At 40.8% G+C, this 144179-nt stretch overlaps 1 protein-coding gene across 5 annotated transcripts; it reads left to right on the top strand.

Moving 5' to 3' along the window:
- Positions 1-24795: 24795 nt before the first annotated feature.
- MDFIC (MyoD family inhibitor domain containing) lies at positions 24796-115051 on the top strand. 5 transcript variants are annotated; one of them, XM_072146945.1, is made up of 6 exons: positions 24796-25102; positions 46705-46856; positions 81141-81269; positions 97831-98106; positions 102182-102478; positions 110265-110401. In XM_072146945.1, the coding sequence occupies exons 2-5, from the start codon at positions 46763-46765 to the stop codon at positions 102448-102450; spliced, it is 768 nt and encodes a 255-aa protein (XP_072003046.1). In that variant the 5' UTR covers positions 24796-25102; positions 46705-46762; the 3' UTR covers positions 102451-102478; positions 110265-110401. The 5 variants fall into 5 exon arrangements, with proteins under 5 accessions (XP_072003046.1, XP_072003047.1, XP_072003043.1 ...); XM_072146946.1 differs by lacking the exon at positions 24796-25102 and adding an exon at positions 41390-41488; XM_072146942.1 differs by lacking the exon at positions 24796-25102 and adding an exon at positions 41574-41671.
- The last annotated feature ends 29128 nt before the right edge of the window (positions 115052-144179 follow it).

A 144179-nucleotide genomic window follows, 5' to 3' on the forward strand; every position in this document is an offset into this window, starting at 1 on the left:
TCGCCACTGTGGACAAAGTCCTGCCTGTGGAACGACTAGTGGTACCATGCCACGACAAATCCAACCTGCTTCGCAGCGGGCTCTGGAGAAAAACGGGTACCACTTAGACTCTGCTCCTAGGTGTCGGCTTACGTCACCCTCCACGGGGGTCCAGTGGGTCCACTAACCCTGGTGTCTGACAGCAGTGAGTATATCTGACAAGTACACATGGCTGTTAGTTGTTCTCTTGTTCTGCTCCAGCTCCTGATGATAGTATACTCTGATGTCAGGGATCAGAGCAGGAGAGGGGTACTTGTTAGATGTAGTGTACCTACCACTCCCAGGTCCTTTCCTGCAGCTGACGCAACTTTGCAGACATCAAGCCCGAGAGCAGTGCATGAATAATAGAACAGGGGCAAAGGACAGCTCTCACTTACAATGGATGAGGCATTCTGAGTTGGAAAGAGGTTTACTTCAGTTTAATTTACATAATGCGACAAAATGTAAGAATTTTTAGTTTTACACACATGGTTCCTACTTAGGCCATGAACAATTGCAGGAAACCAATGTCAATATTCTGGTAGTTCATTTCCCTTTTAGTACAAGTCTCTTTTTAAAATAGTATTTTTTATGTGAATCACGCCATAATTACGGTATGGCATTTTGTTAAATCATCCTGATGAGTTTGTTCCAAGTTTATTTGGCAATAACCTTACATTCTAGTACTGATGCACAGAAAAGAACTCATCTTTAGGCTTCTTTCACATGACCTATCCATTTTATGGATTATAAAAAAAAATGTAAAAGACACAGGAGAGAAAAAATGTTTTTTTAAAAAAAAATTTTATCCCAAGGACCATAGCTTAAATGACAATGCTATGATTGACTACAATGGGTTTGTGTTCTTTCTCTTTTTAGAATTGCATGCAATACAAATTAAAAATTGTTGAAAGAGATTTCAACTTCAGAACCATGTTCAGTGTATTTTGAGGAGGATCAGGCTGGTACAATATAAGACCAATCTCTGACAAAGAAATATGCAGCATAATCTGTCTTTTAAAAAAATTGCATTTACAATCACAATTGGCTCTAGAGGCTACTGAGGGTGTGTAATAGCCACTGTGAGCTCCAGGGGCTAAGGCCCCTTCTACACTCACAAGTGTGATGCAAGGAACTCACATCACACTCGCAGTGTGTGCTGCTCGGATCGCACGGCCCGAACGCTGAAAACCGGAACTGAAATGACATGCTGAGTTCAGTTCAGGTTTGTAGCGTTCGGCCCGTGCGATCCGGGCATCACACTCGCGATTGTAGAAGGGGCCTAAGGTTTTTCAATGCCCCCTGTAGACCTGCAAAGATGCATCCTTGCACATCTGTACTGATTATAAATCTGGAAGCTTCATGGGAGCTCTGAGAATGTGCAGTAGTTATTGGTCCCCTGCCGGGTTCATCGAAGCTGTGATTGTGCGGAATGAAACTGTTTCATTGAAGCCAGTGGCGCAACGGGAGCCACTGTGCATGCACAGAGCCATGCTCTGGGTTGACAATGGCGTTGACACATACAAAGTTTATATTAAATCACAGCCACAGTTACATTTGATTTTTATCACAAGAACAATGTGAAAGTGTAGCGTGAATTCATATGTATTTTATATTTTACTCATAATATCAAACCCAGAAATCAACACAAACCTTAAAATAACAGTTACTTGTATTGGCATTGAAACACCATAGTTCCACAAACCAAAAAATATCTTTTTTGAAAGGCATTCTAAGACTAAAATACCTGAGAACAAAACATAAACAACATAGTTATACAAACTATGTTATTGTGCTTCTGTTATTGTGCATCTTTCCAAAGCTTTCTGAACGCAGCTTCCATTATTTCCAGAAACTCCATTGTTAACTATAATAATTTCATGGGAAAAAAAACAAGAAGTAACCTACATTACATCCTTTTCAAAGTTGACAATTAAAAAGATTAAAAACATTATTTTTTTTTTTTTTAATATCTTGGAGGTTGCAAATGTACACCTACATCTGCATGAAGGAAGCCGCTCTTAAGCCTCATGCACACGACCATTATAGAGGCTGTGATCTAGCCACAAAATTGGCAGCAGATCACAGCCACAATAGAGGTCTATGGCACCAGATCATGGTTCGTGAGTACTCTTGCCCACATTTGTGTTAGATTTAGGATTTCTGGGATTAGATTCATGAAGAACAGGCGCCACAATTCATGAATCTGGCACCCTCTGCATACTACACAAGCAAACTGCAGTTTGCACTGTTCTTTTGTAAATGTGTCCCACTATATTTTTCCTTAAAAGAATGAGTTTTCAGTATAAATTTTAAAAATTCTAAAAATCCACCCTTAAGTTGTACCAACTTTAAGAGAGAAAACAGACATCCACAGACACACACATATATAGTAACCGCCTACTTTCTCCCAGTTTCTGATACCATATGGATTTTTGGTGGATATGGATCCATATGGATATTACAGACAACCCTGGCTAATTATAGCTATGGCTAGTGGCCAGAGTTTGCCACAGTCTGGTCTGTGTGACCATTGTCACTACCCATGAGTGGGCCATGGTGTGGAGAGGGGGGATCTGGGCGTCATCAGTGGTCTGGACAGGGGAAGGGTCTGGGGAATCATCCATGGTCTGTACAGGGGGGACTGGGGCATCATTGATTCTCTGGACCGATGGGGGGGGGTCTGGGGCATCATCCATAATCTGGACATGGGGGTGTGGGTCTGGGGAATAATTCATGGTCTGGACAGGGGAGGGTCTCGGGCATCATCCATGGTCCGGACAGGGAGGCATCTGGGGTATCATCCTAGGTCTTGACATAGAAGGTCTGGATCATCAGCCATAATCTGGTCTGTAGGTTGAAATTTTTTAACAAGACAATAAAAAGCTATTATTTAATGCATGATGTAAAATTACAATTGTAAAATTAATTTAATACCGCTCCTCTGGTAAAAATACTGCTAAAAATGGTGAGAGGAGCATTATTACCCTTATGGAAAAATGTTAGTGCAACCTCTGGTATGTTATTTTCAAAACCCTGCAGAGTTTCTAGCCTGCTATGCTGTGTCTGAGACGTATTTGATTAAGGAAAATATCCCTCTTCTGAACAGAGCATGGATGGGACACCATTTTCACTCTGTCTACTCCATGCATGCACGGAATGTCAGTATTCTGATGCATCATAATATCCCATCCGCATGTATCAGATACCTGGTTAATCAAGAGGGCATGATTCATTTGCTTGCAATGTACTATATATGATATACAGTGTTATTGTTGCCATATATGTCAGCCCCTTTCCCTTAGTATACTACACAGTGCTCAAACGAGTTTTCTTCTTTGTGGACGGGTCCCCCCCGACAATGTTGTCCCGTATGCTAGACGAAGTAGGACTCTGTGACATTTTTAGGTCCAGGAATGCCGGAGTTAGGCAATACATGTGTTATGCCACATCCCACTGGTCCCTCTCCTGGACTGACCTGTCGCTAGGTTTGAAGCTACTTTTTCCTTAAGCATGCAATACTAAATACCTAGCTCAGAGCATTACGGATCATTTATTGTTAACTAAGCTTGTTTACTAAGGCATGAAATCATCCCAGTGGGGTACTGGAAGATTAACACTTACTGGCTGCAGATAGGCATAATCTTTAATGCACTACAAAGATACGTCAGCAGTTATGATGGCATGGTCCCAGATCTTGCTAATTTGGATTACATTTTAAGGAAGCAAGGTGTCAGGGCACCTCCTGGCTACTGTAGTACATGCACAGCAGGCAAAGGCTTACATTGCCCATTTGGATAAGGAAGATGAGGTTGGGGTTACAGAGGACATGGATATTCTGGATACCCTGCAGGGTCGGCTCCAGGTTTCAGTAGGCCCCTGGGCAATGGAGTCTCCTGTTCCCCAAAATATTTCCTAGATTATCATACCAATCAGCCAACAATCATCCAGCTCCACCACCCCTTCCCTCTTCTTGTCATGTGCATTGAGCAGGGGGGAGGGATGTTGAGAAGTAAAGGAAGAATGCAAGAGGAGACATAGGCACATAGACTGCTGAAGCTAACAACCAACCCCCCCCCCCCTCCAACTTACCACACGCTGCTGGCAACAAGCCAGGTAATGTAAATTAAACTTTTATACCCGTGCCTCCCCGGGGTCCGGGGGCCGGCTTCTCTCACCTTACCCGTCTCCTAGGGCGCGTGCGCGTCGGCTCACTAAGATTTAAAGGGCCAGTGCGCCATCAATTGGCGCTGGCCATTTGACTAATTCTATATGAGCTTGCCTCTTCCTGCAAGCCCTTGCCGGATCTTTGTGCCTCACAGCCTGAGAGAAAGCTATTCTGCAATTTGCCTGCGATTCCTGCGTTCCTGTGTCTTCTGCGTTCCTGTGTCTCCTGTGCACCTGACCTCCACCGTGTTCCTGTGTTACCTGAGCTCCTCCGTGTTCCAGTGTACCAGTGTTCCTCCGTGCTGCTGTCCTGTGTGCTGTGTTCCCGTACCCTTCTGCTTGGACCTCCTGTTGCTGACTCTGGACCGGACTCTGACGTTGCACCTCTGCCGCCTGCCCTGACCTTGTGCCTGGACTTCGACCACGAGATTGTTTGCAGTCTCTGTACTTCTACCTTGGCTGCCACTGCAGACAAGTCACGCCTGGTACGACCTGGTAGTACCACGCCGCAGCTTGTCTAACCCGCCTTGCGGCGTGCTCTGGTGAAAACCGGGTACCACTTAGACTCCGGTCCCAGGTAGTAGCTTGCGCCATCGTCTGCAGTGGTCCAGAGGATCCACACCTGCAAGCCTGACAGTAAGATCCAGCCATGGATCCCGCAGAGGTTCCATCTCCCAGCAGGTCAGATCTTGCCACTATTATGATCCACCAGTCTCGGCAGATTGCTGCTCAGCAAGATGAACTGGAGCAAGTCACCGCCATGCTTCAGCAACTGTTAGCTAACCAGCAACAGCAACAGGTACCTGAGGCTGCTCTTGCGACCCCTACTGCTCCGACTTGTCTGCCTGCTCTTGAACCTAGAATGCGGTTGTCTATGCCCAGCAAGTATGACAGCGATCCCAAGATGTGCCAGAGTTTTATTACTCAGTGCTCCCTGCACATAGAACTTATGCCGACCCAATTCATCATGGAGCGATCCAAGGTGGCATTTATAGTCAGCCTTCTCTCTGGGAAAGCCTTGGCCTGGGCTACTCCCCCTTGGGATAGGAGCAACTCAGTTACGGCTTCTCTTGCAGCCTTTTTGTCTGAATTCCGGTCAGTATTTGAAGAACCGGCTCGGGCCTCCTCCGCTGAGTCAGCTTTATTGAACTTACGTCAGGGAAATTGCTCCGTGGGAGAGTATGCGGTCCAGTTCCGACCTTAGCGTCGGAACTTTCCTGGAACGACGCGGCCTTGTCTGCACCTTTTAAGAAGGGTCTATCCTCTCAGGTTAAGGACGCTCTGGCTGCTCGTGATCTACCATCTTCTCTGAGTGGGCTCATCTCCCTTGCCACCCGGATTGATGTGCGCTTCAGGGAGCGTGCTGAAGAGTCACGTTTCGAGCAGACTCCAGCCTTCCTCGACTAGCTCCTGTCTTCCAAAGACCGTTCCAGTCTCCAGTCGTACCACCTGCAGAGGAGTCTATGGAGGTGGATAGAGCCAAATTGTCTCCTCAGGAGCGTATCAGAAGATGCCAAGGAAACCTTTGCCTCTATTGCGGTAGTCCTGAGCATTTCCTTGCATCTTGTCCTATCCGACCCCAACTCCCGGGAAACGCCAGCACCTAGGGTTCTTGTGAGAATCGTCCCTAGGTGTAAACAGTGCTTCTCCACGCCTGTTGATTCCGGTGCTGCTCAGCGTTGGTTCCGGCAATCAGGCCAATGTCTCTGCCTTCCTGGACTCTGGCTCCGCAGGGAATTTCATGGATGCTTCACTGGTTTCCCGGTATTGCATTCCAGTGGTCCTACTAGACAAGCCACTGGTTAACTGGTTATTTCCTCAGTTAGCGGACAAGTTCTCTCAGATCCGGTACGATACCGCACTGGGATGATAACTATGCAAGTCGGTGCTTTACACAAGGAGAATCTGTCCTTCCTGGTTCTGCCACGCTCTACCTCGTCCCTCCTGCTGGGTCTTTCATGGTTGCAGTGCCATGCACCCGTCCTTAATTGGAAGATGGGAGAAGTTCTCCGTTGGGGTCCGTTGGGGTCTGGACTGTCAGTCTCGTTGCCTAGAAGTTCCTCACCCAGTATCTGTCTTGCCAACTACCCGGGTTGACAAGCCTCTGAAGAATCTTCCAGCATGCTACCGAGACTATGCCAATGTTTTTTCTGCCTCCACACCGCCCCTATGACTGTCCCATTGACCTGCTGCTGGGTATGTCTCCTCCACGAGGACGAGTATACCCGTTGTCGGTGCCTGAGACCGAGGCTATGTCTGCCTACATTAAGGAGAATTTGCAAAAGGGTTTCATCCGGAAGTCTTCTTCTCCCGCTGGTGCTGGCTTCTTCTTTGTATCCAAGAAGGATTGCTCCCTTCGTCCGTGTATAGATTACTGCGGTCTCAATAAAGTCACAGTGAAAAAACGCTACCCGTTACCGCTCATCACCAAACTCTTTGACCGACTACGGGGTGCCAAGGTTTTCACCAAGCTGGATCTGTGAGGAGCATACAACCTCATTCGTATTTGGGAAGGCGATGAGTGGAAGACAGCTTTCAATACCCGTGATGGACATTTTGAGTATCTGGTAATGTCCTTTGGACTCTGCAATGCTCCAGCAGTTTTCCAAGAATTTGTTAATGACATCTTCAGAGACTTACTCTATTCTTGTGTCATAGTCTACCTGGATGACATTTTGGTGTTTTCCCCAGATCTTCAGTCTCACCAGATCCATGTCCGACCAGGTCCTCAGGCGCTTAAGGTCCAACCGTTTATTTGCCAAACTTGAGAAATGCTTATTTCACCAGAGTAGTCTTCCGTTTCTGGAATATGTCATTTCTGATAAAGGCCTTCAAATGGATCCTTCCAAGTTGGAAGCTGTACTTCAGTGGCCTCGCCCAGTGGGATTTCGTGCCATACAGAGATTTTTGGGCTTTGCCAACTATTATCAACAATTTATTCCCCACTTCTCCTCCCTTGTGGCTCATATTGTGGCATTGACCAAGAAGAATGCTAATCCAAGACAATGGCCTCCGGCTGCTGAAGATGCCTTCACTAGGTTGAAGTCTGCTTTTGCTTCTGCGCCTGTACTCACAAGCCCTGACACAGAAAAGCCTTTCCAGTTAGAAGTTGATGCTTCATCCGTTGGTGCCGGGGCTGTCCTTACCCAGAAGGGGCCCAAGGGTCGTACCTACACCTGCGGTTTCTTCTCAAAGACGTTCACACCTGCTGAAAGGAATTATTCCATTGGAGATCGGGAACTCTTGGCCATAAAGCTAGCTTTGGAGGAATGGCGCTATCTTCTGGAAGGAGCTCGTCATCCGGTCCATATTTATACTGACCATAAGAATCTCTTGTATCTCCAGACTGCTCAGCGTTTAAATCCTCGTCAGGCTCGTTGGTCTCTTTTCTTCTCCCGATTAGATTTTCTCATACATTTCCGCCCTGCAGAGAAGAACATTAAAGCCGATGCTCTTTCTCGTGCTTCAGATGTGGTTGGTGAAGATCCTGCTCCTAGTCATATTGTTCCTCCGGAATGGCTGGTTCTTGCTGCTCCAGTGGACCTCCGGCAGCTTCCACCAGGCAAGACGTATGTTCGACCTGCCCTACATAGGAGAATTCTGACTTGGGGACATTGCTCTCGTGGGTGGCTTGACACCCTGGAGTACAGCGTTCAATAGCCCTCATCTCCCGTTACTATTGGTGGCCAGACCTGGCCAAAGATGTGCGGGGTTTCATGGGCTCCTGCATTTCCCGTGTTCGTAACAAGCCATCATACCTCAAACCTGCTGGTCTCCTGATGCCGTTGCCAATACCCAGCCGCCCGTGGACTCACGTGGCCATGGACTTTATTACAGACCTTCCACCGTCCTCTGGGAATACTGTCATCTGGTTGGTAACCGACCGGTTCTCAAAAATGTCCCATTTCTTCCTCTGCCTATGCCCATGGATGTTCCTGCAGTTGATGAGTTGATACGCGATCTGAAGACCATCTGGGAGCAGACTCGCCTTTCACTGCGGCAGGCTTCCGCCCGTACCAAGCTCCAGGCTGACAAGAAACGCAGGCCTCCTCCCATCTTCTCTCCAGGGGATAAAGAGTGGCTGTCCTCAAAATATGTTCGGTTAAAGATTCCCAGCTACAAGCTTGGTCCTCGCTATCTGGGTCCATTTGAGGTGCTGAAGCATATCAGCCCCGTGGCCTACAAGCTCTGCCTCCCTCCATCCATGCTCATCCCAAACTCCTTCCATGTCTCCCTCCGGAAGCCAGTCATCTTGAACCACTTCTCCCAACAATCCCCTGCTCCTGCTCCTGAAGTGGATTCCCCAGATGTTTATAAAGTTAAGGATGTTCTGGACATGAAGATCGTGAGGGGTAGACTTTCTTGTAGACTGGAAGGGGTTCAGGCCTGAGGACAGATCTTGGGGGCCCGAAGAAAACATTTTGGATCGGACTCTCCTCCAGAGATTTCTTGGGTCCAAGAGGAAGAGGGGGAGGCCAAAGGGGAGGGGATACTGTCACGGTAGCTCCCGCGATCCCTGTCTTGAATCGCGGGTGCACCCGTGCCTCTCCGGGGTCTGGTGGCCGGCTTCTCTCACCTTCCCTGGCTCCCGCGGCATCCTCTGCTGCTCCCGAGGCTTGGCGCACGTGTCCCCGTCTCCTAGGGCGCGCGTGCACCGGCTCACTGAGATTTAAGGGGCCAGTGCACAATTAATTGGTGCTGGCCATTTGACTAATTCTATATAAGCCTGCCTCTTCCTGCAAGCCCTTGCCGGATCTTTGTGCCTCAAAGCCTGAGAGAAAGCTATTCTGCGATTTGCCTGCGATTCCTGCATTCCAGTGTCTTCTGCGTTCCTGTGTCTCCTGTGTACCTGACCTCCTCCGTGTTCCTGTGTACCAGTGTTCCTCCGTGCTGCTGTCCTGTGTGCTGTGTTCCTGTACCCTTCTGCTTGGACCTCCTGTTGCTGACTCTGGACCGGACTCTGACGTTGAACCTCTGCCGCCTGCCCTGACCTTGTGCCTGGACTTCGACCACGAGATTGTCTGCAGTCTCTGTATTTCTACCTTGGCCGCCACTGCAGACAAGTCACACCTGATGAACGACCTGGTGGTACCACGCCGCAGCTTGTCTAACCCGCCTTGCGGCGGGCTCTGGTGAAATCCGGGTACCACATAGACTCCGGTCCCAGGTAGTGGCTTGCGTCATCGTCTGCAGTGGTCCAGAGGATCCACACCTGCAAGCCTGACATATACCATCATTCTGTGTATGGAGCTCTATGAGTCTTTATTTGATGTGAAACAAATTGTACTTCCCAGTGATTGTATTTAATATTCTATGCCATTTACTAAAAAGTGGGAAAAAATTCCAGTGACCCGTAGTCATGAAAGAGTTAATAAAGGCTATAATGTATAAACTGACTTTCTATTACATTGCATAAATTTATGATATGGCATATGAAAACTGGCTTTGTAAACCAGACATTCAACTTTTATGCTAACTACATAGTAGTGGACGAGATCCTCTCACCACAAGAATGAGGGGTTGCTCAACCCGCTTCACTGCTGCATTGTATGGAAAGTTGGCCAAGTACTAGACAATATAAATTCAGTTCTATGGGACTGCTATTTTTAAAGTTTCTAATGAGTAAAGTATGACCATTAATAGGTCGCTAAAATATGTTACTCAAACAAGCATTAACTGGTTTTTATTTTCAGCAGGTATTTGTTTAATTGGGCTACACTGTACAGAAACAGTATTAACTCCTCAGGAGTACATGAACTGATTTCCCTTGAAAAAGTAGTCAAAACTAAACACTGTCCTGGGACTGATATAAATATATATGTAGATTAATGTTTCAATGACATCTCAAAAGAATATACCAAAAGCTATTTATTGCACTTATATATTCCTCGTAGAATTAGTAGATTCAATTATCTCAACATGATAGTTTGTAAATTGATTCCTATTTTTATGTGTTCTATATACTGTAGATTGGCTTTTGATTTTTTTTCAAGCCAATGTGACAGTAATTATTCCATGAATATCTTCCAAAAAATAAAAGCCATCACTAATAATGTTCAAAAATCATTTATTTTAAAGCATACAGTAAGTTTAATTAAAAATAATATAATATACAAAAGCAAAAACTTGTAATTACAGTGCATCAAAGTGATAGAATGCATAGGCCCCATTTATCTCTGACTCCCTTCTTTCATTTTCCCCTCCTTGTTTTTGTTTAGTATTTGTAAAAGTTAAAATACAGCAGTCTCAGGCAGTTGTTGGGTTGGCTATGAATGGGAAGAATTTCAAATGTATATATATATATAGCCCAACTTAAAGGACAAGAGTAATAAAATTACACATGAACCAGTAGCAGAGCTATAGGAAGAAAAACTCCAAAAGCTCGGGTCACCCGAGGTGAACATTCTGTTAAACACATCACTTACATTTTGAAAAAGTTATTTCTGAACATCTCCACCAAAACATGTAAGTTTTGCTGGAGACATCCAACAGTAGTTAGCTGGGCACAGGACGTCACAGGAAGTCTTGAATATTGCTGTGCGGGGTCAGGTGAGACGCGGCTCCTGGTGGTGAACAGAAAACTAATATGGGTGACCCTATTAGGTACTTATAGTTACACTATTAAAGTTTCCTAAAGTTTACACTATTAAAGTTTATAAAATACAAGCTGGGATTGGATGGGACACTGCTCAATTTATCTCTATGGGACTATAGAAAGCTTCTGTGTTTACTGCCACTGCATAGAAATCTGTCCATGGTCTTGTGGTGGACATGCAGGTGCACAAGCTGTTATGTCACAGAGAGTAATCAGAGGCATGTGATACTAACAACTTGTGCACCCGCCTGTCTATCATATGATCATGGACAGATTTCTCTGCCAGTAAACACAGAAGTTTTCTAAAGCTGGACAGCAAGCAGAGATCTTGAAAACCTTCAGGAATTGAGACAGAATGTATATGGGAAAATTGTATAACTCTTCCTTGCTCAAACCATATCAATTATTTGGTGAAAGTTGGCAACCGCCTTAAGGCCAAGTAAAGTGCTTAATTATATCCAGCAGCCACACAGCATTGAATAAAGTGGCAGCATCTACACAGTTTTGGGCCTGGACTCATTGATTTGGAGCTCATGTATCCACTATTCTCTTGATTAGGGACAGTAGCGGAACTTTGCGCTCTTGCAGTGAGGGGCCCGGCAGACAGAGCTCAATTCCCCTGTTGTAAACAGTATTTGGGGCAACCAGAAAAGGCATACTGTTTTTCCATAGGCTACAATACTGCCTGCTCTACTTCACTTATTACCCCTATGATATATCCACCTGTTGCCCACAGGCCTAAGTCTCTGACCTGAAAAGCCTCAAAAATCTTAAATAGGCCCTCCTCACTAAGACTGATCTTGAGCAGTTGCCACCCGCCTAGAGCACACTCACTAACAAACCCTAGACATCATCAAGCAAGAAGTAGACCTCCTGAATAACCGAACCCTGACTACTAATCAAGCTGCTCATACTCTTACTGATAGAATTGTACATTTGAACTTAGCCTCAGCCACCTCACAACATCATCTTCAAACCCTCTTTTTGCAGCTGGATGAATGTGAATGTAACAATTTGCTTCAACACCCAATTCCCAAAATGTTTTTTATCAAAGAGTGTCCTCCAACTTTAACCTGGTGACAAACAGCCCCCTGAGAAATTACATTCCCATGAGTCCTGTGGAGACTCCAATACTTCACCGGAAAATAATGGAAATTTTAGAGTGCCTGGACCCATGGACCCATGTTCCTATTCTATTCATGGGGGTGCGAGTCCCCTTTTTTATGAGATGCTTCTTACATCCACTATGCACCACAATCAAAGACCTTGGGGTTCGTACAGATGGAGACACCCCTTTTAATCTGGTGGTCATTCCCAGCTCACCTATGTCTTCCCTCCTCTATCATCCCTTCTTGCTCACTCTCCTTTTCTCTTGATTCCTGTTGTCACTTTTCTTCACCCCATCCCCTTTTTTCACTTTCATCTTCTCATATAACTTTTTTTCCCAGCCTCACTTGCCTGGGGTTTTAATACTCTGGAGCCCCATCGTGGCCATCCTATTTTACCAGATGTACCTGCCCATTGACTCATTGAATGTCAAAGGTCTCCAAAGTCCTGGTAATTACTTAATGCACTGTTTGGATAGATCCGAGACCAAGAAGCACTACATAAATGGCTGCAGTTGGTACAGGACAGTTACATTCCCTGGGAGCGCTGGAAGAGGAAAGTAAAGGTTTATTGTTTTCATCAGCCATACCTAGAAAAGTTTTTGAAACACTTGGACAGGGCCTTCAATAGCGTCACATACTCCTAATTAATCTAGTCTGTTTTTAGGATGTACATACAGTTGCAGATTTTTTTTCTTGGTGCACTTTCAATCTTCACCTTGTGACACAGTGTTGTTGGATTCTAGACATAAACTGTCTCAAACAAGGAATAAGCATTACCACGCCCCTTTAGAAGCAAAGTTTTCGAACAAGTGCCAAACAAAGTTTTCAAACAAGTGCCAAACAAAATGCAACCACAACACATTTGTGGTGCAAATACATAATACATATTTGTACAAGCTCCAAAGACACTTTTTTATACAAACATAGACCAAATAACTGGTGCAGGCACAATAATATATCTGGGCCAATGTCTTTAAAAAAATGCAAAAAGCAGATGCATGAGCATATTCAGAGGTGAGCATAATGTTACCATAACTTATTTATATTCAGCATGCAATATTTTTGAAAGCCACCACTGAAAATGGCTCAGTTTTTGAGAAGGTACACTACCAGAATTCTCAAATAATGTCTTGCTGTTCTACTTGCAGCACAAATATTGTCAAGTTATATTCACAGTATATTTAGTAACAGGAAGTGGATAAATCTCATTGTCAAAACTCTCTGAAAGTACTACTTCTACACCATCCTTGCTATAGCTAAGTTCTGCAGATCAGCTCTCCTGGTTTGTAACCACACCCAGGTATGATGTTCTCCAAGAGGCTGCTTGCACTCAAGTATATCTTGGATGTCCGAGATTGGCTGCAAGAATGGTGTCCAGTGACTTTAATAATACCTGCTTGTTTCATATACCTGTATCTTTTATTGACTTGACTACTAATCCCTTACAATTTACTGAGATTGTGATACTGACCTGCCAGTACCTTGACTACTCATTTGCCTTACAATTTTGTACCTCCTACCTATCCTGGTTTTAACATGGTTTGTTAGTAGAGATGAGCGAACACTAAAATGCTCGGGTACTCGTTATTCGAGACGAACTTTTCCCGATGTTCGAGTGCTCGTCTCGAATAACGAACCCCATTGAAGTCAATGGGAGACTCGAGCATTTTTCAAGGGGACCAAGGCTCTGCACAGGGAAGCTTGGTCAAACACCTGGGAACCTCAGAAAAGGATGGAAACACCACGGAAATGGACAGGAAACAGCAGGGGCAGCATGCATGGATGCCTCTGAGGCTGCCTAATCGCACCATTATGCCAAAATTATGGGCAACAGCATGGCCATGACAGAGTGACAGAATGAAGCTAGATAGCATCTAAAACATCCAATAATTGACCCTGACACTATAGGGGACGGCATGCAGAGGCAGCGGCAGCAGGCTAGAGAGTGGCATGGCGACATACCCTAATTGGACTCAGGCTTCAAACCAATGGGTGTCAGAGAGGAACCAAAGGAGGTGAGCAAGAAGCGCTCAAATAATATCGGTACATGATAAAAGTTTGCCAGTATATTTTGTGGATTACACAGCAGGGTGGCGACAAAGTTAACATGGAAGCCATGAAAACAACCCAAAATTCTGCCTGACACAGCTCGTTTGATAAGGGGACCATGTATGCTTACAGTTCATGCCAGTCGCTGCACTGGCTGCCAGTCTCCTTTCGAATACAGTTTAAAATAATAATAACCCTCATCCATAAAGCTCTGTATAATGCTGCACCCCCCTACCTCTCCTCTCTTATCTCAGTCTATCGCCCAACCCGTGCTCTTAGATCCGCCAGTGATCTTAGATTAACCTCTACCCTAGTGCGGACCTCCCACTCGCGTCTCCAAGACTTCTCTAGAGCTGCACCAATTCTATGGAATGCTCTGCCCCGGACTATCAGACTAATACCTAACCTCCAAAGTTTCAAACGTGCTCTTAAAACCCATTTCTTTAGGCAAGCCTGTAACACTCATTAACTGCATGAAGTTTTAACTCTTCTACTAACCCGTCCTGTGTCGTCCTCCCATCTGTTATCCAGCAACCAACAGGCACCAGACTTCTCTGCAGTCCCATTCACCCTGGACCTGGTATATAAGATGACGGCTGAGTGGTTCAAGCGACAGCAATTCCATTTATTATATTTTTTTCTATTCCCTAAGAAGAATGGCTTGACCATTAAATATTCTTTTACCTCGTGTTACCCCATCATCTTCATAAACCGTAAGCTCTGGCGAGCAGGGACCTCACTCCTGTTGTTCCATACAAATGTTGTGCTCTGTTACATTACATTTGTATTTGTTTCCTATGATTTGTAAAGCGCTACAGAATATGATGACGCTATATAAATAAAGATTATTATTATTATTATTATGGAGGCAGTGAACTAGTAGTAGATTAAAGGTGCTGCAACTATGTTAGTTGGATCTTGGGATGGAGCTGGCGCTCTGCAGCCAGGCGAGCTTTCGCCAATCCAAGCCCCTGTCTCTAGGCTACTCCCCAAACAGCACTTCTAAGAACCTTTTGTATAAGATCAAGTGTAGTAGCGTTCTTATAAGTTTAGGATATGGCGGGTGAGGGGAATGTAAACAGATGCGCAAGAAGCGCTGAAATAATATCCCTAAATGGTAAAAGTTTGCAAGTATATTTTGTGGATTACACAGCAGGGTGGCGACAAAGTTAACAACTTTGATGTGGAATGCCCTGTAATAGCTCTTGGGCGGTGTGCCTTTTATCGCCTAGGCTCAGCAGTTTCAGCACCGCCTGCTGTCGCTTAGCGACGGCACTGCTGCTGTGCCTAGAGCTACCGACTGATGGCGCCATGCCCACGGATGGTAATTCGGAGGAGGAGGAGGTGGAGGAGGGGTGGGAGGAGGTATAGTAGGCCTTTGAGACCTGGACCGAGGTAGGCCCCGCAATTCTCTGCGTCGGCAGTATATGACCAGCCCCAGGGTCAGACTCGGTCCCAGCCTGCACCAAGTTAAGTGTAGTAGCGTTCTTATAAGTTTGGGATATGGCGGGTGAGGGGAATGTAAACAGATGCGCAAGAAGCGCATGATGCGCATGGAGCTGGCGCTCCGCTGCCAGGCGAGCTTTCGCCAATCCAAGCCCCTGTCTCTAGGCTACTCCCCAAACAGCACTTCTAAGAACCTTTTGTATAAGATCAAGTGTAGTAGCGTTCTTATAAAATTAGGATATGCCGGGTGAGGGGAATGTAAACAGATGCGCAAGAAGCGCTGAAATAATATCCCTAAATGGTAAAAGTTTGCCAGTATATTTTGTGGATAACACAGCAGGGTGGCGACAAAGTTAACAACTTTGATGTGGAATCCATGAAAACAACCCAAATTTCTGCCTGACACACCTCGTTTGATAAAGGGACGATGTATGGAGGCAGCTATATGGACGACTTTTGGAGGTAGCAATGGAGACAACGTGTGGAGGCTGCTATGGAGACAATTTAATTTGGATAGTGCCTGTATGTGGCAGTCCCAAAAATGTTTCAAACCAGAGGAGCAGGTAGGTGGCCCTGCAGTAAAATGGAATAGATTGAGTGCCTGTATGTGGCAGTCCCAAAAATTTTTCAAACCAGAGGAGCAGGTAGGTGGCCCTCCAGTAAAATGGAATAGATTGAGTGCCTGTATGTGGCAGTCCCAAACATTTTTCAAACCAGAGGAGAAGGTAGGTGGCCCTCCAGTAAAATGGAATAGATTGAGTGCCTGTATGTGGCAGTCCCAAAAATGTTTCAAACCAGAGGAGCAGGTAGGTGGCCCTGCAGTAAAATGGAATAGATTGAGTGCCTGTATGTGGCAGTCCCAAACATTTTTCAAACCAGAGGAGCAGGTAGGTGGCCCTCCAGTAAAATGGAATAGATTGAGTGCCTGTATGTGGCAGTCCCAAAAATGTTTCAAACCAGAGGAGCAGGTAGGTGGCCCTGCAGTAAAATGGAATAGATTGAGTGCCTGTATGTGGCAGTCCCAAACATTTTTCAAACCAGAGGAGCAGGTAGGTGGCCCTCCAGTAAAATGGAATAGATTGAGTGCCTGTATGTGGCAGTCCCAAACATTTTTCAAACCAGAGGAGCAGGTAGGTGGCCCTCCAGTAAAATGGAATAGATTGAGTGCCTGTATGTGGCAGTCCCAAAAATTTTTTAAAACAGAGGACCGGGTAGGTGGCCCTCCAGAAAAATGGAATAGATTGAGTGCCTGTATGTGGCACTCACAAAAATTGTTTCAAACAGAGGACCGGGTAGGTGGCCCTCCAGAAAAATTAAATGCATGAAGTACTATAGCAAGAGCCAGTGGGCCCTGTCAAAAAATAGCCATTTTCCTCTGCTTTACTGTACAAAGAGGAGGAGAAGGAGGAAAATGAGGAGGAGGAGGAGTGGATCAATTATTCAGGTTGAGCTTCCTTCACCTGGTGGAGATTGGAAATTCTGAGAAATCCAGCCTTTATTCATTTTAATACGCGTCAGCCTGTCAGCGCTGTCAGTCGACAGGCGTGTACGCTTATCGGTGATGATGCCACCAGCTGCACTGAAAACCCGCTCGGACAAGACGCTAGCGGCAGGGCAGGCAAGAACCTCCAAGGCGTACAGCGCCAGTTCGTGCCACATGTCCAGCTTTGAAACCCAGTAGTTGTAGGGAGCTGTGTGATCATTTAGGACGATGGTATGGTCAGCTACGTACTCCCTCACCATCTTTCTGTAAAGATCAGCCCTACTCTGCCGAGACTGGGGACAGGTGACAGTGTCTTGCTGGGGTGACATAAAGCTGGCAAAAGCCTTGTAAAGCGTACCCTTGCCAGTGCTGGACAAGCTGCCTGCTCGCCTACTCTCCCTCGCTACTTGTCCCGCAGAACTACGCACTCTGCCACTAGCGCTGTCAGAAGGGAAATACTGTTTCAGCTTGTGCACCAGGGCCTGCTGGTATTCATGCATTCTCACACTCCTTTCCTCTGCAGGGATGAGAGTGGGAAGATTTTGCTTGTACCGTGGGTCCAGGAGAGTGAACACCCAGTAATCGGTGCTGGAATAAATTCTTTGAACGCGAGGGTCACGGGATAGGCAGCCTAGCATGAAATCTGCCATATGCGCCAGAGTACCAACGCGTAAGAATTCACTCCCCTCACTGGCCTGACTGTCCATTTCCTCCTCCTCCAACTCCTCCAACTCCTCTTCTTCTGCCCATACACGCTGAACAGTGAAGGACTCAACAATGGTCCCCTCTTGTGTCTCGCCAACATTCTCCTCCTCTTCCTCCTCATCCTCCTCCACCTCCACCTCCTCCGATATGCGCTGAGAAACAGACCTGAGGGTGCTTTGGCTATCAACAAGGGAATATTCTTCCCCTGTCTCTTGTGACGAGCGCAAAGCTTCCGACTTCATGCTGACCAGAGAGTTTTTCAACAGGCCAAGCAGCGGGATGGTGAGGCTGATGATGGCGGCATCGCCACTGACCATCTGTGTTGACTCCTCAAAGTTACTCAGCACCTGACAGATATCAGACATCCACGTCCACTCCTCATTGTAGACTTGAGGAAGCTGACTGACCTGACTACCAGTTCTGGTGGAAGTTGACATCTGGCAGTCTACAATCGCTCTGCGCTGCTGGTAAACTCTGGATAACATGGTCAGTGTTGAATTCCACCTCGTGGGCACGTCGCACAACAGTCGGTGAGCGGGCAGTTGGAGGCGGCGCTGCGCTGCCCTGAGAGTGGCAGCATCTGGGCTGGACTTCCTGAAATGCGCACAGATGCGGCGCACCTTCGTGAGCAAATCAGACAGATTGGGGTATGTCTTGAGGAAACGCTGAACTATCAGATTTAACACATGGGCCAGGCATGGCACATGTGTCAGTCTGCCGAGTTGCAGAGCCGCCACCAGGTTACGGCCGTTGTCACACACAACCATTCCCGGCTTGAGGTTCAGCGGTGCCAGCCACAGATCAGTCTGCGCCGTGATGCCCTGTAATAGCTCTTGGGCGGTGTGCCTTTTGTCGCCTAGGCTCAGCAGTTTGAGCACCGCCTGCTGTCGCTTAGCGACGGCACTGCTGCTGTGCCTAGAGCTACCGACTGATGGCGCCGTGCCCACGGATGGTAGTTCGGAGGAGGAGGTGGAGGAGGGGTGGGAGGAGGAGGAGGCATAGTAGGCCTGAAACACCTGGACCGAGGTAGGCCCCGCAATCCTCGGCGTCGGCAGTATATGAGCAGCCCCAGGGTCAGACTCGGTCCCAGCCTCCACCAAGTTAACCCAATGTGCCGTCAGCGATATATAGTGGCCCTGCCCGGCAGCACTCGTCCACGTGTCCGTGGTCAGGTGGACCTTGTCAGAAACGGCGTTGGTCAGGGCACGGATGATGTTGTCTGACACGTGCTGGTGCAGGGCTGGGACGGCACATCGGGAAAAGTAGTGGCGGCTGGGGACCGAATACCGAGGGGCGGCCGCCGCCATGAGGTTGCGAAAGGCCTCGGTCTCTACTAGCCTATAGGGCAGCATCTCCAGGCTAAGCAATCTGGAGATGTGCACATTAAGGGCTTGGGCGTGCGGGTGGGTTGCACTATATTTGCGTTTCCGCTCCAGCGTCTGGGGTATGGGGAGCTGAACGCTGGTGGATGCTGTGGAGGATCGTGGAGGCGACGATGGGGTTTTTGTGGCAGGGTCCTGGGCAGGGGGCTGACTAGCAGCTGACACAGGGGAAGGAGCAGTGGTGTGCACGGCCGGAGGTGAACGGGCTTGTTGCCACTGAGTGGGGTGTTTAGCATTCATATGCCTGCGCATACTGGTGGTAGTTAAGCTAGTAGTGGTGGAACCCCTGCTGAGCCTGGTTTGGCAAATGTTGCACACCACAGTCCGTCGGTCATCCGGTGTTTCCTTAAAGAACCTCCAGACTTCTGAAGATCTAGCCCTCGCCGCAAGAGCCCTCGCCACGGGAGCTTCACTAGTTGACACATTTGGCGCTGATGCACCAGCTCTGGCCCTGCCTCTCCGTCTGGCCCCACCACTGCCTCTTCCAACCTGTTCTGGTCGAGGACTCTCCTCCGTCTCAGAAGCACTGTGTTCACCCGGCCTCTCAACCCAGCTTGGGTCTGTCACCTCATCATCCTCCGAGCCCTCAGTCTGCTCCCCCCTCGGACTTCCTGCCCTGACAACAACTTCCCCACTGTCTGACAACCGTGTCTCCTCATCGTCGGACACCTCTTTACACACTTCCACTACGTCAAGAAGGTCATCATCACCCACAGACTGTGACTGGTGGAAAACCTGGGCATCGGAAAATTGCTCAGCAGCAACCGGACAAGTGGTTTGTGACTGTGGGAAGGGTCCAGAAAACAGTTCCTCAGAGTATGCCGGTTCAAATGCCAAATTTTCCTGGGAGGGGGCAGACTGGGGGGGAGGAGGCTGAGGTGCAGGAGCTGGAGGAGTGGCGATTTCGGTGACATGGGTGGACTGCGTGGAAGACTGACTGGTGGTGGACAAATTGCTCGAAGCATTGTCAGCAATCCACGACATCACCTGTTCGCACTGTTCTGGCCTCAACAGTGCTCTACCACGAGTCCCAGTAACTTCAGACATGAACCTAGGGAGTGTAGCTCTGCGGCGTTCCCCTGCTCCCTCATCAGCAGGTGGTGTCTCACCCCGCCCAGGACCACGGCCTCTGACCCCTGCAGTAGTTGGACGCCCACGTCCCCGCCCTCGTCCTCTACCCCTAGCCCTCGGGTTAAACATTTTTAAAATGAGAGTTATAACTTTTTTTTTAACTTTTTTTGGGGTTTTTTTGTGTTTTTTGTTTTTTTTTGTGTTTTTTGTTTTTTTTTGAGTTTTTAAAACCAAACAATGCTATCCTATTGCTATGGCTATTTTCTAGCCAAGTATCAAAGCACACTACTATACCAGATGAGATGACACTGAGTTAGTGCCTAATTGAAATCCAACCCCTACTAAATTTTCCCACTTCGGTCTTTGCTATGGATATGTGCGTCACTAAGCGCAGAACACAGCAGTCGCAAGTCTCACTACAAATTGCTCAGAATTGGCTAGTACATGCACTGCAGAAAGTACAGCCACCAGCAGATCAACCAGAAATCAAATATATAGAACGCTACTGTAGGCGTAAGTAAGCTGTTTGTATTCTCCTATGGCTATTTTCTAGCCAAGTATCAAAGCACACTACTATGCCAGATGAGATGACACTGAGTTAGTGCCTAATTGAAATCCAACCCCTACTAAATTTTCCCACTTCGGTCTTTGCTATGGATATGTGCGTCACTAAGCGCAGAACACAGCGGTCGCAAGTCTCACTACAAATTGCTCAGAATTGGCTAGTACATGCACTGCAGAAAGTACAGCCACCAGCAGATCAACCAGAAATCAAATATATAGAACGCTACTGTAGGCGTAAGTAAGCTCTTTGTATTCTCCTATGGCTATTTTCTAGCCAAGTATCAAAGCACACTACTATGCCAGATGAGATGACACTGAGTTAGTGCCTAATTGAAATCCAACCCCTACTAAATTTTCCCACTTCGGTCTTTGCTATGGATATGTGCGTCACTAAGCGCAGAACACAGCGGTCGCAAGTCTCACTACAAATTGCTCAGAATTGGCTAGTACATGCACTGCAGAAAGTACAGCCACCAGCAGATCAACCAGAAATCAAATATATAGAACGCTACTGTAGGCGTAAGTAAGCTCTTTGTATTCTCCTATGGCTATTTTCTAGCCAAGTATCAAAGCACACTACTATGCCAGATGAGATGACACTGAGTTAGTGCCTAATTGAAATCCAACCCCTACTAAATTTTCCCACTTCGGTCTTTGCTATGGATATTTGCGTCACTAAGCGCAGAACACAGCGGTCGCAAGTCTCACTACAAATTGCTCAGAATTGGCTAGTACATGCACTGCAGAAAGTACAGCCACCAGCAGATCAACCAGAAATCAAATATATAGAACGCTACTGTAGGCGTAAGTAAGCTCTTTGTATTCTCCTATGGCTATTTTCTAGCCAAGTATCAAAGCACACTACTATGCCAGATGAGATGACACTGAGTTAGTGCCTAATTGAAATCCAACCCCTACTAAATTTTCCCACTTCGGTCTTTGCTATGGATATGTGCGTCACTAAGCGCAGAACACAGCGGTCGCAAGTCTCACTACAAATTGCTCAGAATTGGCTAGTACATGCACTGCAGAAAGTACAGCCACCAGCAGATCAACCAGAAATCAAATATATAGAACGCTACTGTAGGCGTAAGTAAGCTCTTTGTATTCTCCTATGGCTATTTTCTAGCCAAGTATCAAAGCACACTACTATGCCAGATGAGATGACACTGAGTTAGTGCCTAATTGAAATCCAACCCCTACTAAATTTTCCCACTTCGGTCTTTGCTATGGATATGTGCGTCACTAAGCGCAGAACACAGCGGTCGCAAGTCTCACTACAAATTGCTCAGAATTGGCTAGTACATGCACTGCAGAAAGTACAGCCACCAGCAGATCAACCAGAAATCAAATATATAGAACGCTACTGTAGGCGTAAGTAAGCTCTTTGTATTCTCCTATGGCTATTTTCTAGCCAAGTATCAAAGCACACTACTATGCCAGATGAGATGACACTGAGTTAGTGCCTAATTGAAATCCAACCCCTACTAAATTTTCCCACTTCGGTCTTTGCTATGGATATGTGCGTCACTAAGCGCAGAACACAGCGGTCGCAAGTCTCACTACAAATTGCTCAGAATTGGCTAGTACATGCACTGCAGAAAGTACAGCCACCAGCAGATCAACCAGAAATCAAATATATAGAACGCTACTGTAGGCGTAAGTAAGCTCTTTGTATTCTCCTATGGCTATTTTCTAGCCAAGTATCAAAGCACACTACTATGCCAGATGAGATGACACTGAGTTAGTGCCTAATTGAAATCCAACCCCTACTAAATTTTCCCACTTCGGTCTTTGCTATGGATATGTGCGTCACTAAGCGCAGAACACAGCGGTCGCAAGTCTCACTACAAATTGCTCAGAATTGGCTAGTACATGTACTGCAGAAAGTACAGCCACCAGCAGATCAACCAGAAATCACATATATAGAACGCTACTGTAGGCGTAAGTAAGCTCTTTGTATTCTCCTATGGCTATTTTCTAGCCAAGTATCAAAGCACACTACTATGCCAGATGAGATGACACTGAGTTAGTGCCTAATTGAAATCCAACCCCTACTAAATTTTCCCACTTCGGTCTTTGCTATGGATATGTGTGCCACTAAGAGCTAAACACAACGGTAGCAAGTCCCCCTGCTAATTCCTCACAAAATGGTACTAGATGCAAATTAAAATAAAAAAAGTAGAACGTTATTGTAGCCCTAAGAAGGGCTGTTGGGTTCTTTGAGAATCACTCCTGCCTAACAGTAAGCTAATAGAACACCCTAACGCTTTCCCTGACCAGCAGCAGCTCTCTCCCTAGCGGCATCCAGACACAGAATGATCCGAGCAGCGCGGGCAGCGGCTAGTCTATCCCAGGGTCACCTGATCTGGCCAGCCAACCACTGCTATCGACGTGTAAGGGTACCACGTCATGCTGGGTGGAGTGCAGAGTCTCCTGGCTTGTGATTGGCTCTGTTTCTGGCCGCCAAAAAGCAAAACGGCGGGAGCTGCCTTTTTCTCGAGCGGGCGAAGTATTAGTCCGAGCAACGAGCAGTTTCGAGTACCCTAATGCTCGACCGAGCATCAAGCTCGGACGAGCATGTTCGCTCATCTCTATTTGTTAGACTTTGTTTTCTGCCTTGTGTCTGTATGTTTGTCTTTCCGCACTGTGCATTTGTCAAGGATAGACGTCATCACCATGTATTCATCTGTGGTTTAGCACAGGACCAGCAAGTAACAAAGGACAAAGACTGTAGGAAGTGCAGAGTTCAGACTTATTCCCAGTCTTGAGATTCATCTATGCTTTTGTTCTGTCATTTCTATGCTACTAATCCACCAGAGGAAAACACTAACTACCCCATGCTACTCAATTTATTAATTTATTTTTTATCTATGGAGATACAAAAATGCTTCTATGAAATTATAAACACATAGACATTCAACAGTGAGGAGCTGTACTGTTCTAGTGTTTATCTAGATAAATAAATAATCTGTTAAATGCTTTAATATTTACAATCAGACATTTCATTTTCTTTCAAAAACATGTATTTTAAACATATACTTGTAATAATATATATCTATTATTAGATTATATATATATATATATATATATATATATATATATATATATATATATATATATATTATAGAGAGAGAGAGGGAGGGAGGTTATTATATGTAAATGTCAGTGATATTTCTCTGATTTATTATAAACTTTTTAATGTCATGAAATTGAATTCATGCTTTCTACAATGTAAAGCTCAGTAGCAACTTGCGAAACCAAGCAGTTCCTTCAAGCCTTAACTTGTACTGAATGTGAATTAACTAGGAACATTCCCTTTAAATTAACAGCTGGCTTTCAGTTCTTAAAGAACCACTCATTACAGAACAGCTTATAGACCTGTATTAAATGCTGCTCTGTATCAAAGCCAACAATCACAGCTGCCAAATTTCTGTGCTGTGAAAGCATGCTTTGAGAACAACTTAGCCTCAGCCTCTAATGGTGCTAAGATACTATTTGCACAAATAACTTCAGAAAAAAATTATATTAATACAATCTTAACATAAAATTGAAGGGAAATACTTTACCTCTTTCATCCATAGTGTGTAATAAATGACGTGGAATATACAGGTAATTTTTAATAAAAACAATAAATGGAAAATTGAATTACTAGCTGTATTATTTTGTTACAGCTTTGCGATAACCCCTTTGAACCTATACATTAAACACATGCTTGTTTCCCTTTGGGATGCTTGGCTTACAGGTCACAGATAGTGATGTGTTACTTTCTGCATGATGTCCATTACCAGTCAAGTCAGTAGTTTCTGTTTTCCGATAAAATGATTAAAATTATTGAGGAATAATTATAATAATTATTCAGATGTGGACAGCTTGATAGAGAGGAAGCTCACATCACTGGTGTTAACTACAACGTACCAGGACAACCTATTTTTTGCCTATTTAAAAAACTTTACTTTGCAACAATGAATCATAATTGTTTCTGGGGAGAGAAAAGTTTTCTTACATGGTTTCTAATGCAAATTATTTGGTAATAAATGAGTGTGTTCTGCCCTTTACATTTGCCACTTCATCTGCTGTCAGCTGGGTGTTTCAAACTGAGCTTTATCTTCTGAAAAGTTATGTATATGCTGCGAAGCACTAGATGGCGTGTGATGGTATGTGTGTGTGGGTGTTATAAGCTTTACAGTATATAGACTTCTGGAGAAGAGTTGTGTAATGGCTGCTTACTTGGGGAGTACAGCAGCACCACTATGTTTTAACCTATGCTCATTTTTCCTCTGCTGAAGAGAGCATATTCAACTGTAATATACCCGTGACCTGCTGAAATGTGGTTCTGTGATTCACCCTGTGGGAACAATCGTTTAAACATACGGGGTAAGATATAACAGAGCAGGAGATCTGAAGAAAGTTTTTGTCCTGGAACACAGAAACTCTAGTGGCATCTGTATACATACGGAGACACAGGAACTATAGCAGTGAACTTTACTGGACTTAAAAAGAGAATTGTGCAGTAAGTACAGTACTTTGTCTAAGCTGAAACACATTATAAGCTGTGTATCTTTACTGGATGAGTGCTGGTTTCTGGGCTGGTTATATCAAAGAAAACTGGTGTCAGCATTCACTTAAAGTGAAAACACTGGGTGCTAAATGCAACACTTTATTGTGAAAGGAGGAGACAAATGAAGTAAATGTGCCTCTATGCTGTATAATAGTGACAATATATACTGTTAATTCTGTTAAATTGGGTGCAATTACCCTAATTTCTGATCTCTGATTTATTAAGGTTTTTTTTTTTTCCAAGAACCACATTATAGCTTGTATTTGTGACTTCTCATATGCTTTAGAAACTTTTCTCTCTGGTTACCTTGTCCTTAATCGTGTCGACATATACCTTTTTGCCTATCACATATACTTTTTTGCATACCGTGCAGCACTATGTGTACTGAATTAAAAATGGAGCTGTATTCAGAACTCATTCGTGGTGCAATAGATTCTCCGACTTTGGGCATCAATTGGAGTAAGACATACTGGCCACTGTCCCGGTGTGATTTCTCTGCAATAATTTTCAATTAACTTCTACCAATATACAACTATTTGTTCATGGGTATTTATGGTATCATATGATATAGGCCTCCAAGCTTTGTGACACAATTTATGAAATACTGGGCTGTAAAAACACTTCTGCACTCCGAATTTGGGTGACTGTATTGGTTTCTCAATAAAGTGCTTCTGTCCTAAAATTTTTGGAGCCAAAATTACCCCACTATCATCTTTACAAACTACTTCTGTACCTGTAAAGCTGAGTGTGTAGTTAAAATGTATAACTATTAAATGAGTCATGCAAGTATATAGGCATAATTAACCAAATGCTGCAACATCTGATCAATTAGGGCAAAATGAAGCAAAATATGTTCCAAGTAACAATTAACCACAACCAAACAAAATTGCAAAATTATGCAACTGGCAGAATGAATTTCAATGATTTTGTCGCATAACCCACTGAACTTGTATGAACAGCTGATGAATGTTGCATAACCATTGCAGGAAGTAATGCAAAGGAATCCATGAGCACTCCCTACACTCTACTTTGTTGGTTTCCCCACTTTGTTTTCATATAAGCTTCTCAGCCCTCCTAAATACTGAATTACGAATTTATAAAGTCACCAGGAGCGGCGATATGCACCACCCAACACTTAGGGTGCAGCCACATGTTTAGTTTTCAGATGCAGTTTTGAAGCCAAATGCACATGCGGATGATAAGGGGTGAGGATTTATCACTAAGAAGTGCTGCTCCTCCTCTGTTTTCATTCCACTCCTGGTCTGGGCATCAAAAAGTTCATCTAAAAAACTGAACGCTGGTTGCTTTATCGCGGCTTTGTCTGTGGGCTATTTCGGTGACTGTATATGATTGCTCTATATTTTATGATTTGTTGCAGCTTATATAGCCTCTTGGTTTTATTAACATCTCATACTTGCATAGCTGGCCTTTTTCTTATACTGATTGAGCAATATATACTTGCCCCCCTTGAGCAGTAGGTGTGCGGGGGAAGGTTGAGCCCTGAAATTGGGGTATTTCTATTTGGCCCATATTTCTTCTACTACAGGTTAATGTGTACTGTTTGTTTGACTTTAAATGTTTTTAGTGTTTTTGTATGTTAATTTTGCTATGTTGCAGGAATAAGAAGATTTTATATTCAAATGGGTCATTAAAATATAAGCTAATAAGTAAATAAGTAATAATGTTGTAAACATACACTATAATGAAGAATTAAAATCCAACTGGTCCTTTAATCAGTCTTGTGACTATGTCCCTTTGGAGGAGACATAGGAAAGTAGATGGCTGCTGGTCACATGTCCACATCACAGGTCCTGCACATTCCTGGGCAGGTCATGTGATCTTCCCTAAGTTTGACTGCAATCAACTATTGCAGAGTATCCAGTATGGCCAGTGTTGTTGATGGTAGTTACACATATCATTACTATGGTAACAGAACAGGACAGTCTGTTACATCATCACTTGAAGCAGAGCCTGAGAGGAAGGATATGTTACTGAGAACTGCAGCATTATGGGACTTGCAGTTGTAGATGACACCCACTTGGAAATAACTCCACCTATTTCAGAAAGCCCATAAAAGCAACCTATTTACGCTCCATTTTGAGATGAATGATTTTGAGTTTTGCTGCATTCATTAATTTATAGCATTATGGATTTTTGTTTCAAAGTTCATATTCCCAGAATACCCCTTTAATAAAGATTTATGGAATTGATATTTTTTGCCAAAAGTTTGTCTATGCATTTCAGTGTCACTAACTCCTCATCCACAGCTCGGAACAAACCCTCTTCTAATGCTATCCTTTTTTAAAATATGACTAAGCCCTTTTTGAGAGGATAGTCTCCCAGACATGTCTCCCCATCCACGGAGGTGTTGTAGCTGGGCTGCCATAAAGTATAACCATGGATTCGGCAGGGATAGACCCCCATCTTCCTTAGATCTCTGTAAGGTGGCAAGTCTGATCCTCGGGATCCCTTTTTTCCAAAGCAAATCCCGAAAGATACCATTAATCTTGTGGAATAATTTTACAGGGATCCATATGGGAAAATTGTGAAAGAAATATAACAATTGTGGCATCATGACCATTTTAATGAGATTGGCGTGACCAATCACAGTAAGAGGAAGTAATGAGTCAGCAAATCCTGTGAATTATAAAATGAACCCTCTCACTCTGCATTGTAATCCTGTAAATTGAGTCAGCTGGGTGTTCCTGAGCTGAGTCAGGCTACAACACCTCCTCTGTCCTCTTGTAAAAGCACCCCTAGCACATATCATTCATACAATTTTCTGTGCTGCAGCTTAGCAGCTGATGTGCCAGACCCCTTAAAGGGAACCTGTCACAAGGAGACCCATTTTTAGCACTCCCCCAGTCCCCACAGAGCATAGCACATACACTGCCAAAGTGTTTTTGTATAAAAAATTGGTTTTACAGAAAAAAAGATATGTTATATGGTACCTCTCATTAGCATCTGCTGTGTGACTAGGCAGTTGCCTTTTGGGAGGAGCTGGAAAGGAGCAGTTCCCCCCCACCCTTGGGAAACATGTGACCTTTTCTAATATATGAATAACTCCCCTCACTCGGGATTGGCTGTAGAGGAGCAGGGGGCGTCACTAGCCCAGTGATGGGTGTTTTCATACAAAAACACTTTGGCAGTGTATGTACTATGCTCTGTGGGGACTGGGGGAGTGCTAAAAATGGGTCTCCTGGTGACAGGTTCCCTTTATAGGTACATTTAATTTAATTCATTTGCCATATGTAAACATTTCTTCAGTTGGATGTTATTAAAAAATGTTCCTGTGTGAAGATAATTTCTCATAAATTTAGTCATATGGTCCCTTAGAAACGAGATAGCTTCCTCAGTTATGACCACCCCACACTCTGCTAGCAGTGGGCAGACATGCGCTATTCAGTCCTGCCGGCCACCTGGATTTAGCGATCATTACGACAGGACGGCTGTGGGACCTGCAGTAACTCCCGGACATTTCATGTACACAGACCTTTTTGTTTCCTTGTGCAATCCCTCCAGCAGACGTGGCCGTATCCAAGGACACAGTCTTGTTTCTAAGGGACCAAATGACTACATTAATGAGAAATTACCCAGGTCCATTTTTTTTAATAACATCTAATTGAAGAAATGTTTTTATACAGATTAATGAAACAGAATGTGAGTGCCCAGACGAGATAAGACCCCTTTAAGGGTACACAAGGTCAATTATTTTTTATTTTGTATGGACACTCACTGAATGCAAGCGTTCCAGGAGGTGCAAGAAGTGAGTTAGAGTTGTCAATACCACTTCCAGTATGGCACAACACTAGCTCACACTCATGAATGACTGAAAGCCCTCTTTCACTAGCATCAGTTAAACAGAGAATTAGCCCTACAGTAGGCTGCTACCAACTTTTCATTTGATATTATCCCAGTTTATAATGGGATTATAGTATAAGTATGGCAAGTATATAAATGAGACAAGGACATGGGGATTAGTGGATTGAGATAAAACAACAACGTAGGTTACATTTTTTATTTAATTGCCTTAAATTTAATTTGCCTGGCACACTAGTCAAAACAATCAACACAATGGGGCTTATTTATCACGACCTCTGTGCCACATGTCAAAGCAGAGGCCCTGAAATAATCACAAATGTTAGCTTATTGCTAGCACTTCTAGCATCTAGCAGTTCTAGCTTCTCAATGGGAGATTATAGGATCAGGCTTCTGGTATAACGGGAATCGTCTGGATCTGTGGATTTTGTTGTGACCAAACATGACCCACTACGTTCCCACTAAGGTCACTAGAACAAATTGAGACCCAGGTACAAGTTCACCATAACTGACATATTGGTTATATAAGTTACTGGCTTTTTATGGCCTGTTTGTTTGTGTCCTGGTCTAAAAAGTGGAGGGAATTTTGTCTCTTCTAGGCCTTTAAAGGTAATTAAGCTATTTCAAGACCAGGCATGGTGGTAACGTGTGAGGAATTGATGCACAATGGGCCCCTTTCTGTAGCTGTATTGTTTATATTTTCATCACACATCACCCCTATCTGTTTCTATTTCAGAAATATTCAATTGATAATAGCAGAATATAAAGTCATAAATGTTATACCCAATCCATATGCTGTACATTTAATAAGGATTAAAGGGTTTGTCCCACAACAATGTTTACTCCTAATTTCTCATAAAATGTTAGTAATGTTGATTGTAATGATACCTTTTCCCCCCTCACATTGTAGAGCCTAATATGAGAGAAAATGGTAGGGTCAAGAAGTTTCACATTTGAGAGCAGTGTCCATAAACCCCACAGAACAGTACATGTACCCTTCCTGATTGGTCCTGCAACAACTGGCATTGTTATGTGCAGCTTCTTTCCACCCTGAATACAACCCAGCACTTAGTAGCCCTCCACAGCCTAAGGTTACTTTTATTGATTATATAAAGAGGAGGTATCCCAAAGTTTGAGGTGACCAGAAACATATAATGTTTTCTGTCCAAATTTAATCAGTTCAGGACACCATGGGGCAGATTTATCAAGTGTCTGTAAGTCAGAATATTTCTAGTTGCCCATGGCAACAAATCACAGCTCCCCTTTAAAATATTCATTAGCACTGGTAAAATGAAAGCTAAGTTGTGATTGGTTGCCATGGGCAACTGGAAATATTCTGACTTTCAGACACTTGATAAATCTGCCCCTATGTATTAATATACACAAGCCTGACCTTACAAGTTCCCAATTAATAAAGTAAATAAGACATTCTCTGAATCACAGTTGTATGAAGATGCTTGTATGTATGAGATATTGACTAAAAATTTCACAATTTCTCAGATTTATTAGCAGCTACATAATGATGGTGTAATCATCCATGTTTCTGTTGTTTCTGTGTTCAATGGAGCTTTAGCTATAGTAGAAGCTGAAAGGTCAATGTGGACTGTAACCGATGCTTTTCTCTGGGTTACCTTGTGGATTGCATAGTCGAGGTCCAGTGTGGCTGAAGCCTTGAGATTGTGCTGCTTGATTCTATTGCTGCTATGATATAAAAATAAATACTATGTCACGTGCAGTTAGGTCTGGAAATAATAGAACAGCATCACAGTCTTCATGATGTGAGCTATACATGTTATATTATTTAATTTATTCATTAATGATATAGAGGTTGGAATTAATAGCACTGTGTCTATCCACTTGGCAAATGAGGTTCAGTGTGAATAAATGCAAGGTTATGCAGCTGGGGGCTAATAATCCACATGCAACACATATTCTTGGGGGAGTAAATGTGGTAGTATCTCATTAAGAAGGACCTGGGGTACTAGTAGATTATAGATTAAATAACAGCATGCAATGTCAATCAGCAGCCTCTAGAGCCAGAAAGATCTTGCCTGGTATGGACTCTAGGGATAGGGATGTAATATTACCACAGTACAAGGCATTGGTTTGACCTCACCTGGAACATTCAGTACAGTTCTGGGCAACAGTCCATATAAAAGATGCCCTGGAGCTGGAGAGGGTACAATGAAGGGCCACAAAACAGATAAAGGGTATGGAAAGTCTCAGTTATGAAGAAAGATTAAAACAACTAGATTTAGAGACGATAAAGAGGGGACAAGGGGGCACTGACTCCATATGGAGAAAAGAAGTTTAATCACGAGAGGTGACATGGCATTTTAAATCTGTGAATCTGTGGAATAGCCTGCCTCAGGCGCTGGTCACAGTAGGGACCGCAGAGGGCTTCAAGAAGGGTCTACATGCCTTGTTATATTTAAATAACATTAATGGTTATATTATATAGAATTGTTTCCACTAAACCCCTTCCTCAACCAATCCCATCTCTTCCTTGGTTGGAAGTCATGAACATGTGTCTTTTCTCAACCGTATAAACTATGCAACTATGTTACCAAATTTGATTTGGTATTAAAAAAATGGAATGCAACTGAAGTCTAGACTTTTAGGTATAATCCAAGCAGTTGAGCAAAAATATTCTGTGCTTTTTTTTTTTTTTTTTTACAAAGGCTCCTCATCTCAGGAGCTCAAAAGTAACTGGATGAATTAACATTATCATAAATGAATACTTTGCAAGGAATCCTTTGCAAGCAATGACTTCTTCTTTCCATCAATCTGGTACAGATTGATCTTAGTTTCATCTGTCCAAAGCTGCTTCAGAACTGGGCATCATTCTTGCATGTTTTTGGAAAAAGCATAATCTGGCCTTTCTTTAGTATTTAGCCTTTCTCTGTATTTATTGAAGTCTTCTCTTTATGGTAGAATTAGATTCTTATACACATAGCTTTTACCAATTTTTACTTCATTTTAGTTGATAATGGACTAATCACTGAATAGCCAATGCATCCTATGTAATAGCTTTTGACATAATTATCCAATTACCTTTGGTCCCTTTAAAAGGAGGCAGATACATATTAAATAATGGTTATCCATAAACCTTTCCTCCAATTAGGATGTCAAAACCCACAAATAAAATTCTGCACTTTAACCCCTTAACAACCAGGCACGTTTTTGTTTTTGCATTTCCATTTTTGACTTAACATTAAAAAAAACTGCACTTCATAGTGAATTTATTTAATATCCCATGCCCTGTACTGGGAAGCTGGAAGAAAATGCAGTGAAATTGTTGAAAAAACACATTTGCGACATGTTTTTGTGGGATTGTTTTTTACAGCTTTCACTGTGCGCCCCAAATTACATATCTCCTTTATTCTTTGGGTTGGTAAGATCATGGTGATGCAGAATGTTTATAGGTTTTTATAATGCTATGCAATACCCCTGCAAATGCATAGACTAGGTTGTTGTTCTGAATATCTGGTGAGCCTGCGCAACTCACCCAGAAGCTACTGCCCTGGTAAACTTTGTAAATGCATCTGTAAGTCACTGCCTGGTAATGCAACAGTTAACACGTGAAATGTTATTAACCAATGATATTTTTATATCAGTTCTAGGGAAAGGGAGAGTGAATTGAATTTTATGTTTTTTTATTAATTTAATTTATTTATGGCAGTATATGGGGCAGTATATTTCTCACATCATCTATTACTATGTCCAAATGTATAGCCTGTAATAGATAGGCTAAAACAAGACTAGCCTTTGTATGACCCGAGGCTGCCATGGTAACGAATCACTTCTCTTGATAACGTCACGGGGAGCACCGGCTCGAGCCAATATGATGGCGCCCACGGGCGCTGCAGGATTTTGCCTACCAGGTGCAGCAAACACCCACCTTGTATGGAGACGGATCAGCCAGTGAGCCCTCTCCATGCACCCGCAGCCAATCTGCGACACATTATACGTCACAGGTTTGTTAGGGGTTAAGCCCACACAGATTATATAACTACTGTATGAATATGTTTTGATAAACAGCTGAAGTGCAAAAATTTGTGTTGCTGTCCAAATATTTCTAGACCTAACTGTACACAATATGTACAAATTCTCTTCCTGGATGAAATTACTAACCATGAGGTGCTTTGGCATCACATGGTGATTTTGTAGTATTATGTATTATCAAACAAGCCAGCAAATTTGGTACAATAAGAGAAGGAAAAGAGTGTGGCTAGTATTAGCTCTGAAATCTACCAAAGAAAATAGTGTGGCTAAAAACTTGAAGGAAACAGCAAAGTGAGATGCAGCTTAAGAGAGTTCATGGTCATGTTTGCGTGGGTTTCCTCCGGGTACTCCGGTTTCCTCCCACACTCCAAAACATACTGTTAGGTTGTTTAGATTGTGAGCCCCATGGGGACAGGGACCAATTTGACATGCTTGTGCAGCACTGCGTAATCTGTGTGCGCTATATAAATAAATAATTATTATTAAAGAATTATTATGGTTGCCTTGGCTGCAGAATTTTAGCCCCAATGGCTGGCTGAAGTCTTTTTATGCTTCCCAGCAGAGAGCATTTGCCCTAGATAACGCAGAGGAAAAGGAAGAATAAGTTGGAATTATTGCAAACTAGGTTTTCCTGAAGTAGCGCAAACATAGTTTTTTGGACTTGCTAAACCAATAGTATATAATTGAACCTATAATCTTCATGCAGTTTCATCATATAGAAGCACAAAGAGTGTTCCAGGGACTTACTGGTCCATTTACTTTGAACCTACAGAACCTTGACACAAATTAAACTGCTATATTGATTATAAATTAAGCCAACTGGGAATTGAATTCAATTTGGACCAACTGAGCAACTTTGAATTGGGGATACTTTTACAGAGGTGGTATAAGCAGTCCCATTGTATAACCCACTGTATTGGGATTTGGACTTCACTAAAGGAAAACCACATGTCACTACCTTTTAAAGACTGGAGGGGGGCTGGCTATATACCGAGAGGGGGACTGGCTGTACACTGTGGGGGGGGAAGGGGATGGCTGTATTCTGGGGGGGCTGCAGGCTATATATTAGGGGGCAGGGGTTGGCAGGCTATATCCTGGGGGTGCTGGCTGGCTATATACTGCATGGGCTGACAGGCTATATACTGGGGGGGACAGGGGCTGACAGGCTGGCTGGCTTTATACTGGGGGCTGGCTATATACTGGGTGGAGACCAATGCATTTGCCAGCCTAGGCTTATACTCAAGTTAATAGGTTTTCCCAGTTTTTTTGTGTTAAAATTAGGTACATTGACTTATACTTTGGTCGGCCTATACTCGAATACATATGGTAATAAAATAATTTTAAAAGTTAAAAAAACAAAAAATTGACATCACTCCACTTTCCATAATAACTAAATACAGAAATAAAATCATAAATGTGTTATCCCCACATTTATGATTCCTCTCGTTCTATAAATAATTAAACCTTACTCAGCTTCATAAAACAAAGTATAAACAAAGTTTTTTAATGCAAGCTGTCAGAAACCTGGCTTCTCTCTGACTAGATCTAACTTAGGTTCAGGAAGGGAGCCTGCCAGGTCTCAATGGACCGTGCTCTGACAGCTCTCAGCCCTCCAAAAACCTTATGGATATAGCTGCCATATATACACTAGGCTGACGAGACACCTAAAATATATTCTGCACCAATTAAATGGACATTTAATATCAAAAGGACAGTGCTTACAATTAAAAAGGGTTATTGTACAAAAAGGGTGACACATTAAGCAGACATAAACATACAATACAGAAAATAACAGTTTGGTAAAATAAAAAAGAAAAACAAACTTAATACCTTACGTGCCGTTTTAAGTCTGGTGCCTAGGGAAGCAGAAAGGCCAGATCAGACTGTCCACCTGGGACCCCAAAGAATGACCCTTTATTAGATGGAGACTTTAATCTAGATTCTAAGATTCACTGACCAATCCCCCTACTTGTAATTACACCAGGAGGCCTGGCATAGGATAATTCCCTTTTATAAATATGAGGTGTAAACCAACCTTGTATACCTCAGAATCTTTCTTGACTGATATCTTGCCCCGTGGGCATTTTATAAACTTGTAATTCTAGCTTTTTCCTCATAATACCCTGCATGCATACATACTATGCATGATGATTAGTATGGTATAGATAAAGCTGAAGTATGGATAGATAAAGCTGAAGTATGGATTATTTCCCATATTCCTTTGATGTATAAATCCCGACGGGGACCTGTATCTGTGACCTTTAGTGAGTAGGTCATAACCTACACTTGAACTGGCGAGAGGATGTAGAGTGGTTCTTCTGCCCCCTCCATTAATTTTATGAGGGGGGTCTGTTTGAACATTGCTGGTATGTTGATTGTCCTGGCCTCTGACCTCTGTTTGTCAGAATAGAAGAATAATTCTCTCTCATAATTTAGATCTTATCACCACACAAGCTTTTTCCATTTTTTTTTTAAGTATTAAGCTAGAACCAAACTATATAAATTTGATATCTTGCAATGGTACTGACCCAAACAGTAAAGGAGATGTGTCATTTAGACTGTACAACGAAAGCCATAAAAGAAAGCCCATCAGAATATGGTGCAAATGCGTTTTTTACCAATTCTAACACATCTAGCTCCATAATACATGGCACAGAATATTAATTGGTGCCATTACAAAGAACAATTTGCCTCAAAGATAACATATAGCTTTGTAAGTGGAAACATGAAAAAGCTATGGCTTGAGGAAGGGCTGGAGTGAATAACAGAAATGCAAAACCCCTGTAGAAAACTGGTTCTGAAGTGGTTAAAAATAACAGAGGTGCAGGGAAAAAAAGCAGACTGCTGGATTTTAAGTAGATTAAATGGTCAAGGACAAAAGCATAGCATTTCCACTTTGGAAGATGGGGTTGTGAGAGGATGTGCGGGTTGCAGGCTCATCTCTCCCCGCTCCTGATTCCGGTCCACGGCCTGTGCGCATCCCTGTCTCCTAGGGCTAGCGCGCGCTAGCTTCAGGAAATGTAAAGGGCCAGATCACTGTTAATTTACGATGGCCATTTCCCAAAAATCTACTTAAACCTGTGCCTTGCCACAATTCTGTCTCTGAGCTCCTGGGGCAGTACCTTAGACCTCATGATTCTCATGTGCTCTGACATGCACTGTGAGCTGTGAAGTCTTATATAGAATGGTGTGTGCAGCAAACACTTACCAGCTATGGAGAGGGCTCACAGGCTGAGCCTATGTAACATGACAGTAGTGGGTTAATAAATTAGCAAAAATATCTACATTTCCGTTTTTTCTGTCAAGTGTACATTAATGAGCAAAAAAGTAAATGTTTTGATCTTACCAATTGGCTGCAAGGAAGCAAAGAATGAAAAGGGGTCTGAATACTTTAAATATCCAGTGTTGCCAGACATTGGCTAGATATAGATCTGTCGGGGATGGTAGAAGTGGTACTTATGACTAATAGGACCCTTTGCATAGAGATCAAAATATACTACAAGAGAGGGAGCCTAAAAATATTGAAAAGCAGTGGTCTAAGTGGATGGAATTTCTGGATGGATGGAATTTTTCATACTGGGGACAGAATGCGAGAACTAGGGCAATGGAAGTGTGGAACAGAGATGGGGAAGAGCAAACCAGGTGATGGGATGGGGGTGAGGAATTTGGGTGTGGTGTTGGGTTTTGAATTTGTATCAGTTTATATTGATGTTCACAATGACATGTATATTGTTTTCTTATGTAAATATCTTTTAAATTTCTCCTTCCATCCAAAATCAACTTTTAAAATCATGATAATGGTCAGAAGGGCTTTAGGGGTGTTACCAGAGTCCCAAGGTGCTTCACAGCTGTTTCACCCTCATCATCTGTTCCCTCGGCATCCTCCCTCAGCCTGATGTAGTCTCAATGGAGCATAGGAAGTTTGAGCAAACAGTGGGAGGGGAAAGTGCTACTTGCACACTATAACAGCCCATGAAGCTGCAGCACTGAGGGGTTCTGGTAACATCCCCCAGAGCATAATTTTAAAAACATGTTTTAGAAGAAAGGAAACCATGGATAACAAATATTATATCAACACCATCATGGTGCCTAGATCTATGACTAAGTGTCCCTGGTTTATTATGCTTGAGTTTGATTGTAGATTTCCTTTAAACCTAATGTCAGGTTCGGATAGGAAGTCTTCATACTGTGCTCTTTTTTTTAATAAAAATCCATAATTTATATCTAGCTAAAATATTTTTTTAAAAAAAGTTGTTTGCACCTTGCCAGGAGACTTAGCGAGTCACAAAAGGTGCCTTTTCTCTAAAAATCTTGGCTTGGCTCCCACACTCCACCAGCCCTCAGGGATGAGAGAGATGCTGGTTGTGTGTGACTTGTTAACCCCATAATGACTGCCCTATCGGGTTTTTACGGCGGTCATTAAGGGTACTTCTTCTGACGCGACGCCTTTCTATGGCGGCGCGTCAGAAGAAGATTTCGGGACACCGGGTCTCGCTGGTGCCGGTGTCGGGCTGTGATATCAGACCCGGCACTAACACCCGGGATCGGAAAAACTCCGATCCCGGGTGTTTAACCCCTTGCACGCCGCGGTCAAGCATGACCGCGGCGTGCAAGTGTGTCCCCCGTGGATCGGATCCCCCCGGTGTGCTTACCGGGGGACCCGATCCCTCCTGCCGCTGCCCCGGGTTCCGACGAGTGACCCGGGGCTGTCGGCTCCTCTTCTCGCCGGGTCCTGACTTCCTGGCAGGACCCGGCTGTATGTAACTGAGCATGCGCAGCATGCTCAGTTACTTACACTATACACTGCAATACAAGTGTATTGCAGTGTAAAGGCTTGAATAAGCGATCGGATGATCGCTTATTCAAGCCAAGAAGTAGAAAATGTAAAAAAGTAAAAAAAAAAAAATTTCAATCTTTTTATAATATAATTAAATAAATAAATAAAATAAAAGTCCCATAATCTCCCCAGTAACACATAAAATGCAAATAAAGTAAATAAAACACAAAAACACGTACATATTTGGTATCACCGCGTCGGTATTAATCTGTTGATAAATCTAAATCAATATTAAACCCGCTCGGTGAACTACGTAAAAAAAAAAACTCGAAAAACTTCCCATAATATACAATTTTTCATCAAACACCATCACAAAAAATGTTCTAAAAAGTGATCAAAAAAAGTTACGTTACCTAATATGATACGATTGAAAAGAACAACTGTTTTCGCAAAAAATAAGCCCTCAACCAGATCTGACAACAGAAAAATACAGAAGTTATGGCCCTGAAAAGTTGTCAATAGTAAAAACAATGCGATTTTCTCCAATATTGGTTTTGCTCAGGAAAATTGAGCAAAAATAAGAAAAACTATATAAATGAGGTATCACCGCAATCGTAGTGAACCAGAGAATAAAGATAAAATATTATTTTTACGTTACGGTGAGCAGGGGGAAAAAAATGCTAACAATCCAAAATAAAAATTGATGATTTTGTTTGTGTCCCCCTTGAAATAGTTAATAAAATCTCATGAATAAGCTTTAGACTCCCAAAATAAATTATTTATACATTGTATCTCATCCCATAAAAAATAAGCCCTCATATGTTCGCATTACCAAAAAAAATAAAAATGTATAGGTAGTACAATGTGACAATACAAATCTGCTGTGAATGGCGCCTCCATTCATTCTATACTCGGCCGTGCGCCTGTACAGCAGTTTACCACCACATATGGGGGTATCAGTAAACTCGGGAGGAATTGGGCATCAAGCGTTGCAGTGCGTTTCATCATTTAATTTATTCTGAAAATGTCAGTTTTGGCCTAAATGAATGTATGTCCAAAAAAATTCTATAGTTTCTAAATCGCAGGTCCATATTTTTTAACCCATGTGAAACACTTAAAGGGTTAATGGACTTAATAGAAGTTGTTTTACATATGTTGAGGGGTGAACTTTCTATAGTGGGGTAATTTATGGGGTTTTACTATTATTTAGGCCTCTCAAAGTCACTTGGAAGCGGAGTTGTCCCTCAAAATGTGAGTTTTGGCAATTTTCATGAAAATAAGAAAAATGGCACCTAAAGTTCTGCACCTCATAACATCCGAGAAAAATGACAGGACGCATAAAATATCATCCCAACATAAAGCAGATATTCTGTAAATGTTAATTATCAAACTTTTTGGGTAGTTTTACATCTTGTCTGGAAACCAGAACATTTCAAACTTGGAAAATGAAGAATTTTTACAAACTTTTGCCAAATTTTCACTTTTTTTCAGAACGAAACGCAAAACTTATCACTTAAATTTTATAACTAACATGAAGTACAATGTGTCACGAGAAAACATTCTCAAAATCACCGGGATATGTTAAAGCGTTCCGAAGTTATAACCAATTATCGTGAGACATGTCAGATTTGAAAAATCGAGTCTGGTCATTGAGCTGAAAACTAGTGTCGGTGATAAGGGGTTAAAGAGAATTCCTGAGGGAGTTAGGTTGAGGTGTCAGCAACTGTTTTAAAAGTGATTTTATCAAGACCTGAGCTATGGATTTTTATGCAAAAAGGGCACGGTATGAAGAATTTAGTGGGAAACTGTAATTAGGTTTAATGGTGAAAACCTGATGGCCATCTATGGACTCGATGTTTTTTTTTCAATGTCTTCTTACATAAAACTACAGGACTGACCAAGAGAGTGTTTTCTTGACTGTCTATGCAGTCTCCAGTTGTAGGAAAAGATTTAGTATAGCCCTTGTGGTTTTTCCCCGCAGTAAAGTGAAAGGTCAATGGGACTCCCAAAATTTCCATGAGTGTTCCATGTGAATGGTGGCATGTATGGGTAGCAATCAAATTTTTTCCATCTGTGACACTGTGCACTGAAATATTTGTACCTCTCTTAATTTGCTTAATTTGCTTAATTTGCACTTATAATATTGCTTTTATTTTGAAAATATTTGTTACATATTTACTTTAAAAATAATTATATATTTTCCATAGCATAGACTGACTAACCATGAATTTTGAATTAGTTTCTACTGCTATTTTCATGTAATTTAACTATACCATGTGGCTAACATACTGTGGGATGTGAGCATGTCTGTTGTCTAGGATACTGTCAACGTCATCTAAGAGAGACGGATACTTATTTAAACCATGTGTTGAATAATTGTTTGTGGTTGAGTAAAGCTTGGGAGAATACATTTATAAAATGAAATATAAGCAAAATGTGGGCTTTGTGCACTAGTTTTATATGTCATTTATATGATTTATCATAGTGGCTTAGACTGCATGATAAATGTAGAATATGGAGTGTTAACGTCTATGTTGGATTTGAAGAACAGTGAAGAGTATATTTGATGGTGAGCTTTGGAGAATAATTGTTCTCTTCATCAGACATGATATTATGCATGAAACAGAAAACTCACAGCATTTTATACACTATACTATACTACTTTACACTACTAGGCAGTGATCATCAAAGGATATTTGTTTCCTTATACAGTTTTAAAGCTAAAGTCAAGCTGGATGGATAAAAGGTGCAGAAACTGCCTGTGCTGGTTTTGTATCAAAACTGATAAAAACCTGGTTTGTATATATATATGGTGAAGCGGCCAGTGCAGAACTGATAGCAGCTGTCACTCACTGACAGAAGAAGGGAGAGGGAACACCCAAGTATAGGCTACTAAGAGGAAGTTTACAGGAGCCCTAGAGACTCCCGGGGCCCCTGTGCACTACATGAGGAGGGAGATGAAGCACCCCGAGCACAGGCTACTAAGAGGAAGATTACAGGAGCCCTAGAGACTCCCGGAGCCCCTGTGCACTACATGAGGAGGGTGAGGGAACACCCCAAGCACAGGCTACTGAGAGGAAGTTTACAGGGGCCCTAGAGACTCCCGGAGCCCCTGTGCACTACATGAGGAGGGAGAGGGAGCACCACAAGCACAGGCTACTAAGAGGAAGTTTACAGGGGCCCTAGAGACTCCCGGGGCCCCTGTGCACTACATGAGGAGGGAGAGGAAGCACCCCGAGCACAGGCTACTAAGAGGAAGATTACAGGAGCCCTAGAGACTCCCGGAGCCCCTGTGCACTACATGAGGAGGGAGAGGGAGCACCACAAGCACAGGCTACTAAGAGGAAGTTTACAGGAGCCCTAGAGACTCCCGGAGCCCCTGTGCACTACATGAGGAGGGTGAGGGAACACCCCAAGCACAGGCTACTGAGAGGAAGTTTACAGGAGCCCCTGTGCACTACATGAGGAGGGAGAGGAAGCACCCCGAGCACAGGCTACTAAGAGGAAGATTACAGGAGCCCTAGAGACTCCCGGAGCCCCTGTGCACTACATGAGGAGGGTGAGGGAACACCCCAAGCACAGGCTACTGAGAGGAAGTTTACAGGAGCCCTAGAGACTCCAGGGGCCCCTGTGCACTACATGAGGAGGGAGAGGAAGCACCCCGAGCACAGGCTACTAAGAGGAAGATTACAGGAGCCCTAGAGACTCCCGGAGCCCCTGTGCACTACATGAGGAGGGTGAGGGAACACCCCAAGCACAGGCTACTGAGAGGAAGCTTACAGGAGCCCTAGAGACTCCCAGAGCCCCTGTGCACTACATGAGGAGGGAGAGGGAGCACCCCAAGCACAGGCTACTAAGAGGAAGTTTACAGGAGCCCTAGAGACTCCCGGAGCCCCTGTGCACTACATGAGGAGACTATGGTAGAGTAACCTGCACCTCGGTGACTAATCGTCTACACTGGGCTCCGGCATTGGGCTGACAGGATGGGTGTGGAGCAGCGCTTGTCACTCATTACAGAGCTGCTCTGTCGTTGCACTCTCATCACTAGTCCTCGTCCTCTACCTCACAGCAGTATTAGGAGCAGCAGTTGTGACTGAGTGAGTGAGTGAGTGAAGGAGCAGGAGGCGGCAACTCTAAGCCTCCTCCTTTGTCCGTGTAGGGCGGTCGGCTGACTCCTGCCTGCCACAGGGGGATGATTTTTGAGTCTCCGGAAATGATGAAAATAAGGATTGAAAACGAGAGAGAAGAGTGAGGGAAGGAGAGAAAGTTTCTTCAGCGAGGTAAACGCATTAACCGAGCGGCTCCTCGTTGTGTCGTGCTGCCTGCTCTTATCTGGCGGGACGCCGCCTGCAGTGTCTCATTCCTTCACACTGATAACAGCGCTCCTCCTGCCACTAATAAAACTCCGCTTCCTCTCACTGTCTGTCCGCTCCTCTCACACTTCCCATTCACTATGTAGTGGAAGGGTTTGTGCACAGGTCCCGTCCTGCACAGAGTACTTTGTCTTTAGGTATTGTGCTGGGCAGATGCTTGTTCTCTTGCTACAGCTATGTGTATAGTGTAGGACACTGCAAACTACCGTAGCAATAGCACTGCCATATACCAGGGAAGACCAGCCTGTTCTTTAGGTCATTGGGCAGTTGGCAGGGAAATAGCGCTAAATATTTTCTTTACATTAACATTGATCCCTTCAGTGACAAGAATGTGTCCACCTGAAGAAATCCTTAAAGGGATTGTCCAGTCACGACAAGTCATCTCTTATCAACAGGAGGGGATAAATTCAGATAACTAGAATGAGGGCGCCTTCCCATGTGGCGTTTTTCTTGCGTTTTTAAATGCACCCAAAATGCAAGTGGGAGGGGGTTTGCCTAGACGCATGCGTTTCCAATGAAATGCATGCGTTTCATTGCAGACACATATTCGTTTTGGTCAACCCCCCTCCCGCTTTCGTTTTGAATTAGTTTAAAAACGTGAGAAAAACACCACATGAGGGTTGCACTCGAAATTAATGCCGCTCCATACACTGCCTATGGAAGTGGCGTAATACTGCTCTCAGCTAATGCCATCACCTTATAGATGAATAGAGCAGCAGGAGCATGTGCCAGCTATCACCGCTTCTTATGAGCGGTCACACCACCTGTGGATAGGGGATAGATTGTGACTGGACAATATCTTTAAGGGCTGATTCACACCAAAGTGAAAACCGCTGATGTGTGTTCTGTATTTTGAAGAGCTTGTGTGGATGTACCCTTAATAAGTAGACTTAGTTTATGAGAATGAGTACAAAATGAAACTCTTCTGTAAAAATGGATGAAAGTTTCTTATGGCTGGGAAGAGTCTTGTTCATGTGAATATGGTCTAAGGCTGCATTTACACGAACGTATGCCCACACGGCTATGGTATACGTCTGGCACCATGGAGAGGAGGAGGGGTGACACCTCCCCTCTCCATAGAAATGCATTGCATATGGTCCGTAGCACGGGGAAAGATAGGACATATGTCCCCCATACGGTAGTGTGAATGCAGCCTAAGGCTGATTAGGGTGATAGTACATGATGAGAATCACTAAAGAATCTGGTCAAAAATCTCCAGTGAATCCTCATGAATTCTGTGTGGATTTGCCACAATTAATCGATTTTAGATGTGAATTCGCATGTTTGCGTGTTACCTGAATGAAACGGCTAAACACAACGTGAAAAGTTCTTTAGTTCTGTTCACACTGAACGTCTTTTTTTAGAGCAAAGATCTGGTTTATTGTGTGGAAAAGGATTGTAAAATATATGCCAAATGTATCTATAGTAACTTATTCTAGAGTAACAGTAACTATTTGCTCTCCAGCTGGTGCTGAATGCCTCTCTGGCATGATGTTTTAGCAAAGGAAGCCATCATGTCAGGATATATGGGGCAAAAGTCGAACAACAGTTGTATGCAAAGTTGAAATCCAGACAACTACTTTGAAGGATTAAAAGGAAAATGTGGCCAACGGCAGGGGAGTCTGTAAAAGAAGGTTATAAAATAACTTTTATTCATCTTACAGTTGTGCTGATCACTGACAGGTGTAAGTGGTACCGTACCATCCATGTAACAAACAGCCGCAGTCCTGTAACAGAGGAGCAAGATGAGTAGAAGTTCTGTTTAATGTTAAAACCTCCACTGCTGGTGGTCATTTTTTTTTTTTATTTATAAAGCCCATGTATGAGATTTCTGCACACCACACAGCTATATCTACATTAATACCACCTAGGCCATCTCCCCCTAGACCAGTGGTGGCGAACCTATGGCACTGGTGCCAGAGGTGGCACTCGGAGCCCTCTCTGTGAGCACCCAGGCCTTCACCCCACCATGAAGCTCACCAGACAGGACTCAAAGAATCTTCCTATAGAATCTTCCTACAATGATAGGCGAATTTGCCCTCCTCCTTTCAACTGCATTGGTGTCTTTAGGAGGCTGAACGATTGAAAGTTGTCAAAAAACAAGGAGAAATAAATTACTGCTTAAATTGCTGTGCTGGCACTTTGCTATAAATAAGTGGCTTTTGGTTGAAGTTTGGGCACTCAGGCTCTAAAAGGTTTGCCATCACTGCCCTAGACAGACACAGCCACACTCCCCCCCTCCCCCTGCCTAATATAATCTCATTGCATTAGAAGAAGTTCCAGCACACAGTGGGAGGGAGAAGTGCTCTTGCACAGTGTAACGGCCTGTGAAGCTACAGCAGGGAGTGGCTATGTAAATACTGCCAGTATAATTTTATATGTTGATTTTAGAAGGAAGGCCATAGATAACAAATGGATTACCACAGTCATAGTGCCTGGATATATGCGCTAGACCTCATGCACACAATCTCATATCCCAGGCATAGCACACGGCCAGGTGGAGAATGGAGGAGGAGTGAGTGCTCTTCACCCCTCCTTTCTACATAGAAAGATGAGCTGCCATGCCGTAAATCTGGCAAAGTATAGGACATGTGCGGTGCAGCTGCCCGATTCGGTCACGGTGTGGTGAGACATACCTCATGTGTGCTTACCTCATCGTGATCGGGTGCCATAGTCCTCTATGGAGGCTGTGATCGGATCGCTGGTCCCCATTTTTTTTGTGTGCATGAGGCCTAAGGCTACATGCACACAGCACATTGTTTTGTAATGGCTGAAACCAAGGGATCCTTTCCCGTATTTGTCCTCAGTATGTGTCCTGACTACATTGAATAACATTGAATCATGAGACTGCTGTATAAAATATGAATAAGATACGTCTGTGAAACATGTAGTCCCTGATTTATCATGCTTGATTTTGATGGTAGATTTCTTTTAGCTTTCCTACAGAACTTGTCATCAGAAGGTTTAGCATCTAGAATATCAACATGACCCAGCCTTTTTCACTGAGAGATAAGTGTCTCTCAGAGCTGTAATTTATTTAAACAAAAGTTTGATAGGTAGATGTTAAATTTGAGCAGCCCTATATAAATGTGGCTGGTTTCATCAGAGTGCAACATTTACCCTAATGTCTTTCTTTTTCTTTATTGACTTAGTAAAGTATAAATATTTGACTAAATAGCAATGTATGATAAATAAAAACTATTGGGTGAAATTAACTAGGAAGTTAATACTTGAGCCCTTTTAACATCTTCCAAAAGGACTTGGTGGGTGGTATAGAGTTGAATGTTCTATTTGGAGACAACTCAGAACAAAATGAATAAAATAACAGTTTAAACTTCCTACTCATTTAGCACTCCTGTGGGGTGCAGAAGACGCACTTTATTGGTTATTAATCTCTAGTTGTAAGTTACCCATCAGATGTATGTGTTGTCCAGGGTCAGTGGCATTGCCCTGTACAGTGTAGATGCTGCTAAATGCACACAGTACAGGCATTTAGTGGAGTCTCATTCCATGTCTGTGCCTTCATAATCTCACTTTCCTACGTCCATTAGCTTGAAGGAGCCTGTTTATTCTAACAGTTAAGATAAATGACCATCTATATTCTGTCTTCTACAAATGAAACCTCACAGTACTTAATCTGCCATCAAGTCTGGTTGATGGGACATAGGGCCTCATGTATGGATCAGGGGGGGCAAATAAGAGTTCATCCTTGTAGAATGTAAGTGATATGTGTTTATTCTTATGCTACTGCTGTCAACAGAATCTACACCACTTAGGTACTAGCTGGACATACCAACCATATACAAGTGATGTTTTTTTTTTAATTTTTGTTTCCTTTGAGCTTTAAAAATCTGGACATGATCTGAATATAGAAAAAAAGGAGAGTGAGCACCTCCTCAGATTAAAGTCAAATTTGTATGGATCACATTTAATAAAGACTGAGCAATGTCTAAAGTTACCACATATTGCACACATCTGCCCTGTAAGATCTGCCCGGCGTTCTCTGGTTTGTTACTGCACATGTATGGTAGACCTGGTAAGCTGGTCAGCAGGGATACTGTGCAGTCATTTCTTTTCCAATAGGACTTGCCTTGCTGTTGCTTGTAGTTCTACATGCAGTATTGAGGTTGTTTTTATACTGCAGGCATTGTTATGGCTGCACTTCTACTTCTGCAATATATAAACATGCTATAAGCGTTTCAGAGATATTCTCATCCCTTTCCTCAGTTGCTATTTGATTATACTTGGACAAACCCCTTTCTTTTTTTTAATACTCTTGATAAAAACCTGGACTGCCCCCTGGATTGCTTCTTAATATTACTGGTGGGACAAAACACATTCGTGTTGTTCATAGGTAATTTAGAAAAACCTAAGAAAACCTAAAATTACCTAAAATGTCCCCTCTGAAGGAGAGCTGCATCAAGTTTTAGTCAAACTTCTCTCATGCTTCAATAGGATTCCTACTCATTACCCCAACTATCTCAACTTGATTGTATACCACATGGGGATGTTGGGGGTTTTATGTCATTCCTCAATGTATTCTACACAGCAAGTCATGCGTGTTATGTTTTCTCATGCAGTGCTTCCTACAGACGTGTCTTTGGTTACATTTTTGTTACTTTTGGAGAGACCTGGCAGATGTCCCAAGTGAAAGAACCTATTTCTCCAGGGCCTACGGGGCCTGAACAAGATACTTCAGCTGAAGAGAGGCTCTTGATCTCCCTCCCCCTGGGTAATTCTCTCAGATATTTATGTGCTTGTCTAGTCTTCCTACTTTGTTTTGGCACTTCCTTGAAATTCATATACTCTAAAATATGTAAGGGAGTAAGGAGTCTTAACAACAGATTGACATTGATAAGCCTAAATGGCAGGGTTTAGTTGCAAACTCCAATCACCCCCAATATATAATATATGACAAAATTTTTCAAAATGTCCTTGTAAATCCTCTTGAAATAGAACAATGGCTCATTATTCCCTGAAAGGTGTCATAGTCTAAGGTTTTCTTCATACAGTATAAATGCACATAAAAAAATTAAATCTGAGGCTGAATCTTGGGTATATCTAAATGATGGTACTTCCATTAATAAAACGTAATATTTACTTCTGATCGTTAAAATTTTGTATATGCATCACATACAAACAAAAATGTGTGTAAAAAGTCTGTGTACCCTTAACACTTGTGGATGCTAAAAAAGGATTGGTCTTATCACAACTCCCTAAAGCCACTTGGCCAGGAATCTCAGGGAAAAGGGGTATACCTATCTCTATCCCTTCTTATTATATGTGCCCTTACAGCCCCAATGACTCCAAAGACAGTACCCAGAATCTGTCCCTGTAGGACGCAAATATACCTTTGCTCCCTAGGGCAGGAGTCATTGGGGCTGTAAGGGCACAGATAATAAGAAGGGATAGAGATGGGTATACACCTTCTCCCTGAGACTCCTGACCAAGTGGCTTTATGGGGCAGTGATAAGACCAATCCTTTTTTTACCATGCAATCCTTTTTATACAAATTTTTGTTTTCATGTGATGCATATCTAAATTTTAAAGATCAGAAGTAAACGTTAAGTTTTATTAATGGAATTACCGTGCTTCAGATATATTTGACTACCTTGGTATTTTTTGCTCCATTTGTATCTGGTAAGCAATTGTTTGGGTTTTTCCCTGAATCTTAGGTCTCATACACACAAACATGAATTGAATATACTGTATAATATATGACAAAATGCCCATATGTCGTCCTGATCCTTGCTTCACAACTTAAAAAGGGAGTAGGTTGATCAGGTGTTTCCCCAGTAATGTAACTGACCTTATATGGACAGTTATGTAGCTGGGGAGCTCCTTGAATGTAAATTCAAAATGTGTCTGTCTAATAGAAGGAAAGTCCAGAGCAGCACAGCTAAAAGCGTGTGGAAATCTGTGGCAAGGGTATCCAATAGACAATCCAATGAAAGCAGAAGCACTCCAAAATGTGGAAAAGCACATTCCAAAATGCAACATTTCAGTCACCTTTTTCAAAGTTCACAGGTTGCACTATGGAATAAAAAGCCACCCTGCTTCTCCACATTTGGGGTGCTGCTGCTTTCATTGTATTATCTACCTCTCTCTTTTCTCTCTACGTCTCTCTCCCTTTCTCTCTATGTCTCTCTCTATTGAGAGAGTCTGTCTCTATACATATTACCTCACACATGAGCTGTCTTATACTCATTGTCAATAGTAATTAAATCTCAGAGCTCATATTAATGATCTGTGGCAAAATCACAACTGAGCTGTGATTGGTTGCTAACTGCCACAGCAGGCAGCAGACAATGGCTCTGGTATATTGTAAATAAGTGTATTTTGGAAGTTGCAGGGTGAAAATTTTGACTCAAAACCTAGCCTATGATGTTCCCTGAGACACCGGGACCGGCTGTACAAAATTTTGTTTGATTGTAGACACAACGGTGCAGATTCCTTTGGTGGACGTACATACACTCAGCTTTATACACTCACCGGCCACTTTATTAGGTACACCTGTCCAACTGCTCATTAACACTTAATTTCTAATCAGCCAATCACATGGCGGCAACTCAGTGCATTTAGGCATGTAGACATGGTCAAGACAATCTTCTGCAGTTCAAACCGAGCATCAGTATGGGGAAGAAAGGTGATTTGAGTGCCTTTGAACGTGGCATGGTTGTTGGTGCCAGAAGGGCTGATCTGAGTATTTCAGAAACTGCTGATCTACTGGGATTTTCACGCACAACCATCTCTAGGGTTTACAGAGAATGGTCCGAAAAAGAAAAAACATCCAGTGAGCGGCAGTTCTGTGGGTGGAAATGCCTTGTTGATGCCAGAGGTCAGAGGAGAATGGGCTGACTGGTTCGAGCTGATAGAAAGGCAACAGTGACTCAAATCGCCACCTGTTACAAACAAGCTAGGCAGAAGAGCATCTCTGAACGCACAGTACGTCGAACTTTGAGGCAGATGGGCTACAGCAGCAGAAGACCACACCGGGAGCCACTCCTTTCAGCTAAGAACAGGAAACTGAGGCTACAATTTGCACAAGCTCATCAAAATTGGACAGTAGAAGATTGGAAAAACGTTGCCTGGTCTGATGAGTCTCGATTTCTGCTGCGACATTCGGATGGTAGGGTTAGAATTTGGCGTCAACAACATGAAAGCATGGATCCATCCTGCCTTGTATCAACGGTTCAGGCTGGTGGTGGTGGTGTCATGGTGTGGGGAATATTTTCTTGGCACTCTTTGGGCCCCTTGGTACCAATTGAGCATCGTTGCAACGCCACAGCCTACCTGAGTATTGTTGCTGACCACGTCCATCTCTTTATGACCACAATGTACCCAACATCTGATGGCTACTTTCAGCAGGATAATGCGCCATGTCATAAAGCTGGAATCATCTCAGACTGGTTTCTTGAACATGACAATGAGTTCACTGTACTCAAATGGCCTCCACAGTCACCAGATCTCAATCCAATAGAGCATCTTTGGGATGTGGTGGAACGGGAGATTCGCATCATGGATGTGCAGCCGACAAATCTGCGGCAACTGTGTGATGCCATCATGTCAATATGGACCAAAATCTCTTAGGAATGCTTCCAGCACCTTGTTGAATCTATGCCACGAAGAATTGAGGCAGTTCTGAAGGCAAAAGGGGGTCCAACCCGTTACTAGCATGGTGTACCTAATAAAGTGGCCGGTGAGTGTATATTAGATTAAAAACTGGTTTCAACAGTGATATATGGCTAGTACTAGTATTGACCATACCCCGTTGATGAAGCCAGTTCTCTGGTGAAACATGTTGAGGGGCTTATTGATAATGTTTTTACATTTTTGCGTTTTCTCTCGATCATATTAGGGATTGGGATGTCTCTGAACATGTAATTAGATTACACTTGTTCTTAGTGGATCCTTGTAAACACTTAATATATACACATCTACATGAGCTATACATATTAACTTGGCAGTCACCTTTAAATGGGAATATACCATGGCTAAATAGTGTACTTTGTTGCCACTTTGCTGTATATTGAAGGGTTTACTGTATTTACTCCTCAATTGCTACATATTCCAAATATCTGACACTTCAATATGAAACAATTGACAGTTCACTGCTTGGTCTATTCATTGAAATTGACTCTTTTTCCTCTAATTTTCCCGTATTTTGTTTGAGAAGTTATCAAACAAGGATCATATAGATTATAATACTACCAGACAACAAAAGTCGCTGATCTGCTATCGTGACTATGAAGGGACTCCGGGTGTAGCTTTACCCATTGCTTCATAGACTGCTATGAAACCGTTGGCACAACTCAGATGATGAATCGATATCAGAAGTTATTGCAGACATCTAAGGGTGAGGTCACAAGTACGCTTTGATTCTGTTTAGAAGAAGAGCATGGGGATGGGCCACGGACCAATCGCATATGCGTTTCTGTGAAAAAGCATGCAAAACACATGTAGAAAGTACAAGACACCTGGTGCTGGCTACTGATTGCATGTGTTTCCACAGAAACGCATATCCGATCGGGCCAGGGAACACCCCGGTGCTCTTTAATTTGGCTTCTTAACGGAATCAAAGCGGTACGTGTGACAGCACTCTAAAGGGGCACTACTACCACTTCAATAATAATAATAATGAATAATAATTCCTTTATTTATATAGTTCACAGATTACGCAGCACTGCACAGAGCTTGCCAAATTGGTATCTGTACCCCCCCCCCCTACCAGTATGTTTTGGAGTGTGGGAGGAAATCAGAGGACCCAGAGGAAACCCACGCAAACACGGATAGAACATGCAAACTCTTGGCAGATGTTCACCCGGGGACTTTAACCGAGGTCCCCAGTGCTGCAAGGCTGTGGTGCTACCCACTCAGCCACCGTGCTCTGGAACCCTCCGTGATGAGACAATGGATACACTACTGTAGATCTGTGTATATGCTTGTGTAATTCTGACCTCCGAGAGATCTTTGCATCTAACTTCTCATGTGCTTTGTATTATTAGTTCTAGTCACATTGTAGTGATGAATAGGCCATTGTTTTCCTTAAGAGTATGTCTTTTGACCTTTTTGATTGACCCATGGTTCCTGGGTCGGCTTGTATGTATAAACCTAATATTATTTGTATTTAACCACTTGGCTGGTGAAATTTTTGTGGCATTATTTGAAATGTTTTATCTATTTATTGTTTAAAAGATACAATAGTGACCTTTTCCCATCAGTCTGGAATCTGGCTATAGCTTCTATTAGCACATAGAGTGTCATCTTAAATCATTATATTGTTATATTGTCTAGTCAGTGATCAGCAATCTGGAACAAACTGTATACAATGTATACAATTCAGGAGTGAGCTGTGGCTATATATATATATATATATATATATATATATATATATATATATATATACAGTCATTTGCTGACTGAGAATTCAGGGTTACGGTTGCAGCATAGCCCCTTCAGTTTGGAAGGCCCCTCTGGCAGGTCTTCTGTACAGTGTGAAGTCATGAGTTAATGTCTTTGGCTTCCTTCGTCACTGATTATAAAGCTGAAATGCCAGATGTGTACAGGAAATAGTCATGAATTTAAATTGAATCTTTCTCTGAAACTTTAGGGCATTTACTGAACAAAAGTTCATTTTATTATTTATTTGCTGGGCTTCTTGTCAAGCTGGTTTTCAGAGTTTTGTTTTGTTAGCAGCTCAGATTTGGGAATTTACACAAGGCCCCAGTTTCAGATTTCTGCAAGATATTTGTTATTACACAGCTGAAATGGCAACTCGCTGTACTTTTGTGATGTTTGGCCCCGGTTAAGAATGTTGATATAGAATATATTACTTTGTGCCTCTGTTTTTTTTTTGTAATGTAACCCTTTCTTAGGGCACATGCACACAACAAGGAAATGAGGACGTGTGATAGCTGTATTTTCCGAAGCTAGCACTCTTCCAGTTCGCCTCTATGGGCTTATGCACAAGGCTGTGTATTTCACTGCCCTGTTCGTGAGCTAACTAGCCAGGCCACAAGTTGTTTGCATCCTATTTAACTGCACATCCTCTGTGCTGGAAGTCTTAAAGGAGTTGTTCAAGATTGTTTTTGAGAAAACATGGCAGAAGTATTCTTTTGAGAAGTGAAAAAGCTATACTCGCCTCTTCTAGTTCAAGCATTGGCTCATCCGTTTCAGCACTTGGTGTATGTCACAGCTGGCCTCAGCAATTATGTCAGTCAATCTGTGGCCTCAGCAATTATGTGTGAATGTTCGGCATGTGATGTTGGCTCAGTTACCATGTCCTCAGTGAATGTGGTCTTGGACAACACAGGGATTGACCAGCTCTCATATCTGAGTGTGGCTGGTATAAGTTTAGCTTGTTTCTAAGAATCCTTTCACTCCTTTCATTGTTAACTAATAATGCCACCAAAAGTTTCCAGAGACAATGCCTGCAGCGCGCTGCCATCTTTGTTTAGATTGTTCCATCTATCATATACTGTTCTTAGGGTAGCCTAAATTACTTAGTTTACTGTGGTAAAATCTGATGAAAGTGTCTAACAGCCCCCTTCAGTAGGGTATAAAAAGTTCTCTCTGGAGAATATTTTTGAATTGGATTTGAAATATCTACCGTTTACCTATAAAAAATTGCCTGCAGAGCCATATGCAAATGAGCAGAGAAGAATCATATTTTGCCTTTGATCTGTCACTTTCAGAGGCTGGAGGGGGAGTGTCTGACACACCTATCTTTGGCTCTTTGCTTCCTTGAACCATGGTTTTGGTGTCATCTAAGATAAGAATCTCATTTTTCAGATCGCAGTAGGCTTGAGATACAGAACTGGTAATACAGACAGTTACAAAAATATGGATTTTTGTGTACAGTTCTCATTTCCAACTTTGTATTTCACTACCGGTATATCCGATTCTTTGTCTCACAGAACCAGACGCCTGACAACCAAAGATAAGAATGTCTGAAGTGATGCTCCTTCATCAACCTCTAAAAGGGAGTTCTCTTCAGGCAAAATATGACTCTGCTTATTTGCATATGTCTTTGGAAGTGATTTTTTAAATGCTAAAAAGGACATTTTTTAAACCCTACTGAGGGCGTTAGTAGTTTAATTGATTATTATGGTGCAGCTTTTGGGCCGGGTGTATGGAGGTGGCTTACAGGCTGAGCCCTCTATATACAGGGTGGGGTTTGCTGCATATTGCAGCAAACACCCACTCCTAACAGGCACGATAAAAACTAGCGGCAATCGCAGGTGTTAACTAATTAAATGCTGCCAGCAAAGCTACGAGGGGCATTTCAATGCCGGTGGCGAACCCGCATCATTGTTTTGATCATCGCCACCCATTATGTCATTGGGGGACGGCTAATTGTAACTATGATAGTCTGTTAGACACCAAGGCCTCTCATTCTCCTGATCTCTAAGTGTCTGCCAACAGAATAGATGCTTTTTTATAGAGCAGTCTGTAGTCTAATAATGAAGCGATGGACACTGTTTCCTCAAAGTAGGTATTATACTTTACTATAGAACATATACTATATTCTCATCATATTCTGCCCAAGAACATGCATTGAGAAAACAAAATGTCCCTTCCACTTTCATTTTCCTGATTGCATAAGTGTTACTGGTATTGAGCTTTATCTGGTGTTCATAAGGTTCAGAACTGACAGCTGTTGACATACTTGTTTGTGTGAATCACATTCTACTATGTTCCAAAGTGTCACATTTAAGAAGATAAATCTCATTTATAACATTCACCTCTGTACTGTACCGAGTTACCTGACTGTAGCCTATTTGTTACATTGTATCATTGTCTGATGGTTCTGTTCTACAATATTCTGTTTTATTGAACATGACTCATGTACATGTTGCATGTGCTGGGGCCTATTTTAACAAATATATGGTATGATCCTTTGTGCAAAGCAATGTGTAAAATGTGTTATATATACCACTGTTAAAGCATACTTCCCAACCGTCCTATTTTTGACGTGACAGTCCCGCTCTGTACCCGCGTCACGGGCGGCTGGGCGAATGTCACGGCTTCCCCCCTCTCCCCCGCTTTGTCCTGCCTCCTCCTGGCCCTGTAGATAAGAGCTGCAGAGCAGCGGAAGCATCAGAGCCAGGAGGAGGCGGGACCAGCCCCTGCTACCTCCTCACATGATGAAGTCATGTGAGGTGGTAGCTCCGCCCCCGGCTGGCCCCGCCCCCTCTGCGAGTCAAGTCGGAGCCCGGGAGAAGACTGAATGACTGGAACCAGGAGAGGTAAGAACCTGAGGGGACAGGGGGCCACAGGAAGAGGGGGCCAGGAGGAGGATAGAGGACAGGGAGAGCTGGAGGACACAGGTGAAGGCTGCTGGGGCACTGGTGAAGGTAGTACTGGGGGACAGGAGGAGGCTACTGGGGGAAAGGAGGAGGCTGCTGGGGGACAGGAGGGGGCTAGTGGGGGACAGTGAAGGCTGCTGGGGGACAGTGAAGGCTGCTGGGGGACAGGAGGAGGCTACTGGGGGACAGTGAAGGCTGCTGGGGGACAGGAGGAGGCTACTGGGGGACAGTGAAGGCTGCTGGGGGACAGGAGGAGGCTACTGGGGGACAGTGAAGGCTGCTGGGGGGCAGGAGGAGGCTACTGGGGGACTGTGAAGGCTGCTGGGGGACAGGAGGAGGCTGCTGGGGGACAGGAGGAGGCTGCTGGGGGACAGTGAAGGCTGCTGGGGGACAGGAGGAGGCTACAGGGGGACAGGAGGAGGCTACTGGGGGACAGTGAAGGCTTCTGGGCGACAGGAGGAGACTAATGGGGGGACAGGCGAAGGCTGCTGGGGGACACCGGAGGAGGCTGCTGGAGGACACCGGAAGAGGCTGGAGGACAGGAGCTGCAGGAGGAGGATGGAGGCCACAGGAGGAGGATGGAGGCCATGAGCTACAGAAGGAGGATGGAGGCCATGAGCTACAGAAGAAGGATGGAGGCCATGAGCTACAGAAGGAGGAGGAAGAACAGGGAGATACAGGAGGAGGATGGAGTGCAGGAGCTACAAGAGGAGGCTGCAGGACTGGAGGCCACAGGAGGAGGATGGAGGACAGGAGCTACAGAAGGAGGATGGAGGACAGGAGGCCACAGGAGGAGGATGGAGGACAAGGGGGTGCAGGAGGCCACAGGAGGAGGCTGGAGGACAAGAGGCCACAGGAGGAGGATGGAGGACAGGGGGGCACAGGAGGAGGATGGAGGACAGAAGGCTACAGGAGGAGGCTACAGGAGGAGAATGGAGGAAAGGAAACTACAGGAGGAGGATGGAGGACAGCAGGAGGCTAGAGGACAGTGGGCTACAGGAGGAGGATGGAGGATACAGGAGGAGGATGGAGGACAGGATAAGGATGGAGGATACAGGAGGAGGATGGAGGACAGGCGGATACTGGAGAAGGATGGAGGACAGGAGGCGGATGGAGGACAGGAGGCGGATGGAGGACAGGAGGCGGATGGAGGACAGGAGGAGGCTGGATAACAGGAGAAGGCTGGAGGACAGGAGGCCACGGAATGAGGAGGATAGAGAACAGGGACCACACCATGTGAGGAGTGGTGGGGGTAGGAGTACAGATAGGATTATGTATAAATTTGGGAGATTAAAAAAAAGTGGAAAACCAAATGTAAAGGGAGGATAAAATTAAAGAGGGGTTTTAGATGTTGCAGAGTTGCATTAGGTGTAATTATAAGGGTCCACTTGGGGGGGGGGGGGGCAAAGTAAGGGGCATTGTTCTATGTGGGGACCATCAAGGTCAATATTATACTATGTTTGTGGGTGTGACAATGGGCGTGGTTTAGAAAAAGGGGGAGGGGCTTTTTGTCCCTCTTTCTCTTGCCCAAAAGTTGGGAGGTTAAAGTAAAACTTACCTACCTGTGCACTAATTTATACTCATTAGCTATCTGTAGCCATTTGCCATCTAGCAGGGGCGTTACCTTGTCCCTCTGGCAGTTTGGTTGGTTACCATGGGAACTGTATCTAGAGGGTAGAGAAAAGAGGAGAGTGGCAGAATGTTGGGGGCATTGGTGTAACTATGGCTGCTACGGGGCCCATGAGCAGGTGCCTGCGGTGGCACAATTGCAATGTCTGCTGCACTGAGCTGCATTGCCTACCGTGGCCCTGCTTTACAGCGCAACATCGTCTGAAACAATCATCACGCCAACCCCCACCTCCTGCTGTGTTCCTCCCCCCTCCAACTCTGTTCCTGCTCCCTCTGATTTGTTGTTAGGGAAGGGAGGCCACCGCTGAGACATGTTATTATTGAGGGGAGGCCGCTGCTGGACATGTTATTAGTGAGGGGAGGTCGCTGCTGGCCGTGTTATTAGTGAGGGGATGCCGTTGCTGGACATGGTTTTTAGTGAGGGAGGCTTCTGCTGGACATGTTATTAATGAGGGGAGTCTGCTGCTGGATGTTATCAGTGAGGGGAGGCCACTGCTGGACATGGTATTAGTGAGGGGAGGCCGCTGCTGGACATGTTATTAGTGAATTGAGGCTGCTGCTGGACATGTTATTAGTGAATTGAAGCCGCTGCTGGACATGTTATTAGTAAATTGAGGCCGCTGCTAGACATGTTATTAGTGAGGGGAGGCCGCTGCTGCACTTGTTATTAATGAAGGGAGTCCCCTTCTGGACATTTTATTAGTGAGGGAGGCCACTGCTGCAGATGTTAATAGTGAGGGGAGGTTGCTGCTGGGACATGTTATTAGTGAAGGGAGGGCACTGCTGAGACATGTTATTAGTGAAGGGAGGCCGCTGCTGAGACATGTTATTAGTGAAGGGAGGCCACTGCTGAGACATGTTATTAGTGAAGGGAGGCCACTGCTGAGACATGTTATTAGTGAAGGGAGGCCACTGCTGAGACATGTTATTAGTGAAGGGAGGCCACTGCTGAGACATGTTATTAGTGAGGGGAGTCCGCTGCTGGACATGTTATTAGTGAAGGGAGGCCACTGCTGAGACATGTTATTAGTGAAGGGAGGCCACTGCTGAGACATGTTATTAGTGAAGGGAGGCCACTGCTGAGACATGTTATTAGTGAAGGGAGGCCACTGCTGAGACATGTTATTAGTGAAGGGAGGCCGCTGCTGAGACATGTTATTAGTGAAGGGAGGCCGCTGCTGGACATGTTATTAATGAAGGGAGGCCGCTGCTGGACATGTTTTTAGTGAGGGAGGCTGCTGCTGGACATGTTATTAATGAGGGGAGGCTGCTTCTGGATGTTATCAGTGAGGAGAGGCTGCTTCTGGATGTTATCAGTGAGGGGAGGCTGCTTCTGGATGTTATCAGTGAGGGGAGGCTGCTTCTGGATGTTATCAGTGAGGGGAGGCTGCTTCTGGATGTTATCAGTGAGGGGAGGCTGCTTCTGGATGTTATCAGTGAGGGGAGGCCGCTGCTGGATGTTATCAGTGAGGGGAGGCCGCTGCTGGACATGGTATTAATGAGGATTGGATTAATGAATAATCCAAACATAAGAGGATTCATCACATTGATTCTGGTGGTAGATTTTCTTTAATATTTGTGGTCGCAATTCATTAGAATACTTTCATTCATCGGTCTAAAACAACAGATTAGGAAGAAATAAAAAGTTATTCCATAACTGAAATGAGTTTTTTTTCTTTTACTGCAAGCTTTTAAAAAGATAAATATTTTAAGCTTATTTGCATCTGTAGACCAGAGTAGGTACATTTATTTTATTTATTGTGGCAAAGATTTCAGAATGTTGGCAAAAATTAAGTAACTTTAATTCTATGAATGTGCCAGATATTGGATGTTTATACAAGCACTGAGTTATAGAAAGAGAATCTATTACATCTTACAATGTAGCAGGAGCCGGTGGCTCACATTACTACAGTGGCCAGACACTGCTTGTAAGTTGGCTGAATTTTTCATTAAATGAGTATTTCTGTGATGCTGTTCACTGTTTTTGGTGTCCTTAGGCAATTTTCATTTCTAACTTCGTGTCACAAGAAAGATTTGTCCAGACATGCAGTGAATGGATACTTTGATGTTATTTAGAGGACTTGTATCAGTTGCTGTTTTAATGTCATGCTCCATATTTATCAAACAACTTAGACATTTTTGATCATACATAAAGCACCTAAGGCTTATTTTATGTTACATTTAATAAGTGTTTCAGTCAAGTATTGAGGGATTGACGGTATCTGCACATATTTTTCAACATCAGAATATTTTCCTATAGGCAGAGGTCGCACTAACATTTTTCCAGAAGGGTAATAATACTCCTGTCGCAATTTTTGAGGAGTATTTTTGACCCAGGAGGAGTACGAAATTTTCACTAATAAATGTATAACTCCCAGGCGTATATATAGTGTTAAGAGACTTCTATTAATAGAAAGAAAAAGTTACAGCTCCTGTTTGCTGTGCTTAAAACGGTTTTCCCACAAATTCATGTTAGGCCCTATCCACGGGTTAGGGTCTAATTTGAATTCTCGGGAAAACCCCTTTAGGGAGCATTCACACCTTTTTTATGTGTTTTTGACATATCCAAAGGCTTCACATGTTGAAGTAACATTGCGTTTCAGCATATGCAATGGAAACACAATGTTACTTCAACATGTGATCAAGGTTGAAGCCTTTGGAATGCGTCAAAAAGACAACGCATCGTGTGAATGCGCCCTCAAATAGCAAGTATGTATTAAACGTGTGGTGCACAACATTTTTATGGTGTGTTCACACATGGCGTTTTCAAACACATAAGAACAGCTGAGAAGAGATTTGCTGAATTACATTGCTGTCAACATTGTGTTAACAAAACACATGCATCAACGCAATTTTATTGTGAGCGTTTTGTAAACGAAATGTTGACAGCAATGTAATTAGGCAAATCTCTTCTCAGCTGTTGTGATGCGTTTGAAAACGTATGCAATAACCTCACCCTTAGGCTACATTCACACTACCATATGGGGGACGCATGTACGGCCGCACGGATACCCCTCCGTACACGGGGAAATGACATGTCTTTCCCTGTGTCACGGCTAGTACCCAATGCATTTCAATGCATTTCTCCATGGCACCGAACGCATGCCTGCACGGCAAATTTTATTTCATTCATTTTCTGCGGTTTGGGAACATAACTTTTTTTTTTTTTTTGTTTACAGAGGCACAAAATTTAGGGAGTAACACATAATATATGTGTTCCTTGCTTTACTCAAATATAGATCACAGATAACAATGATCTAATGGTAAGAGCCCATTGGATCACTGTCATCAGTGATCTGTATACAGAGACATGCAGAGAGGATGCCTATAGCAGCTTCGCTGCAGCCTCTCACTGTATACAGGGGCTGCTGTGACAGGAGACTGATAATAATCGTACCCCTGTCAGAGTACACGATCGGGCTGTCACATAGACAGCATGATCCTGTTACTGGCTGTGTGCACGATCGCACACAGATCAGGAGCACAGCCCCGGCAACAGATATGCCCCTCCGTTCCCACCCGGCTCCGCCCCCACCCCTCGCCCGGCCCCACCCCTCACCTGGCTCCGCCCCCACCCCTCGCTCGGCTCCTTCATCTCTCACCTATCTCTCGGCGCCCCGCGGGAGAGACTCGGACAGTAAGCATGAAGTCCCTCCCTGTCCTGCCTCCAGCCACTCAGCACTGCGATCCTGCAGAGAATATCTTGCAGGATCGCAGCCGGTGCCGTCACCGCTTAGAAGCGGCAGCTCACAGAAAAATCACCAAGCGTATTAATACGCTTGGTGATTTTTTGGGGGAGTAAATCAGCCTCTGAACGCGTCTATGACGCGTGTATAGGCGTTATCGCGACCTCTGCCTATAAGGGTATATTCAGCACCAGATTTGTTGCAGAAATTTATGGTATGTGACATTCTGTCCCTTTCCTTGCAGAAATCCATATATTTAAATGCAGAATTTTCAGAAACAAATCTACTATGTTGGAAATTTTTTAAACAATTTTTCCAGTTTCATGGGAAACCCAATTTAGGACAGGGGTGGAGAATAAAATTTAACCCCTTATCACTGACAGTAGTTTTCAGCTCAATGACCAGACTCGATTTTTCAAATCTGACATGTCTCATGATAATTGGTTATAACTTCGGAACACTTTAACATATCCTGGTGATTTTGAGACTGTTTTCTCGTGATACATTGTACTTCATGTTAGTTATAAATTTTAAGTGATAAGTTTTGCGATTCGTTCTGAAAAAAAGTGAAAATTTGGCAAAAGTTTGTAAAAATTCTTCATTTTCCAAGTTTGAAATGTTCTGCTTTCCAGACAGGAAGTAAAACTACCCTAAAAGCTTGATAATTAACATTTACAGAATATCTGCTTTATGTTGGGATGATATTTTATGCATCCTCTCATTTTTCCAGGATGTTATGAGGCGCAGAACTTAAGGTGCGATTTTTCTCATTTTCATGAAAATTGCCAAAACTCACATTTTGAGGGACAACTCAGCTTTCAAGTGACTTTGAAAGGAATAGTAAAACCACATAAATTACCCCACTATAGAAACTTCACCCCTCAACGTATGTAAAACAACTTCTATTAAGTCCATTAACCCTTTAAGTATTTCACATGGGTTAAAACAATATGGACCTGCGATTTAGAAACAAATTTTTTTTGGAAAATACATTCATTTAGGCCAAACTGACAGTTTCAGAATAAATTAAATGATGAAACGCACTGCAACGTTTGATGCCCAATTCCTCCCGAGTGTACTGATACCCCATATGTGGTGGTATACTTCTGTACGGGCGCACGGCCGAGTATAGAATGAATTGAGGCGAATGAAATGAATTGTACAACTTATACATTTTTATTTTTTTTGGTAATGCAAACATATGAGGGCTTATTTTTTACGGGATGAAATGTATAGATAATTCATTTTGGGGGTCTATAGCTTATTCATGAGATTTTATTAACTATTTCAAGGGGGACACAAACAAAATCATCAATTTTCATTTTGGATTTTTAGCCCTTTTTTCCCCCCTCTCACCGTAACATAAAAATTATATTTTATCTTTATTCTCTGGTTCACTACGATTGCGGTGATACCTCATTTATATAGTTTTTCTTATCTTTGCTTAATTTTCCTGAGCAAAACCAATATTGGAGAAAATCACATTGTTTTTACTATTGACAAATTTTTAGGGCCATAACTTCTGTATTTTTCTGTTATTTTTTGCGAAAAGAGTTGTTCTTTTCAGTCGTATCATATTAGGGAACGTAACTTTTTTTGATCACTTTTTAGAACATTTTTTGTGATGTTGTTTGATGAAAAATTGTATATTACGGGAGGTTTTTCGAGTTTTTTTTTTTTTTACGTCGTTCACCGAGCGGGTTTAAGATTGATTTAGTTTTTTCGATCCCGGGTGTTAGTGCCTGGTCTGGGCTGTGATTTCACAGCCCGACACCGGCACTTGCAGGACCCGATGTCCCGAAATCTTCTTCTGACGCGCCACCGTAAAAAGGCGTACGTGTCAGAGGAAGTACCCTTAATGACCGCTGTAAAAAGCGGATACGGCAGTCATTAAGGAGTTAACAGCCCCTAAGCCCCTACCTTCTGCTCCTCTTACCTACCACTCACCTTTTCTATGGAAGTGTTTAGCTGAGTTATTTGGCAATTCATCATTAGCTTTTGAGCACTCTGTGTTGAAGCGCTGAGCAGATATGTTTCAGGATTCTGTCAAATGGATTAAGCTGCCATAGCTTCGGCAGATTATGGGGGTAACATAGATGATGATGCCAGCAGAGTTTTCTGTTTTGAGTCCTTGTATGCAGAAGTAGCAGGCTCTCTTTCACCGCTTAAAGGGAAGCTACCACCACGATTCTACCTATAAAGGTAGAACGGGTGGTAGATGGATGTAAGGAACGTGAGGATAGCTCTTTTTAGAGCTACTCCTCACGTCCCCGTTAACTTTTGGTAAACTTTATTCCCCTAATATGTAAATTTTGTTATGCGGCTACTGGGGAGTGGAGTAGCTGGGCATGAGGCTACACGGCGCGGCTTCTCCACGCCCCAGTAGCCACTTTACTCCTCCTACCCTGTTGTGTTGTGTTGTAGCTGCACTCCCTCGTCCGATGAGCCGGAGTTCTGCACATGAGCAGTAGCTCCGGCCTTGGAGCTGTAGCTGCTCAGCCACGGGCCTGCGTTCTGCGCATGCGCACAACACCAGCATGTCGGACGAGGGCGCGCTGCAACGAGGAGCTGCACACCGCACACAACAGGGTAGGAGGAGTAATGTGGCTACTGGGGCGTGGAGTAGCCGCGCCGTGTAGCCTCGTGCCTGGCTACTCCACGCCCCAGTAGCCGCATAACAAAATTTACATATTAGGGGAACAAAGTTTGGCAAAAGTTAGTGGGGACGTGAGGATTAGCTCTAAAAAAAAAAGCTATCCTCACGTCCCTTACATCCACCTTCCACCCGTTCTACCTTTATAGGTAGAATCGTGGTGGTAGGTTCCCTTTAATAACAACCTTCTCCCTATATTGTGCTTAAGGCAAAACCTCTCATGTAGCTTCAGATGGGTGGGAGAGCCAACAATAATGTAACTCCCGTGTCATCTCATTCTCAACAGAATATGAGCACAACATTTAGGACTCCAATACAGTGGATGAACAGTGATGTTCTGAAAAATATAGCATAACCTAAAATTAGGCGACCTATCGCTTCAAAGTGTCTGGAATTATTCTTTTTCTGCACTCATATACGGCAGCATAAATCTAGTTAAAGATTACTCATTTCATTCCCATGTGCCATAATTCTGCAACATGGGGCTGTCTTCTTGGATCAGGGGAGTCTTCTCCCTCCAATAATAAATGTAGTTTGGTGCTTCAGCTGTGCCACCAGAAACCGTGATCCGCCATGTCACTCTCTATTCCTTACATGGGTTTTGGTGCTCTGCGTGCACCCCTACAGTTTAGGGGAGTTTTTCCTGTAACAGTGTGGGACCGACAGGAATGTCGCTTAACCTCTTCCTATTCATACTCTCCCTGGAGCCTCTAGCTATCTGCATCCAGAATAATCCAAACAAAAGAGGATTCATCACAAGCCCTGCATGTTTGTGGGATGATTTCTTGATCCTTGTTTCCTTTTCTTTACCTCCTTCCCTAATCTCCAGGTGTCCAGGTTTTGGTCCATGTCAGGCCTTACCATCATTGGGGATTATTTATCAGGACTTTTACACCACAAAAGTGGCATCAATTTCTTTGCATTTGGAACTTTTTTTTCCATCTTACAGAACATTTCTTTGGATAATAAATACTGACACTTGGAAGTATATTTTGTTATGCAGGAAACAATCCCTCATACAGCTCTATAAACGAGGGAACAAAAAAAATGAAATGGAAAAAAGGCATTGGTGGCCAGGGGTTAGTAGACATATCAGCATTTTAGAAGTGCGCTATTTAATGTTAGCTATTGGTATGTACAATAAGACTGAATACGGTTGTATTTTGACTGATAAACAGGGTTTGGTTGGGACTTTTGTGCCCCAGGCTTAAATATATTAAAACACATCAAAGTTGACCACTGTACTAGCATCATGTGTTCCAATAAAATCATGTTCCCTTTAGGTTACACCATATATTTGTAGTTGGTCCCTGTCTGATATTTCATGATGGAGTGTAAAATCAACAAAAATATTTAGAGTTAGGTTTTTGATGTCTTGCAGGCTGTTTTGTGGTGTTACTGAATTTATATCCAAAAGGATTTTATGAAAACAAACTCCATATGATTCTCCTTATGTCTGGAGAAACCTATTTACATCAAGTATTAATTATCATACCTACTCTGTGACTCACTCCATCTAAACAAATGCAGCTTGTATTAAACACAGTAAAGTGTCTTTTGGAACAATTTAGTTGATTAAGCTAATCCAAGAATATGTATTTGTTTAGTTATTCTAAATACCTGAGGCTCTAACTAGTGCTCCATTGAAGTGTTAAGTTTGAGCTTTCAGCCCCTAATGCCGCACAGCAAAGTTAACAGGCTTTTTATTTTGTACAAAGAAGCAGAAACAAACCTAATAAACAGATATTTTGCAACTATCTGTTGACTCCCCTTTGACATACTTATTATTTAGCAAGGGAGTAAAACATTTCTTCAGTAGGAGCCACACCTAGCATATGATTTTGTTAAATCTCAATTTTAAGCACCACTGTTTGAAACATAACAAAAATACATTCTATTAAAGGTATTGGGGCACATTTACTTACGCGTCCAGAGGAGATGTATGTATTGATGGAACGAAGGTAGCCCGAGATTCTTCTACATAGTCTTGTATAATTTTCCCAACGTTCAGTTTGGGACGCCACATAGATCACATTAACACTCCTACAAAAGATTTTTGCCCCAACGGTAGGTAATCGATGGACAGTCAGGTAATCATTCAGCTGGGTCAGGGTCAGATGAGTTAGGTGTGGGTTAGCAGATGTGTTAGGCTGTGCTGTGTTCACTGAGGATATTTCGCAGTAGTGCCCCCCACTGTACCAAATCTAGCTACAGTCCTTAAATATACAGTCAGTCCCCTACTTAAGAACACTCGACTTACATAGGACCACTGGATATTGGTAATTTATTGTACTTTAGTCCTAGGCTACAATAAACAGCTGTAACAGTTATCACAGGTGTCTGTAATGAAGATTTATTGTTAATCCTGGTTCTTATGATAACCCAACATTTTTAAAATCCAATTGTCACAGAGACCAAAACAGTTCTGGCTGGGATTACAATGATAAAATATACAGTTCCGACTTACATACAAATTCAACTTAAGAACAAACCTACAGACCCTATCTTGTATGTAACCAGGGGAATGCCTGTAAATCCATTTTTTTTCATCCTGCTTCTACTAACAACATGAATAATGGAATGGTTCCATGGCTCTCGAGGGCTACTACATAAGGGTTCATTCACACGGCCGTCTGCAAGGACGTACATACGGCCGCATATATGTCCTCATAGACGACAATGCCGGTACGGCGGCGGTACATGTGTGGCACCGCTCCGCACCACACACCGGAATAGGATAGAACATCCTCTATCTTTTCCCTAGTGTGCGGCCGTGCGCCGCTGTTTTCTATGGAGGATGGAGGGGTCTCCTCTCCAGCATACAGCGGTATGCCCGTGTAAAAACACCCCAATACCTGTCTGCATCTTGGGGACCAGGCTGTATTTAATAGCCAGTCTTCTGTTGCAGATCAAGCTGGCACACTGACTGAGCCAGCGCGATCAGCAGGATGATATCGATCGTCCTATTTCTTCATGGCCCACTTATTATTATTAGTGATGAGATAGCACAAGAATTTCAGTTAACATTTTTGCAGGTCATAAATGTTTTTTCTAATGTCCCTAACATTAAAACAGGCAGTCCTTGACTTAAGGACACCCAACTGATGGATAACCCCTAGTTAGAGACGGACCTCTCTGCCCACTGTGACCTCTGGTGAAGCTCTCTGAATGCTTTACTGGGGTCCCAATCGGCAATAATCAGCATTAAGGACTCCAAAATAAAGTTTTTTTGTTAATCCTTGTTCCCATGACAGCATCAAATTTTGAAAATCCAATTGTCCCTGGAACAATTCTTGTGCTACAATTATAAAATATACCAGTTCTGAATTAAATTCAAATACAACTTAAGTACAAACCTAAAGAACCCATCTTGTACATAACCCGGAGACTGCCTGTGAAAAACAAATGAAAGGTTGTGCTCCCCGACCACAAAGAATTTGTTTTTATATTAATATTTATTTTTACTTATAGAATCTATATCTCTGATTATAATTGTGGGAATTTGTGATAGTCTTACTGCGTGGACCCCAGATTGCATATAACTTGTTTACATGCAAAATATTTTTAGACTTGCTAAATTATATGTACATTATATATGTCGGCGCATCACATTTTGTGCCAGTTTGTGAGATGCGTGATGTTGCAGACATATTTTATTGTATTTTTTTTAATTTTCCCAATATATGACATGTGCTAGGTAATTGTAAAAGGCATAAGACCTCCTTGGTCACAAGTTATTAATACCCAGTACAGTAACACATAACTTAGGCTTGATCTTTTAACTTAAGATGCCAATATGAATCCATTATAATTGCAGTGTATGATAACTAGAATCGTGTCTGTTAACGCAACTAAAGTCTTGTCGAAGTCCAGTTTGTTTTGCTGGTTTTCACAGGGTATAATCTGTGATATTTTCTGCCCATTTTCAGTTTTTTAATTTCTTGTGTGAGTCATCATGAAACCACACTGTGTTTTTTTGTGTTTTTTTGCAGACTGAGATTTGCAGTAAACTTTACAAGGGCTTATTCATAAACTTGTTTGTTGCTGAACTATGTAGACATATCTAAATGAAAGCACAAGCATTTCTAGCATAAAGCCTTTGTTGTTATAGACTAGAATTTCTCAACAATGCCTGGCACTGTCAAATGTGGTTGAGAGATTATAATTTTTAATGCAAAGGTTAAATATTCAAGAGATGTAGAGATTCTTAGCCTTCTGTAATATGTGCTGGCACATTGTCTATAGTATATGTACCGTATATACTATAAGTATAAGCCAACCCTAATATAAACTGAGGCCACTACTTTTACCACAAAAAACTGAGAAATCCTAATGACTCTAGTATAAGCCTAGGGTGAAAAAATGTATTGGTCACAGCCCCCCCCCAGTATATAGCCACCCAGTATCCCCCCAATATACAACCAGCCCCCTGCTCCTGTGTGCAGCCAGCCCCCTGCCCCTGTGTGCAGCCAGCCCCCTGCCCCTGTGTGCAGCCAGCCCCCTGCCCCTGTGTGCAGCCTGCCCCCTGCCCCTGTGTGCAGCCTGCCCCCTGCCCCTGTGTGCAGCCTGCCCCCTGCCCCTGTGTGCAGCCTGCCCCCTGCCCCTGTGTGCAGCCAGCCCCCTGCCCCTGTGTGCAGCCAGCCCCCTGCCCCTGTGTGCAGCCAGCCCCCTGCCCCTGTGTGCAGCCAGCCCCCTGCCCCTGTGTGCAGCCAGCCCCCTGCCCCTGTGTGCAGCCAGCCCCCTGCCCCTGTGTGCAGCCTGCCCCCTGCCCCTGTGTGCAGCCTGCCCCCTGCCCCTGTGTGCAGCCAGCCCCCTGCCCCTGTGTGCAGCCAGCCCCCTGCCCCTGTGTGCAGCCAGCCCCCTGCCCCTGTGTGCAGCCAGCCCCCTGCCCCTGTGTGCAGCCAGCCCCCTGCCCCTGTGTGCAGCCAGCCCCCTGCCCCTGTGTGCAGCCAGCCCCCTGCCCCTGTGTGCAGCCTGCCCCCTGCCCCTGTGTGCAGCCTGCCCCCTGCCCCTGTGTGCAGCCTGCCCCCTGCCCCTGTGTGCAGCCTGCCCCCTGCCCCTGTGTGCAGCCAGCCCCCTGCCCCTGTGTGCAGCCAGCCCCCTGCCCCTGTGTGCAGCCAGCCCCCTGCCCCTGTGTGCAGCCAGCCCCCTGCCCCTGTGTGCAGCCAGCCCCCTGCCCCTGTGTGCAGCCAGCCCCCTGCCCCTGTGTGCAGCCAGCCCCCTGCCCCTGTGTGCAGCCAGCCCCCTGCCCCTGTGTGCAGCCAGCCCCCTGCCCCTGTGTGCAGCCAGCCCCCTGCCCCTGTGTGCAGCCTGCCCCCTGCCCCTGTGTGCAGCCTGCCCCCTGCCCCTGTGTGCAGCCTGCCCCCTGCCCCTGTGTGCAGCCTGCCCCCTGCCCCTGTGTGCAGCCTGCCCCCTGCCCCTGTGTGCAGCCTGCCCCCTGCCCCTGTGTGCAGCCTGCCCCCTGCCCCTGTGTGCAGCCTGCCCCCTGCCCCTGTGTGCAGCCTGACCCCTGCCCCTGTGTGCAGCCTGCCCCCTGCCCCTGTGTGCAGCCTGCCCCCTGCCCCTGTGTGCAGCCAGCCCCCTGTAACCAACCTTTCTGGTTGTGGCCCAGGAGGAAAATTGATGCCAAATCAAAGAGATGAGTAGCAAAAGAGCCCAGAAAAAACTTCTAAAGAGATTATAGGTGAACTTCAAGCTCAAGGAACATCAATGTCCGATCACATCATTCGCTGTTGTTTGAGCCAAAGTGGACCAAGGAGGACACCAAATCAAACTTTTTGGCAAGGTACATCAGTTTTATGTTCACAGATGGAAGAATGGAGAATATCTCAAAAAGAACACTGTCCCTACTGTAAAACCTGGAGGAGGCTCTTATATGTTATGTTATGCATCTGGCACATGGTGTCTTGAATCTGTGCAGGATACAGTGAAATCTCAAGACTATTTAGGGGAGAATGTTCTGCCCAATGTCATAAAGCTTGGTCTCAGTTGCACATCATGGGTCTTGCAACAGGGTAATGACCCAAAACACACAGGTAAAAACGAAGAAAAACAGGGGACTATTCTAAAGTGGCCTTCTATGAGCCCTATAAGCATCTTTGGAGCTGAAACATGTCATCTGAAGTAGTTTGCTCATGAGGAGTGGGTCAAAATACCCGTAGAGAAGTGCAGAAGTCTCATTGACGTTTACAGAAATTGTTTATTTGCTGTGATTTCCTCAAAAGTTAGTGCAAAAAAATATTAAGTTAAGGGGACTCTCATTTCCCTGTTTTTATGAGTTTTTTTTTATTCTGCTGAAGCATGGTCTGCTTTTCATTTTCTTTTCTTTATTACGAGTTTTTACAATTTTTTACAGTTTGAACAGATCAATAGTATAGCATTACATACATGTAATCCTTAGCTTTACATAGCAGGTTTGGTACTAAAGGTGGTATGGAACTATATAAAACCAACAACATACATGTGGGATCCCTATGTGTCTTATTATCACATCAGAATGGCTTGTAAGACAGTCTATTCTCACATATCATTGGTAAAGGCTACTAAAGGTTCACAGGCTGGGTGCACAGCCCACGGTGCACAGCCCAAATTTGCCCAATTGCTGGCTCTTCAACAAGGCATAGGCCAACTTTTTTTCATAACCATATACAATGTTGATCTTTTTAACCCCTTAAGGACGGAGGGTTTTTCGGCTCATTTCTCGCTCTCCAACTTCAAAAATCCATAACTTTTTCATTTTTCCATGTACAGACCTGTGTGAGGGCTTATTTTGTGTGTAACAAATTTTACTTTCCGTAATGTTATTTATTTTAACATGCCGTATACTGCGAAGCTGAAAAAAAATTCCAAATGTGGAAAAATTGAAAAAAAACGGACGTTCTTGTGGGCTCAGTTTTTACGACTTTCACTCTTCGCTCCAAATAACACGCCTACTTTATTCTTTGGTTCGGTGCGATCGCGGTGATACCAAATTTATATAGGTTTTATTGTGTTTTAATACATTTTCAAAAATTAAACGAATGTGTACAAAAAAGAAAAAAATTTTTTTGCCATCTTCTGATGCTAATAACTTTTTCATACTTTTGCGCACGGAGATGTGTGAGGGGTCATGTTTTGCGAAATGATCCGACGTTTTCATTGCTACCATTTTGAGGTCTGTGCGACATTTTGATAATTTTTTATTTCATTTTTTATGTTATGTAAAAAGGTGTAAAAGTCGCATTTCGGACATTTGGGCGCCATTTCCCGCCTCGGAGGTCACCGCTGCCTGTAACCGTTTTTATATTTTGACAGATCGGGCATTTTGGGACGCGGCGATACCTAATATGTTTGTGATTTTTACTGTTTATTATGTTTTATATCCGTTCTAGGGAAAGGGGGGTGATTTGAACTTTTAATATCTTATTAATTTTTTTTATTTTTTAAACTTTTTTTTTTCTTTTTTTTTTCACTATCTTTTAGACCATCTAGGGTACATTAACCCTAGATGGTCAGATCGCTGCTACCATATACTGCAATACTTCTGTATTGCAATATATGGCATTTTTGCAGCACATTCATTACAATGAGCCACTGGCTCATTGTAACGAATATGCAGCTGCCAGATAGCCTCGTGTCAAAAGAAGACACGAGGCTACCATGGCAACCGATCGCCGCCCCCCGATGACGTTCGGGGGCGTGGCGATCGAAAAAAAAGATGGCGGCGCCCGCGCGCCGCCGTCTTTTAAATGCCGCCGGCGACTTTGCCGGCGGCAACGGGGGGGTTATTAGCGGTTGGGGTTTTATGCATTTTGCAAAAACCCCCACCTTTTGTATGAAGAGGACTCAGCCCGTGAGCCCTCTTCATACATCCCTTATACCTCTGCGCCGTAGAGCTACGGCGCAGAGCGTTAAGGGGTTAATCAGCTCCTGTATTGTAGGGGGGTTAACTGATTTCCAGTGACGGTGATCACATTTCTAGCAATAGTAAAAATTTTACACAATAAGGGTGTAACTCTAGGTGTAGTAGGGCTTATGCCGGATTGGAGGGTATCGGGATATTCATTAATTGTCCTATGAGGTTATATGCCCCTTTCCAGAAGGAGTGTATAACTGGGCAGCTCCTTAGTAAGTGTTATAGTGTCCCCTTTGCCCCACATTGCCTCCAGCACAAGAAAGAAGTAGATGGGTATGCTCTCTGTTGGCGTACTGGGGTGTAGTACCACTGCAACATCGTTTTTGTGGTGTTTTCTACTTGTGCACTGCTTCTAAGTGATTTATGGGTAAGGGTCAATGCTTTCTCCCACTCATCAACCGAGAAATGTTGCAATTCCACCTCCCACTGTCAAAATGGGCAGGACTTGGTAAAAGTCATGTGGTCCGCAAGTAGACTATAGAATGATCTTAGCCCTTTGTCTCTTGTGACATTATCCTTACCAACTTTGGGTTGTATGTAGTCAGTCTCTGTTTAACAGATCAGATTATATACTTAACTCTAATGTACAAAAATATATCTTTTACCCAGACATTGTATGTCTTTCACCCAGACATTGTATTGTAATCTCAGACCCTTTACATATTTTGGCCTCGTCAGTTATGCCTTTCCATTTCCACACTGGCATAACCCCTCTTCCTAGACACGAGATCTTGGTTTTCTGAATACGCACACTTTCCTCCTTTCGTACATATTTAAGTGGGTAGAATTTTTTGAATGTCGTAGTCACTCAGAAATCCAAATATTTTATACTCTCCTTCTCCCAGTCGAAAGGGTACAGTATATATTTTGTAAGAGAGATAGCGAAGTCCCTCTGATAAAGAAGGGGAGGGCCTGGGTTTTCTGGATATAAAGCTTTATAATATGATATTCTCCCAAATGAACTAAGTAATGGGATGGCACTTTCCAGGGAAGGCACTGACTGTGACAGTATTATATGATCCGCATACAGAGATATAAGGTATGATTGTTGACTTGGATGTCCTTAATGTTGCATCGTTCTCTAAAAGCTAGGAACAGTGGCTCCATTGACAAGATAAATCTAAGCATGGACACAGGGCATGCAGTTAGTTGTAGCAAAGGAGTTGGATAGGGTACCATTTGCAAAAACCTGGGCTGATGGTTATGAGTATAGCACTTCAATAGCTCTCAAGATATCCCCTTTAGAGCCCATTACCTCTAGAACTGAGAAGGTGTACAAACAGTGTATGCAGTCCAACATCTTCTCAGCATCCTGCACCACCAAAACTGAGGGAGTCTTTCTGGATACCGCCTGGTGGACTAAATTCAGCACCATTTTTGTATTATCCTTTTGTATTGTCCTTTTATGAACCCAGCTTGGTCTGGACTTATTAGCTCTGGCTCTCATAATCCTAAATGATAGGATTTTGGCAAAGAGCTTAAGGTCCATGTTTAGTAATGAATTGGTCGAAAGTTTTGTGGTATGTTTGGCGTCTTCCCAGGCTTGGGTAGGGTAACAATTAGTCTCTGATTTTCCTCTGGGAATTTCCCCATAGCTATGGTTAAATCATAAAAGAATCCTCTTTAGGGAGGATGTAAATAAAGGTCCTAAAATACTCTCCTCTGAATCCGTCTGGGCCAGGTGACTTATTGGGTGCTAGTGCTAGAATAGCCTTGTGGATTTCGCTTTCTCCAATAGGGGTGTTAAATTCTGCTAGTTTAGTTGGGAGAAAGCGTGCATATTCCTAATCCATGTAAGAAGGACTGGATCTCTTGTGGTTGGTATGTAAATGTGTCATCCCGTAGGTTATACAGAGATTCGTAGTAGTCCCTGAAACGGTTAGCAATATCTACTGTTTTGGTGACCTAAGCATCATTTTGGGGTTTTCAACTTGATCCTTGAGGCCAATAACCTTACTGCCTTATAACTTTGAGAATAGAAAAGAGCTTTAGTTTTCTTTAACCTTCGTTCATATGTTTGCCAGAATAATAGGCACAACTCTTCTCTTAGGGAGGAGAGATGCTCCATATTTGCTGGGGTTTGATAACATTTATTCTTAGCCTCAGCTGCCTGCAACTTCTGTTGCACCTCTTGTATGCACGCGAGTCGGTTTTTCATAACCCAGCTACCTAGTTACATAAAGTTCCCCATAATAAATATTTTGTGGCAATTCCATAAGAGGCTCAGATAATCAATTTGGGGTTCTGTACTTGCAAAGTATTCTTTCAAGTCCCTCTCTATGGTCTTTCTATGTTTGTGGTGGGACAAAAGAAACGTTTGTATGTAATACTTTTTAATTATAGGCTAAGTAGTTTTTTTTTTAGGAGACCTAGATAAGAATTTTCAGGAACTGACTGTGTCACTTTAACTGCAGCCTTAAATGCTAGATGACAATCCTTTTTCTTTCAGATGTACCAGGTTCCAGAATTGTGACTCATATGAATAAATCTTTATGACATTTCATTACAGATGCAAAAGCCTTCCTGGAACTTACAGTGACTACTTATGTGCTAAGTGAGGTTTCGCTATCACACCCTTCTCACAACTTGCATTTATTTCAGAGAACAGTATGCTACAGCATATTTATAGGAGAAAATGGTGGAAAATAAATCTGTTTCTAGCCTCTTTAAATACATCATCTTATCGGTGATTATTTTTGCATGGCCTTCAGATAAGGATCAGGTTATATGTATTCCTTAAAACTTTGATCTCAGAAGAAACTCAGCCTTTATTGTTGCTTGGCGAGAGAGGATGACTAATAGACAGTGTTTGTTGTCAAAGTGCCCAATATTAATTTACATACACTATTCATCTATAAAGTTTAATTCTGCGTTTATACATGTTACAAAAAGAAGGCTTAGCTGATGGATGCAAATCTCTATTTTCATTTTACAAAAGAAGTTTACAGTGGCTGAGATGTGTAGAATATTGAAGCTGTCCTTGGAACTCTTATTTGGGCAAAAGCTATTCTTAATACTCATGAATGGCGAACAGATGAGTGCTCATGTGCTTTCACTAATCTGCTGCCAGGCATGTTTGTCTTTATTTTGTGGGCAGAACATTTCATACACACAAAGCATTTGACTTCTATTGCTGAAGCAATGGGTTTGGCTGGTCAAGTTGAGCAGACCTGACGTTCCTGTTTGGGTTTGGTTGTGTGACCTGGCCAATCAGGGTCTCCTCCTGGCCAATTGTAGCCATTGTTAGGGGCATCAATTTGCCAGAATGGCTGTTCAGCTGCCAATCCCGCAATACGTTCGCTCACGAAGTCAAACCCAAGCGAAAACATAATCTCTGTCTGATTTAATGGGTCACTCCTAGCAAAAACGAATAATTTTGCTTTTGATCAAGTTCATGGGGCTATACATACTCAATCAGCTTAATTCAAATGAATTATGTATTTACATGTATTTATCTCCTGTTTTCTCTTACTATTCCACAGCTCAAGCCTGTGCTGTAATAAGAACACATATTAATAAACAGGATGTATAAGACATTAACACATGTAAAACTAAAATGGCAGATTTATAAATAATTTTTCTCTGGAAGGTTTATTTAACCTCTTAAAGCCATTCCTTATATTCCATGAAGTCTATAGGAAAGCTGGAAAAATTGCAAATTAACAAAACAAAAGAGAAACAAAAAGGCTTTTTGTATTTTTAATGGAAACTACCATATTGCTAACTTTCGGTGCCCCCTGTGACATAATTGGCGTTGATCATCTGTCAATCAACTTCCATTGGAGATGCAGATAATATTTCAGTATTTTGTATGAACAGACAGAACCCCTAGGGCTAAAGTACACTAGGGGCCTGAAATAATAGTAAATAAAAAACAAAAAAAAATTAAACCTGTAAAAATTCAAATAATCCATTTTTCCTAGAACTTATAAGGTATCCCTGTCTAATGTCCTACAACACAATAGATGAGCATTTCAAATTGATCATTCTTTGTTGTGTAAGCAATAATGTAAAAAAAAAACGTCCAAATGTCTGGATTTCGACTTTGCAATGTCAGATTTGTAATTTTGCAATACATAAATATTTGAATAAAAAGTGATCAAAAGTTTGTATAGCTCCAAAAATGGTATCAATGAAAACATCATCACATCCGTCACTTCCAGGACTTTTTGGGTTTCTGTTTTGTACTCCCCTCATTCCAAAAGCGCTTATTTTTTTATTTTTATGTTTACAGAGATGTGTGAGGGCTTTTTTATCTGCGGGACAAATGTACTTTTTTTTTTATCAGTGTCATTAATATTCCATGCAATGTACTAGAAAGCTGGGAAAAAAGTGTTGTGAAATTGTAAAAAAAAAAAAATTGCAGCATTTTCTTGTGGGCTCTGTTTTTACGGCTTTCATTTTGTGCTCCAGATGACACTTTCTCTTTATTCTTTGGGGCGATACAATCATAGGAATACCATATTTATATAGTTTTTATTAGGTTTTAGTAGATTTAAAAAAATTTTTAATCTTTTGTACAAAAAAAATATTTGCCTTTTTGCCAAATTTTGAGGCCAATAACTTTTTCACACTTTGGTGTATGGATCTATTGAAGGTGACATTTTTTTCAGTATGTGCTGGCTTTTTAATCAATTTGAGACCTATATGATTGTTTGGATTTTTTATTAAAATATTCATGGATGGAAAATTATAAAAAAAAAGTGATGATCCGAATACTTGGTCGCCATTTTCAGTTATGGTGTTCACATCCAGGAATAATCTTTTGTATATTTTGATAGACCAGGCATTTTGGATCATATGGGGGGAATGGGAGCTGATTTTAAACTCCTTTTTCTTAAATTAAATTTTTATTAAATAAAATTTTCTTAAATTTTTTAAATAATTGTTTTTTACTATTATTTCAGACCCTCTAGGGTACTTTAACCCTGCAGTGTCTGATTGCTCACACTATATACTGCAATATTACTGTATTGCAGTTTATAGCAATTTTATTTATGGTCTCTAATAGCCTGTCATTTACAGGCTATTGGTGATCATTATGAGACTGTAGGATGCCATGGCAACCGATCGCCGGTGGCATCCTGCGTTGGGGTCCAGATTGCCACTCACGCTGCATGGCGTCACCTCCATCTGTCCTGACGTCTTCGGATGTTGTAGGAGAAGGGCCAGTTACTCAGCATATCATCTCTCCTGTACAACCTGCTCTCCGGTTTCTTGGACCACGAAGAAGAAGAGGAGGCCTGAGGGGGGAGGGTACTGTCAATTGTGACCCCGCGATCCATGTCTTGGATTACGGGCACACCCATGTCCCTCTCCGTTGCGGTGCTGCCCCTGTTCCCAGCGTGTTCTTACCTCTGCAATCCTGCTTTGCTCTCAGCAAGCCCACGTGCGTGTCCCCGCTTCCTAGGGTGTACGTGCGCCAGCACTCGAGGATTTAAAGGGCCAGCGCACTGCTGATTGGTGCTGGCACTCCCAGGTTTCCTTAAAGGCCGGCTGTTCCCAGGATTCTCTGACAGATCTTTGAGCTACCTAGCCTAAGAGAAAGCTTCCTGTGAGTTCCTGTACCTGTTCCTTCCCTGCTTTGCAGAATCCTGTTGTGACCCCAGACCTGACCTCTGACCTCCGCATCTCTACCGCCTGCCCTGACTTTCTGCCTGTGCCTGACCACGAACCTTTACCTCAGCTGCCACCGTGGGCTGTTCGCACCTGTGGAACAACCTGGTGGCACCCTTCTGCAGCAAGACCATCCCGCTTTGCGGCGGGCTCTAGTGAAAACCAAGTGCCACTTAGATTCTGGTCCCAGGTGTCGGCTAGTACCATCTCCCACGGTGGTTCAGGGGTCCACTGACATGCACTTACAGATGCATTTAAAAGAATTCACTGCCGTCCAAGGTCTGAGAGACCTTAAAGAGTAACTGTCATTTCAAAAAACTTTTGATATGTTGTAGGGCAGGTAAGCCCTTTTGCAATTGGATTAGTTAACTGAATCTTGTTCCTTCCTCCTGTATTCTGCAGCCTCCCCCCTGTTGTTAGTGACTCCTTAGATAGCTGTTGCTAGGCACATTCCATCTTCACTGAGGAGCTGACTAAGGGGGGAGAATGAGACACACACACCCTCTCTCTCCCTGCTCTCAGCTGTTTACCTCATAGCTCAGTGCTCCAGCACTCAGTCATGTGCTGCCAGAAGCCCTAACTAATGTAGTAACCAAACACTTGCACTTATCTCTCCCCCATTCCCTCACACTCCACTGCAGGAAATGGCTGGAGAGACTTTCCAAGTCTTCAAGCTGTCACCTCATGTGCTGTGCTGAAGTGATAGATGGGTAGATAGATATATGGGAATTGGGATATGGGAAAGATCTGCTGAAGGAATAGATACATAGATAGATATGAGCTAGATAGATAAATAGATAGATAGATATGAGATCATATGATATGAGATATTAGATGGATAGATATGAGATACATATGAGATAGATAGATATGAGCTAGATAGATACATAGATAGATAGGATATGCATAGATAGGTAGATATGAGATCATATGATATGATATATTAGGTAGATATGAGATCATATGATATGATATATTAGGCAGATAGATATGGTGTCATTGGTCAGCAGTGTGTGCTTGTGATGAGGTGACAGAAGGCAGGTCCCGCCCCTCCATCTTGCTGATTGTAATTCTTTTGAGAGCTGAAAACCATGGTTGCTATAGGCCAAAAAGGTACTAAATGAAGTCCAAGAGGCAAAATACTTTGAAGAATGATTCCCATGGACACTTGGAGCAGAATTATGTGTTTTAGTTTTTTTTTTTTTTTTTTTTGCTCAAAACGACGGTTTTACTTTAAGTCTGCAATTTATACACCACAGACAAATTAGTTATAACTACCAGGGTGTTAACAAGAGGGTGAAGAGAAGACAGAGATGGAATCTGGAAGTCTTAAAAATTAAAAAGAAAAGTATCCAGAAAAATAGCAGGGAATTAGTAATGCATTCACACATACCAGTACACAAAAAGGTTGCAGATACAAGACTATTGATTGCGATGGCTGGGACTTCTGGTACTGAGTTAAGCACACATACCACTACATAAGATAGGCAATGCAAGTCTTTTTTTTAGAATTTTTTAAAGTTATTAAGACATAGCTAAACTATGTAAATTTGGTATCTCTGCGGTTGTACTGATTCAAAGAATGAAGAAGAAGCATCTTAAAGCCGAAAGCCTTAAAAGTAAAGCCCAACAGAATATGGTGCTTTTTTTTTGGCAATTTGGATTTTTTTTGCAGCTTCCTAGTACATGGCACAAAATATTTAGATAGTGCCACTAGAAAAAATGTAGACCTTTTGATCACAGTTTTTTTTTTTTTTCATTTTTAGTGTTTCAAAATGACCAAAAAATAGTGTTTTGGACATTTTGGAGATATTTTCAATTGAAAAGTTTACCCCTGGGTATAACAGTTTGTATATGTTGATAGATTGGGACTTTTGGAGATGTGGCAATACCTAACATGTTTATGATTTTTATTGTTTAATTTTATATCAGTTCTAGGGAAAGGGGGGTGATGTAAACTTTTAGGTTTGTTTGTTTTTTACATTTTTTTTTTACTTTTTAAAAATTATATTTTACTTGTACTGTAGCCCTAAGGGATCGATACTACCATATACTGCCATATTACGGGTGGCCACTTAAGTCTTGATCAGCATTTAAATGTTGGCACCAAGGCAACTTGGCTCTCTATGTACAGAGGACCTGGGTTCAATTCCCAGGGTCAACATCTGCAAAGAAGAGTTTGTATGTTCTCTCTATGTTTGCTTGGGTTTCCCCTGAGTCCTCCGGTTTCCTCCCACACTCCAAAACATACTGGTAGGTTGATTAGATTGTGAGCCCCACTGGGGACAGGGACTGATTTGTCAAGCTGTGTGCAGCGCTGCGTAATCTGTGTGCGCCATATAAATAAAGGCATTATTATTATTATTATGTGACTTCTTTAGCCAATCACTGGCTGCATTGGGACAATACCGCAACAAATGATTTGCTGCATCAGTATAGTTGTATATGTGTCAGTATAGCAATCATGTATACAGATACACCATGTGAGATTGTTAAAGGTTATTAGGCAGATAGAGCTAGTGCCCTCTTAAGAGTTGGTGAACCTTGTGCTGTGATCCATGGGTTCCAAATGCATTCAAATACAGAGGATTTGAATGCATCTATCCTTTCAAACAACATGAGTAAATTGATTCTATTCTTAACTGCTGTTAGTGATAGGTCCGAAGGAAGCTGAATTGAAGCAGAGAAATGAAACCCTGACTTTTGTAAAGATTGTGAAATCATTATATAAAATTGTGCATTGAATACATTTTCTAATCTAAGTAAAAAGAAGAAAACTGACCCAAAAAGGGAAATGATTCTGAATAAACTATATTACTAAATCAGCTGGAGTCCTCAACCAACAGACACTAAATTACAACACATTAAAATTGCCAAATGTATCATATAGTAAAATGTATGTTGTTAAATTATACATAAAATAATAAACAATATAAATAATAGTCATTTAAGATTTTAATTAGTGATGAGGGGAGCCATTGGGGTTCTGCCAAACCTGAAACAAAAGTTTGGTTGAGGTACCAAGCTCTCCACCAACACCTGTGATCTGTGCCAGGAAAGCCACTGACCACATTTTCCCTAGAATCGTTGCTCCCTGTGAAGTCATCGGGGAGTGAAAAACCTTGGGAAAATGGCAGCATGTCCACACTGCAATTACAATGCTGCCAAATAGCCCTGGAAGTATAATCAAGTAAGTCAGTAAGACCTGGAAATAATATGACATGGCTGTAATTTTGCATAAAACAGGATATACTAAGATTGCGCCCTCACTAATCTGTACGGACTGGATGCTGGAATAAAACTTTACAGTAAAGCTACATGTTGCACTGTAATAACTGTAGACTCATGTTAGTAGATTCTCAACCATGTGCACTCAAGTTTCCCTGTCCCCATGCTGTCCCTATGCTGCCAAATCTACCTCCTGTCATGAGAGAGATGTTTGGTCTCTCACCGAGCCACACAGCAAAGCCGTGCAAAGTTACTAGGAACAAAGGTAAAAATATAATTCTTTGTGGCAATAGTATTTTTTTGGAAAGAACATTGACCCGTTCTACAAAAAAATCAATGTATGGACATTAGTTACAGATGGAATCAGCAATATCTTATACACTATTAGTGGAGCATTTTTTAAAAAATATATATTTTGGTTTGCCGCGAAAAAGATGTTAAATCTCTACCTTTCTGTTTCTGTTTTTTTTTCTTCTGGGGATCAGCAGACAGAAAATAAACCATGGTTGGCAGACCTGTCAAAATCAATGGGTATGGGTGAATAAAATCGCTAGTTTATGGACAAATGACTGACAGATCTATTCTACCTGAGCTGTAATAAACAACTTTACTTATATAACAATTTATAACAATTTCATAGAGAAAGAGGAAGGGCTGTTTACTGTATGCCACTTGCTATTACCAGATACATAAACATAGGTTCAGTTTGATGCCCTAACCAATTAATATGACACCTCTAGCAGGGTATATATCGGAAGAGGAGACAGTCTTTCAAACCTTGTTTTGTTAAAGTGATGCAAAGTTGCATTGGGGAGCTGTAAAATTAAGGTATAAACAGTGTGGTACAAAATACATTAACCCCTTCCCGCGCCTTGACGTAACTTTACGTCATAGAATGCGCAAAGTTTGCACCTTGACGTAAAGCTACGTCAGAACTTTAAAGTGTCACTGTCGGAGGTGGCAGAGCAACTGGCAAGGGACCTATCATTGTGGTCCCTTGCCTGCGACCGTTTTTTTTTTGGCCAATCTGTACAGAATGGCAAATCAGACAGCGTTCATGTGTCAAGAGGAGGGCTACAAGCCCCGTTTTCTTCAGTCAGTGTTGTGAAAGGGATGAGAACCGAACCTGTGTCCTTCTGCTTCTGCTGTCCTCTCAGAAATAAAACCACAGATTTTTTTTAACCCCTTCATCACAGGTGTCCCTCTGTGATCGGTCCCCGTAACTTCCATACTTTAAGGGAGCTTTCAGTTTTTGGGGGATTTTTTGTAAAAAAAAAAAACCTATGGCAGTGTATCTTAGTGCTAGAATCAATCAGCGTTTGTCACTTAGAAATTATTTATTGTGGTCTTTTATAAAACAGAGGTACCTCTCGCAATAAGGGCCAGTGGAAACCTCAGGAACTTTTCAAAGGTATAATTTCACGTAATCTGTCCTCCAAAAGCTCAATGACAGTCCCTCTATTCTTTACCCCATAAAGCAGTTTACATCCACATGGAGGGGGGGGGGGGGGATATTGCCATAGTAAGAAGAAACTGCACAAACAAAATCTGAGATGTTTTTAGCTTTTATGCTGCATGCACATATGTATTTTAGGAATAAATGATAACTTTATTGTTAATATGCAAATATTCCAAATGGAACCTCCATCTTTTGTTTTAATTCATATGAGGCACTTAAAGGGTTAACAAACTTATCAAAGGCGGTTCTGGGAGGCATGGGATGCAAATTATATATATATTTTTTTTTTGGGGGGGGGGGGGCGGGGGGGATTGCAGGTTCAAAATCGCCTGGGTATGTTAAACTGTTCTAAATGAATAACCGCAAATAGTGACACATAAAAATTGTACTTGGTCCTGAAGCTATAAAATGGCTTGGACACGAAGGGGGTAATTGTCTTGAAAACGAAATATTGATGTTTAAGTGTAAAACAATAAATAATTACACAATTTTACATGCCTCTTATCAGATATATTGTCTTATATTGTTAACATTTTATTCTAGAAAAATGTGAAAAGGACAATATGGAAGTGGAAAACACAAGTCAAAATCAGTACTTCAAGAACAAAAGTGTGCAAACAGATTTAGAAGATTGTTGTATACTGGCAAATAAAGCTGATTCCATTGTAAAAAGTAAGTATATTACTTAGGTTTTGTACTTTAACTTTTCAAGCAGGAATTCAAGTCCAGATTAGAAGGAAACATATCTTCCACCGTATAAAGCAAAAGATGAACAAGAGTTTGCAACAAATTTTGCACCTCTGGTAACATAAGTCTTGCTTACATGCATCAACAAGAAATGCTAAATACTTTTAAAGGACAACTCCCCATGTATTATATTCTGCTGGCTGCATGTTGTAGAGAGTTACCCTATGATTTCAAATACATTTATATTATTTCTGTTCATTTTGCCAGTAGTAGTAGTAGTAGTAGTAGTGCTCTGAGTCCTGAGAACGTGACCTTTGTGCACACAACTGCCTCATTACCATACAAATAAACCTTGGAATATTGTGAAAAATGGCATAATGGACAGAAGTAATACAGGAATTTAGGAAATCACTCGACATTTCCCTACAGCATTCTGGGAATGGAGAAATAAACTACTTGAGGTTTATTCACATTTTCATGTTATGCTTTGAGTTGTAGGTTTTTTTTAACTCTTCATTTTAAATCTACAGTCTTAAAAAAATCCTACAATGTTAGTAGTTTTCCAACTGGCCACTGAGATTTTTATAAATTGACACTGGTGGAGAATTATTAAGGCTTATACTGTTAACACACAAACAATCGAACCAATAGCTTGGCAGATTTTACTTTACAACCACCAAAAATTGTCTAACACATTTATAGTAGTTATAAATGAGGAGACTATAAGTATAGTTGGTAAGTTAGTGAGATTTAGATAGGAAAAGGCCAGACAGAGAAGTTCCCCATGTGTTCACTAAAGAGTGTGTTTACATTACACAATACTATATAAAGGAGATTGTACTTTATAACCAGAACAATCAATTGATAGTCACAGTGCTGTTACAGATCTGGCTAATTCCATAATCATCTCATCTATCTGAATTTCCTGACTGTTGTTAGCAGTGAGGTTAATTGACTGTCTGTCTCAGTACCTATGGAGATCAGTTTGACTCACTAAACCTCAATAAGAAGAAAAATCCAAGCATATTCTCAGCTAACTACATTTGTACAATTTTCTGTTTCCCTAACTGCACTGAATAAGTACTGGGTGTACCTGCTTCTTCTGGGGAAAGCCCTTTCCCATGGTGTAGAATTGTCCGGCATAGCCGGCCACCAGATATATCAAGCAATCAGGGCCTCTTGATATACACTCACCGGCCACTTTATTAGGTACACCATGCTAGTAACGGGTTGGACCCCCTTTTGCCTTCAGAACTGCCTCAATTCTTCATGGCATAGATTCAACAAGGTGCTAGAAGCATTCCTCAGAGATTTTGGTCCATATTGACATGATGACATCACACAGTTGCCGCAGATTTGTCGGCTGCACATCCATGATGCGAATCTCCCGTTCCACCACATCCCAAAGATGCTCTATTGGATTGAGATCTGGTGACTGTGGAGGCCATTTGAGTCCAGTGAACTCATTGTCATGTTCAAGAAACCAGTCTGAGATGATTCCAGCTTTATGACATGGCGCATTATCCTGCTGAAAGTAGCCATCAGATGTTGGGTACATTGTGGTCATAAAGGGATGGACATGGTCAGCAACAATACTCAGGTAGGCTGTGGCGTTGGTACCAAGGAGCCCAAAGAGTGCCAAGAAAATATTCCCCACACCATGACACCACCACCACCAGCCTGAACCGTTGATACAAGGCAGGATGGATCCATGCTTTCATGTTGTTGACGCCAAATTCTGACCCTACCATCCGAATGTCGCAGCAGAAATCGAGACTCATCAGACCAGGCAAGGTTTTTCCAATCTTCTACTGTCCAATTTCGATGAGCTTGTGCAAATTGTAGCCTCAGTTTCCTGTTCTTAGCTGAAAGGAGTGGCACCTGGTGTGGTCTTCTGCTGCTGTAGCCCATCTGCCTCAAAGTTCGACGTACTGTGCGTTCAGAGATGCTCTTCTGCCTACTTTGGTTGTAACGAGTGGCGATTTGAGTCACTGTTGCCTTTCTATCAGTTCGAACCAGTCTGCCCATTCTCCTCTGACCTCTGGCATCAACAAGGCCCACAGAACTGCCGCTCACTGGATGTTTTTTCTTTTTCGGACCATTCTCTGTAAACCCTAGAGATGGTTGTGCGTGAAAATCCCAGTAGATCAGCAGTTTCTGAAATACTCAGACCAGCCCTTTTGGCACCAACAACCATGCCACGTTCAAAGGCACTCAAATCACCTTTCTTCCCCATACTGATGCTCGGTTTGAACTGCAGGAGATTGTCTTGACCATGTCTACATGCCTAAATGCACTGAGTTGCCGCCATGTGATTGGCTGATTAGAAATTAAGTGTTAACGAGCAGTTGGACCGGTGTACCTAATAAAGTGGCCGGTGAGTGTATATAGCATGGCGGGAGGGGTAGATGCATGATGCACTCATGTTTGATAAATCCCACCTTTATTTTTATAAAGATACATTTTATACTGCTTTATCACTGGCAAAATTACAGTATTGTTAATTAAATTAAAATTAACACAGGTTTCGCAGTTGACAAAAGCTGATGGTTATTGATCACCCTTTTCCTGCAAAAAATGAATGTCCAGAAAACCCTTCAATAGCAGTCAATGAACATCTCATCCGTTCACATGCTGCAAAAAGTTTCTCTGAATGTTCTTAATGAGAGCTTGGGCAAGATGGCTCCCCCATAATAATGTACAGAGAATAAAATAAAGAGAATCTTAAAAACAAATTAGAAGGAATAAAACTAGTGCCATATTTAATTAGTTAAACAAAGCATACAAATGATACATTCCCTTCAATGAAATAGTCCTTTAACTGTGAAGTGTGAAAACTTGATTTACCATGCAATAAAACTTGTAGCTGCAAGTTTCTAAGGAATGCCTTGCTTGTCACAGTCCCAGAGTAAACGTATGGTATTTTGGCTGAAACTGCATTCCCTGTACTTTTGTCATGACTGAATAAAATATCTTGTTTTCGTTTTTTACCATGTTTTACTATGTACATTTGAGCAATATGTTATTTGTGCTTATAATATAGTGCTCATAATGTGTCCAGCTGTAGAGTCAGTTTCTGTACATCTGCGACAATGTTACATGTTTACTAAAAGAGGTTCTCTGGTAATCCAACTGTAAATTATAATTATTTATCTTTGCACTGAAAATACCTCTATACTCAGATATTTCAGGAATAACATTAGAAAAGTGTCTCTTACTATTTTTTTTTAACAGATGGCACATTATTAATTTCAATTGTCCCATGCACATAAACCTATTTTACAAATTAGTGTGGAGGCTGTAGAAAACTCAGAGTAAATCCTATTCCTTCCCATGTCTGCAGCTCAGGCCTTCTCATAGAAATCTATAGGAACATGAAAGATATGAATGCCTCATGGTGGATCATCTGCGTGCCATCCATACATGTGAATCAGGTGCTAGGTTTTGTGACCCTCTAAGCGTTTAGCACAAGGTCGTCAAATCATTCACCAGCCTTCTGCTTTTTTCTTGTGGATCCATAAACATGGATGACCCAAAGACCATTGTGATTTACAGGTCAACAAGGTATAGCACATTGGTGACATACGGAATGTAAAAACGGACCTTGCCTCCAGTGTTTGCGACTCAAAAACAGCACACATGTGCAGGTATGTCTGAAGCTGTTGTAAAGTCAGGAATGGGTAGAAGAAGAGTGAGCTGAAATCACCTTGCTGTCCCTGTCCTAGATTAGGCAATTGGCTGAAGGGAAAGCCAAGCCAAATCAAAAGATGAAAGCAAAATCATATTCAATAGAGTTGTCGGCAAGAACAAACACATTGGCATTCAAACCAAATAATTGGTAGGTAAATAAAGCCCCAAAGGAAGCTTTATTGCTAGCTAAGGCAATGGAGCAAAACCATTAGGGGTGTAACCTTTTGTCTTTCTGTTGGCCCAACATTTAAAACAGGGGGGGGGATGATTTATCATTAAAGCGGCTACTTACAACAGTTCGATGTTTATTAAAGTGGCTTTGGCCCTTGATAAATCTGCTCGCAGTGTTTTTTGCTGTGCGGGTTCTTTGTCACAGTCGCATGAAAAGTCGCAAAAAACTCAAACAAAAGTCACAACATAGACCAGTGTGAGGACTGGCATAAATTTGCGCCAAAACTTGCACCTAAACGGAAATTTGTGCCAAATAACAAATCATGAATTCAGTCGTTTTGTGAAAACTGGTCTGTGCAAATAATGAATTTGGATCAAACATGGTCTATGTCAAAATGACTTTCTACTGTTCTATGTTCATTTGGTGCAATGGGAAGCCGCAAAAGAGCATTTGTGCCACAACTGCGCCAAAATAATGATAAATCCACCCCCCATGTCTTCTCTGAATGACTGAAGAGGTTCTGAGCAAGTGTGCAGTCACACTGCGCCCCTAATATTGCTTGCTCAGGATCTCCTCTCACAAGCAGGAAATCTCCACTAGGAGTTTCTCACATACTCCTTTTGATGTTTATGGGAACATACAATTCAGTCTATCAAGGGTATAATACCACCTTAACAGAGACTTGCACTCATTTCACAAATACAGCATAACAATAATCAATTTAATGGATTTGAATCTTTAGCTGATGAAGATGGTTTGGACAATGGTGATTTCGCTTCAGCACTACTAAAACTTTGTAGGCAGTTTATTGGAATACAATGAGGGGAATTTAATAGGTGAATATAACATGGCTTTCTGACCCTTTTCTAACGCAAACACTGATCCGGCTGTTCTGCCTCATTTATTATTTCCATCCACCAATAGTAACAATTTAGATTTTTTTTTTGTGCACATACCGTATTATCACGCCAAATAAATTTCATTTGTGTTCCACATTAATCTATTACAGTGTAGAAGCCGACAAATAATTAGAAACACCACAATTATAATTTACAACAAAGGTAATAAATCCCCCTCAATGCCTGATCTTCACAGTAGGGACAGCAGAGAGCTTCAAGAAGGGCCTAGATGCCTTTTTACTAAATAACATTGACGGTTATGGTATAATATATAGAATTGTTTCCCTTATAGAGGTATTCCCATAAAGACAAGATTCTTAACTATACTCAGTATAACAAAATAACACATTCTTTAATTCACTGTTATTAACATAAATACTTAATTTCACAGACAAATTCCAGCCTGTCTCTATCACTCCTGATGTATACAATTTTGGTTGTACCTGGATACGACCATGAATCTCCTGACTTTAGGGCCAGTAAGACATATTGTTCTCTGGTCTGACACAGTACTGAGCTGCTCTCTGCCTCCAGCCGCCACTCGTGAATTCAAGGATGAGCTCACACACAGAGACTTACTGTCGACATGTAACAGTGTGAAGAGAGTAAAGCTACAAGCTTCAGACAGAGGGGGAGGGAGGCATATAGCAGGGCTCACAATGTTTGTTATAATTAATATAGCAGAGCTGAGAATGTTAGGTGTTATGTGCATATTATGGGTTTCATCATCTCTCATCTCTGATCAGTCACATCTCTCTTTATATTTGTAAGATACTAGTGACTGTTCAGAAGCTAAATGAAAGTGTATAGAAATCTGTACCCTGATAATCTAACCACATTTTCAGAACACAGGGATCAGAACACATGTGTCTGCTAAAACAGTAAAATTGTAAAGTAAGAGGTTAAAAATTATTTTTATTGTACAAACATCACTTAGGGGATTGAAATTTGAGAATTTTCTTTCATGGGCAAACCCTTTTAAATTCCTTCCTCATCCAATCCCTTCCTTAATAAAAATCTTTATGGAGTATGCCATACTTTTTGTACTAGGGAAGTAGACTGCACCACTTTTTTGCTCGTTTCACCTTCCAAGATTCTAGTCTGATATCCAAGGTTAAAAAATTTATATTGGTGTTAGTGCTCCTAATCACAGGACCGATTAATAGTAGTTAGCATGAGATCTGCCATTTTTTAGATATAATAATAATGATAATATAATTAATAAATAAATTTATAATAATAAAAGATAAAAACTATGAATATTCTTATATATTATTATTTACATATAATAAATATAATAAAATAACTAAAGGTAATGGAGGGAAACAGGATATGAACCCAATGATGTTACCAGTAGTACCCAATGTTTCTCCGCTATTACACTCCACAAGTTTCTAAGCATATTAATTTGTTTTGCTAATTAATGTAAAAGATTTGGAAACCCTGGCACCCCCACCTCAGTGAGCTACTGTCTGCCATGCTCCCAGAAGGTTGGTCTAGAGCAGTGATGGCGAACCTTTTAGAGATCGAGTGCCCAAACTACAACCAAAATCCATTTATTTACCCTGATGTACCAATGTGCCATTTTAAGCAGTAACTTATTGCTACCTGTTCTTCCACTTCTTTAATTGTATCGGCCGCCTGAGGTCACCAATACAGTTGAATCAAGGTGGGTAAATTCAGACTATCATTGTAGCTTCTCTCCAGGGTCTCTCTGTTTAGAAAGAATGGTGGGTCCAGCATGAGAACCTTCAAAGATAATGCAGTTCTTTCAACACCTTCTCACTTTTCAAGCAGTTCCAAACAGCCAATGAAGTGTCGCTGTAAAATAGTGCTGAGCGCTGCATCTCATAAGTTGCCTAGGACTGCAGGAAGATTTAATGGATTTGTTCCTGTTGGTGAACTCTGTCCTGGACTGATGGCCTGAGTGCCCACAGAAAGGGATCTGAGTGCCACCTCTGGCACCAGTGCCATAGGTTCGCCATCACTGGTCTAGAGAATGAAAAGAAGATTAAGAAAAAAGGAAGGAGTATAAGAGCCAGCATAAGTGTGGATAACTTTTATTACAAAAGTTTCTTTTTGGAACTACTGTTTGTTTAGTAGTGAGTTTTAAAAGGAATCTCCATCAAATCTAATCATGCAATCTATATGATGTTCTAAAATGAGATATTGATGTTCAAACATCAGTCTACTGACATTATAAAGTCATTGGCCATTGAAAAAGCACAGTATTTTTCTGATAGTATCCAGTTTCCTATACTGCAGTGATTCATCAGAAAGCTTATCTGACGGCCCCATCTCCAACTCCTTTTTAATATTTCCTAGACAGACATCTTAGTTAATATTCACCAATTTGTATGGTTTTAATCTTCAGATCATGCCTACCATCCATACTGGCCCTGTTCACTGCTTCAGAAATGGCACTTGAGTTACTCCAATGCCTTTCTTTGGTCTTCTCTGACAAGATATCATGGCGTCCTTCAGAGGTTGCTATTTGAGGGTGCATTCACACGCATTGAGGGCGCTTTTTTGATGCATTCCAAAGGCTTCAACCTTGATCACATGTTGAAGTAACATTGCGTTTCCATTGCATATGCTGAAACAATTTACATTGCAATGTTACTTCAACATGTGAACCCTTTTGGATACGTCAAAAACGCATAAAAAAGGTGTGAATGCTCCCTAAAGGGGTTTTCCCGAGAATTCAAATTAGACCCTAACCCGTGGATAGGGCCTAACTTGAATTTGTGGGAAAACCCTTTTAAGCACAGAAAACAGGAGCTGTAATTTTTTCCTTGTATTAATAGACGTCTCTTAACACTATATATACGCCTGGTAGTTATACATTTATTAGTGAAAATTTCAAACTCCTCCTGGGTTAAAAATACTCCTCAAAAATTGTGACAGGAGTATTATTACCCTTCTGGAAAAATGTTAGTGCGACCTCTGGCTTACTTTAACATTTATATATGTCAAAAGGGCCACTTGATAGATTTAAAAAATGTCTCCCTGATTTGTATATCAGTTTCTTTTTTTTATAAACAAAGAAATATACAGTATTTTTTTATTTATATTTAAAACTGAAGAAAATCCATTGATTTTTATGTAAGCATCATCTATGAAAAGAAAAGTTGTGAATTTGCCATCGTAACTGTTTTATGACCACTTTGGAATTGTTCAAGTTCCTTCTGCTGAAACAGTACGACTGCATCTGAGCTGGAAATCAGAGTCATCTATTTTCATTACAAAGCGGTGCATATTTTTTTATTCCTGGAACAAATTGGAGAGTCCTTTCAAGTTTCTGTTTTGTTGTACCTGAACACTTTTCTGGAGCATTTCAGTGTGATAATGTTACTGGCTGCTTTGTTTTCTTATTAAGATCAGAAAGGCATAAAAAATTCAGTGACTAGGAAAATGACTTAAAGGATTGTGCCTAGTTATCATGTTAATGTATGCTTTCACTGTTATAGAAGATGCCGTATGTGCTATTTACCGCATTGAATATGTTCAAAAATAATTGCTGACAAAAGATACTTCACAAAGCAACTTGAAGCAACCTAGACGCTCACCTTATAATTTGAATGTTAATGTCTTGGCTGCTCATGTTCACCTATTGATGTTGTTTAAGGGAACATGCACTGCAGAACAAGGGATTTTTTCCTCCTAATTCTATTGTTCTCTCTGTGGATGTAAACCAGAATAATAATAGCATCAACTGCATAACAATAAAAATGATAATAAGAAGGAAAACTTAGAGGCTATGAACACCTTTGAACACTTTTCTATTACATGTACAGAACTTTTTTGACTGAAGAATTTTACAATAGCTTTTTATTAACAATGTTCTATCATTAGGCTTCGCTTGCATGTGATACAACAAATGTTTTTTTTATTAATATCGTAAGCATATTGATAAACCATTGTTCATCCACAGGTTGTGTGTGGTATTGCAGCTCTGTCATATTCGCTTCATTGTCATTGAGCTGTTATACAAGATATAAACTAATAACAATAGTGGTAGTTTTTTGGTTGAAAGCAATCTATATAAACAATACTCGAACCAACTGTGCAATCCAACTTAATTCTTTATATAACACTTGGATGACAAATGGACACAAAGGCATATGTATACATCACCAATTAATGGCTCGATATGCTGAAGTACGAATTAAAAGTCCACACTATGAAGATCTGGCTCCACTGAGACGCCGAACACCCGGTGTGTACTGTGACGTTTCGGAGGTAGCCCCTCCTTCCTCAGACATGAGCAGTGCCGGTTAGGTAAGGATTTAAATACGTACGGAGCAGTATCGAAAAATGCTACATTTACAAAACCCTCTAAAAACTACAATAATACAGCAATGGTACATTTTTAACAATTACATCTATCGTAGAAAAACATGGAAATGCACAAAAAGACAATTACAAAAATGCACTGAAACAACATTGTTCATTCAACCCGCGGGGTTGCAATGTATCTAATTTGGTGATCCAAAATGCCTCCCGTTGTAGTAGCTTTTTACTTAACATCCATTCGTTATCTTGTGTGACCTCCTCTAATATTAGCCACCGCAACTCACTAACTTGATGATTATTTTCTCGAAAGTGCCTAGCGACACCCGTTTCCTGTTTGACCCTTTCACTGCCAGCTATTAATTCCTCTTCGTTTTTTTTGAGGTATTGTCTGATGAGAGACTTATGTTCATTCAATCTTATGCGAACGGCTCTACTAGTTTGACCCACATACGCAAGCCCGCACGGCATTTTAACATGTATATGACCGCTTTAGTGTTACACGTGAAGAAGCCTTTCACTGGGATTTTGTGTCCTTTCCTAGGGTGATACACAACATCACCTTTAATGATACTAGAACAATTGACACATGCAAGGCACGGAAATGTGCCATTCTTTTTAGCTGCTAGCTTCTTCTTCACAGAAATGTCAGATCTTACTAATTCATTGGCCACTGACCGGCCCTTTTTGTAAATAAATTTGGGGTAATCTTTAAACAATGATCCATATTTAGGACGCGTTTCGGTACACAACCTTATTCATGGCTTAACCATGAATAAGCCATGAATAAGGTTGTGTACCGAAATGCGTAGGCTTGTAGCCTTTATGTTTTTTCTATCCTATGTACTGTGCTGCACATTTCTATTTTTTTAGAAGGATCAAATAAATTTTGCTATTTTTATTCATTTATCGACTCCCCGTGCTCAGCTGGATGTTTCCTCAATTACAATTATTTGCTCTGTGCACACCTGTGGCCAAGGTTGTCCGTGCGGGAGCCATTGGAGTCAAAGAACTGAACTGTCTGGACTTTCTGGTGAGCTGATTTTTCTTTGAATATATTTTTCTACCTATGTGTGAGAATATTCCAATTTTTTAGAATAGTTTTTTTAATTAAATTTGCATGTCTGTCGTATTGGGAAAGATAGGTAATTTGATCACTCGCTTTCTTAGGTTTAGCTGTCCTAGCCATAGCTCTAGGTAGCTCAGATACCTCGCGTCCTACCTTTTCAACTTCTTTTTTGGGGTACCCACAATCTATAAATTTCTCTATCAATTTATCTCTCTGAATGCCATATTCTTGATCATTGCTGCAGATCCTTCTAGCAAGCACGAACTGACTTTTGGGGATCCCTTTAAATGTTTGGGGTGCATGATAACTATCGTATTTTAATAAATTATTGCGATCTGTTTCTTTAGTGTACAAAGTGGTCACTACATCATCTTGAGTTTTTCTTATTTCAACATCTAAATAGTGTAAAACTTGAGTGTTTTTCTCTGCAGAAAACTTAATGAGTGTGTGACATTGATTCAAATAACTAATAAATTCATCTAGATTTTGTTCAGAACCCTTCCACAATAAGCAGACATCATCCACATATCTGGTCCATAATACAATGGAATCTGACCAATGGCTCGTATATACAAATTCGTTTTCAAAGAACGCCATAAAAATATTGGCGTAACTTGGAGCTACAGGGGCCCCCATAGAGGATCCCTGCAGCTGCAAGTAATAATCATCGCCAAATCTGAAGTAGTTTTTCTTAAGGATAACTTCTAACAATATCATGATAAACTTAATATCTCGGTTGTTTAAAGACGCCTCTTTTTTAAGCGCTTCAAGTACGGCAGTCGTGCCCTCCTCATAAGGAATGTTGGTGTAAAGGCTCTTTATATCCAATATACATATCCACGTAACTTCAGACCTTCAGTTTTCTGGCTGAAAGCAGCCATGTTTTGCTTATCTCGGACAACCCCTTTAACTCCTTAAGGATGTAGCCAGTTTATAGCTTAAAGCTCAGCCCCATTTTTTGTTGCTTATATTATATATGGTTATAACTTTTGAACACTGTTACTTATCATAGTGATAATAAGATAGTTTTTTTTTTGCTCACATGTTGTACTTCATTTTAGTGGTAAATTTTGGCTGATAAGTTTTGCAATTATTTACAAAAAAAAAAAGAAAAATGGTGATTTTTTAGAAATTCTAAATCATCGTGTTTTCAGGCAAATAGATTTACCACCTAAATAAGTTGCTGTATAACATTTCCCATATGTCTCCTTTACATTTTCATAATTTTGGATAATTTATTTTGATGTGACGCTTTTCCATATTTTCAGAATTGACTATTTTGGGGATAAATAAATAATGTTTTGAATGAAATTTTAAATCTTTTGCATTAAAAAACCCCTATATAATCAACCCATTTTCAAATCTGCACCCCTCAAACTATCAGAAACACGTTTTAGGAAGATTGTTAAACCCTTGTTTGAGCAATTAAATCAAAACGGAGGTGAAATTTAGAATTTTGTCAGTTATATGTTCATTTATCCCTAAAATTTACACATTTTTAAAAGATAAAAAGATAAAACCCATCTTTAAATTAGTTATGCAATTTCTCCCGAGTACAGAGTCCCCCCACATATGGCCATTACTAGTTCGCACGGCGAGGTGCAGAGGGGAAGGTGCTCCCTGCAGCTGCCAGGATTTTAGTTTTCTCATTGGACCCTCTTTTAGGCTATAAAATTTTAGCTTTTTTGTTATTGGGGCCATTTTTTTTGTGGGATGAGATAGCTTTTCCAGTGTTACCATTTTGGGGTTGGTATCCCCTATTGTTGAAAATCTATGAACTTTTTTTGAGGGCAGGAGTAGAGAAGCACCAATTCTGTACTGGATTTATTTTTTTTGTACTGGATTACTTTTTTTTTTTGGTGTTCACTGTATAGCCTAATAACCATATTATTTTTGTTCTATGGGTCAGTACGATTACTGGGATACCATACTTAAATATTTTTTCGTATGTTTTACTAAATTTTTGCATTGCTGCAAGTGGTATAACATATTTGCTTTTTTGGCTACAGAGATGGTTGATGTTTTGTTTTTTTGCAGGACATGTACTTGTGTAGAACTAATGTACAACAGTATCATTCTGGGGTACATATGTTTTTCTGATCACTTTTTAGTGCATTTTTTTGTGGGATTGAATAGCTAAAAATCATAATTTTTTTTCTTTAACTTTTTTTTTTACGGTATTCATCATGCGGGTTCAATAATTATTTACTTTTATTCTACGGGTTTTAAGGACAGGGTGATACTATATATGTGAGGTTTGTGTTATGATTTAGACTTTTTTGTGCATTATATGTCTCTTTATATGTAATGGGGCTTACGGGCATCTTTATCAATGTATTATTTTGCTTTATTGAACAACATTTTTTTTTACTTTTTTATTTCTTCCACTATGGGACATGAACGAGAAATCCTCTGATGTACTGATGTGTTACAGGGTGTTGCACATGCATAGGATGACACTGTGCCTCTAAGATTACATCACAGACTGCCAATCAGGACCCCAGGGCTGCCATAGAAACAATCAGCACCCCCCCCCCCCCAAGACAGAGCAGAGGGGGGCGATCATGGGGGAAAGACCCCCATAAAGCAGTTTAACGGGTTAAACACCCGGGATAAGTGCCCACTTCAACCACGGGTGTTACACTGGCGTATCTGGTGTTAGTTACAGCCGGCACCATGCGTATCCCGATGCTGGCTCGGCTCTGATCTCAAGCTGAGCCTGCATCAGCTCTGCGTCTGATATATCAAGTGCAGAATGCTAAGAGGTTAAGGCTTGGTTATTAATAAGTACCTTAAGCCATCTATCAAGTAACTTGCCATCAGATATACATCACAAATATACAATATTACAATGCTTTGTTTCTTTTTGTGGTGGAAGCACATTGGGGCACATTTACTTACCCTTCCCGTCGCGATCCCCGAGGTGCGTTGTCGACGAGGATTCGGAGCTGCCGCGTTTCACTAAGGTCGTGCGTCCCATTTCCTGCATGTGTCGATTCTCCGCTCAGGTCTGCCGGAGTTCACCATCTTCTTCCTGGTGCATGTGTAAGTGCTTGGTATTGCGACACAATTTAATTGTTAAATCCCGTGCGTTGTCCGAATCCGTTGGATCGCCTGATGGCCCACCTCCCGATTTGTGCTTCGTGTCTCACCACACTGTGTCCAAGCCATGCGGTCGTGCTACAAAAGATAGAGCAGCTGCTATTCCTGCCTGGCTTTGTGGCATGGCCACTCAGCTCCCTATGGAGCGCTCACCCCTCCCCTCTCCACCTGACTCCACTGCTGCAGATGTTTTCATGTAGCCTAACAGTGTATGTAGTTTATACATACTTATAGAGGATGTAAAGAGCATTTAAGATTAAATCTTTAACCAGACTGTTGTAACTGTTCTTGGTAAAATTTACAATATTTTGATTAAACAACAACTTTTTTGTTGGCTATAGAATAGTTTTTTATGGAAAACATTTAACGTGTATCACACTGCTATGAGGATTATACTATTCCTCTTTAGTGAAACTGATTTGTGCCTAGTATACGGCACTTAAAGGAATGCAGTGCCTTTTTAAAATTAATTCTATATACTTAATCCCAATTGTGTAGTCAGTGAAGTATAAAATATTGAAATCAGCTGGGTATACTGTGTTTTTTTTAAAGCTCCTTTTTTAATAAAACATTTGAAACTGTTCATAGTGATTGTCAGATGGGAATCTTTTCTCTCATAGTATGTCGGAAATTGTGAAATCAGTAATAAAGTATATAGCCTGTCTTTGCTCCAGATTCCCTGTGTTCACACAACTGTTATTTTACATTCTGACATGCATTGCATTTGTTGCTGAATAGTAAGAATACAATTTTTTCTTGTACGAAAGAGTGTAAATGGGATCTTTTGTAAAAAGGAATAGTCTCCTAAGAATGATATAGCACGTGTTGAAAGTTAACATAAAAATGCCACTTTTTGAAAGAACAGGTTTGTCAAAAACTTTCTTTGTGCGTTTAATGTGTGCTATTATGTGGCATAAAATGCAGAGTTTGTAAAAATTTCTTGAATATACAGGCAAAATATGAATAATTCAAAACAACTCTTAAGTCCAACTCTGTATTGTGTCTTTTATATCTCTGACTGAAGATAACATTGTTCTCCCAATAGAGCTGAATTTGCACAAGTTACACCTCTGAAAATGCCAAATGGTCTTAAGTCTAGTTCTCGGAGCCGTCACGTGTATAAAGGAAAGACTACTTATTGAGAATAAAAGATCAATAATGTTCCTTTCCACTTGTCTTTTCAGGCAGCCCCATAACCCCATCGTTTTGTGTATGTATTTTAAGTAGGATCTTTTATGTATTCTTAAAGAAGGACTAAGCTCTTTACTGCTATCAGTAAATTAAACCCTTATAAATTAATTTGGGATTTCATTATAGTTATAGTTCTATTTGCGTTTTTATTACTTCTAAAAAAAATCTAGTGTAATGATGTAATATATATATTAAATATTATTATTATTTAAGGTTAAGGCTATAATTGATGTTACTCCTTCTTACATTAGTTTATTAGTATTATATTATATTTATTACATTAATCGCATAATATTGTAATGTTTAGAAAACTTTTAAATGTAGGTCGCTATTGCAAAATAGTGTACAAAGCAAAGAAAGAGCTAACATAGCATAGCTTTCATTAATGGGCAACAATATAAACAATATTTTGAATGTTTCCTATTTGGCTTTTTACATAAGGAAAATGTTCCCTCAACAGTGAGCAGCATTTTCCGCTTCTGTAACCCTATACGCTGAGATTGTGGTAATATAGATTTATAAAAATGATGCTAATTAGTCTGGAGCGCTCTGCTACGGCAGCTATGTGCCTCAGAGAACCTCATCTTTTCATTTATTCACTCCCCCGTTCCAATACAAGTCCTAATGCTTAGAGCAGGTGACGGGCAGAACCCAGATAGCATAATTTTTACAACCCTATATTGCCGCAATTGCGACAAATAATGTTATAATAAAAGAGGTCCTGAGAAAATCTACCATCGGGAAACTACTTAATGAAGTAAATCCTGTGGTAGATTTCTCATGGCTGCATCATCCCTAAACTGTTTTTTACATTCCCTAGTATGAAACCTTAGTTCTAAAAAATGTTTATTATTATGCAAATTTCCTACAGAGGCTACTTTGGGTGCAGATCAACCACCCTGCGCATCCATTCTGCTTGTGAACGTGTTGACACAGTGGACACACATGTAGTCACCCGTGCCCGAGAGCTACTTTTTTTCAGATGGGCTGTGGAATCGGCAAAGCAAACTTAAATTTTTTGTTCAACAATTCAACTATGACTAGTTCATAAATAACACATGAATCATATTTAGATAAAACTAATAAAATTTAGTAAATGGTAGTGCCATAGCCTTTATCACCAACAAGAAATATTTTTTTTTATTTTAAAGTCAAACCTTTTAATGGATTTAAAGAGAACCTGCCATTGAAATTAACCCACGCACCCAAAATAAATATTAGATTTGAAGCTTTTTTTATGTTTTATATGCAACTCACTTGATGTGAGTCTAGTGACACTAAGTGAGTCCAACAAGGCCCTGTATTTTCAGTGGTTACTGCATTGCCCTTTCTCCTTTTTCCTGATTCACAGATCTCACTGCTACAGAACAAGCTGCTGTGTGGATCATTGAGAGAGAATTTCAATGGCAGGTTCCCTTTAAAGGTTTCGCTTTAAAATAAAAACAAATTATTGTTTGTGATAAAGGCTATGACATTACCATTTTACTACATTTTATTAGCTTTAACTAAATTCTACATGTGTTATTTATGAACTAGTCAGAGTTGAAGTGTAGAACAATTAAATTAAAGTTCCTGTGTGGTCTGTGCTGACACATTCACAAGCTGACATCACCCTGGTCACTTGACATGAAATGCTGAATACTTAAATTTAGTGACATTAGTCAATTTTATTTTCACATTAATTTCAACTATGCCTTGACCACAGGAACTTACCGTCCAGTACTTCATTATTGCTTTCCTGGCCAAGAATAGTTGAACCATTTTTGGGTTTTAGTGGCAACTATTGAAGAATCTTCCCCTATTTACATGTACTAATATTTACTTAAAGTCCTATTTAGTTCCTCCAATATAAACTTGATCTGCTCTTAATATCTTGGTATTTATGGCATTTCCAGATCATATGGACTAACATTTGTATAGTATCGGATATGAGTGATTCTGCTTCTGATTTTATTCATTTGTTGCCTTTCATTACCATTCAGCCAACTTTTATACAAAAGTTATTAACTGAGTGCAAAATATGTGATAATATGTGATCTTTCTTTAAAATACTTTTTATCAGATCTCCTCTGGCTGTAGTTTTAGAGAATTCTGTTTAATCTTTTTCATTTTTTTTTTTCTGTGTTGAAGCCCAACCTCAGAGTTTGCCTCAGCCAAATACTTCAGCACTGGAACAGAGCGAGGAAGAAACTGGCAAGATACAAAATGGTCATGTAGGTCTGAGTAACATCAATGGAATCCACAATGGGGTCAAACATGTTGCTGCAGATCATAGAAAGCTATCAGCTCCTGTATCACAAAAAATGCACAGAAAGATCCAGTCCAGTTTATCTGTGAGCAGCGATGGAAGCAAAAGAAGCAAAATGAGTTCAGCGTATTCTCAAAAACCTGGCTCATCCCCAGAAGGTATATTGACCCCTTATTGATTTGTGTATCTTTACAATGAACACATGCAGTGGTAATATTTCATTTTAATCTGTGTACTTTTGTTAAACATTTGTTCACTTTTTGATTACTTTTACTAAGGCAGCATTCAGATGTCTGCTGTGTGGTTCGACCCAGCGGCAGTATGGTGCAACACATGTGTGGCACGGTACCATACACGGGGAAAAGATAGAGGACATTCTATCTTTGCCTGCGTTTGCGGCTGTGCGACGCTGTTTCCTATGGACATGGTAGGGGTAAGCAGCATGCCGATGTGTGCTCCGGGCAGGCACACGTTTGTTTAAATGTACTCTAATGCTGTTTACGAATTGCAAAGCCATTGCAGTATTTTTAAAAACCTTTGTTTTGTTAATATTTGGATGTTATTTTTCATGGCATGTCACTGATGCATGACAGATTATGTCTTGGTTCCTAATGTGAGCTCACTGATTCCTATATGAAGTGTGTAACCTTGTTCTGTCTATTATTCACTGCACTGCGGTTGAATTGTACATGTGCAGTCCAATGAAGACTGCTTGACATCTCAGTTACAAATCCTAAAGAAAGGGTTACAGTCCGGTCACTTTCCATCCAAAAAACACAGTCGCATGCACAAAGTTAAACATGGAAATCCCCTTCAACAGCATACAGACCAATTCAAAAGCCTGAGTTTTGCCACGGATCTAATTGGAACTGATACTGGTACAAATTTAGGAAAAATATGGTGTTTAAATGCAACTTTTTAACATCAAGTATAGCTTTTTTTTCCAACTAGGAAAACTAGTAGCGGTGTCCAACTTCAGGTCTCTGTGGCAAGACTGGGCCATGGAACACCAGGTTTTAGTTTGACGGCTGCGGAATTATGTGTAAAGCAGAAATTCAAATACAGGCAGTCCCCTACTTAACACCCCTTCCCGACGCGCGCCGTACTAGTACGGCGCGCGCCGGGTCCCGCCCTCTCCATAGCCGGTAAGTCTGTGCTGCATATTGCAGCAAAGGCTTACCGGTAACACCCGCGATCAGTGCTAGCAATGCTGCCGGCGGCTTCAAAGAGATGGCGCCGCATGGGCGCCGCCATCTTGTTGTGGATCGCTGCTCCCCGATGACGTCACGGGGAGCGGCGATCTGTCGCCATGGTAACCTTGGGTGTTCCGAACACCCGAGGCTACTTCCTTTTAACCCATGCATTACAATGTGCTATTTGCACATTGTAATGCATGGGGAGTAAAATCCACATATACTGCCATACTGTAGTATGGCAGTATATGATAGGATTGATCAGACTACCTAGGGTTAGAGTACCCTAGGGAGTCTGAAAAATAGTAAAAGTAAAAATAAAAAAAAGTTTAAAAAAAAAAATTATAATAAAAAAACCTAAAACTTTAAATCACCCCCTTTCCCTAGAACTGATATAAAAATAAATAAACAGTAAAAATCATAAACACATTAGGTATCGCCGCGTCGAAAATGCCCGATCTATCAAAATATGATAATGTTTTTTCACTATGTTTAACCCCGTAACGGAAAATAGCGTCCAAAGTCGAAAATGGCATTTTTTTGCCATTTTGAAAAATATAAAAAAATTAATAAAAAGTGATCAAAAGGTCGCACAGTCCCAAAAATTATAGTAATGAAAACGGCATCAAAATTCGCAAAAAAATGACACTATCCACAGCTCCGTACACCAAAGTATGAAAAAGTTATTGGCCCCAGAAGATGGCAAAATAAAAAAAAAATATTTTGTACAGGAGGTTTTAATTTTTTTAAATGTATGAAAACATTATAAAACCTATACAAATTTGGTATCCACGTGATCGTACCGACCCAAAGAATAAAGTAGACATGTCATTTGGGACGCAGAGTGAAAGCTGTAAAATCCAAGCCCACAAGAAAACGTCACAAATGTGGTTTTTCACCATTTTCACTGCATTTGGAATTTTTTTCCCCGCTTCCCAGTACACGCCATAGAATATTAAATACCGTCACTACGAAGTGCAATTTGTTGCGCAGAAAATAAGCCATAACACAGCTCTTTATGTGGAAAAATAAAAAAGTTATAGATTTTTGAAGTTGGTGAGTGAAAAATGGAAGTGAAAAAACTAAAAAAGGCCAAGTCGTTAAGGGGTTAAGGACTTATTTTTTTATACAGTTCCAACTTACATACAAATTCAACTTAAGTACAAACCGAAGGAACCTATTTTGTTCCTAACAGAGTACCCGCCTGTCCCAATTCCCCTTCATAAATCCTCTGCCACAGCTGTTTGTGGCTATGAATATGGCAGGTGCAATGACGTTTTCACATTGATTCATCCAGCTTAACAGCAGCACACAGCCATGACAGAGAATAAAGTAGAAATTGACTGCTTCAAATAAACAGTAAAGGTGAGTACAGGCGGTACCCTACTTAAGAACACACGACTTACAGACGACCCCCTGTTTACATTAGGTGTCTTGTAAAATATATTGCTCATAAAATCACTCTGAGGAAAGTATAAACCAACACTGTACATTTTATTCACATTTAGCAAAGCACAGGTTTGGGTGCACAAAGAAAACTAAAATGTTTGGTCTTCATGGTGGTTGTAGAGTATACATGAACAAAAATTCGGCAGACCAACCCCTGGATAGTCCACATAGACATATACGGATGCATCACAGATTTTCATAAGTAGGTTATAACTAACCAGGTGATAACTCAATCTGTAGTCTTTCGTTAATAAGGTTAAAGAAGACCTGTCACAAGAATTTTACCCCTCACAACAGTAATACATGCTGGTAAAGGGTTAAAAGTCCTCCCTACATCACCTAAAATGATCTGCTGCAAAGAATGAGTATACAAAAAGTCAGTTCTGAAGAGAAGATTAATGCTTTCCCTAGGCTGTTGGTGAGCCATGCTTCCTTCTTTTGATGGTCATCTCTTTGCATCTTTAAATCTTAGCCTGAGCTTACAGGAAGTCCTTTCCATTCCTGTCCTTACCAGAATGCTGTCCCTCTTTCTCCATGGTGAATTTAGCAGTGAGCCATTTGACACATCCCATGATGAGTGAAGCCAATATAAACAAAGGCAGAAAAAGTTTGGGCAGTGATTTTACTGTTGGGAGGAGGCAGATTTATGCTGGACTGCACTTTTCCACAAATACACACTGGGGGAAGGTGGGAAACTAAGGCTGCCCTTGTAAGTGATCCAGTGTAATGGACCTAGGTCATTTATGAAAAGCAAGCTTAAAATTCAAACAGTTTGCTTTGTGGTTTAAAAAAAACAGAATCAGACTTGCAGTTTTTTTATGCATATGATAGGTTGGGTATTTATAGTTTAACCATTGAGGGAATTGATTGTTCATTGACAAGAGATGATAAATGGCTAAAGCAGATTCTTTCAGCAGCCACTGAATGTTCCAGTATTATGTCACAGTAACATTACTCGAAGACAGACTGTGGCTACTCATATCATATCTTCAATAGAATTGTGGTAAATGTGTTAAAAAGTGTTCAGCAATATACTGTATGTAATATTGTGATGCAGAAAGAATAAAAAAAATTAGACATTCTTCTTTCTGCTTAATGTACAGTCTGTAGGCTTAGCAACTACTGTCAAGTATTGTGATTGTAATAATGCCTTTTCTTTTGTAGATATTAGCATGATAATTATTTTGGCATCTTCCAGTATACTGTGTACTGCAGTTTTCATTGATGTGTCGCCTATTTTCTATTTCTTATTTCATCTTAGTAGCCATACACATCGGCTATTGTCCCTGATTCAATATCCAAAGCATTGCTTAGGAACCTTTCAGAACAGTAACAATTGATGAGCAGTATGACATTAGTAATGTATGTCGATAAGAATGTAGCTGAAAATACAATTAGATATTTTGCTTTTGTTTTGTTTTAAATAGTAAAGCATTTGTTTCATTCAAAACTGCATTCCCTAGTAAAAGAAAGTGATGAATATTTCATGGGACTTATTAAAATTGTATTCAATGTTGTGTTTTTACTTGTGCTTTTTTGACTCTCTCTCTGTATCAGCTTTTTAGTTTTTATTCTTTCTTGTTTGTATTAGACTGCTGTGCTTCTTTGATTTTGGCCTGTCTCTTCTGTCAGTGCACTGAGTTCATCCTTGGCCCACATCAGGTTTGCTCCTGTCTGCATGAGGCCTGTAATTCCTGCTGTGGCTACTGTTCCAATGTCTGTGTGGGCCTTGAGGAAATTCCCGCAGAGGACCTCAACTTCCACTTTGATTGTGACTTTGCCCTTTTTGATTCTTGCTGTGAGACAGCTGAGTGCCTGGAGATCTGTTTTGAGTGTTCTGAACTTTGTGAATATAGCTAGCTAAAAGGATGACCAAGGTCAATGTTCAGTAAGTGCATTTATTTGCTGTTTCACTTACATCAGACTGACATTGATGCTTAACCAATAATTAATACTCTCACCAGACAACATTCTCTTGTCCAAACTAACATTAAAAATTCAATCCTCCAGTAATATTTACAAAGTCTGCAGTAACAAACAACTTGCATATGTAAAATATAACTGGACACCTTTTTTTACTTAATACAAAATGAAGACTGGTCAATTTCATTTTTTTGATTTGAGATTTTCATTCATTCATTCATTTTTGTTTTTTACTTGCCACATTTCAAAAGCCATACCTTTTTTGTTTATAGTGCACTGCACAAAATACTAAACCTGGAATTGAAAATGCCTGTAAGTTACCCCTTTGTGTTTAATACAATCACAGCAATATTACAATTAAAAAGTAGGTCAATCACATGTGTGTTATTTCATTAGTTTTTTGCATCAGCTGAACTTAACCCCTTGCCACCAAAGCCATTTATCACCTTCCTGACCTGAACCCTATTTTTAGAATTTGACATGTGTCATGATAACTGGTTTTAACTTTAGAATGTTTTACATATCCAGGTGATTTTGAAATTGTTTTATTGTGACATATTGTACTTCAGGTTAGTTGAAAAATGTTATTGATAAGTTTTGTGTTTCTCCATTTTCAAGTTTGAAATGTTCCGCTTTCCAGGCAGATAGTCAGACCAACCAAATAGCTTGATAAATATAATTTCCCGAATGCCTGATTTATGTTGGTATGGTTTTATATTTAGAAGTCCTCTCATTTTTCTAGGATGTTATGAGGCTTCGTACTTTAGTTGCGATTTTTCTAACTTTCATGAAAATCGCCAAAACTCGCATTTTAAGGGGCAACTCAACGGGATCTCGAAAACCCAGAGAGTGACGTCAGCAAGAGGAGGCAGGGTTGGGAAGTCCCAGATGAGGAGTGGGTAGAGCACATGGCGGTCTGAAAGCGGGATAGATTGACAATGTGGTTGAGCTGCCCCACCTTCTTGACTGTCTCTTAACCAGAAATATAAGAACTTCTAAGCATGCTGCAGTGTGAGATAAAAGTATATCTGCAAGACTAACAAAGGTTAGAATAAGGTATTGAGGGTAATTTTATAGGGGTTAATGATGTGACAGGATCCCTTTAAAGTTGTATTTACAGATACAAATGTGTTCTATAATGCTTAACCCCTTAAGGACGCAGCCATTTTGTAGCTTAAGGCTCAGTCCCATTTTTTGGATTCTGACATGCGTCGTTTTATATGGTTATAACTTTTGAACACTGTCACTTATCAAAACGATTCTGAGACTGTTTTTTCCCCACATGTTGTACTTCATTTTAGTGGTAAATTTTGGCTGATAAGTTTTGCGTTTATTTACAAAAAAAAAAGAAAATATGATGAATTTTCTGAAAAATTTGCCATTTTTGAAATTTGAAATCATTGCGTTTTCAGGCAGATAGATGTACCACCTAAATAAATTGCTGAATAACATTTCCCATATGTCTACTTTACATTTTCACCATTTTTGAAATGTCTGGATAATTTATTTTGATGTCACGCGGCTTACAAATCGAATAGCGCTTTTCTGGATTTTCAGAATTGACTATTTTGGGGATAGATACAGTTTTGAATGAAAATTTACATATTTAGCATCAAAACCCCCCATATAACCAACCCAATTTCAAATCTGCACCCTCAAGCTATCAGAAACAGATTTTACGAAGATTGTTAACCCCTTGAGATCTTCATAGTAATTACATCAAAATGGAGGCGAAATTTAGAATAGTCAAATTGTGCCGGTTATACGTTCATTTAGCCCTAAAATTTACACATTTCCAAAAGATAAAAATACAAAACCCACCATACAATTTGTTCTACAATTTCTCCCGAGTACAGAGACCCCCCACATGTGGCCGTGACTTGTTTTATGGGCACACAGTGAGGCGCAGAAGGGAAGGAGCACCCTGCAGCTGCCAGGCTTTTACTTTCCTCATTGGCCTCTTTTGAAGGCTATAAAATTTTCGCTTTTGCACCATTAGGGCCACGTGACGGCATTTTCTTTGCGGGACGAGATGCTTTTTCCAATGTTACCATTTTGGGGTTGGTATCACCTATTGTTGAAAATGTAGGAACTTCTTTTTGAGAGCAGGAGTAGAAAAGCATCAATTCTCTACTGTTTTTTTTACTTTTTTTTTTGTGGTGTTCACCGTATAGACTAATAATCATACTATCTTCATTCTATGGGTCGATACGATTACGGGGATACCAGACACGAATATATTTTCTTGCGTTTTACTAAATTTGTAAAATAAAACCCTATTGTGGGGAAAAATCTATCATTTTTGTATTGCCATCTTCCAAGTGGCATAACTTTGTTACGTTTTTGGCTACGGAGCTGGTTGATGGCTTGTTTTTTGCGGGACACGTTGTACTTTGCACCAGTATCATTCTAGAGTACATATGTTTTTTTGATCACTTTTTATAGCATTTTTTGTGGGATTGAATAGGTAAAAATCATAATTTTTGGAGGGTTTATAACAGTTTTCTTTTACGGCGTTCATCGTGCGGGTTCAATAATTATTTATTTTTATTCTACGGGTTGTTACGGATGCAGTGATACTATATATGTGGGGTTTGTGTTATGATTTAGACTTTTTTTTTAGTTATATGGCTCTTTATATGTTGTGGGGCTTTTGGGCATTTTTGGTGATTTATTACTTTATTTTTTTATTGAATAATTTTTTTTTTTACTTTTTCACTTTTTCCACCATGGGAAATGAACAAGCAATCATCTGATTGCTTGTTCATAATAATACCCTGCAATACTTATGTATTGCAGGGCATTAACAGTGTCAACCTATGCACTTACATAGGGTGGCACTCTGCCAGTAAGATGACGTCACAGACGCCATCTTACCGACAGTTCCTGCAGGTAACACTGGGGTCCAGATCGGACCCCAGTGATACCGTAGCAATGATCGGTGCCCCCCGAAAATGATTCGGGGGGGGGCGATCGTGGGGGAAAGACACCCCAGATGCATGTTAGATGCCGCGGTCGCGATGACCGCGGCATTTAACGGGTTAATCACCCGCGATCAGAGACAACTCCGATCGCGGGTGTTACACTGGGGTGCCGGCTATCAGTCACAGCCGGCAACCCGTGTTTCCCGATGCCGGTTCGGCTCAAATCTTGAGCTGAACCGGCATCGGCTCAGCGTCCGATATATCGGACGCTGAGCGCTAAGAGGTTAATGACAACTAAAATTTTTTACAAATTTACACATCTTCAGATCTGTGTAGAAATTTTCTCATGTTAGATCTGGAAAAAACTTACTAGGAAAATTTTAAAAAAATGGTATAATTGAAACTTTTGGTAGGTATTTGTTGATCTTGATGATTCCGTGATCATGTCTTTTTTCTTGTGATGCATGTTTAGTTTTTCTTGTTTTAACAGGTGCAAATTTTGGCTTTTTTGAGACTTTTTTTTTTTTGCAAATGCCTCAAATCCATATAGATAAATTTTAGATTTGAGGTCGCGGCCTGCATTGCACTCTAACTACACCCTCGAACTAAATACAATTTGCATATAAGCTGGTTAAGAGCAAAGGACCATATAGATCATCCTAATTAGCAGGCTGTTGCCACATTAGGACACAACCTGGTCTCTGCTGCGTCTGCCTTGCAGGGAGATCTCTCCTTGCCGGACAGTTTAACCCCTTAACTGCCACGATGAAGCATAATCGCAGTAGCTAAGGACAGGGATACAGGGAACATGAGTAGTAGGTCTTGCGTTGGGAAAAGCGTGTTGTAAAAGTTGAGACAGGTTTTAGGTGAGCCCCATTTCCACAGTAGACATCATTACATGGTGTAACGATTTTCTTTCTTAAAAATTATTGTCACAATTAAAGAAAGTCTACCACCAGGATCAAAAATTGTAAGCCAAGCTATTTACAACGCATTGCACTTGCAATGTTCGCAAGTGCAATGCATTTTTGATGCATTTCCATAGACTTGAATGGGGCGTGAAAAACGTGCATGAAATGCAAAATTAGAGCATGCTGCGATTTTTGACGCGCGTGAAAAAACCGCAAATAAGAACAAGCCCACTGGAAATAATGGGACAGAGTGCAATGCAAGTTCTGCTGATCAAAAGCGTGCGCAGAACTCGCGCATGAAAAACACTAGTGTGGAAGAGGCCTAAGTGCTGCAGGAAGTGCCTGTGTCTGAGCTTGTCTTGTAATGCAGGAGGGAGGGCAGGAGGTAAGGAGCACTGCAGTGTGCAGACAATTCATGAGAAAAATCTGCCCATAATCTGAAGATTTATGGTCGTATCTAAAAATTGTATACACCAGGACTGATAGAGACAGGTTTGAATTATATCTGTGAAATGCTGTTTTTGTTTAAAACGGTGAATTAAAGAATGTGTTTTTTTTTTGTTATGCTTAGTATATTTAAGAATCTTGTCTTTGTGGGAATATCCCTTGTGAATGATTAAAAAATTGAGAAATATTTGTTTCAAAAATATTTAATTAACTTCACATTTATTGAAAGTTTCTACCTGAAGAATGGACATTGTGTTTCAGAAAATGTGCCACTGCCCCATGTACAAGTAATGGCAACTTAAACTTATAACTTATATATTATTTAGATTTAGCAAAATCTGCTGCTAATTGTTTTGGGGTTTTAGCGTTTTAATTTTTCACTGCCAACCTTACACAAGCTATTTCTTTTTTTGTTTGTCTTTGTAAAGAACTGTATGAGGGCTTGTTATCTGTAGGACAAAATATGCATTCTATTAGCACAATTTTATTTTATGTGCCATGTACTGGGAAACTGGAAAAAAAAATCCAAATTAATGGAATTGGCAATGAAACTCATTTGGGCTATTTTCTGATGACCATTGTTTTCAAAGCTTTCACTGTGAGCTCCAGATGGTATATTCCCTTTATTCTTTGTGTCAGTATGCTCACAGACCTACATAATTTATATAATTTTTTTTATGCCACATTTTGACGCCCATAACTTTTTCATACTTTCATGCATGGAGCTGGGCAAGGCCATTCTTTGTGAGATAGGATGAAGTTTGTAATATTACCATTTGGACAACTCCATGACCTTTTGACCTAAATCGTTTTCCACTACAGCGTTCATGACTAATTTTTTATTTTTTTTTGATCGGCCATTTTGGCACTGAGGAATGCTACATATATTCTAAGGAATATATATAAATTGTGCTGAAAAACCCTAACTCGGCTTATACTCTAGTCTATAAAAAACTAACCTTTCTGATGTCCCCCAATAGGACCTCTTCTGCTTCCGATGCTCTGGTGCCTCCTCGGGTCCTCCGGATCCACTTGTGTTCTTCCACTCCTCTTCAGCTCCTCTTAGGATCGTTCCTCTCCTCTTCGGGTCCCCTTGTGATGCCGGCGGCTCACAAACAATGATGTTGGCAAGCGGCTGACATCATTCTGTGTGCCGGCCGAGTGTGAAGACCCGAAGAGGAGCCAAAGAACACAAAGAGGATTGAAGGACCTGAGGAGACATCAGAGCATTGGAAGCAGAAGAGGTTGTAGGGGGACAGGCTGGCTACATACTGTGGGGCTGGTAGGCAATATACTACAGGAGGCTGGCAGGATATATTCTACAGGGGCTGGCTATATACTACAGGGGATGACAGGCTATATACTACAGGGGGCTGGCTGGCAGACAATATACTACAGGGACTGGCAGGCTTAATACTGGGAGCAGGCAGACTATATACTACAGGGGCTGGCTATATACTACAGGGGATGACAGGCTATATACTACAGGGGCTGGCTGGCAGACTATATACTACAGGGGCTGGCTGGCAGACTATATACTACAGGGACTGGCAGGCTATATGCTACAGGGGCTGGCAGGATACATTCTACAGGGGCTGGCAGGCTATATACTACATGGGATGACAAGCTATATACTACAGGGGATGACAAGCTATATACTACAGGGGGCTGGCTGGCAGACAATATACTACAGGGACTGACAGGCTATATACTACAGGGGCTGGCAGGATATATACTACAGGGGCTGGCTATATACTACAGGGGATGACAAGCTATATACTACAGGGGGCTGGCTGGCAGACAATATACTACAGGGACTGGCAGGCTATAAACTACATGGGCTGGCAGGCTTAATACTGGGAGCAGGCAGACTATATACTACAGGGGCTTACTATATACTACAGGGGCTGCAGGCTATATACTGGGAGGCTGTGACCAATGCATTTCCCACCTTCGACTTATACTCAAGTCAATAGGTTTTCCCAGTTTTTTGTGTTAAAATTAGGTACCTCGGCTTATGCTCGGGTCAGCTTATACTCGAGTATATACAGTAATTAGATATTTTAAATATTTTTTAAACTTTTTTTTAATTTAATGTTTTATACTATCATGTTAGGCCTCCTTGAACCCTATATGGTCTGATCATTTGTACAATATACTGCAATACAACTGTAATACAGAATACCGATTCCAGTACAGAATCCTGTCATGGAAAGCAATCTACGCTCTCTTATGACTTCACGGGGGCGCTGATCTGCATGTTAACATGGCATCACACCTGCACAACACTTTTAGGTGTGGAAGTTCTCTTACTCCTTTTAAGACCAACCCTTGAATTTTTAATATTTCCTTTTTAATGCATCTTACTGTAAATGATCTAATAGTACATAGTGAATGAATACCAATAGTTTTTATTAATTCAAAAACTGGTTTTTGTGGCTGATCTAAAAAATTGATACAGAAAGCAAATGTCTATAGAGGTAATTTAAAGCTATGTTTTTTCTAAGGAGCCTTCTTTAGATTTCACAATCAATGATGTAAGTGAGGTCATATACCTGCTATTTCAGCAAAAGTTTCGTCTACCCCTGGAGCATCATTTTACATTTTCCTAGAGCTCAAACATATAAATACATTGCCAGTGGCACTTTATTGGTAGATCCATATAATTTCTTAACTAAAGAGAAACATCTACCGGACTTAATAACACTTTTGCTAAATGTATTTGTTGTGTCATGTGTTTTTGCTTTGTTTTAAAACTCATAACAATGTAATGACTAAAAATAATATAAGACATCCATAACAAAAGTTAAAAATATTAATAATTGTGTGCTTTATAACATTTTTATTGAACACATGTTATGTATCATGTTTTGCCCATTACTCAGGGTAGTGGAGTAAGTAGGCCGGATTTCTGTCAAACTTTATATCTCCGTATTCCACACTACAGAGGTATTATAATTAGTAATAACAAATCAACTGTAGTAAAATAGTACCACCAGACTTCTGGTCTTCAGAGAAGAAACTTCATTTAGGACATTTAACCAATCATCTTGAATCAACAGGATTAAATTGTTTAATGTAAAGCGAAGATCAAAGGAAATGGTGTTAACCACTTTTACCACCAGAACATCCTAGATATCACTTTATTTAACTGAATAGTCTTAGATTAACACACAGTACATCATAACATATTTATTTGATGGACATTTGATTCTAAATTGTACTCAAATCCTATTTACTGTAAGTAAACAGGTGCGGAAATAGGGGTGCATTAAAAATAGTTCCTAAGATAATACTCTCTCCAAAAAGTAAATCAACCATCTTCACATCCCTGGCATTTTAAATGTATCTTGCAGTTTAACAACCAATTAATTTCACTTTAATAATGTAATGTTTTTTTTTCTTTTTCCTTTTTTTTTTACTTCAATGCATCATCTTTACCTGAATGGATGACCTACTTTAAATGAAGATTGCTGTGTTCACTGTATCTTAGCTTGCTTATTTTGTGAGTTTGTCACACTCTGCAACATAGTATTAGGACAAGCATCTTGTGGAATCTGTACTTCTGAAGCCTGTTGTTGCTGTTGCGGAGAAGAAATGGGAGATGACTGCAACTGTCCTTGTGATATGGATTGTGGCATAATGGACGCCTGTTGTGAATCATCAGATTGCTTAGAAATTTGCATGGAATGCTGTGGAATTTGCTTTCCTTCATGAAGCTAACTATGACTTTTATCTTCAAAAACTGGAGTTTTTGTTTTCAACTGAAAACAACGTCTTGATTTATAGGACTCATTCTTTTTGCGCTGCTAATTGTTTGAATTTTGTATAATTTACTGGAGTTCAAATTTGAAAAAACAAACAGAAATAGATAACGTATACTTTTGCTACACATTTTAATGAAAGAGGTACTCGTAGGTAATAGTCCAACTGAGAAGTCATATAACTCATTGATTTGAATTTAAACTTTTTGCAACCATCAGTATATAAACAGCTTAATTATCATTGCACTCTGCAGTTAGGACGTATGTGTAAGCAATTAATTTTTACCGTATAGTATTTAATGCAATTAAAAAGATTGGGATAACCCTTTATCAGTACAATCTTATTGTTCTAGAAAGCCAAAATTGTTTTTTTTGTCTCAAAGCGTGGCAAATATAGAACTCAAATTTTGCCCATACAGTATATAATGAATACATATGGTGACCTTTGTTCTTGGGTGTTTACTGTGATGATGTAATTAAATAACTACACATGTATAGCATTGCTATATATGGGACAATCATGTATATTTTTTGGTATAAAATTATTTGATTACATTTATTAATTTGAATAAAACTTTTACAAAATTAAGAATAGTTTAATATTTACAATTTTTACCATTTTTTTTTACTATAGAATACTTAGAATTTACATATTTGGGGGAGATTCTGGGCCAGATCTCTGGACTAAAACATTATCTGCCTTGTGCCACATTTATTTAAGGGTTCCTTTATACCACTTTCTAAATTTTCCCGATTGTCTAAAAAGGGTGTAAAATGGGTGTTTGACTTGCAGTAAAAAGTCTGTGGGACACAATATTGTGCACCAAAAAAATTATTATTTTTGCATAGTAAACACTCAGTTTTGTTAGTGGACCATATTTTTGTACTTTTTGAATAATGGCAACATTACCATTCCATCTATCATGTAACTCTCTAAGGACCTACTTTTAAGTCTCAAGTAGTGATGAGAAGATATGAACTTTAAATTCGGGTTTGAGTGCGTCCCACGAAACCCAGACATATTGCCGGATTGGTTTCTATGCAGCCAGCAATATGTCTGGATCGCTTTGGACACACCCGAACTTCAGACCCGAGCTTCAATTTCGGATCCACTCATTGTCTCAAGTAATAAATAATTATGGCATTAGTTGGGAAATGTTAATTTTATAGGAAGGCTTTGTATTGGAGTAGACTAATCTGAAAACTTGAGACCTTACAAAAAGTTGCGACTTTTACTAGATAGGATACTATGGTAAGTGTACGTTTCTATACTATAAGAATTTTTTAAAAGTGCTATGCCTGTTAATGCCAAACGGTTTACATCAATAGAGACTCGGACAAGGTCACAGCCCATGGGATAGAACGGTTTGTTATTTCAATTAAATCTGTATATTCATACTGATAATGAGCATCAAGTCATTCAGAAAATGGGAGCCTGCTATCCCTAATTTATGACCCCTCTTCTTGCTTGTGTTTATGTGCACTTGCTGCTTCAAAATTTGCTTCAAAATGCTCCTGAAATTAATATGTTGCTACGTATCATCCATGTGATCATGTGGAGTGCCAGATCACAACACTCACTCACCAAACGGTGAGGAGTAACTTTATCACCCCATTCTCTGGTTTCTTGTACTACTTCTTGAGACTTGTAAGTGCCAGTTGAGATGTATTTGTCCCAGTTTAGTTGTTTTTGTCCGAGTCTCAACTGAAACAAGTCTCAAAAAGTTCTGTAGTAAATGAAACCAGACAATGTGGTGATTGTTCACCCCAATGTTTTCAAACTAATGTGAAGATACATGGATCCCTCCAATATACACTGGAATTAAGAGTCCAAAATGCAAAGAGAAGAAACAGCTACAGCGTCAAATAAATTATAATTACCTTTTCAAATATTCATCTTCAAATTGACCACAAAAAATTCAAGTATAACCACAACATTAACATCTATTGTTGGAATCAGGGCATCGCCATCAGCCATCTCTTCTCCCATTCACTTTGCATCAATGATTTTCTAAAGACCTAATACAGTACTAAGATTAGCTCATTAATCATATTTACTCCTAAAATCCCATTAAATGTACTAAAGCAACTTAGCATTTTGCCAAGTTTTTTAAGTACTCTCTACCATTGTTCTTATACCACTATACTCTTTGGAGTGGCTATTTCCCAATGGCCACGCACATGCTGAAAAGTTTGAAATACAAGGCACAGCGTAGGAATAAAAGCTTTGGGACTTTCTCAACTCTAAAAAAAACATATTACATATTTTTTATTACATACATTTACATATACAATTATTACCTAAAATATTACATATTTTTTTCCTGACTTGCCCTGTGCAGATGAAATGAACATCACTTACATGGATTGCACTTTTTAATTTGACCTGACAATAAAATGGTGAAGTTTTATTCCTACGGCTGTGCTTTGGATTCCACACTTTTTATACAAATTTAGATACAAACATTCTAGTACTATAAAGGGGTAACCAATATATTCAACTAAAAGAAATAGTCTGTCAGATGATATGCATGGATTTTTGATAGACTTAATGGTTTGTACCAAAACTCCGTAATTCTGGGTGTTCCATGTGATGTTAAATGCAAATGCTGAAAATCCATCTGTGAATCCAAACCAGATTTATACTGATTGAAGATTCAAAAATGGTTGCTGTATGGCCTAAACAATAGTAGTTTTTGTAATCCATGTGGTAACTTGCCTCATCAACCATTGTCCTGTTACACACATGCTGCTATATTCACAGAAGCAAGGTTGGTTTGTACTTTATATAGAACACCTTCACTCCACTTTACTGTTTGGCCTATAATGTCAGTTTTTTATCATCTTCATCAACTCCAGCTCTTTGCATCCTTATGTTCCAAGTTGTGTGCTGCAACCATTAGTGACTCAACTGATAGTTAAAGGGGTATTCTCGTCTCGGCAGTCACATCCAGATTAATTGATCTGCCATGTATAAACATTTCTTAAAAAAAATGTTCCTGTGGGAAGATAATTTCTCATAAATGTCCTGTGGTAATGAATGCTGAATCCAGGTGGTCGGGCAAGACTCAATAGCTCATGTCTGGCCACCGCTGCCAAAATGTGAGCTGGTCGTATCCGAGGAAGCTATCTTGTTTCTAAGGGACAACATGACTACATTTATGAGAAATTATCTTCACACAGGAATATTTTTTTCTTTAATAAAATCCAATTGAAGAAATGTTTACAGATGGCAAATGAATTTAATTATATTTAAATGGCCAGATGGGAATACCTCTTTAAGTGTAATGATTGCTCAGGCCAGTGATCTGGAAAAAAAATCAGTGGAGCGAACCTACTGAAGAATCCAAAGAAGAGTTGTTGGTGGTCTAATGTTCCCTTGAAAAAAGGATGGTTCAGTTGGAAATGTGTATTTTACCATGAAGGGCATAGAACTTTATTTCAACTGAGAAAACATTTTTGGTGCATTTTCAGATCTCCGCTTATAACGTGAATTATTTGTAGATAGACTTGAAAGGAACATAAGGTACTGTGCTTTTTGGAAGTGTGTTCTCAATTGCTATGTATGTCATATTTAAATTTGTGTAATAAACAAATTAATTTTCCTTTCTATCAGATATAGAGACTAGCACATTGATAAGGTTTTCTCCAATAAAGATACAAGTTTTTTCTCTTTATATGATTGCCTATTAATTACATACAGTGTTAGATGAGAACTCTCTATGAAAGTAGAGGGACTTCAAAGAGCTATATATTTTACTTCTTAGAGTAGATCTCTGATTATCTCCTTCTCATAACAAAGACCTTCCTTTGATATCCGATGAAAAAAATCTAGATAGGTTTCCTCAGTCCTGTGTCAATTTTTGAAGAAAGTGTTTTATGGAAATGTTTAAAAAAATAATATTTTTATTTGTTTGGTGGTATATATCTCTTACCGGTTTAAGGATATTCTGTAATGCAGATGTCAATATGAATTGATGTTAATGGTGTTTTCCCAAATCAGTCATTTAAAAGCTGTTACTTATTACTGTATATATAAATATTCACACATTCACAGAGTCACACATTCCTTCTGAAATAAGATTTTACTGTTTATGACATGAGATTTAATTCTAAATGGCTTGTTTTATGCTACTATGCTGCACTAGAAATATTACCAAATGTGTTTATTAATATATCTCTGTAGCAGAGAAAACATATACTAAATGCTCTGTTCATATTTAATTTATGCTTTTTTTCTGGATAAGGTGTATAAGATAATACCCGCAGAACTAACATCCTAGTGAGCAAAAACCAATTTAACAATGTGAAAATGTATCTAATCTAGCTCTTGATTTCACAGACAGAAATCTACATTTATTGTTTGTGGTTTTTGTTTTGTTTTATTTTTGTTCTTTTTAAGTATACTTTAATACAACAGATATTATTTACGAAAACAACTGTTTCCGTTAACTGGATTTATGTTATTTGAAAAATAAAGAATTTTATTTTACATATTGGGTTATTCTGTTATTTCATTTGCTTGGAAGGATGATTACCATTTATCCAATTAAACAGGAAACATGTGATGTTGTCTATCTGCTATTTATTTACCTTAGATCTTGGTTCTCAGCTGTATTTTGCAGCTGAGCTGTGTAGAGCACATCAGTAAAATTCCAATTTAAAGAGTGAAGCAAATTTTGTTGGTATTTCAGAAATTACAAACACGTGCCAAGAGTAGACTTCATAATATACTTCATTAGGGAATCAGCTTATCTGTACTTTGTTTCGGCTCTTCCTCCTGCAGTGAGCAGTGTGTCTGAAAGCATTCAAAGTTTTATCAACTTCAGATAGATAAGGAGACAAATTGTTAAAGCTTTTTCTTTCTTTTCTTTTCTTTCTTTTCTTTCTTTTCTATCCTTTCTTTCTTTCTTTCCTTTCTTTCCTTCCTTTCTTTCTTTTCTTTCTCTCTCTCTCCCTTTAGCCCTGCATTCTGGTTGCTAAAAAGAAATCTTACAGGAGGCAACAGGAGATAACAAAAAATGCTATGCTATGCTATGCAATGTGTTTATACCCAACCCTCTGCTCACTAATAACATGAAGCCAAGAGCTGAGGTGCATGTCAACTATGTCCTGTCTACAATCTTTCCATCATGTTCCCACACACAGTCCACTTCCCCCTTCAGCGGCGCAGTTTAATAAAGAATAATGTAGTGTGCTCAGTGTATAAACCACAAGGCTGATCTGCACACTAGAGGCTGGCACAGGGCTACAGTTGGGTCAGTGAGTAGAAGGGGGGAGGGTCCACACATTTGATGCACAAAATGAAAACTATTTCCTTTCCAGTGTGTATTGTGTCTGTTCTGTCTTCTCATTCTCTGTACTCCTACCCCAATCTCCTGGGAAAAGAGAGTGTGAAAGCTTCTGCTATTTTAGCAGATGTGTGTGTAGTAGTCATAAGGCTGTATTTTATCATAGTTCTGTATAAAATTGTATTGGTATATATTTTGTGTATAGGTCTGTGCAGCGCTACTATGTAAATGTGCACTATATAAATAAAGGAATTATTATGATGTTTATGTAACAATATGTGTGTACTATTAGATACTCTAACTGTAATAGATGTATTATGGATGTGAATATGTAAAACTGAAATTGAATTTATCTGTTGAGTTAGGGTCACATCTAGTTTGTACAACAGTAATGTTGAGGAGAAACTACCATCTTGATTGGTTGGTTTGGTTGGGTTCCAGCATTTTGGAAAATGAGGGAAGGCTGCTCTGGCCTCAGTTCCCTTAGCTCATGTCACAACCAGGAAGTACCCGCCTTCTTCAGGAGGAGCTGTAGAGGATTTTACAGATGGGGTTAATAGATATATCAGGCTGGTTCTCAAGCTAGGAAGAGGCCAGCAGCATGATATATCATTGGAATTTTTGTCAAAGGCTCTTTCCAGCTGTGCTAAAACTATTTTTGACCAGGTAACTTCAGAATTACACTTTAACGCTTTCCATACCATGAAAAATTTACCTTGATGATTCAACTCTCTCAGTAGATTAGACTGTCCAGAAAATGTCTTTAAATAGCATTGTCATTTTACTATTTAACAGGTTATTTTATGACTAGCTGTGTGGGTTTTACAGGAAAAGTATGCTGATTTATGTATTTTTGTTAAATAAGGAAGAAATACAAAGGAAATAGCACACAGGAACATATTCCTTTACTAAAGTGTATTACAATGTTTTCTATTAACATCTGTACTATTGACTTATAAAATTTAGTTGTGCTTTAAACTACACCACCGGCTGAGACTTGCCTGACGCCTTTGGCATGTGCTTATAGACTGACTAAGACGAACTGAGATGTATCAGTCACTGAGACAAAGCACATCACCATATTCTGACACTAGTATACATCTATACTTTGGTGTATAGATATTTGAAAGGCTCCATTTTTGAGGAGATAATAGGAAATAGATAACCCTGCGAGAATCAAGAATTTCTTCAACTTCATATTCTAATTCGATTACAACAAGTTTACATTACATTAAATTTGATTACAACAGGAGCTGGTGGATAAAGGTTAGGCAAGAATTTAGGAATCTATGTTTTAAAGAGTAATTTGTGAAATGCATTATGAATATGGAAGGTGCATGCCAACTGCAATTTGAAGGACAAAGGATTCATAATCCCGGTTATCACATAGGTAATCACATAGTGGTGGTGGGGGGTTTCCAGACCAAACTTTAAGATGCAAGTTCTTAGTTTATAACCATGCTCGTTCAGCCAATACATATTCAGAAGCCGGGGACCGGTTTAAAGCTATCGTGTATCTTGGGCTTTGGCCGAGTTCAAGGGAGCCTTGGCCGAGACTGAGCTCAGCACTTTAAATGATGATTCTGTGGAATGGTTTAGCAACTCTACAAGAAGTGTCCCTACGAGAAGAGTATTTGGGGTTAAACCCTTAATTACAATGGAATGGTGACACTTTGGAAGAGTAAAAGAGTTTACTTTATTGTTCAGAGCAAACTCCACGAGAGGAAGTTGTGCTCTCAAATTTTCTTTAGAGACTTGGACATAGGACAGAGAGATACCCATGCAACCACTAAACCTCTTCAAGAAGCATGGTGTTCTTCTAGATTTGCTGTACAGCCCTTTCAAGAAAGTGTCTCCTTTCCTCAAATGCTCCCTCCATGACCAGAAGTTCAAGGATGCCCACATGTTACTGTGCTCTGAGGAGGGGAGCTTCTTTGAGAAAAAGGCCACAGTGTGTAGGTTGGTAAGGGAGTCAGGACCCTGGGACAAAGCAACTCCCACCGCTGAAGCATCAACCTCAACAACGGATCTTCTTAGTTAGCACATCATTTTTTTTAAATTAACCTTTCGATAGTTTGAAAAACCCAAAAATCATTGTAGGGCTTTCAGATTAGTGGGACATTCACAGTTCTTAATAGCCGTTAACTTGATGGGATCAATAAAAAAAAAAACCCAGGAGTGATGATGTAACCTAGGAAGGATATGTTTAGATGCTTAGTCCATTTAGCAAATAAATGATGCGGACAGAGCCTAGATAGTATATTTCTGACATGTTGTGTATGTTTGGACCAATCAGGAAAAAATATAAGAATATCACCAAAATCAAACAAAATCATATTGATCCTGGAAAATATAATTTATAAACCATTGGAACCTTTGTTGATTTAAAGCCAGTATCGCAGAAAGCTAGCAGTACAGCAATTGGAGCAATGTGCAATACGATCGGCAGAAGACCAAGACACAGATGTAACAGGTCCCTAAAACAATTGTTTTTGAAATTTTTTGTTTGTAATATTTCTAATATTGGAATAAAACAAAAAAACATTGAGAATATGTCTACATAATTCTGTTTGCCATCATAAATCAATGCAGAAATTGTTAGTGAACCTGAAGTACAACATTTCACAAATAAAATAAACTCAAAATCACCTGGGTAAGTTAAAGTATATAGGTAAAGGGAAACATTGCAGTTTTTAAAAATAGGGTTTGATCATCAGGCTTGTTGCTTCATACTGCAGTGTTTATACCATTGTGTATCTTAGCATATCCAATTTTTCCTAAATCATTGTATAGTGATATGAGTTAGTAATTATATAAATTATAAATGTTACTATAAGTATGAAATTATATTTTTCTAAACAAAATATAATGGCAGTGTGTTATGGGGTTTTAATATGGAAAAAAAACTGTTAAAAAAAGCATCACAAACTTTTTGAGGCTACTTATGACTGAACATAAGGAAATTGTGTAAATTATTTTCTAAAGGTACACCACCTGTCAAGAAATTCAGTACTTTAGAAATAGGTCTCAGATAATGAATATTATTTTGAAAGAAAGACCGATGAAAAGGAGATGATGTATTACCCATGGAATTTCTGAATAGCTATTTTAAGAGATCTCAATTTAAGTTTTCGTCTTCAGCATTTCATGAAAGCAACTTGTTCATTGTTAAGCAGGTAACATCCTACCTTAAAAAATTATTTTTCATGAATATTATATTGATCACATAGAAGGCTGTCAGTTTGATTTGTTCTATTATATATATATATATATATATATATATATATATATATATATATATATGGATCACTTAATTTATTTTATTAAACATAGTTGTATAAAACAACAGTTACAATTAAAAAGAATATTATAATATGTATTGTTTCAATTTCTGAATCTTGGTCACTGAAGCCTCATAGTATATTGAATGGCACAAAGTTTGCTCTTATCCTATATCACATGATATGTTATATTTTATATATTTTTACATTTTCTTTACATGTCTTAACACCAGGTACAAAATAGCAATATGTTAATAAAAATATTAATTTATTAGATCTGCTTATCATGCAGATGAGAGGTTTTTTTTTATAAGCTTGTCCTTTTTCTCTACTGAAGACTAATAGAACTATTAGCACTAATGTAGCCTATAGCGTCTGACTCAGTGCCATATAGTCATGTAATATAGTATTTTCAAAACTATGAAAATAATATTTATTTGAAATGACCAAATTTGAATGTGTCTTCTAAAATGTTCTAGGATAAGCTCTCATTTGTATCAATTTATATTTGATACAGAATAATATAATGATCAGCCATAACATTAACAAAGACAGTTTAATGAACAACTGTGGGATATTTTAGGCAGTTAGTAAATAATCAGTTTTGAAGGTTCATGGAATAAGACCGATGGGCAAGTTAACAATAAGGATGCTGGACTTCTACTCAGCATATCCAAGCTAACCCTTATCTTCCACCAAAAGCATGTACAGTATAAGAATGTATGTGCATATAACATTAATATACAGTATAATACCTGTCAATAATTAGAACAAATAAAATGGCAGCACACAAAGATTTTTAGTGAAAGAACGTCAAGAACTGTATTCGTCATACATCCACATCTGTGTTTAAGCTTCCTGAAACTGGAGACTTCATGCACATAGCAATAGCATAAATGTATGGCCTACATTGTGATGGTTAGGGGACAGTATACCAGTAATATCAATGATTGATTGTTTTTGGCTCTTTTAGAGCAGCACATGGGATGAAGACAATGCAGGCTTCAAACACTTAGTCAAATAAAAAAAACATTATACCATGTCTTATTCTAATTTTAAATAATTTTTTATAATTTACTCGATTCAATTTGTTATGTATAATATTTATAACTTTCAAGTTAAATGAAGATGCAATGTGTACATAAATATAAGATAAATTGCTATTACAATGTAAAATTCTAATTTGGAGGGAAAAAACAAGATATTCTTTCCTTTTAGAATTTACTGGAAGAAAATATTGTGGAAGAAAGCCAAGCGATGTGTATATATATATATATATATATATATATATATATATATATATATATATATGTATATATATATATATATATATATGTGTGTGTGTGTGTGTGTGAAACTGCTTATATTTTCATATCTTTTAAAGAAATTGCTTAAAAACTGGCAACACATGTCATTAGAATTCTGATTTTCTAGCATTAATAATACAGTAAAAATATGTGTCTGCTATTTTAATGCCATCTCTAATTGGCTGTCTTTCATACCCCCCAAAATAAGTGTCTTTAAGCAATTTTAGTAACGAAATGGATTATTTACTGTCAATTAAGTGCAAATTTATGGAAACCAGACACAACACAGTCATGTAGAAATGAAATCCCAGATGCTGGAAAGACATGGTGCAGGCCACAATGAGAACTACACGTTAGGTAAGTAAAGATGTGCAGTGCATAACAGGATGCCTTTATTCACACTCTGTGCTTAAAAAAAGAACAAATCCATCATCTTGAAATTTGACTTGTATCTTGACATTAAAAATAATATGAGTAGAATTTTCAGTGGGCTAAGCACAAAACTAGTTCAAGTAGTGTCACTCTCAATTAATGTACTCAGGTGGTGTGCCCATTAAAATTCCCACATGTGGGTTCAGCTCACTATGCAAATGGGGTCATTACCTGGAGAACTTAATTGGGAATGACATTGGGAGTATGAAATTTTCTTTCAAAACAAATCTCTAGTACGTATTTAGTATACATTTGATTGTCATATGTATAGAACTTTGTTTGGTTTAACTAGATATTCTTTAATTAACTTGGTTGCATCAAAACCAAAAATATTTAAAATACCATTGCCAAGCATAAGTTTATATACTATAGTTATTGGCTAAATCATTTTTTAAGAAGCCATGATATTTTAAAAAAAAATGTCCTTTATTTCTAGAATGATGGTCATAGGTTACATCGATAAGCTAAGCAAACAAAACAGCAAACTTGGAAGTTAAAAGTGAGGAAATGATCAAACTTATATGTTAACTAACTCCAGCTATAAGGTTTTTTTGTCCTTGTTTTTTACTTTTTGCTCAAATAAATTCCTGAACCATTCAACGTAGGGTATTGTTAAGAGCTGATTGGATAGCTGCCACATTCTTTCAAGTCTCCAGTTAGGTTTAAGATTTTCTACTCTGAGATCCCCAGTAGAAAACGATTCCCAAATTGACAGCTCTTTTGTTTAGATCTGTTCCACACTGATTCTTTGTTGTTATGATAATGCATCTTAAAGAAGATAGTTCAGTGCTGCATACACATGGATCAATTAATCAGTATTCTTCTAGTTCCCCTTCTTTAAAGAATTTTTGATCTGAAAAGCTACAACAGTATATGCTAAGGGATAAGTTATGTTTAAGTGAACCATAAGCTTTAGCATTTTAGCAATATTTTTTCAGAAAAGCACCAATCACTTTGTAATGAGCTCCTTGTTTCCTTGGCACCGCTGCTGTATTGCCCACATAAAAAATTGTTATTGGTGCATCCATCATGAGATTAAACACTGTGCATATTTGTTTATTCACCTGCTCATAAGTTATTAAGTTTATCAATTTAGATATATTGTCTCCAATGAGTGACTCTAAACCTTGGAAGATTTATGTTTACAAAGCTATTTTGATGATTATGAAACATTTTACACAAATGAAATTGTATTTTAAATAAGTATAGTCAGTATTTTTCCCTTAGTTTGCATCATACATTTTGCATTTACTATATTTACTTTCTGCATTTTGCATTTACTTTCTTTACTTTGGTTTTAATTCTGATAAATTATATAATTCCCATTATACAATAAGTTTCTATCCCACATGTGAGTCACCAGAAGACCAATGGCACTTTTAGTTTCCTAAAAGCAGCCAGACTTTTTAGGTAACGTTTCAATTTAAGTCATACACCAAATATTGCTTATATTTGTTGAGCAATAAAGTTGGAATTTTCTGTTTTAATGCATTAATGTATATTACAGCACCCCCTTGCATCAGCCACCACTACCCATGTGCAGTAAATGCTAGTTCACTGTGCATACACCAGCTAATAGCAGGAGACAGTTTTTGAGGTATTACAGGGAGAATAAATTGAACATAGGAAACACAAAAAGAACTGTATTTGCTTTACTATTTAATTTTCTGCCCATGGTTATACATTTCTCCTCATTTCTGTTTTTAGTGATCTATGGGGGATTCATAGCCATATACAGCAAAATTCTGGAGTAGATTTCTGACTGAGGTCTGTGAGAGGCTTTTCTTTGACATGCTCTGTCAGCATGCGAAACTGAAGAACACATTGCAAATGTTTCCGTACATCTGCTAACTTATCAGAAGACATTAGTGCCGAATGGTGTTCTTCGTCTGAGCAACGAGCTGTTTCAAGTACTCTAATACTCGAACGAGCATCAAGCTCGGATGAGTATGCTTGCTCATCTTTAATATATATATATAGTAAGAAAAGATCCAAGAAGCACTATCAAAACAGAAAATGGGTAAACAAAAATAAAAAGCGGGTGCACACCTAAGAGGGCCGGGCATTAGGTCCTTCAGTTATAAAGACAAAGGAAAAAAGGCAGCACACCAGATTGTAGTGAAAAAATCCCTTAGTGGATTTATTCCATGTGAAAGAGCCCTTTCACATGGAATAAATCCACTAAGGGATTTTTTCACTACAATCTGGTCTGCTGACTTTTTTCCTTTGTCTATATATATATATATATATATATATATATATATATATATATATATATATATATATATTATATGTTGTAATTTCTTTTACAGTTTTTACCCAAAAAGGTATTTGGAAACCTAAGGGATATTGAACACTCAACCCGTTGTTATTACTATATTATATATGTATATTATATATGTATATATATGTATATAATATAGTAATAACAACGGTTTGAGTGTTCAATATCCCTTAGGTTTCCAAATACCTTTTTGGGTAAAAACTGTAAAAGAAATTACAACAAACTAGTTAGGAGTTTTTGCAACTGCAACTTTAGGTTAAGTTCACACAAAAACACAACAAAACAACATAAATACAAAAATGTAACTTGCAATAGCATTTTGCAACTGATATTCAACATTTTAATGGAAAAATTTAAATATTAGATGCCTACATATTTTTATAGACTTGAAGTGGACTGGAGTTCTGCTGTTACAGAATTTCTGGAGTTCTGTTGTCACTATCATCAACTTTTCCAGCACAGATATGAATGTTTATTTAAAATCTTAATGAATAGTAACATGTTTTTAACCCCTTAATGACTACTGTATTTTGTTTTTTTACAACAGACATTAAGGGTACTTCTTCTGATGCCCTGCCTTTCTGGTTCATGGCAGAACCCAGCTGTAACTAATTAAGTATGCTAAACATGCTCAGTTACTTACAATACACTGCACTACAAGTGAAATGCACTGTAAGAGCTTAAACAAGCGATCAGAGGAACGCTTGTTCAAGCCCAAGTGTGGAATAAGTACATTTTTAAAAAAACAGTTAAAATGATTTTATTATAAGAAATAAATAAAAGTCCCTAATTACCCCAGTTGAATTTAAAAAAACAAAAAAAACACAAAATAACTTACATATTTGGTATCACTACATCCATATCAATCTGTACAATAAATCTAAATCAATATTGAACCCGCACGGTGAATGCCGTAAAAAAACATGAAAAACCTCTTGTAATGTATAATTTTTCATCAATACCCTTAAAAAAATGTTCTAAAAAGCAATGAAAAGAAGTTACGTCAATCAATACCTAAAAATTAGAATATACACATCAAGCCTAAAGCCAAACCAAAAAACTATAAATACCAACAAATAGGTTGCTCTACTGCAATTATAAACTGAAATTAACTGGAACAAAACATCATACAGATTAATCCAAAAAATCTAAAATGTATTAATTCATAATAAGATATACATTAGTCACTAGGACCTAAAAAGACACATTAAAACTCAAAATGTGGTGGTGGGTTATTACGTGGTACAGAAATGAAAGTGCATACAACAATCTGTAATAGTAATGACCTGGCATGAATTTTATTGAATCAAACATCAAGGTACAAGTATAAAAACAATGGCATAATATAACCATGCTAAAGGCAAAGTTGTAAAGGCAAAAATTTGCCAGAGAGGCTGCATTTCTATGTACGGGAGACCTAGGAGTGACCACAGACCCGACATGCATTTTGCTGTCACTTCCTCAGGGGGTACTGTGGGGCATGGTCTTGGATAGAATTTTAAAGGCTCGTACGGTCACCTTGTCACCTTGTGTTCAGTAAACAGGAGAAGAAAGACAACAATCCAAATCATATCAAATAAATTTAAGAGGGTGGTGCTCGCAGCCAAAGGTTCTGGCACTCAAAACCCCAATACAGACATAGTAGATGGAGGGAGCCACAGCACCAAAGGAGTTAAATTCCAAAAAGTCTTTATTTACATCTCATCCAGGCATAAAAAAGCGATGTTTCGATTTCTAATGAATCTTTATCAAGCATAAAAAACATGGCCAAAAAAACAGTGGGACATCATAATTTCTCTTATTGACGTAATCAGTAATTTCACATTTGTTATTTCTTGCAGAAATACTATCTCAGACAATCCATAGTGTTCCAATACATAGATATTTAAAAAAGGTGTACAATAAATAGCACTTATACCGTTAAAATACAAAACTTCCCCACATGTGTGCCCATTTCATCCCATCTCATCACTTGCGGACCAAGTACTCCCAATGCGCATGCGTAGTAGATATGGTTGTCATAGCAGCCAAGTTCATTGCATAGACCCAACTTATGATCATGATAGAAAGGAAGATTAGTGTGCATAAATATACACAGTTATACAAAGCAGACATTCTTGTACCCAAAGCAGGTCAGCTAAATACAATGTCATACATATATTAAGCTTCTCCCAACTTCGGGGCAACTGCGTGCAGGCAACCAAATATATCTAAGTGGATCCCCACTAAAAAAGAAAAAGAACGGATTAAATCTGCACAAATATGTTCATCTATTAGGAGGTCCATACATCCATCAGTAACAGACATACCAAGCTCCAATTGGTATCCCGGGGGTAGCATAAGTGAATGAACTAAGCCAAAAATTGGCTTGTTTCGCATCTCTACGCAAACACCCATTTGATACTCTGTACAAGCTAATTGGACTGAACGTAAAGGGGATCCCCGGAGACTAAGTAGAATCCTGACATAGTCCGTGCTCCAGTATTGTGCCCCCCAATTACTAGGGGCCAAATGTATACTCATGACCACAATAGTGGGGCTAAGAATATGTCTTAACAATAAGAAGTTTTTGTAGTTAACATGCATTCACCTCCAAGCTATAGAAAAAAGTTGAATAACAGAGGGGCTTCCAGATAGACATAATATAGTCATACCTGACATACAAAGTGTTTTCGGGCAAGGGGAAGATTATAGGTACATGGACGAGAGTAAAGGAATGTACACAAGGAATTTGCTCATGAAGAAATATCTGTGAAAAAAACATATACATCAAGTGATTACCCATGTTTATACCGAAGACTCTTTATAAATTAAAGGCAAAATGTCACTGGGTACACAAACTTAGGTAAGACATAAATTATATCATTACAGACAAAAAATGCATGTATAATAATTGGGTAGCTAGATCATCCAACTTAAATTCTCTGTTTAACCAATTTGGTTCAAGTGAGTTAAGTTCATATATGCACTTCAATTCAAGTAGTTTTAATTTTCTTTCCCTATCTTCCCCCTCCGATGCCTTTGTACTCCATCTATGATCTGAAACCGGAGCTGTGAAACGTAATGGTGATTTTTGATAAAGTCATCTGGAAGGGGTAGATCTGTTTTACAAGTTCTAATTGTAGACTTATTTATTTATATTTACGTTGATTTATACGTAGGCGGCATTCTTGTGTAGTCTCACACATGTATAAAAAATACACAGAGACATTGAATCAAGTAGATGATAAATACTGACGTACATGTCGAGTATTGTTCGGTATCTCTTGCCTGTTCTTGGGTGACAAAAGGTATCCCCTTTTAGCATGTTATTGCAATTACAACATCTAAGGCAAGGAAAACAGCCAGATCTCTTGCAATTTCCTCCGTCCGTCTCTCTGTATACATATTAAAATGTACTAGACGGTCCCCTAGATTTTTCGGTCTTTTGTAGGCCATAATTGGGGGATCCTTAAACTCTGGTACATTTGGTAGTGAGTCGCGTACAATTGACCAATTTTCCCTCAAAATATTTGCCACTTTATTACTCACCGGGCAAAAAGTAGATACAAATAGGATCCTATCCATTGCCTTCACAAATTTAGGTTTGGGTCGCAAGCTCTCACTGTTGCTGACTCTATGTTTTGTACAAGCCAGCATCGGTCAAGGGTAACCTCTTTTTTTTTTTTAATTTTGCACACATTGCATCCAGTTGTAAATCCACCTTGTTCTCATCTGCGACAATTCTCCTACCCTCAGGAGCTGGTTAAAGGGAATAAAGTTACTACTGAACAGCAATAGACTATTTTTATCAGTCGATTTTGAAAACAAGTCAGTAGATTTTCTTCAAACCAAGCCATAAAAATATTCGCATACATTTGAGCCCATGGTGACGCCACGCTTTTGTGTTCAGCAAAAGTGATTAGCAACTGAGGTGCGCTGTATCCCAGTCCAAAGTCCACAGCATTATAGTATATGCACGGCATCCAAATCAAGCAGGGCGCCATCAGGCATAACCGCATGTGCTGCAGCAGTCAGGTCGAGAACTGACAGCGTTCCCCAAAACGCAAGTCCAAAAGCAGAACTGGCAGACTCATAGTCCAAAGAATTCCACCCAAGGTAACAGGGTGGGCCAGTTGTCCTGTCGAGCAGAAACAAGGTGCCGTAAATAGCAGACCAGAGTCTGATTGACTCTCTCCACTTACCCGTTAGACTGCGGATGATTGGCAGAAGAGAAGTCCAGCTTTATCTGAAGTTGTTTGCACAAAGAATGCCAGAATCTAGAAATAAACTGGACCCCTCAGTCCAAGACAATGTGCAGAGGAAATCCGTGGAGCTGAAAGATGTGGAGAAGGAACTAGCTGGCAAGATGAGGGGCTGACAGCAGACTAGGCAGAGGAACGAAGAGAGACATTTTGGAGAAACATTCTGTGACCACCCAGATGACAGTATTTCTGGAAGATGGCAGAAGATCCATGACAAAGTCCATGGCCATGTGAGTCCATGAGCAGCTGGGTATAGGCAGCGGCAGGAGAAGACCTGCTGGCTTGAGACGAGGCAACTTATTTTGGGCACAGGAAGCGCAGGAACCTGGCCACCAGTAGAAACGAGAGAGTAAAGCAGCAGGTCTCTGCACCCCAGGGTGCCCAGCCACATGAGAACAAAGTTCCCAATGTCTCCTCTTCCGAAGAGCTGGTTGGACATAGGTCTTGCTAGGAGAAATTTGCCGTAGATCCACAGGAGCGGCAACAACAATCTGTTCCGGAGGAACGGTATGTCGAGAAGTTGGTTTGTCCCCAATTACATCGGAGGCATGAGAGAGGGCATCATTTTGCTGGAAAATGGATCAGGAAGTCGAAGCGAGAGAAGAAGAGGGACCAATGAGCCTATCAAGGATTCAGGCATTGCGTGATCTGGAGATACAGAAGATTCTTGTGGTCAGTATAGATGCAGTCTGGATGACAAGCTCTTTCCAGAAGATAATGCCACTCTACCAAGGCATGTTTTATGGCCAGAAGCTCCCGATCATTGATGAAGTAGTTCCTCTCTGTGGCTGAGAAGGATTTCGAGAAGAAACCACGAGTGAGAGTTCAGCCTTTGGGCCCTTTCTGGATGAAACCATCTCCAGCTCCTACCAAGGAGGCATCAACCTCTAGCAGGAACGGTTTCTCCATATGAGGCTGAGTGAGTACAGGAGCAGAGGCAAAGGCAGACTACTGCTTGGAGAAAGCTTCTTCAGCCACTGGAGGCCAGAGTTTAGGATTTTTCTTGATTAGCGCCTCAATGGGAGACACAAAGGAGGAGAAATATGGTATAAACTGCTGATAGTAATTAACAGGAATCTCTGGATGCCACAAAGTCCCACTGAATGAGGCCACTGAAGTACCACAGACAATTTTGTGGATTCATCTGTAGTCCCTTGCCAGAGATGATATACCTGACGAAAGGAAGGCTCTTTTGATTGAATTGACACTTCTCGAGCTTAGCATAAAGGTGATCAGCCCTTAGACGCCTGAGGACTTGTTGTACATTAACCTGATGGGACTCAATGTTTGCAGACAACACCAGGATAACGCCCAGGTAGACCACAACACATGTATATAGCAGGTCTCTGAAAATGTAATTAAAACTCCTGGAATATGGCTGGTGTGTTACAGAGTCCAAACGGCATGACAAGATACTCCAAGTGTCCATCATAAGTATTGAAGGTGATCTTCTATTCATCGCTTTTGCAGAGGAGATTATATGCACCACACAGGTCTTATTTGGTGAAGACGCTGGCTTCACATAGGTGGTCGAAAGGTTACATGATCAGCGGAAGTAGGTCGCGTTTTTCACTGTGATTTTGTTAAGGCTACGATAATCTATGCATAGACTGAGTAAGCCATCCTTCTCACCCATGAAGAAGAACCCAGCACCGGCAGGGGAAGAGGACTTACATATGAATCCCTTCTACAGGTTCTCCTTCACATAGGCTGACATAGCCGCTGTTTCAGGCATATAAAGTGGATACACCCGACCCTGTGGAGAAGACGTGCCTGGAAAAAGTTCAATAGGACAGTCGTAGAGTCTGTCTGGTGGTAAAGTCTCCACATGCTTCTCTGAGAAGGCATAAACAAAGTCTTTATATGAAGCGGGCAACCCACCAGGGGCTTGGAGGACATGAGAGAAGTCATGGTAGATACAGGATGAAGTTCCACCAGACAGCATCACTGGCTTTCAGCTCCCCAACAAAGAACTTCTCCAGTCTGCCAGTTGAGCACTAGAGCATGACATTGCAACCACAGAAGACCCAGCAGATCAGAAGAAGTAGACCAGGATAGCACATAAAACAAGAGTCTTTCTTTGTGCAAGGCCCCAACTTGCAGACACAGAGGCTCAGTGTGGTATTGGATTTCAGAGAATCTGCCCACTGGGAGATCAGGGCAGCAATCCTGGGATACCAGAGCAGCATACTAGAAGTTTCCTGCAGAGACGGAATCCAGGAAGGCAGAAACTTTAAACTGAATACCGGTCCCAGAGCTGAGTTGAACAGGAATGTTCAGACATGGAGAAGCTTTGCTCTCACCTAGGGACGATTCTCCCAACAACCCTGGGTGCCTGCTTTTTCCTCAAGGAATGTGGTAATGTTGAATGTGAACAGGTCGTTCCTGTCCCAGAGAAGAGGAGCCCATGCCAGGACCTTCCTGGAGAGTAGGATGACCATTACTTTCACTTTAGACCTCTCTGTGGTGAAATATGTAGGCATCAGCTCAATGTGCAATGAGCACTAGGTGATGAAGCCCCATGCACAACTTGGCATCTGCGTCTTATTTGGATGGCATAGACAAACGCCGTCTGGGTTCTGCAGAAGTCGCTGTAGCGTAAGGTGCCACAGGGACTGGTAGCAGCTGCTGGGGCGGCTAATAGCTGCTGCATCATGGCGGTGAGCTTGTTAAGCTGCTGGGCCCGCATGGCAATCTACTGGGACTGCTGAGCCACGACGGTGGCTTCATGCAGAGGTAACTTGGTGCATGGCCGGATCTTGCCATCAGGGTCATTGGTAGTGGACCTGCGAGTGATGACATTAGCCAATACCTGGGGGCGGAGTCTAAGTGGCAACCGGTATTCACTAGAGCCCGCCGAAAAGGGGGTTGTACTTGCTGCGGCAGGATACCACCGGGTCGAACCACAGATACGACTTTGCTTGCAGTAGTGGCCAAGGTGAAGTACAGAAACAACAGGCACAAACAGAGTCATAGTCTGGCAGGAGGTCAGGACCGGCAGCTCAGGATTGGAGTTGGGGACATAGGAGAAGGTCAAGACAGGCGGCAGGGAATTGAGGCCTGGAATGGAAGTAGAGGATAATCGCAAGAGTTTTAAAATAAGCTTTCTCTTAGGCATCAAGGCACAAAGATCCGAAAGGGGTCAAAGGAAGAGGCAGATCTATATAGCAAGGCCCTTTAAATCTCATAGAGCCGTCGCTGAAGGACAGGTAAGTCTGCCTGAAGACCCCGAACTGTGGTACCTCCACACGGAGGCACATGGAGCACCCATGGCAGACAATACAAATCTGCTGTAAATGGCACTCCTTCCATTCCATGCCCGGCCATGTGCCCATATACAAGTTTACCAACACATGGGGCATTACTCAGGAGAAATTGAGCATCAAACTTTGCAGAGCATTTCATAATTTAATTCATTGTGAAAGTGTAATTTTTGGCCTAAATAAATATATTTTCCCCCCAAAGTTAAAATTTCTAAATTGCATGTCCATGTTGTTTTAACCCATGTGAAACAGGCTTCATAAGAGTTATTATGCACACATTAAGGGGTGTAGTTTCTATGTGTACAGAGTTAGTATATTTAGGCTTCTCAAATTTACTTAAAACAAATTTACTTAAGAGCTGAGTTGTCCCTCTAAACGTGAGTCTTGGTGATTTTCATGAAAATTAGAAAAAAATTAGCACCTAAATTTCTAAGCCTCAGAACATCCTAGAAAAAATCATGTCATAAAGCAGACATTCCAAAAATGTTAGTTATTATGCTATTGGGTGGTTTAGCTAAATACTAGAAAGCAGAACATTTAAAACTTTGAAAATAAAGAATTTTTCAGAATTTTTTCCAAATTTTCATTTTTCATTTGAAAGGCAAGACTTTTCATTTAAATTGTTCAACTAACATGAAGTACAATATCTCACAAGAAAACAATTTAAAAATCACCTTGATGTGTTAAAGTGTCCCGATGTTAAAACCAATAATTGTAACACATCAGATTCTAAATATAGACTTTAAGGTGAAAACAAATGTTGGCGATAAATACTAAATAAAATTTGAATCATTAAACATTCATTTTCATATACTCATTTTCATATTTTCATTAAGTATGATTAAAACAAACCATATATCCTGCTCCAGATCTAGTGGCCATTTTATGTGTCCCTTAATCAAGTGCTTTAAGCCAATATAGCTCTCATTTTTAAGAAGTTAATAATTCCTTCTTATTTTTGAATGTCACACATCTTCTAGTGCCACCTTATTAATGCTTTTTGAAGGGGAATCAAGACTCCTGATCTCAGCAAATATCTTAGTGAGTATACTTTTGCTTTGGGGCAAGCAGAACTTAATATTCATAAATCTTCGAATGTAGAGGCAGACCGTGAAGAGAATCAATGTGGATTCTCAAGTATTATGCATCCAGGCTAAATATCTGATGTGAGCCAGTGTTCATAGGATTTGCAATATTATTAAAGTATAATGTGAGAGCTAAAATAAGTTTTAAGACTGTGTAGAAAAAAAGAATGGTACAAGTTGACATTTTAATAAAAAATGGCTAAGGAGGAATGTATTTTGTCTAAAGGGATTTTACAAGCTTTTTATGGAATTGAAATACTAAAATAGATAACAGGAGAAGGCAGATGAAGTGATTAGTTTAGAGAAGATTACAACTCTGAAATGAATTACTAAAATATCATGTTTTTATGGGCGCATAATGCAACATGGAAGAATTATACCTTATGTTTGATTAAAAGGCACATTTATCAATCTGAGTACCCTACAATCTTAATATTGAAAAGCGTTTCCCATTATCAAAATTGGAATGGGAATAATGTCTGATCTTGGGGATCCCGTGCAATTGGCATATCAGAGGACCGTAATTCCCCCCTATGTGTGTTGTGATGCCAACTTCTGGCATTGACTTTTCCTGTCAGTGGTACCAGAAGTCCTATAGAAATCCATGTGCATTATAAATTCTTTGGGACTTTAAGCATGGCATAAAGGACAGGTCAATTGTGTAAGTCGGCCTGACCAGGCAGCTAAGGGGGGTAAATTGTAATATTGGGAAAACCCCTATAATGATTTTTTTTATGGTCACAGAATAAAATGTGTAAATGTTTATATGCCCAATGTAGAATATGCAAGATATATACATTTGTAAACCCCTAAAAGACAGACCTTCTGTATCAAGCTTTTTAGTTTTTTTTCAGAAATCCACAAAGGCTTTGTTAGACGTAGGAATAGTTTAGAATATAGGCATAGTTTGGTAAGTTATGGTATGGATGAACTTGATTAGTAAACCTCATTTAAATGCTTTGGAATTAACTACAATAGAGGTTGCAAGCATTGCACACTTTTACAACTTAACCTCCCAATCTCACAAATTCATGTACATATAACCATAGAGCTCATAAAAATTGTCAAAATACCTGTAAAAACCTTTGATAAGACTTCTCAGAATTTACCCGTGGACCTTCTTCAATCTTTTGATGCCTATGGATTTAGAATTTGATGCCAGTGAAATCTGTCATAGATGTAATGTTTGCCTAATAAAATAGACACTGGGAGAAATTTATTAAAGTTTGTGTGCCTGGATAAATTCTAGGCCAGGTACTGCTGTAGTAAATAACCCAAAAGCAATTCTAAAGGTTCATTTATAAACTGTAGATTATTATAATTGATTGGGTAAAAATCAAGAGAAAGATTACATACCAAATAATAAAAAAACTGAATAACCACTTAACACATGCTGTTCTATTATGGCACACTGATGTCATTGGGGGCTGTCTCCATGACAGCTTGGAGTCTATGTGAGGCTCCAGGGCTTGTCATCTTTGGAATTCTGTTGCAGTGAGCCAGGGACACACTGTTACAGAACATGAGCAACATTGCCATATACTGCTGTATTGCAGTATGGTGGGAAAGAACCCGCTATGGTTAAAGCACTCTAGGTGGTCCAAAAACACAGTTACAAAAAAATACAAGTTTAAAAAGTTTAAAACATTATTAAAAAAAATCACTGATATAATAATCATAAACAAATAAAATCCTAAACCTGTTAGGTATCTGTACATCCCAAAATGTCCAAACTATCAAAATATAAAAATGATTTTTGCCTTTATTTTTACCATTTTGCATTAAAAAAAAGTAATAAAAAGCCCCCCAAATTGTTGCAATTAAATGTCAGCTTGCCATGCAAAAGATGAAACAAGACACTATACACAAACCATACACTGAAGTATGAAAAAGTTATTGGCATCAGAATATGGTAGAGCAAATAAACTTTTTTTGTACCAAATATTTTAACCACTTAACGACCAGGCCCTGTTTATTATTTTTACAGTTTATTTTATTTATATAAGTTCTAGTAAAAGTTGGGTTAACTTCACTTGAACAGATATAAATTTATGCCAGGGGACAGGGCCTACAGGCTATATACTGGTGGAGGGGCTGCTGGCCTTATGCTGGGGGGGCAGGGGCTGCAGGTTATATACTGAGGGGCAGGGGCTGCTGGACATAAACTGGGGGCATGAGCTGGCTGTCTATATATTGGGGACATGAGCTGTTATATCAGGGTTATACTCAAGTCAATAGGTGTTAAATTTAGGTACATCGGTCTATAATCGGGTCGGCTTATACTCGAATTCATACAGTATGTAAAAATTCAGCTTTTATAATTTTGAAATGCATCATTATGAGACGTTTACTATAATCATAAATGTAATTATGTTTTATGTTTAGCTCTCTTTCAATTACTGTTATGCCACTGGCTACGTTCTGGTAATATCAATAATTAATGTCATAATTAAACACTATACTTACTTGCACAGCAGAGAATTTTGAACACAAACATACATTTTTAAAACATATGTAATATATCTTGCTCAAATTGTTCAAATATTATTAAAATAGCCACTGTATAATGAAAATCATATATATATATATATATATATATATATATATATATATATCCACAATATATTTATCCACAATTGTGCTGTTGTGAATTTTCCTTAAAAAAAAAATATGTGTACATATATATATATATACTTGAGGAAAATTCACAATGGCGCAATTGTGGATAAAGGAAACGGGTGCACGCTAATAAGGGCTAGGCAAGCAGGTCCTCCAGTGTTTATCCAAGGAAATGCGCAGCGCTCCAACACAGCAGAAGTAGCACTTGAAGTATAAAGGTGGTGTCTTTACTCCATCTCGATAAGTGGCAATGTTTTGGCCGGGTCTGAGCCTTTCTCAAGCTTGAGAAACCATATCATACAACAATAATTAATTAATTAGCTTACATTTTATGTTTAAGTCAGGGTAAAAAATATCTTATGAACACTGCCATATTATGAAACATTTGCTGAAACATTATTGTGGACAATGCATTCTAGAAAAATGTGTAATTAGCAATTTTGCTAGAATACCTGGATCTGCAATTGTAATCAAGTGGGTTACTTATAAAAACTGTTAATATTTATACTTGGCTTTGGTTGATGTAATCAGATCAAAGCCTAGGGATTCGCTTCCACAGCTTAAAGGTAACCTACCACCACAAATCTACCTTTAAAGGTAGATCGGGTGGTAGGTGGATCAATGGGACGTGAGGATAGCCCTTTTAAGGGCTAATCCTCATGTCCCCACAATTTTTTAGTAACTTTTATCAAACTTTTATGCTAATTTTATTATGCGGCTACTGGGGGGTGGAGTAGCCGCATCTGAGGTTACACGAGGCGGCTACTCCACGCCCCGGTTGCCTCTTTTCTCCTCCTACTCACCATCTTCGGCGCGCAGCCACTCGTAGCTACGCGCCCTCGTCCGACGATCCTGCAGTCTGCGCATGCGCAGAACAGCAGGCCGCGCCTGTGCAGCCCTGGCTTCGGAGCAGTGACCACGCAGGCGCGGGCCTGCTGTTCTGCAGGATCGTCGGACGAGGGCGCGCCGAAGATGGTGAGTAGGAGGAGAAAAGAGGCAACTGAAGCGTGGAGTAGCCGCCTCGTGTAACCTCAGATGCGGCTACTCCACGCCCCAGTAGCCGCATAATAAAATTAGCATAAAAGTTACTAAAAAATTGATCCACCTACCACCCGATCTACGTCTTAAGATAAAGTCGTGTGGCCTAGGTCAAAGGATCAACTTGGACGCAGTGCTCTTCAGTCATCTGCTCCAATCAAGACTGAGTAATGCCAAAAACCGTAGTGGTCCTTATACCCAATTTCTAGCTGACAGGGCTTTCAGAACCAAGATCTGTGAATGACTAAATATGGGGGGGGGGGGCTTAGCCTGGGGTGTCAACCATGATCAAAACTGGATAGACAATAAATAGAACATGGGAGAACTGACCACTTGTCTTACAATTCATTTTACAATATAGGGTGTTCACATAAAAATAGGTTTTACAAATGTCAGCAAAGCAGTTCAATGACAGAATAATAATAATAACAAAATAATTAAACTATTTCATATACAGTATATATATATTGATAAAATAATAACAAAAGATCAACCCTGGTACAGCAATGCATCAATTAATGTATCTTAACTCTATTTCTATTTATCTATGAGGCATATCTCTTCATCAAATTAAATGACTGGCTAGATATAGTGGAGGTGAGCAAAATAGCTTTCATCTAATGCCTAGAAACCCTGTGGGAAGAATAATTTCTTCCCAGTAATTAGATATTTTTTCTGAATTATCTAAAATGTAGCTCTTTAGTTTTTTTTTTAACTATGACTATTAACTGATTTGTCTGTTCATACCCAGTAAATTAAAATTTTTTAGAAATGATTATTTAATTAAAAAGCCAGTTTATTTTACAAGTAAAACTGTGAGTATCTTATAGTAAAATTGCAACACATGATATTAGAAATATGGGCCATACCTTAGTCACCCACAAGGGAAACACCTAATGCTCACATGATATATAGGAGTTGAAGATATATCCCAAGTGGAAGGTTTGCCCTCAACTCCCCAAGATTTCATTGCTTACTGTCCTTTATAATTATTGTAATGAACTCCCATTCTCAATTTACACTAAAGGGTGCACCTACAAAAGAGAGCCTCACAATTTAGCACATAAAAACCCATACACCTATGCAAGATGGGCGCCTTTACTATAAATTCTACTCCCTTAGCCCTGACACTCACCTAAACTTATTATAAATTAAAAAAATAAGGCAAATAGGAACATGTCTACAGAAATCCCTGAACAATTTGGAACACCAGTTTACAGAATGCACAATTAGATACAATATTAATTAACAATTGAGATCAGCAACACTATCTCTTTGGCCATTTAAGTTCTTTTAGGCTAAGACTTATTACATTTTAAAAATGTAATACACTTTTGTGCAGTATATACATAAAAACATACAATTATCAGTTAAAAAATGGTTACAAGGAATGTGCACACAAGACATTAATAAACAGTTATATAAAAAATGAGTAGCTTTACTAATGAATGTTAGTATTTATACAGCTGTGGATTTTCTGCTGGCCCTTCGTGCAATGATGAATTCCCCAAATGACTGATGACGGGCTTTTACTTAATCCCCTAATTTATAGATGGTGGGGTTTCCTCCCACCACTTAGCTTGAGACGTCACCATGAAAGATGCCAAATGTGAACTATCCTGCCCACCTCAGTGAGGCCCATTTGTGAGTCTGTATAAAACTCATAATAGATTCCAGAAAATCAATACAATGCTGCAACATCTTCAATTGACTGAGTGCCTCACTCCTTTATCCCCCATAACAAATTTGGGGTGGCTAGGTTTAAAATCAGGGCTGTTATGTCATCTGACCCTGTTCCCCAATACACAGAGTCCTGAAATGTAAGTTATTTGGTAGATATGTTTTCCCATCTCTGAGTTCTAATTTAGTTGGGCATGAAACAACACCAAATTCCCCAATCTTCCGGAATAAGAAAACACCAGGCCCAAATGAAACAACACCAAACTACCCCAGCCGTCAAGCCAAACTAAACAATCATGGAAGAAGAGCCTTAAGGGATGGGAGAAAGTTCAACGCAAAGTCAACTATCAACGCATGCCTACCGCACTCAATAAAGTCACTGTATTTTAACTAACCAACCCTGTCTACTCCTCCCCTCTATGTTTTTCTTCTGTACTTGATACCATAAAACAGGTTACTCTGGATTCTGAAAATACAGATAGTGGCTGGTGACTGACTCATGCAGCTTTATTTATTTTAACCCTTATTAATTTTTAGGGACAATTGGACAATCGCTGCCATCGGCTGTGTCGCTCCATCTTCCTCATACATTGTAAGCTCTTGCAAGCAGTGGTCTTCGGCTGATGTTCCATCTAACCATGGTATTGCTCGGTATTGCCTTATTTTGTTTTAATATGAGACAAGTGCTGCGAAATATGATTGTGCTATAAATATGAATATTTATTTATGTATCTTTGTGTGGGCTATAGAAACTCAATAATTCAAGAGCTGGGAGGAACTCCATCCTGATTGTTTTACCAACCAGATTATATAATAATTGGGGAAATTTCAACAGGGCTTGTATGCCAGTTTATTTTTTTCAGGGGTAACTGCACACAGTATGTATAGTAGATATAGAGACATTTTTAGGGTCACATTAGATGTAGTTGTGCACATCTATTGCAGAGCAATTGTTCTATATGCAGGAGGCACAGTATAATCAAACATATTGTGAGGGATATAGATACCATAAAGGAACACACCATGCAATATATTTATTCTCCAGGGGACACTAAAGTATAAGTGACTTTGTTATTTTCAGGTATGAAGTGTCCACAGATTCTTCAAGGAGCAGAATACATATACTGTAAGTGGCAAATTCTGCAGTGATAAGTCATGGCCAGGAAAAGTTGTCATAAAACTCTGTACCTCATGGAAAAAAAAAGCCATCTGTGAGTTGAAGATGCTTCTCTATTTGTTTGATCAGCACTGTAGTCACTGATTCACCTTCTATTGAATAAGACAACTTTATGAATGGGTAGCATCGGTTAGCCAAGTCTACTTTCTGAATAAGCCAGGGCCAAGGCTATTATTACTGTCTACATTTTTTTTGTGCTGGTAATTTTAGTTGACATGATATAGCAACATTTTGAAGGCTTGGTTAAAATTCTATTATTATTGGTAACATTGTTCTATGTATAACATTTTTATTAAGTAACTGTATGGAAATATATGTAAGGGTCACTGTGTTGTGACATTGTTATATTGTGAGCCTTGTATAATGAGCCTCTATAATAATTCTTTGTTTAGTATTTTTTTCTTTCAATAACAGTGACTTTTGTGTGTTCAATTTATGCTGCAGGTCTGGCCTGTTTTTTATTCCTGTTGGCAAGTAACTTCAAAATACACTGAGAGGCAATATATTTAAGATAGAAAAACACAACACCTCTTAAAGCTTAATACAGCTCATCCTCTCCTCGAGTTGACCATTCCTTGTGTGTTTCCAATGGTGTTCACCATGCAACGGGAATGAAGTAGTCCAGACAGCTGCGATACAACTAGAGTGATCCTGGAAATGTGATGAAAACTTTACACTTTACTTACCAGCAGGGGCGGACTGGGAAATTAAAGTGGCCCTGGAAAAAACTCTACAAGTGGCCCCATTCTGTGGGCAGGTCACAGAACCTACTATAATGCTGCCCCCTATGTACAATAATATAACTACTATAATGCTGCCCCCTATGTACAATAATATAACTACTATAATGCTGCCCCCTATGTACAATAATATAACTACTATAATACTGCCCCCTATGTACAAGAATATAACTACTATAATACTGCTCCCTATGTACAAGAATATAACTACTATAATACTGCATCTTATGTACAAGAATATAACTACTATAATATCGCTCCCTATGTACATGAATATAACTACTATAATATCGCTCCCTATGTACATGAATATAACTACTATAATACTGCCCCCTATGTACATGAATATAACTACTATAATACTGCCCCCTATGTACAAGAATATAGCTACTATAATACTGCTCCCTATGTACAAGAATATAGCTACTATAATACTGCTCCCTATGTACAAGAATATAACTACTATAATACTGCATCTTATGTACAAGAATATAACTACTATAGTATCGCTCCCTATGTACATGAATATAACTACTATAATACTGCCTCCTAAGGGTGAGGACGTGTTTAGCTTGAGCTCCTGATCTCTCTGGATGTCTGGAGCTAGCCCAGGGCGGGGCCACCCTGGGTGGGGAAGCTCCCCATGCAAGGCCCAGGCTTCTAGGCCTAATCTGGTGAATACTACTCAGCCAGCACAAGCAACGAATGCGAATCCCAAAGACTCTGTGAAAGGAACAAATGTCAGCAGTTCAAGTTTCACAAAGAAAGTTGATGTGGAAAAACCAGCAGTTTCAGGTCAGAACCTGGTGAAACAACCTGCAAGTATGATTGTAGTACCTGTGAGTAAAGCTAAAGAGCTGGAAAGTCCTTAAGCAAGGAACATGCAGAGTGAGCAGCAGCCTCCATCCCAGGCCTCAGGGGGACAATCCACCTCCACCCCGGGCAGGCAGAGGAGAACATCGCTGGAGAGGCAGACCATCCAGGAGAACCTGAAGCAGCGAGTTGTGTTACCAGCTGAGGGAATGGGGGAATGCAGGCTGGGAAGGAGATGCAAGGCAGCCATGAGGAAAGACCCAAAGGTGCTACCAGTGTTGTGTCTGCAAGACCTCTGGGACCCAGTCACCCAGCAAGAGATTGTGACCCACGAGCAGTAACAGCAGCTACCAAACACCAGAAGTCACCGGGTCTGTTACCAGGAAAGAGCGGTGGTAGTGCGGCTACAGGATCCAGGCCTGCAACCAAGCCAGAACAACTCCAAAGCAGCAAACTGCAGCCCCCAGAGCCATCATCGGAGCTCCAGCTGGCCGCTCAGATCCCAGCACTGGTGAGGAAGATGGACGCTTTACAAAAACAAAAGCTGTACCTGCAAAAGCAAATAGATTGCAGGCCCTGCTGAATAACAAGCTGGACTCACTGGCCAAACAGCTCTCTGACATTGTGAGGGAGATGGAGTCTGTTATTGACCAAATGGGACCAGTTGGAGAGACCTACAGGAACCAGCAGAGGTTTGACAAGATATCTGCATCAACATCCAGGTCTGAGACCCAGCAGTCCTATGTAAGGCCAGTACTGCAGCCAGCAACTCTTCTTTTTGAGGAGGGAGATGTATACAAAAGAAGACAACATCAACACAGTGAGGTACTACAGGTCCCAGCAACCCTTGAGGAGGCACCACAAGTCCCAGCAGTAAGCGGACCCAATGACAGCAGTGAAGTTGTGCAAACACCACAAGTCTCAGGAGGCAGCAAACTGCAGGAGGACTCAGGACTCGCACCTGAAGGTAACACCTTAGCACCTCAGGGTGTTTCTTCACAGGACTTTGCTGTGCAGGATGTTTCTGGGGAGGACATTCAGGACTGTGATCTGCAAGGGGTTAATGCTGATGCTAATGATGCTGCTGATGTGCCTAATATTGTGGTTGGTGTTTCTAATATGTCTGATGTTTCTGTGCATGATAATGTCCCAGCTGAGGAGTCATCCCAGGTACAATCTAGGGCAGCTGGTGACACAGATAGCGCTGATGTTGTTGTGGAGGGTGAGGGACAATCTACAGCTGAGAAGTTCCCCCCACTAGTCACACCACAGGCAGCAGTGCCCCATGGTCAGGGTGGTCAGCAGCCCCCTTGTACTGATGATCCACAGCCCACACATCCCCCACAGCAGGACAGGGGTCAGTCATCTGGGAATGCGTGGAGTCGGGGTTCCCCATTTTTCTCCTCTAATACCAGCTATACCGGCCAGGCCTTCAAGAGGAGGAATGTTGTCAGGTTTAGTCATAGAGGGGCTAAGGAAGATCTACCTGACAGGAGGCATGTGGTCAGGGACATGTTGTGCACCCAGATGGGTTTCCAGCCAGCCGAAATCCTGGCCGTAATAAATCTGCCTGACAGACAGGGGTATGACATTAGCTTCAAGCTGATGTCTAATCTGGACCGGTTCTGGGCTCAACAACCCCGCTACAGAGATACTAAGGGGTGGAACAGATTCAGCTTTATTCCCATCTCCAAACCAGATACAGCCATTGTCACCATCATGTTCTGGAATGAGTCTGTCCCCCCTCAGGACATCATCATATGGCTCAGGAGACATTGCACCCTCATGTCAGACATGACCAAGACCAGGGATGAGGATGGAATCTGGACCGGGGGGTGGAGGGTCCTGGTTAAATTACATCAGAACCAGAACATCACCCATCACCTCCCCAATTCCTTCTTTATCGGCAGAGAGAAGGGTGTATGCTTTTATGTTGGTCAGCCAAGGTTATGTTTTAAGTGTGGAAGATCCGGTCATGTGGCGAGTAACTGCACCACAGTGAAGTGCACCCTGTGCGGAGACCTCGGCCATGTGAGCGCCAACTGCCAGACCATAAGATGCAACCTTTGTGGTCATCCCCATAGGGACTGCCCTGATGCCTGGCACAACATCTGTAGGGACCTCCCCGATGAAGACCTGATGGAAGGGGCAGATGTACCAGAGGAGGAGCAGGAGGAGGAGGCCCTATTGTCAGGGTTAGTTCAAACGGTACCAGAGACCCCTGACATTGGTGGTAGTGCCCCGGACCACCCAGAGATAGCTAACATTGAGGGGGACATGGAGGTAGTGGAGCAGCCTGCAGAGCAGCCAGTGCCTGTCCCTTCCCCTGCCTCAGCACCTGCCACTGGGGATAATAATAGTGCTGTTAAAAAGAGGAAAAAGGACAGGAGCACCAGAAAACCTGAAACTGCATGGACCACTGTCCAAAAACCCTCTAAAATGAAAGTGTACAGTCAGGCGGACGTTACTGTGACCACTAATAGGTACAGTGTACTGTCCGAGTCAGATGGAGAGGAGGAGATAGAGAGAGAATTGAAGCGCATGATGGAGGAATACGACGATGATCCAGGGGGAGATCCTCCCACAAAAAGGAAACCCCTTAATGCCGAGTCTCAGTCAGTTTGGAATAAGGAGTCAGCCGGTAGTCAGGAAGACAACTCTGACTTATGATGATGGGGATGATCTTACTTTTTCTTCTCCTGATGGCGCACTTCCATCTTACTGTGGTCACCAGCAATGTGAACAGTATTAGGGCTAGAAGGACCAGACATGCTGTATATGAACATCTAAGATATCTCAATGCCGATGTGTTTTTCTTGCAGGAGACCCGTTTAAACACCTTGGGTCTCATACGAGAGGCGGAGAGAGATTGGCAGTCTGGTCCTTCCTTTTGGTCGCTGGCTGTGGAGCCTTATGCCGGAGTCTCTATCATATTTAACACCCATGATGTCACCATCCACAAACTCACCGAGGTATTGATGGGACGGTGCCTGCTGCTAGAGATCACCATCAGAAGCATAAGACTCCGGCTCATTAACATCTATGGCCCACAGACAGTGACCGAAAGGACTCAGCTTTTTAATGATGTGAAGCCATATCTATTCACGTCTATTCCGGTCATCATGGCAGGGGACTTTAATGCCACCACTACCACCAGGGACAGGAACAGTAGGCCCCTTACCAGGGACTGTAAGGTCCTTAATAGCATAATTCAGCAGGCTGGCCTGTATGATGTTTTTGTACAGGGTGGTAGGAGTCCTAAGTTTACTTAAACCTGTGCAGGACGAAGCAGTAGGATAGATCTTGCTCTGGTGAGTCCTACTGAAGCCATCAATGAAAGAACAGAAAGAACAGTCCCATATTCGGATCACTTGGCCTTATATTTTTGTTTGGGTGCTACAAAGTATCCTGAGGCTGGTAGAGGGCTATGGAGACTTAATTGTAGTCTACTAGATGATAACTCGGTCCAGGAATACATTTCATCTTTTTTGCAGCATCAACTGGAAAGAGTGGATTTTTATGACAACATGGCGGACTGGTGGGAGGACGTCAAGGAGGAGATCCGGTCCCTCTTGCAAAGACTGTCAATTAAGAAGGGGAGAAGTAAGTACAGCCAGTATCTGAGACTGCGGAAAGAATTGGAGTCACTCTATTCGGCAGGTGGGGATGACCAACAAAGGATTGACCGGCTGAAATCTGAGATAAGACAGTATCAGTACAGTAGGTACACCTCCCTGGTAGTGGAAAGGGACTATGGCACCCGAGGGGTTCCGGATCCATTTGAGAATTGCCGGGAGCGTGTGGAGAAAAAACTGATCGCAGGTCTCACTAACTCCCAGGGTGTTTTACAAGAGTCTCGGGAGGGTATCCTGGAGGTGGTGAGATCTTACTTGAATGTCGACAGGAAGATTTTGGCAAAAATACTCTTCTCTAGATTAGTCTGTTTGTCCCCGGCACTGTTGGCAGGCTCTCAGTACGGCACAGTAAAAGGGCGGAACATCTCCGGAGCAGTCATTTTGATAAGGGAGATGTTTGAGAGATGTAAAGCTCTGAGGTGTAGGAGATATGTTGTAGGTCTGGACCAGGCTAAAGCCTTTGACAGGGTTGATCATGAGTATCTGTGGGCCACTTTATCAAAGTACGGTATTCCGGGACAATTTATAGATTGGTGAGAACTTTGTATAGAGAGGCGAAGAGCTTTCCTCTGATCAATGGTTGGCAGGGGGACGCTTTCAGGGTAGAGGCAGGGGTGCGACAAGGTTGTCCTCTGAGTCCACTGCTGTATGTGTTTGCTATCGACCCGTTCCTGAGATCACTGCAGCGGTGTGATTTTCAGGGGGTGCCGGTCCCCCGTTGCTTGCCCCTG

Source organism: Engystomops pustulosus, chromosome 4 (genome assembly GCF_040894005.1).
Source record: "Engystomops pustulosus chromosome 4, aEngPut4.maternal, whole genome shotgun sequence".
In the NCBI taxonomy this organism is placed as follows: Eukaryota; Metazoa; Chordata; class Amphibia; order Anura; family Leptodactylidae; genus Engystomops; species Engystomops pustulosus.

Bases quoted from the DNA above. Each gene is read 5' to 3' on its own strand.
- MDFIC (XM_072146942.1), top strand. The intron at 46,857-81,140 runs GTAATTCTCTCA...ATTTTATTCTAG, and splicing joins CTTGATCTCCCTCCCCCTGG to AAAAATGTGAAAAGGACAAT. The intron at 81,270-97,830 runs GTAAGTATATTA...TCTGTGTTGAAG, and splicing joins AGCTGATTCCATTGTAAAAA to CCCAACCTCAGAGTTTGCCT.